At 39.1% G+C, this 144,179-nt stretch overlaps 1 protein-coding gene and 1 pseudogene across 1 annotated transcript; both read left to right on the forward strand.

The window, feature by feature from the left end:
• Positions 1-14,597: 14,597 nt before the first annotated feature.
• Positions 14,598-16,260, forward strand: LOC145016666 (uncharacterized). The gene is made up of 3 exons (XM_078974907.1): positions 14,598-14,864; positions 15,058-15,412; positions 15,632-16,260. The coding sequence occupies exons 1-3, from the start codon at positions 14,598-14,600 to the stop codon at positions 16,258-16,260; spliced, it is 1,251 nt and encodes a 416-aa protein (XP_078831033.1).
• Positions 16,261-23,096: 6,836 nt separating this feature from the next.
• On the forward strand, positions 23,097-90,533 carry LOC145016667 (uncharacterized; annotated as a pseudogene).
• The last annotated feature ends 53,646 nt before the right edge of the window (positions 90,534-144,179 follow it).

Consider the following 144,179-nt stretch of genomic DNA (forward strand, 5'->3'; position numbering starts at 1 on the left):
CCTAGAGCATGCTCGGGAGAAGTCTGCGACGGGCCACGAGGCCCTACTACAAGTACTAGCTGAGACTCGGGTTGAAGTTATAGAGCTCCGGGTTCGCCAGAGAGTCTACGAACGACAACTTCTTGACGTGGAGCGTCAACTGGCAGACCTTAGTGATACATGTGTGGAAGTGACAAATTATGAAAATGATAATGGTTACAAGGTGGATTTGGGAGGAGACCATGGAATGCATGCTACCTTTAATGTGGGAGATCTTTCACCTTATCTTGATGATGATGGACTTGATGAATTGAGGTCAATTCCTTTCAAAGGGGGAAGGGATGATCCATGCATGGATCATGAAAGCCCAAAATGTGATGGATTAGTGATTACTAGTGGGCTAGAAGGTGGTTTGGGCTCAATGGTTGGGTTGTGCATGGTAACCCACAAATTCAATTAAGGTTGCATGAAGACTAGGGCAACATTTTTAAGTCTTCATAAGTGCTAAAAACGTTACTATTTGCTTCATAAAGCCTCCTAGCCGTTTTTGACACTCTTTGGTGGATTAGGGTTACACTTTAATGCTTACGATGACTCCTTAATGCTTCTTATGGCTCCTTAAGCAAGCATAGCCGTTTTTTTTTTCATTCACAAGTCTCATGGACGTTTTTTTTTTTTGTGTTCTTTCAAGAGTTACCTTAATTTCTATTTACTAGTTTTAATGAATAATTGGTTGGTTGGCATGTTTGTAATAAAGGCTTCATATAAAGCCAAGTTTATGCATGGGAAAGTGAATAGACGAATTTTTAAGAAAAAAACCTTTGTTCAATTGGAATTATTGTTATAATTCACAAATTATCTTGTTAGGACGTGTTCTTGACTTGATACGAACTCAATCCAATAGGTCTTGGATCGTTTTCACCGGTATACAACTTAATAGGTCTTGAGTTGTTACTAATCTATCCATTTCTTTCCATTCACATATCATTTGTGGTTGTTATTCTCTCTTAATTTACCTAAAAATTACCCCACTCACTAAATCAAGCCCATACACGTATCATAAGTGGTATCAGAGCCTAGTTCCGATTGGGTTTGTTCAAAAGAAATTCTGCTAAGTTTGTTTGAACTGAGTTGTTATCCAAAAATGTTGCGCAAGCTATATGTTGAAGAAGAGGAGGAAGAAGATTTCGGTCCCATCTACGACACCGATGGTGAAGGGGAATTTTGTGAAAGAATAAATTTCTTGGTTGAAGAGGAATTTATTGAAGAAATTGAAGAAGAAACTAATTCCGTGATCGGAGATGAATTTGTTGAAGCAATTGTGGAAGAAATCAATTTTGTTGATATGGACAGAATTGTTGAAGAAATTGTGATTTTTGTTGAACAACAAATTTCATTCCAAGAGCTTACAACCACGAGAACAAGTGACTATAAGTGTCACAAAAATTCAAGTTCTCATATCTTTTATGAACATAATTTCTTTTCTAAAGATCTTAAAGAAATCCAAATTGGAAGCTTCATTGATCAAGAAGGTTTATTCGTTTTTCATCTTCATTTTCGTTTCAAAGTGTGGGAGATTTTTACACTTTGGAGGCCATGGAATGCTTATATTTTGCATTTTGAAGGCCTTGGTGAGAGGTTTGATTTTACTAATTATGATCTTAATGATGATGTTTTTGTTTTGTCTTCATTCGTTGATCAAAAGGAGAAAAAAGACTTGTGTATTACTTTTGATAAAAAGTTTTGTGCAATTAGAGATGGAGACTTTTCATTCGTGGCTCAAAAACAGCAAGACCAATTATTTTTGGATGATGGCAGAATTTTGTACCCTTCAAAAGACATTATGATGATTTCCAAAAAAATATGTGTTCATGGTGGTATCAATCAGTCACCAAAAGAGGCATTGTGTGGCAATTCGTATGCCTATTTTCTATGTTGTCCACAAACAAAACATATTTTCATTAATTCTTCATTCATTTTTCAAAAACACCAAGATCGATGGCGTGAAGTTTGTTGGGAACGAAAGAAGAAGGATGGTATTCATCTTTTTACAAACCATCTTTCTAAGAGAAAATATGAAGATGCAAGTCCTAATTATTTACATAGGAGGGAGCTCATGATGTTTGGACTCATATTCATTTGGTGTGCCTTTAATTGGGAAGCCGTGATATTGGGGCATGCTGCTCATCAACTTACAAATACAAACCATGACCCATTCTTTAAAATGACTACAATTAACCATTTAAATTATTGCAAGGTTAATTTGCAGGGCCGAGTTCATGGGAATGTATGGAAGTGGTTTTTCATCCACAAATGGAAGATACGGTTAGGATTGAATTTGGCGAGTTATTTGAGTTATTTGAAGAACATGTGTATGTGGAGAAAAGACCAAGTTGAAATAAAGAAAAGGTCACATTATGCAATAAAATTTTGTTTTCAAGACTTGCTGTCAGGGAAGGTTCGTATAGGGGAACAACACAATTTCGTTCTTACTGAATTGAGGACAATTCCTTTCGAAGAAGGAGGGAATGATACATGTGTGGAAGTGACAAATTATGAAAATGATAATGGTTACAAGGTGGATTTGGGAGGAGACCATGGAATGCATGCTACCTTTAATGTGGGAGATCTTTCACCTTATCTTGATGATGATGGACTTGATGAATTGAGGTCAATTCCTTTCAAAGGGGGAAGGGATGATCCATGCATGGATCATGAAAGCCCAAAATGTGATGGATTAGTGATTACTAGTGGGCTAGAAGGTGGTTTGGGCTCAATGGTTGGGTTGTGCATGGTAACCCACAAATTCAATTAAGGTTGCATGAAGACTAGGGCAACATTTTTAAGTCTTCATAAGTGCTAAAAACGTTACTATTTGCTTCATAAAGCCTCCTAGCCGTTTTTGACACTCTTTGGTGGATTAGGGTTACACTTTAATGCTTACGATGACTCCTTAATGCTTCTTATGGCTCCTTAAGCAAGCATAGCCGTTTTTTTTTTCATTCACAAGTCTCATGGACGTTTTTTTTTTTGTGTTCTTTCAAGAGTTACCTTAATTTCTATTTACTAGTTTTAATGAATAATTGGTTGGTTGGCTTGTAACCACCATGTTTGTAATAAAGGCTTCATATAAAGCCAAGTTTATGCATGGGAAAGTGAATAGACGAATTTTTAAGAAAAAAACCTTTGTTCAATTGGAATTATTGTTATAATTCACAAATTATCTTGTTAGGACGTGTTCTTGACTTGATACGAACTCAATCCAATAGGTCTTGGATCGTTTTCACCGGTATACAACTTAATAGGTCTTGAGTTGTTACTAATCTATCCATTTCTTTCCATTCACATATCATTTGTGGTTGTTATTCTCTCTTAATTTACCTAAAAATTACCCCACTCACTAAATCAAGCCCATACACGTATCATAAGGAATGATACATGTGTGGAAGTGACAAATTATGAAAATGATAATGGTTACAAGGTGGATTTGGGAGGAGACCATGGAATGCATGCTACCTTTAATGTGGGAGATCTTTCACCTTATCTTGATGATGATGGACTTGATGAATTGAGGTCAATTCCTTTCAAAGGGGGAAGGGATGATCCATGCATGGATCATGAAAGCCCAAAATGTGATGGATTAGTGATTACTAGTGGGCTAGAAGGTGGTTTGGGCTCAATGGTTGGGTTGTGCATGGTAACCCACAAATTCAATTAAGGTTGCATGAAGACTAGGGCAACATTTTTAAGTCTTCATAAGTGCTAAAAACGTTACTATTTGCTTCATAAAGCCTCCTAGCCGTTTTTGACACTCTTTGGTGGATTAGGGTTACACTTTAATGCTTACGATGACTCCTTAATGCTTCTTATGGCTCCTTAAGCAAGCATAGCCGTTTTTTTTTCATTCACAAGTCTCATGGACGTTTTTTTTTTTGTGTTCTTTCAAGAGTTACCTTAATTTCTATTTACTAGTTTTAATGAATAATTGGTTGGTTGGCATGTTTGTAATAAAGGCTTCATATAAAGCCAAGTTTATGCATGGGAAAGTGAATAGACGAATTTTTAAGAAAAAAACCTTTGTTCAATTGGAATTATTGTTATAATTCACAAATTATCTTGTTAGGACGTGTTCTTGACTTGATACGAACTCAATCCAATAGGTCTTGGATCGTTTTCACCGGTATACAACTTAATAGGTCTTGAGTTGTTACTAATCTATCCATTTCTTTCCATTCACATATCATTTGTGGTTGTTATTCTCTCTTAATTTACCTAAAAATTACCCCACTCACTAAATCAAGCCCATACACGTATCATAAGGAATGATACATGTGTGGAAGTGACAAATTATGAAAATGATAATGGTTACAAGGTGGATTTGGGAGGAGACCATGGAATGCATGCTACCTTTAATGTGGGAGATCTTTCACCTTATCTTGATGATGATGGACTTGATGAATTGAGGTCAATTCCTTTCAAAGGGGGAAGGGATGATCCATGCATGGATCATGAAAGCCCAAAATGTGATGGATTAGTGATTACTAGTGGGCTAGAAGGTGGTTTGGGCTCAATGGTTGGGTTGTGCATGGTAACCCACAAATTCAATTAAGGTTGCATGAAGACTAGGGCAACATTTTTAAGTCTTCATAAGTGCTAAAAACGTTACTATTTGCTTCATAAAGCCTCCTAGCCGTTTTTGACACTCTTTGGTGGATTAGGGTTACACTTTAATGCTTACGATGACTCCTTAATGCTTCTTATGGCTCCTTAAGCAAGCATAGCCGTTTTTTTTTTCATTCACAAGTCTCATGGACGTTTTTTTTTTGTGTTCTTTCAAGAGTTACCTTAATTTCTATTTACTAGTTTTAATGAATAATTGGTTGGTTGGCATGTTTGTAATAAAGGCTTCATATAAAGCCAAGTTTATGCATGGGAAAGTGAATAGACGAATTTTTAAGAAAAAAACCTTTGTTCAATTGGAATTATTGTTATAATTCACAAATTATCTTGTTAGGACGTGTTCTTGACTTGATACGAACTCAATCCAATAGGTCTTGGATCGTTTTCACCGGTATACAACTTAATAGGTCTTGAGTTGTTACTAATCTATCCATTTCTTTCCATTCACATATCATTTGTGGTTGTTATTCTCTCTTAATTTACCTAAAAATTACCCCACTCACTAAATCAAGCCCATACACGTATCACTTAGGGTTGGCCTAAGGAATGTCCGCCACTATTAGAAGATATCTAGCACATCTTTTCTTTTGATTAAGGAATAGCCTTTTCTTATCTGTGCTCTATGAAGCACTTGTCTGTAAAATATTCCTATCTTTCAGTACACTATCTAGTCTACTAAACTGACGTTTTCCCTTGTATGGTTTGATGTAAGACCTACTGTTAGGTCATTTTTTCCGACCTCATTTACATCAGTAATACTAGTAATATTGGCAGTTGCTAACCTATTGGAAAGTCTATACCCTTGTGTTTTTCAAACTCTATTGCTATGTTTCTATTCAAATTGTACACTAATTCAAATGTTTGAACTATGGAGAATTAGTCCATGGATCACCCTCATCATACTTTACAAATGATTCTTACTATCATCATCATCTTTATAAACTTTCAGTAAAAGATGGCTCCTCGCAAGCGTCCTACCAAAGGCAGGCCGACAAATCAAACACCACCACCACCTCTTCCACTAATCGATACGATAACTCTTAATGCTCCAGTAGTTGCGACTGTGGAACATCCATGACTCAATATCATTCTACGGGTGCCAGCGGAGGTGGGACACCTGTTAACTCTACCCAAGGTGAAATCCTTGTGCGCTCGAGAGAGTGCTCTTATAAGGACTTCACCAACTACAAGCCAAAGTCCTTTAAAGGGACTAACGGAGTCATTGCCCTCTCGTAATGATTCAAAAAGATGGATTCGATCTTCGAGATCTGCTCCTATCCAGCAGGGAACAAGGTCAAGTTTGTTGCTTATACCTTCGAGGAGAAATCCCAGACATGGTGCAATAGGCATGTCAAGTCACTGTCTCTCATAGTGGTAAATGATATGGGCTGGGACACCCTGAAAGACCACATGATTGAGGAATACTGCCCCAGGTGTGAAATCCAGAAGCTAGAACAGGAGCAATCGAGCCTAACCATGAAGAGATCCGACATAGTCTCCTATATCGCTAGACTCAGCGAGCTGGTGGCTCTGTGTCCCAGCATGGTTCCCATGGAGGGAAAGAAGATAGATAGGTATATCTCGGGGCTGTTGCCTCCAGTCCAGGGGAATGTGTTAGCTTCAAACCCTGCTATTTTCGATGGTACCAAGCGATTGGCACAATGGCTCATTGACCATGGAGCCCGTACCCCGTCAACAACAATGTCACACCCAAAACCGAAGGTGGAAACGTTCCGGGGTGGACTCCACGTTGAGTATCAAATCCAATGTACATAGTAAGTAAGTAAACAACCATTACATTACATATTAGAATTTACATCTGTTCAAAAGTAAAGTGTTACTAGTGTTATACATATGTATATATGAACAAAAGTAGAGACGAGTCTTCTGTACGCTCCGTCTTCTCCAAAATATTCGCAGGTACCTGTCTAATATACACCTGAGAATACAAGCAGTTTGAAAATCAGCATAAAGCTGGTGAGTTCATAAGATGTTTGTTTTTGAAATGTACGAGTTCCCTTTTGGTTTTCCGAAAAGTTTGTTATCCAAGAAAATCCCATATTTTCTTAGATGTAAAGTTGGATTAACTGTTTTATTACACAAATCTGGTTATGTACAATTGTTATCCCAGGAAAATCCTATATTTTCCTAAAAGTAAGTTTAGTAATTGAATTTCGGTGTAATGTTTGATTACCTTTCGTACTTGTTATATTAGCTAGGTATTCTGATATCCTAATGGTGTTACACTTGAATGTACCTAGATGCGTGCCTTCGTATTTGTATTTCTATTCTTAATCATATTCATATTTATATTTTATATTTGTATTCGTATTTATATTTGTAGTCCTATTCGTAATCGTATTCGTATTCGCATTCGTATTTGTATTCCTAATCCTGATCCTAATCCTATTCGTATTCGTATTTGTATTCGCATTCGTATTCGCAGTCGTATTCGTATCCCTATTCCTACTCCTAATACTATTCATATTTGTATTCGTATTCGTATTCAAATTCGTATTTGTATTCGCATTCGTATTCGTATTCGTATTCCTAATCCTAATCCTATTCATATTCGTATTCGTATTCGTATTCGTATTCGTATTCGTATTCGTATTCGTATTCGCATTCGTATTCGCATTATTACTTTAGTATTCCTATTCGTTCTATTCCTAGTTATACTTTCGTATTCGTCTTGTTCCTAGTTGTACTTTCGTATTCATTCTGTTCGTAGTTGTACTTTCATATTTGTATTCGTATTAGTTCTAATTGATGATTAGTGTGAAGTATTCGTAGATTATGAAATATAATTTAGATTGTAACATTTTGTTAAGAAATCTATGATTAGTTTGAAAGCTAACTTCGTAATTCAAACTATTTGATAAACACAGTTTTCGATATTAAAACATACAGAATGTAGAAATTTAAACTGAAAACAATAAGTATGAGTAAAATATTTCCTTGTACTTTTGCTTGTATTCCCCCTGAAAACAATTGAAAAACATTTGAAAAAGGGTAGGGGTATGAACTAACCGGTTTGGATCCTAAACATCAGTTCTGGGTTTGCAAACGCATAAGATTCCTGTGTATTATGAAAAGATACACATTTGTATCTAATTAGGACTTAAATTATTTATTAGCTAGGGACAAACATTTCTAATCGCGAAAACACTCCATTACAAGCGTTTGCAGGGACCCGAGTGGCATTTGAGGACACATATGGCTTGGATATGGAGTTTACTCTGGAGTAAACTCATACTAGAGTTTTCGGCCCTAATGTCCCATTCCCCATGAGTTTACGGCCGTAAACTCATGGTGGGGTGTTTATGGTGCAAAATGGCTTCATATCACTTGAGGGAAATTTCTAGGGTTAGTTTCAAGGCATGGAAAAGTGATTTGGATAATTTAGGGACCCTTTGAGGAGTTTACGGCAGTAAACTATATGTTTACGGCCGTAAACTCTTGTACACATGCTCAAAATGTTTCTTGGTGGTCCTCCTTTAATCACATGTGATTTGAAGCTATTACACAAGCCTTGGAAGGAATTAAGGGTGTCATTTGGCCATGATTTGGGAGTTTACGGCCCAGGAACCCCTTTTGGGAGGGTTTGCAGCCATGAACTCCTAAGGGAGGTGTTTTCATTAAGTTTAAGGCTTCCAATACGTTTGTGGTTGATTCTAGAATTTATTCCAAGGCTATTGGTGTGTTTAAATGGCAATTTAACACCTTAGAAGGAGTTTACTCTCCATGATAATGAGTTTACAGCCCAAGCATGTTCTTGGGCAGTAAAATCATGCTTACTCCTCTAGTTTGATGTTCAAGGTGTTCCAAGTCCAATTCCATAATTCTATAAGTCATATCTAAGCCTCAATGGTGTTTTGGAAGGGTTTTAAGGCATAAAAACCCCTTTTATATGTGTTCACGGCCCAAGGGTGTTCCAGGGCCATTAACACATGATTTTGGTCCTATTCCATGTTTTGAACTCGAATTTGAAGGTCTAAGATGCTATACTAGGAGTTAGGGTGGTTACCTTGAAGATTTGGGGCTTGAATTTGATGTTTTTAGACCTTAATCTTGAGTTAGAGGAGAGAGGTTACAGAGAGAGTAGTGAGAGAGAGGAAAGGCTTCAAATTAAGTCTTTTGAACTTTAAATAGGTCTTAAGTTCAGGACACGGTGGAATTCTACCCGATACCGACGTTAAACGGGGCTTTTGGTCGCACCCGATTAAGCTATCGTAGTCCATCTGAATAGAATTTAGAATTTTTCAATTTAATTATTTTTGGGCCATGTTCATGAGTTTTTAAGAGATTTGAACACTCATGAGATTATAATAAACATATAAGTTTAAATAACTCAGTCCAAAAACGAGATCGGAACGAATCGCTATAGACGGGTTCTTCGGACGAAATGGGTTTTGGTGATGGACAACTTCGGGTTGTTACAAACAACAACCCTAGCCATCTCAGAACCCTCCAAAGCCGCTGACATCAAGCGGAAATTCTGGGATGACAAGAAGAAGTAGAAACCTGCTAAAAAGCAAAAGGTCGTGGCGGTTCATGCTACGATAGCACCTGCCGCTACTACTCGGATACGGCAGTATGCTGGAAGTTTGCCTAAGTGCAACAAATGTGACTTCCACCACAACGGTCCCTGTCGGGAAATGCAGTGTTCTAACTGCAATAGGAAAGGACACACTGTCCATTTCTGCAAAGCTCCGACAAGATCGATCATCCAAGTCCCCGACACTGGTGTGGGCCAGGCTTGCTACGGTTATGGTGAAGTGGGTCACTACAAAAGGAACTGCCCGAAGGTAGGGAATACCGGTGGAGAGGAAGAGTTTTGACTATAGGCCATAAGGAAGCGGTTACCGAGCCTACAATGGTCATTGGTACCCTAACTCTAGATAACCACCTTTTCAATAGACCTCATGCTGGTCTCAATTAAAAATTTTGAAGTCATAATCGGCATGGATTGGTTGAGTCTTCATCGTGCCGACATCATGTGCTACGAGAAAGTTGTTCGTCTCAACCTTCCGTCTAACGAAACTCTTATTATTTACGGTGACAAACCCAACACGAGTCTTCGTATCATCTCCAATATTGAAGCACGGAAGTACTTACATAAGGAATATTGTACATTCCTTGCTCACATTATCGATACGAGCATCGAAACGAAAGAAATAAAGAACATCCCGGTAGTGAGCAACTTTCCCAGCATCTTTCCAGAAGAACTACCCGGATTACCTCCGCAACGACAAGTCGAGTTCAGAATCAACTTAGTCCCAGGAGCTACCCCCGTAGCCAAATCGCCTTACCGATCAACACCAGCTGAAATGCAGGAACTGTCTGGTCAACTTAACAAACTACTCAGCAAGGGATTTATTAGACCAAGCTTCTCAGCTTGGGGAGCACCGGTCTTATTTGTCAAGAAGAAAGACGGATAGTTCCATATGTGTATTGAATACCGAGAACTCAACAAGCTTAAGGTCAAAAATCGTTACTCTCTACCTCGCATAGACGATTTGTTTGACCAACTACAAGGGGCGAATTACTTTTCCAAGATTGATCTAAGGTCTGAATATCACCAATTACGAGTACTAGAGGAGGCTGTTCCGAAGACAGCCTTCCGAATTCGTTACGGACACTATGAGTTCATGGTGATGCCATTTGACCAATGCGTCCGCAGTATTTATGGACTTAATGAATAGGGTATGTTGTCCTTACTTGAATCAGTTCGTCATCGTCTTTATTGACGACATATTGTTCTACTCTCGAAGTAAGGAGGAACATAGCGATCATCTGCAACAAGTCCTAGGTACATTACGATTGGAGAAGCTCTATGCGGACTTCTCGAAATGTGAATTTTAGATTCGAAGAGTCGAATTCTTAGGATACGTGGTTAGCAAAGAAGGAATCCACATAGACACGTCCAAAATTAAAACTATTGAGAACTGGTCAACACCAAAGACACCTACAGAAATTTGTCAATTTCTAGGTCTCGCTGGCTACTACCGCAGATTCATCCAAAACTTCTCTCGGATCGCGAAACCTTTGACAACACTAACCCATATGGATGTGACCTTTGATTAGGAAGAGAAACAAGAAAAAGCATTTCAAACGCTAAAGCGAGCCTTATGCACCGCACCGATACAATCCCTCCCCGAAGGGATAGATGTGACAACCCGAAGTTTGCTCCATCGCCGTAACCTGTTTTCGTCCATAAAATTCGTCTTTTTCGAATTGTTCCCGTTTAAGTTTTAAATTAAGTCATTATTTTTGAGACTTCTATTATGACTTAATTGGTATCCAAACACGTTAGAAACTCATGAAAACATCCCAAACTATTACTTAGAAAATTTTTAGTTTCGACCAATCGGGTTATGACAACTTAATCGGGTGCGACCAAAAGCATCGTATAACGTTGGTATCGGGTAGAATTCCATCGTGTCCCAAACTTGCAACATATTTAAAGTGGTTTAAGCTTCCATTTGAAGCTTTTACTCTCTCTCACTCTCTCTGACCTCTCTCCTCAAACCAAATTTAAGGTCCAAAATCATCAAATTTAAGCTCCAAATCACCAAGTTAACTTCCCTAACTCATAGATTTGCATCCTAGACCTTCAAATTCATGGTTAAACTATCATTTAGGACCATTTTCATGTGTTTACGGCCCTGGAACATGCTTGGGCCGTAAACACACATATAATGGGTTTTTGAGCCTTTAAACCCTTCCAATCGACCTTTGGAGCTTAGATATGGCTAAATGGCTTAATGGAGTGGACTTAGAACACCTTGAATCCAATTTTTGGGGAGTAAACATGAGTTTACTGCCCAAGAACATGTTTGGGTTGTAAACTGACCTTCATGGAGAGTAAACTCATATTTTAGTGTTTAAAAGACACTTAAGCACACCAATAGCCTTGGATTAAATTCTATAATCAACCACAATCATTTTAGGGGACTTAAACATGATGAAAACCTCCCCTTTGAGAGTTCACGGCCGTAAACCCCCCTAGAATGGGTTCCTGGGCCGTAAACTCATATACACAAGTCAAATGATGTCCTAAATTCATTCTAAGGCTTGTAAAATTGGTTTGAATCACATGTGATTGATCTAAGAACACCAAATGATTAATATAAGAAGGGTATAGGAGCTTACGGATGTAAACTCCTAGTTTAGGGCCGTAAACTCCCTTTGATGGTCCCTTTGGTTGTTTAACTCATTCCTATGCAAAAACTTTTTCGCTTTCTCTCTCTACTTTCTCTCTCTTCCCTTGATTCTCTCTTTCGGTGGTGCGATCTAGTTTTGATTCATCGGTGCTGCTTTTCCGACGTTTGTCTTTTTATCGGTGAAGCATTTTCTCTTCTAATTCCATTGACATAATGGGAGCATCATCCAAAGCGGATCGATTGAAGGAAGTGAAGGTTAAACCTCCGGATAAAAGTGTTGTTGTTCGATATACTAAAACTGAAGTGGATGTGAAAGAGCTAGTTCCTCCTGGGGTTATTGAGCAATCTTCAGCTACGATTGATAAAGCGTGTCGTAAGCCTAGTGTCTCTGGAGCTGTTGCTTCAGGAATTGGGAAAGCGGAATGGAAAATGGAAGGGAAAGCTTCCTGAATTAAGAATAGAGCTCGGAATGTTATGGATGAGATATCTCCGATGGATGCTGAGGAGTACTATGATGAGGATGCTACTGAAGAAGAGACAGAAGATGAGTTGGATTCTGTAAAAGCGTTGGAGGTGGATTCTAAGATCTCATCGATCGGAAATGATAGCTCTGTAAAGGGATTGAAGGATGGAGGTCTTGAAAAGATGAAGACAATTGGATCGCACATGGTCAATATTCCTTCAGGTAATACAACTAATCTAATGAAAAATTAGGATGGTTCAAAAGTGAATGATGATTTCTTGAATCCTGTTTCGGAATTGAAGAATGTCACGAATGAAATGTTGAGGGTTAATTCTAACATTGTTGTAAGTGATGATTCTAACCAGACTAGCTCTGTGCTGAATGATAAAAGTGTTGGGGAATCTAGATCTGATGTGGATAAGAGTGTCAATAATAATGAAGAGTTTATTCCAGGGGTTGGTTTTCAGTTTCTTTGTAAACTGAAGGAGGATTTGTTTGTGGGGAAGGAAGCTGATAATGGGCTGAAGCAGAGTATGGATATGGATATTTCAAAATTGATTAAGCAAAATGATAAGGAAGAAGGTAATAATGAAGATGATAGCTCTTCTGAAGAGGAAGGGGAAGTTGAATCAAGTGAAGAGGAGTCTAGTGAAGATGAGGATATAATGATGGAAGAGGAGACTAATGAGAAGAGTAATTCTGAAGCTAAAGGGAAGTTGGTGTCTGGTACTGTAATTAATAGTATTAGTACTATGCCTTCTATATTGGGAGCTGCTAATAATGGCAAAAAGGTGGAAAGTGGTATGCAGGGGAAATTAGAGAATTCTTATGTTGGGGGTTTTAAAAGGTAATAGGCATAAAGGTAAAATTGATGTTAGATATATGCCTAGGGAAATAGGTAATGATGATGATCCTGTTATTATCCCAATTGAAAATCTAAAGAATGCTAGTATTCCTTACATGAACACTTTATATGGGTATATGATTGATAAGAAATTGGCTTTTCCAGTGATACAAAAAGAAGTCAGAAGATTATGGAAGAATGTGGGACTTGAAGAGGTGTTTATGAATAATAAAGGATTTTTTTCTTTAAATTTAGTGATGAGCAGGGGATGTTGTCTATTTTGGAGGAAAGTCCATGGCTAATGTTCAATAATATGCCTCTTTTTCTTCAAAGATGGAGACCAGGGTTGACTTTAACTAAGAATAGTCATGATAAGATTCCTGTTTGGGTTAAAATATATGATTTACCTTTGGAAGTATGGAGTGGAGATAATCTGTGTATTATTGCTAATAAACTGGGAATTCCTCTTGCTTTTGATTCATTTACTGAAGAGATGTGTTTCGAACATAAGGGAAGGAATGCCTATGCTAGAATCTTAATTGAAATGTCGGCTGAAAAAGAATGAAAGAGAAGTATTGATGTTTCAACCTGGGATTTTGTTACTAATTCGGCTGTTATTCAAAAATTTGAAGTGGAGTATGCTTGGGTGCCTTCTAGATGCAGCTATTGTAAGGTTTATGGACACATGGATAAGATATGTATGGCAAGCATGAAGGGTAGTAATCCAGTGCAAAATGGGGATAATGGAATTAATAAGGAAGAAAAAGGAAAATCTGTGATTGATAATGAAGGGTATACTGAAGTTATTAATAAGAAAAATAAGAATGTCAATGATGGAGAAGGTACTAGTAAGTCATTGATGAATTCAGCTAATAATGTAAATCAAAAAGACAATGGAAGGAGTAATTTTTCAAGAGTGGGAAACAAATTCAGGGGACAAAATTGGAATAGAGGTGGAAATGGTCGGGGGCAAAATGGGTATTGGAATAATAAAGGGGTAAGTCACTGGAATATGGAGAAAAATAAAAGATATGAGAAGGTTTCTGGGCATTATGATAATAATGATAGAAGTTGTAAGGGAGAAATTAAGCAGGGGAAATTGAAAAGAAGGTAAGCGGAAAAGAGGAGAATAAGAAGATGGATAAGGAAACTGATAAATGCAATAAAAATAGTTTTGAAGTATTGGGTTGATTGATGAGGATGTTATAATTGGAATGGAAGAGGATGATAAAGGAGATAAGATTGGTATTCTGTCTGATAATCAGATCTGTTTTCAATCAACTATTGATAATAGTAGATTGAATAAAGATTTGATTCATTCTATGGGAGTTAGAAAAGAAGATTTAGAAATGGTTAACAATGAAAATAAAATGGATAACACATGGAAGGATAATAGCAGCAGCAAGGATGGTTCTTCTCAGGCATTTGAGATGGTAAATGCCAAGAATAATGTTGTTATCCAATGATGTCGATTGGTGTTTGGAATGTTAGGGGGCTGAATAAAGCTGTTAAGCAAAAAGAGGTTATTGATGTTATTAAGGATAATAACATTGGGATATGTGCTGTGGTTGAATCCCATGTCAATTGTTTAAATTTAAAGAATGTGTGTTGCAGAACTTTTGGGAAATGGGATTGGATTTCTAATAGCAGTTCTTGTGAAGGTGGTACGAGAATAATTGTTGGATGGGATCCAAAATTATTTGAAATTATGGTCATTTCTCAATCTAAACAGGTGATTCATTGCTTTGTTAAATTCATGGATTCTGGGTATAGTATGTTTATTTCATTTATCTATGCTGCTAATAGATATATTTAAAGAAGGGACTTATGGGAAGATTTGAAAAAATTTAGCATAACTGTGAAAAAAGAAGCTTGGTGTTTATTGGGTGATTTTAATGTTGCTTTAAAAGAGTCTGATTATTCAGAAATGTTCTAAAATGCTAAAGGGTGTTGATGAATTTTCTGATTGTGTCAATTTTATTGAAGTTGATGATCTGAATATTACAGGATTTCAGTTCACTTGGAATAAAGCTTCAGCTGGTAACAAAGGTATTTTCAAGAAGTTGGATAGGGTTATGGCTAATTTGAAGTTCATGTCTGATCATCCTCTAGCTCATGCTGCTTTCAAACCGTACATAATTTCTGATCATTGTCCTGCTGTTTTAATAATCCCGAATTGTAAATTGAGATGGAAATCTTCATTCAGATTTGCCAATTTTATTATGGATAAGGATGAATTTTTGCCTATGGTTAAGGATATTTGGTCTACAAATATTGAAGGTTTTTTTATGTTCAAAGTTACTCAAAAGCTGAAACTGTTGAAAAAGTGTTGTAGATAGTTGTGTAACAAATTCAGAGGTTCGGGATCGAAAATTAAAGAGTTGAGGAAGGAGTTGGGGAATATTCAAATGAAAATTGATCAAGAGCCTTATAATGCTAAATATAGGGGGGAGCATGCTAATATTCTTTTTGAATATAATGTTGCTTGTAATGATGAAGAAAATCTGCTTTCTCAAAGATCTAAGATCAAATGGTTAGTTGAGGGGGATAATAATACGAAGTATTTTCACAATTGTTTGAAAAGCAGGAATAACAGGAATCGAATTTTAATGGTGCTTGATGAGGATGGGAGATGGATTAGGAGGAATTCGATGAAGGAAAATTTTGTTAATCACTTTAAGAATTTCTTGGGATGTGAAGATGACACAGATTTATCTATTCTTAATGAAATTTCTTTTCATTATAAGTTGGATAGAAATGTGGCTATGAATATGATAAGGGTAGTTACTGATGATGAAGTTAAAGTAGCTATGTTCGATATTGCTGATAACCATGCCCCTGGACGTGATGGGTTTTCTTCTAAATTCTATAAGAGTGCTTGGAATATTGTTGGGCCAGATATATGCAAAGCACTGAGGGAATTTTTCTGGACTGGGAAATTATTGAAGGGTATTAATGCCACTAGGATTGTGCTAATTCCTAAAGTGGATAGTCCAAGAAAAGTCACTGAATTTAGGCCTATTGCTTGTTGCAATACCTTTTATAAGTGTATCAGCAAGATAATTGTTAACAGAATAAGGAACAACTTAGGTGATATTGTTAGCAAAAATCAATCTGCCTTTATTTAAGGGAGATCAATTCTTGATAATATTCTTCTTGCTCAAGATTTGATGGTGGGATATAAAAATAAGAAAGGAAGGCCGAAATGCACCTTAAAGATTGATATACAAAAGGCGTATGACACTGTGGATTGGAAATTTCTTAAGAGGATCCTGTTGGAATTTGGATTTCATCCGATCATGGTTAATTGGATCATGGCATGTACTTCTTCTCCTTGGTTTATGCTGAATTTTAATGGAGAAGACCATGGATACTTTGAAGGAAAAAGGGGCTGAGGCAGGGAGATCCTTTCTCTTTTCATTACTTGTTCACTTTGGTTATGGAGGTTTTCAACTTATTATTGTTGAAGAAAATAGATGATAGCAATAGATTCAAATATCATTGCAAATGTGAAAACCAGAAAATTACTCATTTATATTTTGTAGATGATTTACTAGTGTTTGCTTATGGCAATGGGAATTCTGTGAGAGTGATAAAGTCTGCTCTTGATGATTTTAAAATTGTTTCGGGGCTGAAAGCGAGTATGGAGAAGAGCCAGATTTTCTTTAGTTGTGTGAAGCCAAACATGAGAAGGATTATTTTGGGTATTTTACCTTTTGATATTGGTAAAATACCCTTTAAATATATTGGAATACCCATGTGTGTGAATACACTGTTCAAAAAAGATTGTAAAACTCTTGTCGATAAGATTAAATTGAAAGTGTATAATTGGAAAAATAAGATACTTTCTTTTGCTGGAAGGTTATCGCTCATAAATTCTATTTTGGCTTCAACTCATGTTTATTGGGCTTCTATTTTCAAAATTCCTATTGCTACTATTAAGGAGATTGAATCGATTTGTAGAAGTTTCCTATGGGCTAAAGGAGAAGTGGTCAAAGGGAAAGCCAAGGTTAAATGGAGTGATGTTTGTAAACCAAAGAGAAATGGAAGTCTTGGAATTAAGAATTTGAGATTCTGGAATGATGCTTTGTTAACCAAACATGTTTGGAATTTGATTAATAATAAAAACTCTCTGTGGGTTCAATGGGTGAGAGAAAATTATATTGGTAAAAGGAATTTTTGGGATATATGGCAAAAGAAAAGTATGAATTGGACTTGGAAGAGATTTTTGGAATTGAGGAAAACTATTAGACCTCATGTTGCTTCATGTATTGGTAATGGGAGAAATACTTCATTGTGGCTTGATTGGTGGCATCCAATTGGTATTTTAAGTACTATTATTGCTAGAAGGGATTGGATTAGAAATGGATTTAATGATAATTCTTTAGTCAGTGATGTTATGACTAATGATACTTATGCTTGGCCTGTTGATTGGGTGAATAAGTTTCCTGGATTGAAAGATGGGCCCATGTTTTGTAATATTGGAAATAATAGGGATATGATTGTTTGGAGGGATATGAAATGCTTGAGTAAAAAATTTTCTTGCAAGCAAGTTTGGAGAGATATTAATAATTTTGGAGACAATGTTAGTTGGGCTAAATGTGTTTGGTATGGGAATTGTATTCCCAGGAATGCTTTTATTTTGTGGCTTGCTGTGCTGAATAGATTGAAGACTCAAGATCGAGTTACAATTTGGGAGAATTCATGGTCTTTGCTATGTTCATTCTGTTTAATTATTTCAGATTCGCATGATCATCTTTTCTTCCAATGTGAGTTCTCGAATGCTATTTGGAATCATTGTTGTTCCAAGAATGGGATTGATGTTTCTTATTCTAATTGGAATGATTTAGTTCTTAAAATGTGTTCTGGTTTAAAGTCTAGAATTTGATCAAAAAATGGGTGTTGGCTAGTTGTGTTTATCATATTTGGAAAGAAAGAAATTTGAGGATTTTTTGTAATTTGAGAAATTTGGATAGAGGAGTGATTTCATGTATTGAGAATGAAATTAAATTGAAGTTGATAGGGTTGAGGAAAATGAATATTATGGTCAGTGAGGAAGTGTTACAGTCCTGGGGTATATTTGGAAGAAATTTCTGTAAAAAATGAAGGGCTCTGTCTGGGTTTTTGGTGATGGTTCTTTCTGTTTAGACATTTGGATTGATATGGATTTGATGGTTGGTTTGGTTGCCTTTATGGGAGATGTGTATTGGGGGTATTTTCGGAAAGGCGGATTTAAAGGAATTGACGGTTATCAAGGAATTGACGGTTTAATTCACTGGATTAAGAGTTTGCTCTTGAATCATGTGATTTGTACCTTTGGGATTTTATATTTGAATATGATCTTTTTTGAGAATATTCAAATGGAAAATCCTAGACATGTGATTGATGCCATGTCTAGTCTGCAACTGGTTCTAATTTTATGGTGGTTTTGGTGCTCTCTATGTTTCCTGTTTTTTTACTGCAGGATGATCTTATTGCTGATGATCATCAAGCTTGTTGAAATTGGGATTGCGTATAGCAGGAGGTTCAATTTGAGGAGTTATATTGTGATGATAAAGGATATTATATGGAGCATCATAGGGTGGATACAAGAGCTGATTAGAAGAAGAAGATGCTGGTTTGATATCGTGAAGTTTCTGCAGTGGAATTTGTTTAATGTCGCTTATGTTTTTTGGTTCATTATTTTTGGCTTTAGTATGTTTGGGATTGGACCTTTATGGTTTTGGTTTTTAAGCATGCACTGTTGGACTGTGGGTTTTTTTAAGGGCCTTTCCCCTTGCATTGGTTATAATGTTGTTATATGGTATAAATTTTGCAAGGGGATGAAGTTACCTTTTTTCCCACATTCAATAAGTCCTTGGTGTAGTCTTCTGAATTTTAGGGTTTTTTGGGGTATTTGGAGGTTTATTGAGGGGATTAAAAAATGGTTAGGAAGTTGGTTATGGATAGGTTGGATTGAGTAGTGTTTTTGGGTTGCTCTTTATTTTATTTGTATTTGTATTCTTTTATTCTTTTTAGAGTAAATTACACAAATGGTCCCTATGGTTTGGGGTAATTTGCACGCTTGGTCCCTAACTAATTGTTTTAACTCAGAAGGTCCCTACTATTTGTTATTGCTACACACTTGGTCCTTATTGTTTGTTTTTGTTACGCATTTGGTCCCTATCTTACGTAAAAAGATAATTATTTAAATAGAGAAAAATGGTAGGGTAGGTAAGGTAAGGAGAGGGGATGGGGTTGAGGGTGTGTTTATTTAAATAAATTAAAAATCAAGAGAAAAATAGACTTTTTATGTAAGACAGGGACCAAGCATGTAACAAAAACAAACAGTAGGGACAATCCGAGTTAGAAAAATAAGTTAGGGACCAAATACGCAAGTTGCCCTAAACCATAGGGACCATTCGTGTAATTTATCCTTCTTTTTAATAAAGTTTGCTGAGCTTTGGCTCTTTTCAAAAAAAAAAAAAAAAACTCATTCCTATACCTTATATTAAATCATAGCAACCCTTCCCTAGAGTTTTTTGACCATTTAGCACCATAAAACCCCACATCCATGAGTTCACGGCTGTGAACTCATGTGGAGTTGGTCTTAGGGCCGAAAACTCCATAGGGAGTTTACTCTTGAAGAGTAAACACTTTATCCAAAGTCCTATAAGTCTATAGATGTCACCCGGGTCACTCCAAACACTTGATTTGAAGTGTTTTCTCGTATTGGAGTGTATAATGATATCTAATTAGTGATTTAAATCCTAATTAGATACATTTGTATATCATTTCACATTACATAGGAACCTCGCGTGTTATCAAGCCCCGAACCGATACTTAGCATCCAAACCGCCACGTTTTCTTATCCGGTGAGTTCATACCCCTACCCTTTTTCAATGTTTTTCAATGTTTTCAGGATGGGAATACAAGCAAAAGTACAAGAATATCTTGTACTTAAATTCATTATTTCATTTGAATGGTTTCATAATCTGTAAACTTTTAGGAATTGAAAACATATTAACAAACTGTTTGACTTGCAGAGTTGTTTTTCAAACCAAATTTCAATTCTTACTATATAGTGTTATACTTTATACTTCGCAATTGATAGTTCACACATTTACTGTTTGAAATCATAGAACTTTTGTATTGTCCTTAATAAAACACCCCCTAGATACGAGTGTGAAGGACAGGTATCATTAGAACTTAGTCAGGTCCTAGTTAATACTCCCCCTAGATACGAGAGTAAAGAACCAATAAAACAGGGTTTCTGTATTAATATATTCAGTTTTAAATTCATGAATCTTAAGATTGGAGACATGTCCTTTGCAACACTTCCCCTAGACACGAAAATGTAGGACTATCCCTGTAACCAGAATCTTCGAAAGGGAGAGCGTGACTTGAGTGTATAGATCTATATGGGATTGACTATCCCGCACCTGGCTGCTAGCTACAGCCGAACCGAAAGGTTCAAGGGTGACAAAAGTCAGAAAAGATATTGGCCCCGTCTCGAGTCATATCTAGTCTGTAGTATGGTTATGGAACTCGCAATCAAGATTATGAAATCTTTATACTTTTTTATTAGTTTTATATACGTGTTAAAACTAATGTACATTTAAAGGTAACCAAACTTTCACGAAACTTCACACACACACTTTAAGTATGGTAGATACTTGTATGTTACTTTCAGATTCGATAACACTTCAAAAACGTTTTAGGAAAATATAGGATTTTCCTAGAATAATAACTATTCGTAACCAGATTTGCATAACATAACAGAATACTAAACATTACTTTTACGAAAATATGGGATTTTCTTGGGTTCGTAACTTTTTCAGAAAACCGGAAGGAAACTTGTTCATTTTCTGAAAACAAAACCGCTTATGAACTCACAAGCTTTATGTTGATTTTTAAAATGCTTGTATTATCAGGTTCGCATTAGACAGGTAACCGATGACCCTTTTGACGAAGACGGAGTGCGTTGAAGACACATCTTACTTTTGTTCATATATATATATATATATATATATATATATATATATATATATATATATATATATATATATATATATGTATATGTATGTATCATATTTGTACAACTTTACTTTTGAACAAATGTGAATTCTAATATGTAATGTAATGGTTGTTTACTTTGCTTACTATGTGCATTGGATTTGATACTCAACGTGGAGTCTGCCCCGGAAATGTTTCCGCCTTCGGTTTTCGGGGTGTGACAGATTGGTATCAGAGCTCCTTGTTTATAGTGAACTAAGTGTACCAAACCTTACATGGTATAAAACTATAAACATTAAAGGGGCCTAAGTGCTCTGAACTAAAAGTATACTTCAAAATATAAGTATTTTCAAAAAGTATACAAGTATACCTAACCGCCGAGATCCGTAGCTACAAGTAGAACAAAATATAAGTAAATGGGTGTTGTGCGCTGCAGTTAAACCTGGGCAGTTATGTAGTCGTGTCTAGGATCAATATAGCCTGTCCAACATGTGCTTGGGAGTGACTGTGGTGTTCAGCATGCCTAAAACTTACCCTAATACCCCAAACATCGAACCATGGTCACAAGGAATCATGAAATATTATGGGAGTATTTCTCGAGCCAAATCCGTTATAGAAATCCTTATCCCAACATTGCTCCTTAATCATTCCTTTAACGCTAATTTATCTGATTTGATAACTCTTTCCTACTTTATCGCTTATTCGGAATATATATCTGTCATATCTCTTGATTAAATTCGGAGGACTTATCATCCTTTATTTCCTGATCTTATTAGATCAAGATGCCTCCAAGAAAGAAACCCAGCTCAAAGACGAACAACCCTCCGCCACCACCTCCTCCTCAAATCGATCTGGTAACACTTCAGGCAGCTGTTACTACCGCAGTGACAGCCGCCATGTCACAAAGATACCCCCGTAGTTCAGGAGGTGGTCCCCAGCCCCAAAACCAGGATGGTAGCCAAGGACACTGAAAGGAGGGTTCTTATAAAGATTTCATGAATGCGAAACCCGCGTCCTTTGATGGCACTGGAGGTGTCATTTCCCTCACCCGATGGTTCGAGAAAATCAAATCTATCTTTGAAATTTGTGCCTGTTCAGAATCTGATAAGGTAAAGTTCGCCGCCTGCACCTTCATCGATAAAGCCCTGTCTTGGTGGAACGGCCGAGTCAAATCCCTAACTTTACCTGTAGCCAATGCCATGGGTTGGGAAGCCATGAAGGAACTTATGCTGGCTGAGTACTGCCCTCGAGGCGAAATGTAGAAATTAGAGCACGAACATTGGAACTTGAAGATGAAAGGTTTCGATATTGCCACTTACACTTCCAGGTTCGATGACTTGGTGCTACTCTACCCGTGAATGGTTACCCCGGAGAGTAAGAAGATAGAGAGACTCATCTGGGGGGCTGACCCAGCCAACAAAAGGAAACGACATAGCTGCGAGGCCAGATACATACGACAATGCCAAATGCTTAGTACAAACCTTAATCGACCATATTGATGACCTTGAGGAAGCAGCTACCACTCCTGAACCGACAGAGAGGAGTGAGGAGAAAAGAAAAATTGGGAAGAAGAAGAAAAGTCAGATATCGCAGGAGTCTTCGAAGAGGCAGCAAATTGTGGTAGTTCACGCTGCTACTACCCCTGCAGCTATTTCTGTTATTGGATCCTCAGCTCGAACACCTACCAGTAGGTATGCTGGAACCCTCCCTAGTTGTGACAAGTGAAACTATCATCACCTCACTTCCAGCCCATGTCGAGAGGTGTTTTGCAACAGTTGTGGCAAAAAGGGTCACACTGCGAAGAACTGCAAGACACCAACTCAATCAACCAATCAGGCTTCTGGAGTCGGCATTGGTCAGGCCTACATTGGTTGCGGAGAGGTCGGGCATTTTAAGCAAAATTACCCCAAGGCAGCAACGGCTGGCAACACCGGAAGAGTTCTAGCAATAGGACGAGAGGAGACAGCCGATGATCCCACCGTCGCCTCAGGTATATTCCTCCTCAACAACTCTTACGCTTGCAATCTTTTTCGATTCTAGTGCTAAAAGAAAATCTGTTAACTATTCATGCAGACATCTTCTTAATCTTAGCCCTTCACTAGTAAATGAAACATTCACCATCGAGATGACTAACAGTGGGAAAGAGAACTTTATCGATACATCCATAGGTTGTACCTTTACTCTAAACGACCATTCTTCATCTATTGATCATATGCCAGTTTCCATAAATAGTTTTGATGTTATCTGTGGCATGGACTGGTTGAGTCCCAATCATGCAGATACCCTTGTATTGAAAAAGCCATCCGTCCCAATCTCCTCTCTGGTCAGACCCTCATGATCTACGACGATAAATTCGGTTCCAACCTTCGTATCATTTCGTGCATCAAAACTCAAGAGTTTTCCCCGAAAGGAGTGTCATGCATTCCTAGCCCATGTGATCCGCGGGGAAAAGGAAGTTAGAAACCTCAAGAACGTCCGCGAAGTCTGTGACTGTCTTGATGTATTCCTATATAGCTTCCGAGAATTCTTTCTGAACATCAGGTTGAATTTCGCATCAACCTAATTCCTAGAACTACCTCAGTAGCCAAATCTCCGTATCGCTTAGCTCCAGCAGAAATGCAGGAGTTATCCAGTTAACTTGATGAGTTAACCGTCAAAACCGATATCCTTTTTCCTCGAATAGATGAAATTTTCGATCCACTTCAGAGAACCAACCACTTCTCAAAGATAAACTTTAGGTCAAGGTACCGTCAGCTACAAATCCATGAGAGTGATGTTCTGTAGACAGTATGTTGGACTTGATATGATCGCTATAAGTTCGTAGTAATGCCCATCGGTCGAACCATTTTCCTTGGTCATGTAGTAGACGATGAAGACATACATGTGGGATCCTCCTAAGATCAAAGCAATAGAGAATTAATCGGCACCGAAGGTACCCACAGAAACCCGTCAAATTCTTGGGTCTCGCTAGATACTATTGCAGGTTCATCCAGAAATTTTTCCTGAATCGCCAAAACCCTAACCATTTCGACACCGAGGGATGTACCCTCTTGTAGGAGGTATTACTCTGGAAAGACATGGTACACCTTGGAAAACATGGAAAACTTAACCCGTGGTACATTAGACCCTTCGAGATCCTCGTTAGGATCAATTCCGTAACCTTCAAACTCACACTAACTTCAGAACTTAGCAGCATTCATCCGGTATTCCACGTCTTTATTCATAAGATGTGCCTACCCCACGAAACCCTAGTAATCCCTTCGATGTGACCGAAACCAAAGAAAGTCTGAACCTCATGGAGGAATCAATCGAAACCATAGATCGAGAGATTGAACATACAAAACAAAACCGTATCCCGATAACAAAGGTTCGCTGGAATGCCATACGAGGATACGAGTTCATTGCGAGCGTAAAGATCCGATGAAACTGAAGTATTCGTATCTCTTTTGAAATCCTTTAGTCGTATTTAAAGTTTGAATTTCGGGACGAAATTCCCTCTAACGGGGGGATAATGTGACAACACGAAGTTTGCTCCATCGCCGTAACCCGTTTCCGTCCATAAAATTCATCTTTTTCGAATTGTTTCCGTTTAAGTTTTAAATTAAGTCATTATTTTTGAGACTTCTATTATGACTTAATTGGTATCCAAATACGTTAGAAACTCATGAAAACATCCCAAACTACTACTTAGAAAATTTTTAGTTTCGACTATATCGGGTTACGACAACTTAATCGGGTGCGACCAAAAGCATTGTATAACGTCGGTATCGGGTAGAATTCCACCGTGTCCCAAACTCGGAACATATTTAAAGTGGTTTAAGCTTCCATTTGAAGCTTTTACTCTCTCTCACTACTCTCTCTCTAACCTCTCTCCTCAAACCAAATTTAAGGTCCAAAATCATCAAATTTAAGCTCCAAATCACCAAGGTAACTTCCCTAACTCATTGATTAGCATCTTAGACCTTCAAATTCATGGTTAAACTATCATTTAGGACCATTTTCATGTGTTTACGGCCCTGGAGCATGCTTGGTCCGTAAACAGACATATAATGGGTTTTTGAGCCTTTAAACCCTTCCAATCGACATTTGGAGCTTAGATATGGCTAAATGGCTTAATGGAATGGACTTAGAACACATTGAATCCAATTTTTGGGGAGTAAACATGAGTTTACTGCCCAAGAACATGCTTGGGCCGTAAACTCACCTTCATGGAGAGCAAACTCATATTTGAGTGTTTAAAAGCCACTTAAGCACACCAATAGCTTTGGATTAAATTCTAGAATCAACCACAATCATTTTAGGGGTCCTAAACATAATGAAAACCTCCCCTTTGAGAGTTCGCGGCCGTAAACCCCCGTAGAATGGGTTCAAGGGCTGTAAACTCATATACACAAGTCAAATGATGTCCTAAATTCATTCTAAGGCTTGTAAAATTGGTTTGAATCACATGTGATTGATCTAAGACCACCAAATCATTAATATAAGAAGGGTATAGGAGCTTACAGCCATAAAATCCTAGTTTAGGGCTGTAAACTCCCTTTGATGGTCCCTTTGGTGGTTTAACTCATTCCTATGCCTTAGATTAAATCATAGCAACCCTTCCCTAGTGTTATTTGACCATTTAGCACCATAAAACCCCACATCCATGAGTTCACGGCCGTGAACTCATGTGGAGTTGGTCTTAGGGCCGAAAACTCCATAGGGAGTTTACTCTTGAAGAGTAAACACTTTATCCAAAGTCCTATACGTCCATAGATGTCACTCGGGTCACTCCAAACACTTGATTTGAAGTGTTTTCTTGTATTGGAGTTTATAATCATATCTAATTAGTGATTTAAAGCCTAATTAGATACATTTGTATATCATTTCACATTACATAGGAACCTCGCGCGTTATCAAGCCCCGAACCGATACTTAACATCTAAATTGTCACGTTTTCTCGTCTGGTGAGTTCATACCCCTACCCTTTTTCAATGTTTTCAGGGGGGAATACAAGCAAAAGTACAAGAATATCTTGTACTTCAATTCATTATTTTGTTTGAGTGGTTTCATAATCCTTAAACTTTTAAGAATTGAAAACATATTAACAAACTATTTGACTTGCAGAGTTGTTTTTCAAACCAAATTTCAATTCTTACTATATAGTGTTATACTTTATACTTCGCAATTGATAGTTCACACATTTACTGTTTAAAATCATAGAACTTTTGTATTGTCCTTAATAAAACACCCCCTAGATACGCGTGTGAAGGACAGGTATCATTAGAACTTAGTCAGGTCCTAGTTAGTACTCCCCCCAGATAAGAGAGCAAAGAACCAATAAAACATGGTTTTCGTATTAATATATTCAGTTTTAAATTCATGAATCTTAAGATTGGAGACACGTCCTTTGCAATACTTCCCCTGGACACGAAAGTGGAGGACTATCCCATTTAGCACCATAAAACCCCACATCCATGAGTTCACGGCCGTGAACTCATGTGGAGTTGGTCTTAGGGCCGAAAACTCCATAGGGAGATTACTCTTGAAGAGTAAACACTTTATCCAAAGTCCTATACGTCCATAGATGTCACCCGGGTCACTCCAAACACTTGATTTGAAGTGTGTTCTTGTATTGGAGTTTATAATCATATCTAATTAGTGATTTAAAGCCTAATTAGATACATTTGTATATCATTTCACATTATATAGGAACCTCGCGCGTTATCAAGCCCCGAACCGATACTTAACATCCAAACCGTCACGTTTTCTCGTCCGGTGAGTTCATACCCCTACCCTTTTTCAATGTTTTCAGGGGGGAATACAAGCAAAAGTACAAGAATATCTTGTACTTAAATTCATTATTTCGTTTGAGTGGTTTCATAATCCTTAAACTTTTATGAATTGAAAACATATTAACAAACTATTTGACTTGCAGAGTTGTTTTTCAAACCAAATTTCAATTCTTACTATATAGTGTTATACTTTATACTTCGCAATTGATAGTTCACACATTTACTGTTTGAAATCATAGAACTTTTGTATTGTCCTTAATAAAACACCCCCTAGATACGCGTGTGAAGGACAGGTATCATTAGAACTTAGTCAGGTCCTAGTTAGTACTCCCCCTAGATAAGAGAGCAAAGAAACAATAAAACATGGTTTTCGTATTAATATATTCAGTTTTAAATTCATGAATCTTAAGATTAGAGACACGTCCTTTGCTATACTTCCCCTGGACACGAAAGTGGAGGACTATCCCTGTAAGAAGAATCTCCGAAAGGGAGAGCGTGACTTGAGTGTATAGATCTATACAGGATTGACTATCCCGCACCTGGCTGCTAGCTACAGCCGAACCGAAAGGTTCAAGGGTGACAAAAGTCATAAAAGATATTGGCCCCGTCTCGAGTCATATCTAGTCTGTAGTATGGTTATGGAACTCGCAATCAAGATTATGAAATCTTTATACTTTTTTACTAGTTTTATATACGTGTTAAAACTAATGTACATTTAAAGGTAACCAAACTTTCAGGAAACTTCACACACACACTTTAAGTATGGTAGATACTTGTACGTTACTTTCAGATTCGATAACACTTCACAAACGTTTTAGGAAAATATAGGATTTTCCTGGGATAATAACTATTCATAACCAGATCTGCGTAACATAACAGAAAACTAGACATTACTTTTAAGAAAATATGGGATTTTCTTGGGTTCGTAACTTTTTTAGATAACCGGAAGGAAACTTGTTCATTTTTAGAAAACAAAACCGCTTATGAACTCACCAGCTTTATGCTGATTTTTAAAATGCTTGTATACTCAGGTCCGCATTAGACAGGTACCCGACGACCCTTTTGACGAAGACGGAGTGCGTTGAAGACACGTCTTACTTTTGTTCATATATATATATATATATATATATATATATACACACACACACACACACACATACATATGTATCATATTTGTACAACTTTACTTTTGAGCAAATGTAAATTCTAATATATAATGTAATGGTTGTTTACTTTGCTTACTATGTGCATTGGATTTGATACTCAATGTGGAGTCCGCCCCGGAAATGTTTCCGCCTTTGGTTTCGGGTTGTGACAATAGAAGACTTAGTAGTATATTGCGATGCATCCAACTAGGGGCTCGGTTGTGTTCTGATGCAACGAGGTAAGGTCATCGCCTATGCCTCGAGACAACAGAAGACACACGAAGTCAACTACACCACGCATGATCTTGAGCTAGGAGTAGTTGTGTTTGCTCTCAAGATCTGGAGACACTATTTGTATGGTACGAAAAGCACTATCTTTACAGACCACAAGAGTTTACAACACATATTCGATCAGAAGGAGCTCAACATGAGACAACGATGGTGGGTTGAGCTACTCAATGATTACGAATGCGAAATTCATTATCATTCGGGTAAAGCCAACGTAGTAGCAGATGCCCTAAGTCGGAAAGAATATTCTGGTCGAAAGGTCAAATCATTGACCATGACTATCCATTCGCATCTATCCATACAAATTAAGGAGGCTTAACTCGAAGCCTTGAAACCTGAAACCGTGGTGGGTGAATTCCTTAGAGGGATGGATAAGAACTTAGAACTCAAGGGTAGCGGAACCTTATGTCTCATGGACCGGATCTGGACATCGAAGCACGATGGCTTCAGAGACTTGGTCATGACTAAGGCGCACAATACTCGATATTCCGTCCACCCAGGTTCAGATAAGATGTATCTGGATCTTAAAAAGTTATACTGGTGGCCTAACATGAAATCAGAAATTGCTACCTTCGTGAATAAATGCTTTACTTTCGCTAAGGTTAAGGTCGAATGCCGGAAACCCTCCGGTTTACTACAACAGCCAGAGTACCAGAATGGAAGTGGGAGCGGATCACTATGGACTTTATAACTAAGTTACCCAAGACAACGGGTGGACTTGATACCATTTGGGTCATCGTCGATAGATTGACCAAGTCCGCACACTTACTGCCTATCAAAGAAACTTGCAAGATGGAGAACTTACAGGAACATACATTCGGGAGATCGTACGACTGCATGGTGTTCCTATATCCATTATCTCCAATAGAGATAGCAGATTCACTTTGAGATTCTGGTAGTCGCTACAAAGTTCCCTTGGAACCAGGCTTGACATGAGTATAGCCTACCATCCGCAAACCGACGGACAAAGTGAGAGAACTATTCAAACACTAGAATATATGTTGCGAGCCTATGTAATCGACTTTAGGAAGGCATGGGATACTTATTTACCCCTTGTTGAGTTTTCCTATAATAATAGTTATCCAACGAGCATCAAGCGTGCTCCATTTGAAGCCCTCTATGGCCGAAAGTGCAAATCCCCTCTGTGTTGGGCTGAGGTGGGTGACACCCAGTTAGCTAAAGGACGAGTTCCTGATAGCACTCTCATAGGTCCGGGGATCATTCAACAAACGACAGAGAAGATCGTTCAGATTCGTAAATGATTGAAAGCCTCTAGAGACCGATAGAAAAGCTACGCAGACAAATGAAGGAAACCTTTGGAATTCCAGGTGGGAGACCGCGTCCTTTTGAAAGCCTCACCCTGGAAGGGCTTAATACACTTCGAAAAGCATGGGAAGCTTAATCCAAGATACATAGGGCGTTTCGAGATTCTCGCTAGAATCGGCCCTATAGCTTACAAACTCAACCTACCCTGCGAACTTAGCAACGTACATTCTGCCTTCCACGTCTCGAACTTGAAAAAGTGTCTATCTGATGAGACTCTTGTAATCCCACTCGACGAGATCGAGATCAACGAGAGTCTCAACTTTGTGGAAGAACCAGCAGAGATCATGGACCGAGAGATCAATCGAACAAAGCAAAGTCGTATCCCGATAGTGAAGGTTCGTTGGAACGCCAAGCGAACGAAGCAAAGTCGTATCCTTCTGTGTTAATCATTAATCATTAATCTGGGGTGAAATAACAGAATAATGTTAGATCCCCCTTTAATAAGAGGTCCAAATAGTTTGCATTCCTCAGAACAAATTACCAAGCTAGTGTTACTGCCTTCCTTCGTGCACCTTCTTTGATTTATGTGGCTTTATTGGTACGAACAGCGATCCCAAGTCTTAATCGCATGCTTCCGGAACTTGTTCGTGAACAGCAGGTCAGCAGGTGGCTCTTTCATTAGACATGGCTATGCTCACGATATTGTAGTATAATAGGCGATATCTCCTATGTTGTCTTTGTGGATTCCCACCGAAATCCAAGTAGTCTTATCTTTCTGTGCGGCTTTCTTTATAAGGATCCTGCCGGCACGGTACTTTGTTTCCAGCAAGTTCGTGAAGCTCCAACAATTTGAAAGGGGATGTTGTACGTACCGATGTTTTTGACAATACTACTTAGGGTCCTCAGTACGACTTCGTTTGGCCTGTGTTCCAAATTCAATGTTGAGGCAGCTCAAAAGCCTTATTCTTCAACAGGAGTTGATCTAGTACTTTGGGGTAGTAACTCAAAGTGGTACTAGGTCAGTCCCTAACTATCTGCTTCCACTAAATACATGGTAATGCTAACTCATCTCCTGAACATAGGGTCAGTCATGGAGCTCTTAGGTTTTTTCAGAAAGAACAAAAAAATTATTGTTAGGTTCCCACAGATAGAAACTGATACGAAGTACTGAACATAAGACCTATGTAAGGGAGTCAATCCTACTCATAAAGGTGAAGGACCAAGCACTAGAGCGTTAAAAACAAAAAAGAAAGACTGAGTTTTAGATAATTTATTTAGGAAGGAGCCATCGTAACTGCTCGCCATGGGAATAGGCTTTCAAAGCAGCTGCCAAGTCAGTCCCTAACTATCTGCTTCCACTAAATATGCGGTAACACTAACTCATGTGTTGAACACAAGGTCAGTCACAGACCTCTTAGGTTTTTTCAGAAAGAACAAAAAAATTATCGTTAAGGTCCCATAGATAGAACCTGATACAAAGTACTGAACATAAGACCTATGTAAGGGAGTTAGTCCTCATAAAGGTGAAGGACCAAGCACTATATCGTTGAAAACTAAACGAAAGACTAACTTTTAGATAACTTATTTAAGAAGGAGCCATCGTAACTTCTCGCCATCGGTATAGGCTTTCAAGGCAGCTGCCAAGTCATCCAGTAAGTAAGCATGTAATAGTCAGCCAGCAAGCTGGGCTGTTCTAGCCAGTTCGACTACGAGACTTCGGTGTAGTAGTACTATAACGGTTTTGACACATACTAATGACTCCTTTAGTAAAGCAACTTCTTGTGCTTTTATTCTAGTCAACAAAACTCCATCTAAACTAATAAGGGCTCGGTTCGATTCACCCGTCATACCTACTAAGCGAAGGCAGGTGAACTTGGACCAGTGCAACAAAGTTTAAACTCTCACGATTGGACTCTAGAACAAAAGAGGTTTTGAAAAAAGGAAAGGGAAAACAAGCTTTGAAAAGGCTAAGGCTGAAGCTCTTTAGGCGATATTATAACATAGCGCATTTCCTCATGATTAGGGTGATGTGGTTGTTCCATCAGTTTTCTTTATGGAGGGATCTCTTATTCAAGATATTCTCGAAAAGCGGATTGACAAGTGCGACGAGGAGATGGAGATTCCAGAAAAGTTTACGAATAAGTAAGTGAAGGCTTGGCTTACGTGCTCAGCTCAAGCAAGAAGGAGCTAGAAAGTCAAGCCTAATTAATGGTAGCAGAGGGAATGGAGGTCGAAAAGTCAGAAGAGAAAACTGTGCAAAGGGTACGCGACCACAACACACTGTTGTCCCTTTTTTCTTTCTTTTTCTTCGCACTAAGAGTAGTTCTAACTTAGCAATTCGATTGTACTCAGATCGAACATGGTAATGAATGTCAATGTGCTCTCCGGGCCTTCCTTCTTGATGACTGATCTACATTCTCAGTTGATGACATTGAATGATTTTAGGACGCTGGTCGGCCAAGCTTGCTTGTGCTTGGGCTATTTCGCAGTGGCTTGGGGTATCATGATTCAGAGAGATTGACAAGAACCTCACACTGCCATTCCAACCTGTTAGGCATCTCAAAACCCAACAAATAATAGGGGCACAACAGACTCCAAATACACTGCTTTAATGCACTAAAAAGTAGTACAAGGCAAGCCAGGTCGAATCATAGAGACACGCGACAAAAGTCTATATCTCCTTGTGCAAGGTACTTTGATCACAAAAGGGGGATTTGTTTGCAAAAGTGAAATAATAAAATAACAATCTACTTTAAAAACATGCACAAAATGAAATAGATTTGTAAACAAGTTGTAAAAGTGTTTCCAATTCTAGTTCTCAATGTCGTTATTCAACTTGATTATGACTTGATGTAATTCAAGATTGCTATTCTAAGTTGGTACTGAAAGATATTAACACACTCTAATACCCCTCGCTTGCCAAATTATCTAACCAAAACATGCTCTTTGATTAGACCTAGCTTTACAAATTCAACCTAAACACGCTCTTAGATTGTATTGAAAAACTGCTTTAAGTTTTGTACAAGCTTCCCAACAATGTACATTTCTTCTCATACGCTCGGAAGTGTACAAACATGTGATATATGTTTTACAATAAGAAAACTTATTGCTTGTTACCAATTATTGATTTAATAGAACGATTAGGTGCCCTAAAAGCTAATAAACTACACAAAAATTCAATTCATGAAGGTGGCCAATCAAACACAAATCAAATTCAAGGATTCTAGTTTACACAAAAACATAATCACTAGGATAGAATCACAAATCAAACGTAAAATCATATGCTTCAAGTCAAGCAATCAACATGTTTTGAACAAGAACTAGAAACTAGGGTTTCTTAGGCACACATGGCTAAGAACAAATCGAACAAGAATAAAGATGAAATTGAAATGTTTAATGCTTACTAAAATGAAATCAAAAGTGTTTGCAATGATTAGGTCTTCTCAAAGGCTCCAAGAAATCTCTTAGAATCTCCCAAGATCGCCCCCAAACTGCCCCAAAAACCGTTATGCTCTTCAAAATGACGTTCTTGTGTTTTTAATTAAAGTTAACGTGCTTTCCATAAGACCATGTGTTTTTGGCATGACCATGCCTTTTGCTCATGTGTTTTTGGCATGGTCATTTGTCTTGACCATGTGTTTTTGCATAGCCCATGCTTTTTGCTAGAATTCCAAAAAGTCTTCACTATTGGCTCCATCTTCAATCTAGCTTCACCAAGAGTCATGTTGCTCAAATATAAGATGACAAAGGACAAACACGACCCGTGTCGGTGTGACAAAAATCTCGTTCCAAACATAGTCCTTTTCTATGATAATAATGCACAATGACTCGGGTTCCATCTTCATGTTTTCTGCCATGGAATGACCGGTTCATCTTCTCCTCGTGCTCCAAAGCTCCAAGCATCCAACCTCCATGCATCCATGCATCCAAGCTCCACGTTCCATGATAATGCCTGCAAAATAAATAAAAATGATGAAGTACCAGGCATTCTTAATGAATTATGCAATTGCCCAAATAATTAACTAAATGCAAGAATTATGAAGTAGAATGCTATGAAATGATAGAAATAACATGCAAAATAGGTGCATAAAATGCACCTATCAAACCTCCCCAAGCTTAGACATTTCTTGTCCTCAAGAAAGAACAAAATCGAGAATCCCCTAGAGAATATGATAGGTGACTGAAAAGAAACTAAGAAGAAAAGAATGGAAGGAACGAAAAGGACTAAATGGAATGAACAGTGAATGCATGCAATAAAAAAACTAATGAAAATAACATATGTACAAAAAAAAATATGCTTAAGAAAAATGGACCAAAGACAAATTCAAAAACACAAATGATATTTTATATATATATATATATATATATATATATATATATATATATATATATATATATATATATATATATATACGATCGGACTTTACATCGATGGGGCTCCAATCAATAATACCTAGGCGACCATCCTACTACATTTCATGTATCACAGACTCCCAACGTGAGGAAGACCACGAAACGATGTAACCCAATAATCCAACCATAGTTTTATTTAAACTTTATACCTTAATTTGCTTTGTGAGTAAAAATAACATAGTTTGGGATCTTATGTCCTTAAGACTAGATAGCCAAGAATCAGAATCGATGCATCCTTAAGAACCCGTCATGGCGAATCAGCTTTCGTTGAAACAGTGAGCCCACCCGAAGGGGCCCAGCTCCTATGCTTTCACTTTTTCGAGAGCCACAAGTATCATATCACACAGTTCTTCATTTGCCAGATTTGACTTTGAGGTGGCTTTTGATTTTTGATTGAACTTGGATTTGTATCTTCATTTTGAGCTTGAATTCTTCAACCAACTTTTGAATTTCAGATAATTTCTTCGTTTTGGCACCTAAAATTCTGATTTGGGTACTGGATATGACAGTTGTACGCTTCCTTCGTTCATACTATGTGGATCTGATACTTAAGCTCTTTGTTACCGTGAGGGTAACGCGTGTAAACAAATAGGTCTGTGATCTGTGGGTCTAGGTTTGTCGATAAAGATTCTTTTTAAACATTCAAAAGCAAATCATCCTAAAGCTATCATTACTGCCCACAAAAACGTTTCAGTATGCCATTTTTTTTTATTATCTAAGGTTGGGGTCTCAAACTACGGTGTTTAGGTCCCCTAGTTATGACAGCTGATTCTACACTTCCAGTAACTATTAGGTCGCTTCGGTATTGTTTCATTTTGAATTTTTTTTTTGTTTCCCCACTTCATGGAGCTATCGTATGTAAAGATTGTCCTCATCTCGTTTTTTTCGAATGCTTTGAAATGAATGCATGAAAATAAGAAAAGTATAATCTTTTTGGAGTATTTATTTATTTATAAAATGCATGTAGAAATTAGAACCTAATGTACACAGACCCCAAAACTAGAACCTAATGTACAAAGACCCCTCCCCAAGCTTATGTTTTGGCATCTCCCTCGATGCTTGGAGAGGGTAGGGCAATCCACTAACTGCGAGGGGCGTAACGTTGCATGAACTACATAGCCTGTTGTAACGTTTGTGTCAATTGCTGAACGGAGGCATTGGTTGCAGGCAAATCAGTGCGAATGTCGACAAGCGCTTGAGCAAGGTGATCAAAACACCTCATGTATGTATCATGGTATTGAGTCGCACGTCAGGTCTATAAATAACGTGTAGTCTCTACTGGGGCAACATAAGTGGATCCCCTACAGTGGGGGCGGTGGAGTGAGCGGGGGGAATAGGGATGTCGTCTTCGTGGTCGACAACTGGCCGCTCAAGAGCTCTCAGGATGGGTACAGGAGCGTGCGGAATGGAGTCTGTTGAAATATTCTTTGGTAGACACCACCGAGTCTGAGTGATGTCCTGATAGAGTTGGAGAGAACTGAAATCCCCAGCAGGAACTCAAAAATGTGGCTCACCCTGTACCAACCATGTGATACTACCATCACCTTCTCTCCGAAAGAAAGATGAGGCTACAAGGACATTGGATGTGATGGTATTAGAGTTTTATGTGATTTTCTCGAGATCCGGGTGTGTGACAACCCGAAACTTCAAGCTATGTAATTGATCTGTGTTCAGCACTAAAACTCGAGTTCATTATCTTTTGTTACATCTTGTAGTTCCATTTGAGTGCTCTAGACTCAGTATAACCTGGATATAAGCTCTAGGAAGGGTTGGAAAGTGCTTAAGTATCACAAAATCGGACCAAACACACCAAATAAGGTGTGTGCGGCCACACACTTGTGTGTGCGGCCGCACACCCAACCGCACACTCACCCTCAACCTCACACTCAAACCCTTATATGGATGGATACCCCTTCATTCATTCATTTGGATGTTTCTCTTCCCTCTCTCTACTTTCTCTCTCTAAAATCATCAACCAAGAACACTTGGAAAGCTTCCAAATTGTGATCTACTCCATCTTCAAGCTAAGTATAGTGGTAAACACTTGAATCCTAAGATTAAAACTTATCATATTCATCATGTTCATCATCCCTTGAAGGTGTACGGCCACACACCTTCATATGGGGCAGCATACCTTCAAACCTCCTAAGTGTGAAGAGCAAACGCTTCAAAAGTCATCAAATGGACTCAAATGAGGAGTGTACGGCCGCACACTCCTGTGTACGGCCGCAAAAACCCTCTGTATGGCCGCACACTCTTGTGTGCTGCCTCACACATACTCCTGGCCGCACACCCCAGCCGCACACTCATTTTCAAGGTCATACACTCGTTTTAATGCCCACATTTGGCCCTAAACTGCATAAATCTTTAAGCCTGGATCCTAGGGTACTTATTCTTAGTAATTCCAAGCCCTAAGGGTGTTTTCCCATCATGTTTAGTCATGAAACACCTAAATTCTAACTCATCTATGTGTTGTCACATGAATAATAGGGGCCATAGACGTTCAAGGCATCCGTTGACACTCGAACCCTACATTAAGCGGTGAGTTCATACCCCTACTCTTTTTCACTATTTTTAACAGTTTTTAAGGGGGGAACACAAGCAAAGTACAAGAGGTTTCTTGTACTCAAAACTTGTTTACATGTGTGTGTTTCACATTTTATATGCTTTTAACACTGATTACTACCACTGATAACTGTTTGAACATGCAGATCACGTAAACATATATTTGTGAAATGCGTTTTAAACTGTTATGTTTTTTTCATATATTTCACAAATGTCTTTCCACATTTTATCAGTTAAAAGCATGACATTAGAACATTTGAACATAATACCTGTACACTATTTTGTCCTCGGTAACACTCCACGGAAATACGCAAGTGGAGGACTATCATATTATTACTAGTAAATTTGTTAATCCTGTATGATTGGAGACACATCCTCGGCGAACACTCCACAGAGATACACGAGTGGAGGACTACACCCGTAAACAGAATCTATGGGATTTAGAGAGCGTGACTTGAGTGTATAGATCTACACGGGGCTGACTACCCTACACCTGGCTGCTAGCTACAGCCGAACCGAAAGGTTCAAGGGTGACGAGAGTCATAAGGTGATGTGGACTACTTATTGCCACATTTAGTCTATTGTATGGTTATGGAACTCGCAATTAGGATAACAGAGATTTACTCTATAGTAATAATGAATAACGTAATACATCTTTTACATTGATAACCAACAGTCAGGAAAGTATGGGACTTTCCTGGGGAAACGTTTACATAACAAGAAAAGGGTAACAAACCGGATAACTTTACATCTTTCACAATTGGTAAAACACAATCAGTAAAGTATGGGACTTTACTGGAGTACATTGGTACCTAACCAGAACAGTATATCCAACCAGATAACCTAACTGTACATTTTCACAAGGGTAAACATGTTTTCAGTGTACAACTTTACTTTACATGTTGAGATACAATAATCAACCTTTTTAAGAAAATATGGGATTTTCTTGGTGAGCGTAACATTTCAGAAACAGAAAGGAAACTCAACCATTTTCATAAAACAAAAACCGCTTATGAACTCACTAGCATTATGTTGATTTTCAAACCGCTTGTGTTCTCAGGTCAGCATTAAAACAGGTATCCGAAGATCATTTTGTTCCTGGTTGGAGTGCACAAAAGATCAGTTCATTTTGTTATTATATACTATGCATCACAACTGTATAACTTTACTAATGTAACAACTGTAAAAAATTTCAATATGTAATGTGTGGTTGTTCTACTTTACTTACTATGTGCATTGGATTTGATACTCAACATGGAGTCAACCCTGGAAATGTTTCCGCCTTCGATTTTCGGGGTGTGACAGATTGCTATCAGAGCCCTTGTTTATAGTGAATAAAGTATACCAAACCTTACATGGTATAAAACTATAAACACTAAAGGGCCTAAGTGCTCTGAATTAAAAGTATCATCGAACTATAAGTATTTTCAAAAGTATACAAGTATACCGAACCGTCGAGATCCGTAAATACAAGTAGAATAAAACATAAGTAAATGGGTGTTGCATACTGTGGTTAAACCTGGGCAGTTATGTAGTCGTGTCTAGGATCAATATAGCCTGGCCAACTATATTCATTCGAGACACGGCCAACATGTGTTTGGGAGTGACTGTGGTATGCAGCATGCCTAAAACTTACCCTAATATCACGAACATCGAGCCAGTGTCGTCGCGAATCATGAAATACTATGGGACTATTTCTCGAGCCAATCCTTTGTAGAAATCCTCGTTCACGTATAGATCCTTGATCATTCCGTTAGCGATAGTTTACCTACTTTGATTGCTCTTTCCTGCTTTATCGCTTACTCGATATATATATATATATATATATATATATATATATATATATATATATATATATATATCGATTCGATTCAGAGGACTTACCATCCTCTCTTTTCTTGATCTTATTAGATCAATATGCCTCCAAGAAAGAGACCCAGCTCCAAGACCAACAATCCTCCTCCGCCACCACTTCCTCCTGAATTTGACCCTGTAATGTTCCAGGCAGCTGTTACTGCCGCAGTAGCAGCCGCCATGTCTCAAATGAACCCAGGTGGTTCAGAAGGTGGTCCCCAACCCTAAAACCAAGAAAATAGCCAGGGACACCGAAAGGAGGGTTCCTATAAAGATTTCATGAACGCAAAACCTACATCTTTCAATGGCACTGGAGGTGTCATTTCCCTTTCCCGATGGTTCGAGAAAATCGAATCCATCTTCGAAAGTTGTGCTTGTTCGGAATCTGATAAAGTAAAATTTGCAGCCTGTACCTTCATTGATAAAGCTCTGACTTGGTGGAATGGCCGAGTCAAATCCTTGACCCTACCTGTAGCCAATGCCATGGGTTGGGAGGCCATGAAAGAACTCCTGTTAGCTGAGTACTATCCGAGGGGCGAAATGCAGAAGTTAGAGCACGAGCTCTGGAACCTGAAGATGAAGGGCTCCGATATTGTCGCATACACTTCAAGATTTGATGACCTGGCACTGCTCTGTCCGGGATTGGTTACCCATAGAGAAGTTCATCTAGGGGCTGACCCAGCCAACTAAGGGAAACGTTTTAGCTGCACGTCCGGATACCTATGATAGTGCCAAGAGCTTAGCCCAAACCCTAATTGATCATAGTGATGATGTCAAAGAAGCCACCACCACTCCTGAGCAGACCAAGAATAGTGGTGAGAAAAGGAAGTTTTTGAAGAAGAAGAAGGGCCAATCTTCTCAAGGATCCTCAAAGAAACAACAGACTGTAGCAGTCCATGCTGCTACTGTCCCCATTGTTGCTGCTTCTGTTGTGGGATCTACCGCTCAAACATCTATTAGCAAATATGCTGGTAACCTTCCTCTGTGTGACAAGTGCAAATACCACCACAACCCAGGCCCCTGCTGTGAACTGTCATGTACCAATTGTGGTAAAAAGGGGCACACAGTCCAATTCTGCAAAGCTCCAGTCCAGTCAGCCAATCAATCTTCTGGAGCAAGTGTTGGTCTGTAACAACCCGAAATTTCCGTATCATTTATTGTAACTCCTTCGTAGTACAATTCGCACAACCAATCGTCATTCCAAATTCGATTTTCGATCTTCCGTATAATTAAGTCATTAATTAGTACATATTTAAAATGACTTAATGGGTGTCTTAATACATTTAGAAATCATTTTAACACCCAATATTAGTGATCGGAATATTTCTAGAAATTACCGTATTGGGTTACGGTAACTCAATCGGGTACGACCAAAAGCCTCGTCTAACACCGGTATCGGGTAGAATTCCACCGTGTCCAAAACTTAAACACTATATAAACATGGTTAAGACTCCATTTGAAGCCTTTGGCCAATTTATCACTAAACACTTCCAACCTCTCTCCTCATCCAAGTTTAAGGGATCAAAACTCAAATTTAAGGCTTCAAATCTCTAAGGTACTTTCCCTAGCTTGTATTGTAACCTCCTTAGCCTTCAAATTCGAGTTCAAAGCATGATTTAAGTCTACATTCATGAGTTTACGGCCATGGAACCTTCATGGGCCGTAAACTCATATAACAAGGGTTTTTAAGCCCTAAAACCCATCCTAAGCAATGTTAGACATTAGTAATGTCTTAATGACTTAATGGAAGGGACTTACAACAATTAAAACATTGATTTTAAGTGACAAAAGTGAGTTTACGGCCAAGACACATTCTTGGGCCGTAAACTCATATTCAAGGGGTTTTTAAGCCAATTAACCCATCCAAATCATAGTTGGGACTTAGATATGACTTGTGGGACATTGGTTTTAGCATCTAAACACCTTAAACATGATTTTTGAGGGACAAAAGAGAGTTTACGGCCAAGACATATTCTTGGGCCGTAAACTCCTCTTAATTGAGGATTTAGAGCCTTAAAACATGTCCAAATGCCTTGAAACTCAACCAATGGCCTTGTGGTAAAATCTAGATGCATCTAAAAATAGTTTAAGGGTTTGAAACATATCAAAAGTATCATTTATGGGAGTTTACGGCCTAGGAGCATACCCTTGGCCGTAAACTCATAAAACTTTGTCAAATGATGCATTAAACCACCCCAAATGGCTTGTACAGATTTCTAGAATCACATGTGATTGTTTTAAACATCAAAAACTAACTTTTCTTGAGTATAATGGAGTTTACGGCCTTAGAACGTGCCTCTAGGCTGTAAACTCCAAAATGTATGCAAAATGATGTTTAAATTCATGACAAAGCTTGGAAAATTAACTAGAATCACATGTGATTGTCACTTGTAGCTCAAAATCAATTTTTCATTGGCCATAGGTGAGTTTACGGCCATAAACTCTTATGGTATGGCCGTAAACCCCCCTTTTAAGTGTTATAATTTCATTCAATTAATTCCAAGGCATTTTAGAAATCCATTCCGACAATCCCCATGTCCATTTAAGCCATTTAAACACCCAAAATCACACCCACATGAGTTTACGGCCGTAAACTCATGTATATGTGTGTTAAATGTCTGTAAACTCCTTAAAATGTTTACTCTTGGGGAGTAAACTCAAGTCCCAAGTCCCTAGTGCCATTACACGTCCGAAGATGTCACCCGGGTCACCCTAAACGCTCATTTTGAGGTGTTTAACCTCATTGGAGTGTAATGTTCCATATGATTAGTGAATGTATCTCTAATTGTATATATATGGACATTATTTCATTTTACATAGGGACATCGCGAGTAATCAAACCCCGAACCAACATCTAGTATTCAAAACCGACACGTTTCCGAGTCTGGTGAGTTCATACCCCTACCCTTTTTCACTGTTTTCACTGTTTTCAGGGGGGAACACAAGCAAAGTACAAGGGAATTCTTGTACTCAGAATATGTTTTTAAATGTGTGTTTCATATTTCATATGCTTTCATAACTGATTACCACAACTGATAACAGATTGAACATACAGATCACGTAACATGTATTTGTGAAATAGGCCTTTAAACTGTTATGTGTTACATATATTTCACAAATGGTTTTCCACATTTTATCAGCTAAAAGCATGACATTAAACATTTAAACATAATACCTGTACACTGTTTTGTCCTCGGTAACACTCCACACACATACACGAGTGGAGGACTATCATATTATTACTAGTAAATTTGTTAATCCTGTATGATTGGTGACACGTCCTCGGAGAACACTCCACCGAGATACGCGAGTGGAGGACTACACCCATAACCAGAATCTCTGGTATTTAGAGAGTGTGACTTGAGTGTATAGATCTATACGGGGCTGACTACCCCACACCTGGCTGCTAGCTACAGCCGAACCGAAATGGTTCAAGGGTGACGAAAGTCATAAGTATGTGGACGACTTATTGCCACATGTGGACTACTTATTGCCACAGGTTTTAGTCTATTGTATGGTTATGGAACTCGCAATTAGGATAACAGAGATTTACTTATAGTAATAATGAACCACTTGATACATCTTTTACATCTTTCACGTACTGTAACTAACATTCAGGAAAGTACGGGACTCTCCTGGGGAAAACATGGAACCTAATCACGATTACATCTTTTACACCTTTAACATCGTTTACATTAGAAATCAACATGCAGGAAAGCATGGGGCTTTCCTGGGTAACACTTACATAACTAGAAAGAGTAACAAACTGGATAACATTACATCTTTTACAATTTGTAACATACAATAAGGAAAGTATGGAACTTTCCTGGTAACACATGATAAGTAAACAGAACAGTTTAACAAGTCAGATAACCAACTATACATTTTCACATGAATAAACATGTTTTCAGTGTACAAATTTACTATACTTTACATTTGTTAAACAATAACCAACTATTAAGAAAATATGGGATTTTCTTGGTGCATATAACATTTCAGAAACAGAAAGGAAACTCGAAACATTTTCACAAACAAAAACCGCTTATGAACTCACCAGCTTTATGCTGATTTTCAAACCGCTTGTGTTCTCAGGTCAGCATTAAAACAGGTATCCGAAGATCATTTTGTTCCTGGTTGGAGTGCACAGAAGATCAGTTCATTTTGTTATTATATACTATGCATCACAACTGTATAACTTTACTATTGTAACAACTGTAAAAATTTTCAATATGTAATGTGTGGTTGTTTTACTTTACTTACTATGTGCATTGGATTTGATACTCAACGTGGTAGTCCACCCCGGAAATGTTTCCGCCTTCGGTTTTCGGGGTGTGACAGATTGGTATCAGAGCCCTTGTTTATAGTGAATGAAGTATATCAAACCTTACATGGTATAAAACTATAAACACTAAAGGGCCTAAGTGCTCTGAATTAAAAGTATCTTCAAACTACAAGTATTTTTCAAAAGTATACAAGTATGCCGAACCGTCGTCATCCGTAACCACAAATAGAACAGAACATAAGTAATTGGGTGTTGGGTACTATGGTTAAACCTGGGCAGTTATGTAGTCGTGTCTAGGGTCAATATAGCCTGGCCAACTATATTCATTCGAGACACGGCCAACATGTGCTTGGGAGTGACTGTGGTATACGGCATGCCTAAAACTTACCCTAATATTTCAAATATCGAATCATGGTCGTAAACAATTCATGAAATACTATGGGAGTATTTCTCGATTCAAATCCTCTGTGGAAATCCTTATTCGAGTGGCTTTCCGTGATTATTCTTAGCGATAATTTATCTGTTTCGATAACTTTTTCCTGCTTTATTGCTTATTCGAATCATATAACTGCCATCTATCGATTCAATATAGAGGACTTACCATCCTCTCTTTCTTGATCTTATTAGATCAAGATGCCTCCCCGAAAGAGACCCAGTTCAAAGAACAACAACAATCCTTCTTCGCCGCCACCCCCTCCTCAGTTCGATCTAGCATCGCTCCAGACGATGATGACAGCTGCAATGGTAGCAACTATGTCACAAATGAACCCTAGTGGTTCAGGAGGTGGTCCTCAATCTCAAAACCCCGAGGTTAACCAGGGACACCAAAGAGGGGGTTCCTACAAAGATTTCATGAACGTGAAACCAACTTCTTTCAATGGCACTGGAGGTGTCATATCCTTATCACGATGGTTCGAGAAAATCGAGTCCATCTTTGAAATCTGTGCTTGTGCGAAATCTGATATAAGTTAAATTCGCGGCATGTACCTTCGCTGATAAAGCCTTGACTTGGTGGAATGGCTGAGTCAAATCTCTGACCTTACCAGTAACCAATGCTATGGGCTGGGAAGCCATGAAAGAACTTCTTATTGCCGAATACTGCCCCCGTGGTGAAATGCAGAAATTAGAGCACGAGCTCTGTAACCTGAAGATGAAAGGTTCCGACATTGCTGCATATACTTCCCAATTCGATGATCTCGCACTCCTTTGCCCGGGATTAGTCACTCCCGAGAACAAAAAGATCGAAAGGTTCATTTGGGGGTTATCTCAACCGACAAAGAGTCATGTTTTGGCTGCTCGTCTGGATACCTATGATAGTGCTAAGACTTTAGCTCAAATTCTGATTGATCATAGCGACGATGTTAAGGAAATCACTACCACTTCTGAGCCGACTCAAAGGAGCAGCGAAAAGAGAAAATTTTGGAAGAAGAAGAAGGGTCAATCTTCTCAAGGATCTTCCAAGAAACAGCAGACGGTAGTAGTCCATGCTGCTACTACTACCCCTGTTGCTGCTGCTTCTGTTATGGGATCCACAGCCCCAACTCCTACCAGTAAATATGCTGGTAACCTCCCTCTGTGTGACAAGTGTAAATACCATCATCATCCTGGTCCCTGCCGAGAATTGTCTTGCACCAACTGTGGTAAGAAAGGGCACACAGTTCGATTCTGCAGAACTCCTACCCAATCAGCCAACCAATCATCGGGAGCAGGTGTTAGTCAAGCCTGCTACAACTGTGGAGAAGTTGGGCACTTTAAAAGGAACTCTCCCAAGAAGTCAACTGCTGATAACACTGGAAGAATTCTAACCATGGGATGGGAGGAAGCATTTACTGATCCCATTGTTGTTTCGGGTACGTTCCTTCTCGACAACTCATATGCTAGTATTCTTTTCGATTCGGGTGCTGAAAGGAGTTTTGTTAGTCATGCATTCAAACATAATCTAAAACCTAATCCTCAACCACTAACCGAAACATTTACCGTCGAGATGGCTAACGGTGAGAAAGAAAGCGCTAATGATGTATTCATAGGTTGTACGCTTACCTTAAATGATCACTCATTTTCTATAGATCTCACGCCCGTTTCCATTAAGAGCTTTGATGTTATCATTGGCATGGATTGGTTGAGTCCCAATCATGCTGATATTCTTTGTTACGAAAAAGCCATTCGTCTCAATCTTCCTTCGGAGCAAACTCTCGTAATCTATGGCGATAAACCTAGTTCCAACCTTCATATTATTTCCTGCATCAAAGCTCGAAAGCTCCTTCGAAAGGAGTGCGTTGCATTCTTAGCTCATGTGATCAACGAGAAACAAGAAGTTAGAGACCTCGCGAGCATCCCCGAAGTCTGTAACTTTCCAGATGTGTTTCCCGAAGAACTTCCAGGAATTCCTCCCGAACGTCAGGTCGAGTTCCGTATTGACCTAATTCCTGGAGCTACTCTCGTAGCAAAATCTCCGTATCGCTTAGCTCCGGCAGAAATGCAGGAGTTATCCAGTCAACTCAATGAGTTGCTCAGTAAAGGATTTATTAGACCGAGTTCCTCACCCTGGGGAGCTCCGGTTCTGTTTGTCAAGAAGAAAGATGGATCCTTTCGGATGTGTATCGACTACCGTGAACTGAACAAGTTAACCGTTAAGAACCGGTATCCTCTTCCAAGAATAGACGACCTCTTCGATCAACTCCAGGGAGCCAGCTACTTTTCTAAGATAGACCTTCGGTCGGGGTACCATCAGTTACGAGTCCAGGAAAATGATGTTTCCAAAACAGCTTTCAGGACTCAGTATGCACACTACGAGTTCGTAGTGATGCCCTTCGGTCTAACCAATGCACTGGCTGTGTTCATGGACCTAATGAACCGGGTGTTCCGTCCCTTCTTAGATAAATTCGTCATCGTGTTCATTAACGACATCCTCGTCTACTCCCGAAGCGAAGAAGACCACAAGCAACACTTGAGGCTAGTGTTGGAGACCCTTAGATCTGAAAAGCTATACGCGAAATTTTCCAAATGTGAATTTTGGATACGGAAGGTAACTTTCCTCGGTCACGTGGTAAGCGAGGAGGGTATTCATGTAGATCCTTCCAAGATTAAAGCAATAGAGAATTGGTCGGCACCAAAAACACCCATAGAAATTCATCAATTCTTGGGTCTCGCCGGCTACTATCGACGATTCATTCAGAATTTTTCCAAAATAGCCAAACCTTTAACCACTCTAACACAGAAAGGTGTACCCTTTTGTTGGAGTGATAAACAAGAAGCTGCATTCCAAACGTTGAAAAGAGCCTTATGCAGTGCGCCTGTTCTGTCTCTGCCTGAAGGGACAGAAGACTTCGTTGTCTTCTGCGATACGTCTAATCAAGGTTTAGGTTGTGTGCTTATGCAGAGAGGAAAGGTGATTGCCTATGCCCTAAGGCAGCTGAAAGCACACGAGGTCAACTATACTACACATGACTTGGAACTAGGAGCAGTAGTCTTTGCATTGAAGATTTGGAGACACTATCTCTACGGAACCAAGTGCACAATCTTCACTGATCACAAGAGCCTGCAGCACATCTTTAATCAGAAAGACTTAAACATGAGGCAACGGCGATGGGTAGAATTACTCAGTGATTATGAGTGTGAAATCCGTTACCACCCCGGAAAGGCCAATGTGGTAGCAGATTCCCTAAGCCGAAAGGATAGTGCAGGCCACAAAGTGAAGAACCAGACGATGACCATCCATTCCAACTTACCTATACAAATCCGAGAAGCTCAGTTAACAGCCCTCAAACCCGAGAACATGTCAGATGAAACCTTGAGAGGGATGGAAAAGAAACTGGAGATCAGAGGTGACGGAGTTCACTATTTCATGAATCGAATCTGGATTCCCAAATCCGGTAGATTCAGGAAAATAGTCATGGAGGAAGCACACAGAACCAAATACTCTGTTCACCCAGGTTCTGACAAGATGTACCTGGATCTCAAGAAACAATACTGGTGGCCAAACATGAAAGCTGAGATAGCTACATTCGTGGGCAAGTGCTTGACTTGCGCCAAGGTCAAAGTCGAACATCAGAAACCCTCAGGTATGCTCCAACAACCCGAGATCCCCGAGTGGAAATGGGAGATGATTACCATGGACTTCATCACCAAACTACCCAAGTGTTCTAGTGGGTACGATACCATTTGGGTAATTGTCGATCGTTTGACAAAATCCGCTCACTTCATTCCGATCAAAGAATCGTACAAGATGGAGAGACTCGCGCGAATCTACATTCAGGAAGTAATACGTTTACACGGTGTACCCGTATCCATTATCTCTGATTGAGATAGCAGGTTTACCTCCAGATTTTGGCAATCCCTCCAGAAAGCCCTTTGAGCCAAACTAGATATGAGCACGGCGTATCATCCTCAGACCGATGGACAGAGTGAGAGAACAATCCAAACCCTGGAGGACATGCTTAGGGCATGTGTCATTGACTTTGGAAAATCGTTGGACACACATCTATCCTTAATCGAATTCTCATACAACAACAGTTACCACACCAGCATTAGGGCTGCTCCGTTTGAAGCCCTATACGGTTGTAAGTGCAGATCCCCTCTGTGCTGGGCCGAGGTGGGGGATACACAGTTAGCCAGGAGTCGAGTCCCTGACAGTGCTCTCACTGGTCCTAAATCATCCGTGAAACCACCGAAAAGATCATTCAAATCTATAACCGACTGAAAGCCTCACGTGATCGTCAAAAGAGTTACGCTGATAATCGTCGGAAACCACTAGAATTCCAGGTTGGAGACCATGTCTTGTTGAAAGTCTCGCCCTGGAAAGGTACTGTACGCTTTGGTAAGCGTGGGAAACTTAATCCAAGGTACATTGGACCCTTCAAGATCCTCTCCAGGATCGGTCCAGTTGCCTATAAACTTCATTTACCTCACGAACTCAGTAACATTCATCCTGTCTTTCATGTCTCAAATCTCAAAAAGTGCCTATCCGATGAAACCCTAACAATTCCCTTAGACGAGATCGAGATCAATGAAAACCTCAACTTTGTGGAGGAACCAATCGAAATCATGGATCGAGAAGTCAAACGTACGAAACAAAGTCGCATCCCATTAGTGAAGGTTCATTGGAATGCCAAGCGGGGACCGGAATTCACTTGGGAACGGGAAGATTCAATGAAACAGAAGTATCCACAACTCTTTTCTGATCCATGATTTGTATCTTGTCTTATGTTCTAAACTTTGAATTTCGGGACGAAATTCCCTTTAACGGGGGGATAATGTAACAACCCGAAATTTCCATATCATTTATTGTAACTCCTTCGTAGTACAATTCGCGCAACCAATCGTCATTCCAAATTCGATTTTCGATCTTCCGTATAATTAAGTCATTAATTAGTACATATTTAAAATGACTTAATGGGTGTCTTAATACATTTAGAAATCATTTTAACACCTAACATTAGTGATGGGAATATTTCTAGAAATTACCGTATTGGGTTACGGTAACTCAATCGGGTACGACCAAAAGCCTCGTCTAACGCCGGTATCGGGTAGAATTCCACCGTGCCCAAAACTTAAACACTACATAAACGTGGTTAAGACTCCATTTGAAGCCTTTGGCCAATTTATCATTAAACACTTCTAACCTCTCTCCTCATCCAAGTTTAAGGGATCAAAACTCAAATTTAAGGCTTCAAATCTCTAAGGTACTTTCCCTAGCTTGTATTGTAACCTCCTTAGCCTTCAAATTCGATTTCAAAGCATGATTTAAGTCTACATTCATGAGTTTACGGCCATGGAACCTTCATGGGCCGTAAACTCATATAACAAGGGTTTTTAAGCCCTAAAACCCATCCTAAGCAATGTTAGACATTAGTAATGGCTTAATGACTTAATGGAAGGGACTTACAACAATTAAGACATTGATTTTAAGTGACAGAAGTGAGTTTACGGCCAAGACACATTCTTGGGCCGTAAACTCATATTCAAGGGGTTTTTGAGCCAATTAACCCTTCCAAATCATAGTTGGGACTTAGATATGACTTGTGGGACATTGGTTTTAGCATCTAAACACCTTAAACATGATTTTTGAGGGACAAAAGAGAGTTTACGGCCAAGACATATTCTTGGGCCGTAAACTCCTCTTAATTGGGGATTTAGAGCCTTAAAACATGTCCAAATGCCTTGAAACTCAACCAATGGCCTTGTGGTAAAATCTAGATGCATCTAAAAATAGTTTAAGGGTTTGAAACATATCAAAAGTATCATTTATGGGAGTTTACGGCCTAGGAGCATACCCTTGGCCGTAAACTCATAAAACTTTGTCAAATGATGCATTAAACCACCCCAAATGGCTTGTACAAATTTCTAGAATCACATGTGATTGTTTTAAGCATCGAAAACTAACTTTTCTTGAGTATAATAGAGTTTACGGCCTTAGAACATGCCTCTAGGCCGTAAACTCCAAAATGTATGCAAAATGATGTTTAATTTCATGACAAAGCTTGGAAAATTAACTAGAATCACATGTGATTGTCACTTGTAGCTCAAAATCAATTTTTCATTGGCCATAGGTGAGTTTACGGCCGTAAACTCTTATGGTATGGCCGTAAACCCCCCTTTTAAGTGTTATAATTTCATTCAATTAAATCCAATGCATTTTAGAAATCCATTCCGACAATCCCCATGTCCATTTAAGCCATTTAAACACCCAAAATCACACCCAGATGAGTTTACGGCCGTAAACTCATGTATGTGTGTTTTCAATGGCTGTAAACTCCTTAAAATGTTTACTCTTGGGGAGTAAACTCAAGTCCCAAGTCCCTAGTGCCATTACAGTACAATACATATACATATACTAGAAACAATACATATACAATGATACTAGAAACAATACATATACAATGATACTAGAAACAATACATATACAATGATACTAGAAACAATACATATACAATGATACTAGAAACAATACATATACAATGATACTAGAAACAATACATATACAATGATACTAGAAACAATACATATACATATACTAGAAACAATACATATACAATGATACTAGAAACAATACATATACAATGATACTAGAAACAAAACATATACATATACTAGAAACAATACATATACAATGATGCTAGAAACAATACATATACATATACTAGAACGAGAAACAGTACATATACATGAATACTTTATTATGGTGATTTAAATTGGAGCATGACTTAACTGTCATGGCTCGAGTTGTAGCCAGAATTCTCTTGAAGGGAGAGCGTTGAGTTTGCGTATAGATCTATACTAGATTCACAATCCTACACCTTGCTGCTAGCTACAGCCGGACCTGCAGGTCTGCGGGTGCCAAACGTCATTCCGTTATTACGACCATTCATTTGTCGTTGTTACTAGTCGATAGTATGGTGCAATTTATCACGTAATGCCTTAATATAAATCCGGTTTAAGGTAGTTAGTACCGCAGTAGTTCTTAAAACACAAAGGCTACAGTACTACATTAATTTACCCATTACATATTTTAGTGATAACCTCACTTACACGTTTATGTACAAACTATATTTTGATAAATGATAGTTACATTTGGGAAATTACACACTTTTACATCAAGCGAACATACAAAACAGTTAAACCTTGGTAGAAGGCTTCTTTAATAGAAAATATAGGTTTTTCTGAGAGATTCAAACTTTTACAAACGATTGCAAACTTTTACATACATTTTACAAACTTATACTTGATACAGATTCAAACATTTTTGAAGAACAACTTCTGACACTAAAATACTTATGAACTCACCAGCTTAATGCTGATAAACTCTTTCAAAATAACTTGTATTCTCAGGTCGTCAGTAGACAGGTACCGAGACCAGCTTTTGAGAAGATGGAGCGCATTCAAGACTCATCTTATTATTTTGATATACGTTATTTTTGGTGTCTATAATGTACAGAACACGCTTGTATTAAAATTATATATATTTAATGGAATGGATGATGTTGTTTGCTTATTTACATTTACTGTGTTGTGATACTTACATGATGTCCTCCGCCCCAGAACGTTTCCGCCGTTCTTGGTTTTGGGGTGTGACAGATTGGTATCAGAGCATTGTTTATAGTGAATCAAGTATATCAACCCATAAAAGATATACTAAACTATAAACCCATTTGGGATTAAAACACTCTGACCAAGAGTCTATACTTAAAATACTAAAATATTTAATTAAGTATACTAGTCTACATTCATACTAAAACCAGTGTCACAACGACAAGAACAAAAGTATTATGATTGTTAAATATCACAGGTAAGCTCGGGGATATATGGTCAGCCCTGGGAATGGCATAGCCTGATCAACTATGCTGGTCCGAGGAGTGATTAGCATATGCCCTAGAATGGTTGTGATGTGTTAACAAGTCTAAAAACTTACCAACAATACCACAAGAAGATTCAATAGAACTTAAACTTAAAATACTATAGGTGTATTTTGTACTACCAACTACTTGTATACTATATCTTTATACCTCTCTTCTCGCGTAGATTTAGATGGCTGGATTCCATCACGGCGACCCGTACTTTCCAAATGAAGGTAACGCAGGATGGCTCGAAGCAGAGTCTGACGATGAACACCCAATTCCATTGGATGATCATCAAGCTGAAGGCTTCTCAGATGGATCCGACTCTGAGCCGGAAGTCAACAACCTACCTCTAGTAGGTCAAGCCCTGAACAACAACCCTCGACCAGCTTTTCTAGGTCCCACTCCCTTGTGGGTAGATAACTTGAATCGCTGGAGTGACGAACAGGGTCAACCCTTACCATACTTTGGGGACCGAACCTTTTACAACGTCAGCGATGGTGGCTCTGCTGACCGAGCTCTACCTGTCCTTATCCGTAGGATATCTCGTAATGTCGAGCAAGGTCGAGCAGCCATCGACCGAGTCGTGGAGATTGATGCCAACTCTGGTGTCAACACAGTCCGCATTCGCCGCCTCGAAGAAGATATGGAACGGACCCGGAGAACCAATGAAACTCTGCAGCAACGTCTGGTTGCCTCTCAAGTTGAGGTCATGGAGCTTCGAGCTCGTCAAAGAGCTCATGAACGACACCTTCAAGAGGTGGTACGTCAAATGAGAGACCTCAGGGTTCTCCCGAGGAATACTCATCACCGTTAGATGATGTCTAGTACATCATTATCTTTTGGGTTAAGGATTAGTCTTTTAACATCTGTGCTCTAAGTAGCACTTATCTGTAAAATATTCCTAACTTTCAGTACTCTAACTAGGAATCTAGGAACTGTCAAACTTTCTGTATGGTATGATGTAAGACCTACTGTTAGGTCAATTTTCATTGAACTTGTTACATCAGTAATACCAGTATTATTTGACAACTACCTACTCTGTGGGATAAATCTTTGCATTTGGGTTTTCTTACACATCATTCTGGTTATGAACACAAACACTCATTCAATTGTTGGGCTATGGTTAGTTAGTCCATGTGTCATTCGCACATTTCTTACAAATTGATTCTTACCACTTTTCTCATCTTTGTAAACTTATAGTTGAAAGATGCCTCCTCGTAAATCTCCCAGGGCTAGGAATAATCCTGTGCCTCCACCGCCTCCTCCACCTGCAGTCATCGATACTGCCGCTCTAAACGCTGCCGTAGCTGCAGCAGTGGCAACTGCCATGGCTCAGTATCACTCATCGGATGCTAGCAGAGGGGGAACCCCGGTTAACTCCATTCCGGTGGAAACTCCTGTGCGCTCGAGAGAGTGCTCTTACAAGGATTTCACCAACTGTAAGCCGAAACCCTTCCATGGGACCGGCGGAGTCATTGCCCTTTCGCAATGGTTCGAGAAGACTGAATCAGTCTTCGAAATCTGTTCTTGCCCTACTGCGTGCAAAGTCAAATATGCCGCATGCACCTTCGAAGGGAAGGCACTGACGTGGTGGAACAGCCACGTTAAATCTCTAACTCTCATCGTGGCCAACGACATAGGCTGGGATACGATGAAAGACCTCATGATTGAGGAATACTGCCCGAGGGGCGAGATCCAAAAACTGGAACAGGAGCTTTGGAGCCTGACCATGAAGGGCACCAACATTATCGCTTACACTGCCCGGTTTAGCGAACTGGTGGCCCTCTGCCCGAATATGGTTCCCACTGAAGGGAAGAAGATTGAAAGGTACATATGGGGGCTAGTTCCTCCGTATCAGGGGAATGTCTTAGCATCCAACCCCGCTACCTTCGACAGTTCCAAGCGACTGGCACAGCGACTCATTGACCATGGTGTCAAAACCCCTACAACCACAACAACCCTAGCCATCTCAGAACCATCCAAACCCGCTGACACCAAGCGGAAGTTCTGGGATGACAAGAAGAGACAGCGAGCTGCCAAGAAGCAGCAAACTGTGGCTGTACATGCCGCAGTAACCCCTGCTGTTACTGCACCGACGAAGCAGTATGCTGGAAGTTTGCCGAAGTGCAACAAATGCAACTTCCACCACAACGGCCCCTGCCGTGAAATGCAGTGCTCTAACTGCAACAGGAAAGGACACACCATCCGTTTCTGTAAATTTCCGGCGCAACCAATCACGCAAGTCCCTCGCTCTGGCGCGAGCCCAACTTGTTATGAATGTGGCAAAACAGGCCACTATAAGAGGGACTGCCCTAAAGCGAGGAATACTGGAGGAGCAGGGAGGGTACTAGCTATAGGCCACGGGGGAGCAGTCGCTGACCCGACAGTGGTGACTGGTACGTTCCTCCTCGATAACTCCTATGCATGCATTCTGTTCGATAGTGGAGCGGAGCGAAGCTTCGTAAACCACAAATTTGCTCGCATGCTTAAACCACAACCACACGCACTTAAGGAACAATTCACAGTAGAAATGGCTAACGGCAAAACAGAAAACACCAGTAGCATATACTTAGGGTGTATCCTAACCCTAGATAACCATTCATTCCCAATCGACCTCATGCCGGTCTCAATAAAAAGTTTCGACGTCATCATCGGTATGGATTGGTTGAGTCTACATCGCGCCGACATCATGTGCTTCGAGAAAGCAATCCGACTAAACCTTCCGTCTAACGAAACTCTTATAGTCTACGGCGACAAACCTGGTGCGAGTCTTCGCATTATATCAAGTATTCAAGCACAGAAATATCTGCGCAAGGAATACCACGCATTCCTTGCTCACGTCGTCGACACGAACCTCGAAACGAAAGAACTCAAGAACATTCCAGTAGTGAGCGACTTTCCCGACATTTTCCCAGAAGAACTACCTGGATTACCTCCGCAACGACAGGTCGAATTCCGTATCGACTTAGTCCCAGGAGCTACCCCAGTAGCCAAGTCTCCCTACCGATTAGCACCAGCAGAGATGCAGGAATTATCTGGTCAACTTAACAAACTACTCAGCAAGGGCTTCATAAGACCAAGCTTCTCACCTTGGGGAGCGCCGGTCTTGTTTGTTAAGAAGAAAGACGGATCATTCTGTATGTGTATCGACTACAGGGAACTCAACAAACTGACGGTCAAAAATCGTTACCCTCTACCTCGCATAGACGATTTATTTGACCAACTGCAAGGGGCGAACTATTTTTCTAAAATTGATCTAAGATCCAGATATCACCAGTTACGAGTGCTAGAGGAGGATGTTCCAAAGACAGCCTTCCGAACTCGTTACGGACACTACGAGTTCGTGGTGATGCCATTCGGATTGACCAATGCGCCAGCAGTTTTCATGGACCTGATGAACAGAGTATGCCGACCTTACTTGGATCAGTTCGTCATCGTTTTCATTGACGACATCCTGATCTACTCCCGGAGTAAGGAAGAGCATGGCGATCACCTCCGACTAGTTTTAGGAACTTTACGAACGGAGAAACTTTATGCGAAGTTCTCGAAATGTGAATTTTGGATCCGAAGAGTCGAATTCTTAGGATACGTGGTAAGCGAAGAGGGAATCCACGTGGACCCCTCCAAAATTAAAGCCATTGAGAACTGGTCAGCACCGAAAATGCCGACAGAAATTTGTCAATTTCTAGGTCTTGCTGGCTACTACCGCAGATTCATTCAGAACTTCTCCTGAATAGCGAAACCTCTTACAACCCTGACCCAGAAAGGCGTGGCCTTTGACTGGGAAGAGAAACAAGAGAGAGCGTTCCAAACGCTCAAACGAGCCTTGTGCACCGTGCCAATACTATCTCTCCCCGAAGGGATAGAAGACTTCGTAGTCTATTGCGATGCATCGAACCAAGGGCTCGGGTGTGTTCTGATGCAACGAGGTAAGGTCATCGCCTACGCCTCCCGACAGTTGAAGACACACGAAGTTAACTATACGACACACGATCTTGAACTGGGAGCAGTAGTGTTTGCTCTGAAGATCTGGAGACATTACTTGTATGGAACGAAGAGCACTATCTTTACCGACCACAAGAGTCTACAACACATATTCGATCAGAAGGAGCTCAACATGAGGCAATAACGGTGGGTCGAGCTACTCAGTGATTACAAATGCGATATTCGTTATCATCCGGGTAAAGCCAACGTAGTAGCAGACGCCCTGAGTCGGAAAGAATATTCTGGTCGCAAGGTCAAGTCACTATCAATAACCATCCATTCACACTTGTCTAACCAAATTCAGGCGGCCCAACTTGAAGCCATGAAACCTGAAAATGTGACGGGTGAATCCCTTAGAGGAATGGACAAGAACTTAGAAGCCAAGGGTGACGGAGCCTTATACTTCATGAATCGGATTTGGACACCGAAACACGGTGGTTTCTGAGACCTAGTCATGACCGAGGCGCACAACACTCGGTATTCCGTCCACCCAGGTTCAGATACGATGTATTTGGATCTTAAAAAGCTATACTGGTGGCCTAATATGAAAGCAGAGATTGCTACCTTCGTAAGTAAATGCCTTACTTGCGCAAAGGTAAAGGTCGAATACCAGAAGCCCTCTGGTTTACTGCAACAACCAGAAATTCCAGAATGGAAGTGGGAGCGGATCACTATGGATTTCATAACCAAGTTGCCCAAGACAACGGGTGGACTTGATACCATATGGGTCATCGTTGATAGACTGACCAAGTCTGTACACTTCCTACCTATCAAAGAAACTGACAAAATGGAGAAACTTACGAGAACATACATTAGGGAAGTCGTACGATTACATGGTGTACCTATATCCATTATCTCCGATCGAGATAGTAGGTTCACCTCAAGATTTTGGCAATCACTACAACATTCCCTAGGAACAAGGCTGGACATGAGCACAGCCTACCATCCACAGACTAACGGACAGAGTGAGAGAACAATCCAGACTTTAGAAGATATGTTGCGTGCTTGTGTAATTGACTTTGGAAAAGCATGGGATACTCATTTACCCCTCGTCGAATTTTCCTACAACAACAGTTATCACACGAGCATAAAAGCAGCACCATTTGAAGCTCTCTACGGCCGAAAGTGCAGATCCCCTCTGTGCTGGGCTGAGGTGGGTGATACCCAATTAGTGAGAGGGCAAGCTTCCGACAGTACTCTCACTGGTCCGGAAATCATTCGGGAAACGACAGAGAAGATCGTTCAGATTCGTGAACGATTGAAAGCCTCTAGAGACCGACAAAAGAGCTACGCTGATAAACGCAGAAAACCTTTGGAATTTCAGGTAGGAGACCGAGTCCTTCTCAAAGTCTCACCCTGGAAGGGCTTGATACGCTTCGGTAAGCGTGGGAAGCTTAATCCTAGGTACATAGGGCCTTTCGAGATTCTCGCAAGAGTCGCCCCGTAGCTTACAAACTTGATCTACCCGACACACTTCGTAACGTACATTCTACATTCCACGTATCTAACTTGAAAAAGTGTCTGTCCGACGAGACTCTCGTAATCCCACTCGAAGAAATCGAGATTAACGAGAGCCTCAACTTCGAGGAAGAACCTGTAGAGATCATGGACCGTGAGGTCAAGCAGACGAAGCAAAGCCGTATCCCTATCGTGAAGGTTCGCTGGAACGCCAAGCGAGGACCAGAATTCACTTGGGAACGCGAGGATCAGATGAAACTGAAACATCCTCATCTCTTCGCTTAGTTATTTGTAACTTCTTATTTGCTTAAATTCTAATTTCGGGACGAAATTCCTTCTAACGGGGGGATGATGTGACAACCCGAAATTTTCATTTGTACGAACATCATCTATTCAATAGAAGCTAGTCCAATTTCTGTAAATTTCAGACTTGTCCGAACAAGTTTGTGTACATTAGGGTTTACGTTTCTGGACATATCTGGAGAATGAATGCTCCTATGATCGTGAAACTTGAACACTGAAAGTTTCACAATATTATAGTCCGACTCCCGGAATAAAAATATTTTCTGTCAAAATATTCCAGGACTATAAATAGTTTTCAGAACTAAATTAGTTCATTATTTACAATTCCAACTAGAGAAAAGCCAATTCTCTCTGACGGATCTTCGGGTTTTCATCCCGGATTGTGAGTCTACTTTCCTAAACATGTTTTAATGCTTCCTATATGCCTTATAACATCATTTTATGTCCAAAATCAACAAGATTAGAGGAGTTTACGGCCAAAGAACACCTAGGCCGTAAACCCCTTTCAAATGGGCAAACAAGCCCTATCTTGCCTCCTTGAGCTTTGAGACTTTAACCACTAGTTCTTGTGCTTGTTTTGGACATAAAAACACTTCCAAATGAAAGAGTTTTAGGAGTTTATGGCCAAGGAAAGGATCTTGGGCCGTAAACCCCCTTTTCTTGTGTAAAAATCATTCCAAGCACACCTAAGGCCTTAAGACAAATTACCTTGCATACTTGGGACTAGAATGGAGAGTAGAACACATCAAAACAACTCCTTGAAAAGAGTTTACGGCCAATGAACATATCTTGGGCCGTAAACTCCAAGTGATGCCCTAAATGTGTGCATCTTGTCCCCATAAGCCTTAGATAAATTCATGGAAGCCATCCTTGATGTTTAAGAGCCTCAAATCAATTTAAATCCAAGAGTTTACGGCCGTAAACTCTAGGGTGAATGCTTTTAGGCCGTAAACTCCCATATGGAGTGTTCTAGAGCCTTAAACTACTTCATGTGTTATTCCAACAAAGCTAGGAGTGAGCTAGGACCAAGATAGCACCATAAAACACCCAAAACCAACCTTTGAGGAGTTCACGGCCATAAACCCATGAGTTTACGGCCGTAAACTCCAAGATGTGGGGTTTGTTGGGTGGTAAACTCCTATACAAGGCCATTTGATGTTTCAAACCCTTTTGCCTTGTCCCGTAACAACTTAGATGCAACCATTTGAACCTTAAACACTCATAAGAGTGCTTACATGTTCCTAATTGTATTAACTTACTTTGTTAAGTTATTATGTGGCTAATTAGTTATATATATGCTTATTATATGATAACTAGGCTCGTACGTGTGAACAAGTCTCCGTTTGACACTTAGCACGGTACCCGATACCTCAATTCAAGCGACTCACCACATGTGAGTTCATACCCCTTGAATCAACCTTTGAAATGATTTTAAATGTTTTAAACACTTTATGGGGGGGGGGATACAAGTCAAATACTTATAGTTATTGCTTCAATCACATGTGATTGCCTTTAATCACATGTGATTAATAACTAGGAAAACAACGATTTTTACCAATGTTCAAACTGTTTCACTTCAAACGTTTTACAAACTCTTTTTACTTATCAAATGCTTTTATTAAACTTTGTTCTACTTCTTATAAATTGCATGCCCATATACGTATAGATGTATAAATAATGTTTAAAAGGCTTAGGAAAGCCACCTATCCTATTTCCTTTTCCTCGATTTGGATGTGGTCTGGTGGAGCTTCGGGTGACCATCCGAAAGTCGTTTCAACATTAGTTATATATAATATATACATGTATAGACAAAAAAGTACTTCCATACTCATATTTATCAGTACATCAATAGTTAGTTACCATCGGGGTAACACAGTACAATACATATACATATACTAGAAACAATACATATACAATGATACTAGAAACAATACATATACAATGATACTAGAAACAATACATATACAATGATACTAGAAACAATACATATACAATGATACTAGAAACAATACATATACATATACTAGAAACAATACATATACAATGATACTAGAAACAATACATATACAATGATACTAGAAACAAAACATATACATATACTAGAAACAATACATATACAATGATGCTAGAAACAATACATATACATATACTAGAACGAGAAACAGTACATATACATGAATACTTTATTATGGTGATTTAAATCGGAGCATGACTTAACTGTCATGGCTCGAGTTGTAGCCAGAATTCTCTTGAAGGGAGAGCGTTGAGTTTGCGTATAGATCTATACTGGATTGACAATCCTACACCTTGCTGCTAGCTACAGCCGGACCTGCAGGTCTGCGGGTGCCAAACGTCATTCCGTTATTACGACCATTCATTTGTCGTTGTTACTAGTCGATAGTATGGTGCAATTTATCACGTAATGCCTTAATATAAATCAGGTTTAAGGTAGTTAGTACCGCAGTAGTTCTTAAAACACAAAGGCTACAGTACTACATTAATTTACCCATTACATATTTTAGTGATAACCTCACTTACACGTTTATGTACAAACTATATTTTGATAAATGATAGTTACATTTGGGAAATTACACACTTTTACATCAAGCGAACATACAAAACAGTTAAACCTTGGTAGAAGGCTTCTTTAATAGAAAATATAGGTTTTTCTGAGAGATTCAAACTTTTACAAACGATTGCAAACTTTTACATACATTTTACAAACTTATACTTGATACAGATTCAAACATTTTTAAAGAACAACTTCTGACACTAAAATACTTATGAACTCACCAGCTTAATGTTGATAAACTCTTTCAAAATAACTTGTATTCTCCGGTCGTCAGTAGACAGGTACCGAGACCAGCTTTTGAGAAGATGGAGCGCATTCAAGACTCATCTTATTATTTTGATATACGTTATTTTTGGTGTCTATAATGTATAGAACACGCTTGTATTAAAATTATATATATTTAATGCAATGGATGATGTTGTTTGCTTATTTACATTTACTGTGTTGTGATACTTACATGACGTCCTCCGCCCCAGAACGTTTCCGCCGTTCTTGGTTTTTTGGGTGTGACAAACACCCTTTCTCCTTAGCCAACCAAAGTCTTCTAATGGCAATAATCGCGTTTGCCTTTAAAAGTCAACCGGTGTTCTCCCTACGCAGGTAACACCCTACACGTATTACCACGGTCTTCCGAGTAGGATATGTAATACATAGGGACGACCTCACACCAGACGTCTTGCTCTAACTTCCCCAGCCCCAACTGACCCACCATCTCCGTGGACGCTAGGTTATCCGAACTCCCAGCATCAATGATCATCTTCGCACTGTCCAATTCGGACATAGATTTAGAATACATCCTTCCGTCTCCTCCTCCTTTCTGCTGGTGTTGGCTCACGTTGCCACACAATCTAACGACAACAAAACAGTCTCCTCTCCTAAGCTTCAGAACCCTTGCTATGTTTCCGACTTTCACTTACCTTTAGAGCTTCCCGGGCTCTAGGCTCCACAACGTGCACTCTTCCATCTTCAGCTGGTCTATTCTGCACTCCCCCAGCAGCATTCGTCCGTTTGAACATTGGGGCAGTAACGAGAAAAATGCCCCACTCCTCCACATTCATAACAGTTACCGGATCTCCTCTGCAGCAAGTTCTGCTGGCCTCGTGCTCCAAACTGATGGCATCTCGACGTTCTCCTTGAAGCCGTCCTGACGCTCTCCCCCTTTAAGAAGTTTGTAAAAAGGCTCAAGTTTTTTGGCTTCCTATAATAGAAACCCCTCCTAGGTTGTGGCAACTTTCTACTCCTCTTGAGCTGTCTTGTCGTAAAAAAAAGAAAATTGCTTCGAGCATCCGGCTTCACCACCGCTGCCTGCTCTCTCCTTCTTCGACGCTTCCCAGTCCAAAACAGACCTGATCTTCTCTTGATCCATCTGAATCACACCCTTGCTGATCCAATGGCCAAGAAATAGCACTTTAGTCTGAGTACCCTTTCACGTACAACCTCTTTTCCTGCTGCACCCGGAACACTATATTCAGGGTTCCAAACCTCTAGTGAGTGACTATAAACGATTATGTCATCGAGGTTTTCCTGGTCAAGGTAAGGCTTTGAGTTATCTGTTTAAGTGCGGAACAAGACCTGAATTAGGATGATATTCATAGAGCGGTTACTCTTTGTGTACGTTATGGAGTTTCCACTCCTTGTTGAAAGCTCTTTCAAATAGCATGAGCGTTGAAAGTCTTCAATTAGATTAGAGCGTTAGATACTTTTTTTTTTTACTTCTTTCAAAGGGGGAATGAAGAAAAGAAGAGAGGAGGAAAGTGGTTCACTGGAGTTTGTCTCTTGAAAATGGTTATTATCTTGAAGGTCTTTTTCTCTATTTTCTTTCATGCAATTAAAGCCAACAAATAAGAGAATTAGGGTGTTAAAAAAAGAACCCCAAACCTGCTTGTTTAGAGAATAAAACTGTTCCTGTCTGCTTTTTCTTTTTTGATTGATTTTATGACCGATAGAAATGGAAACTTTTTTATTAGATGCCCTATACCACCCTCTTTAGTAGATCCTAACACGAATTAGGTACACTACACAATGAGGATCACAATCATTGATACAGTTTGGATACCAAGCTATCTTATAAATATATTTACAAAAAAGCCTTCGATGTAGTGATGAAATTGTGATACATAATCAATCCTATTTGTTTTGTTCATTACTAAAGAATCCTATAAAATCTCTCTTTATCGTTTGAATTACTCATATATATATATATATATATATATATATATATATATATATATATATATATATATATATAGATCCTATGAATTTCATTTCGCACCGGAAACTATTCTAGGAGTAGTTCGAATCTGTTCCGTTCGGATATTGATCGGTCTTGGTTTGACATGGTTTACACGTTACTGGTTCCCAGAAGAGTTAATATCTCCATTAGCTAAACCCTTTCTTATTCTTACCATGCCTTTGGACTCGTATTTTGTTTGTACACAATCAACGGAGGCCTCCCCGACATATCTTGCAACGTCTTTAATAGCATGCTCTTACTTTGTCTTTCCCTTAATAAGTCATCAAATTTGGTGCTTTTTGATCCCTAGTTGCTATGGGGAACAAAGGACGAAATACAATCGATTCCTCCATTTAAGTGGTTCTTGCTTCTCCTAGTTGCTATCCACCCTATTTCCTTTTCGCATCTTGAGATGTGGTCTGGTGGGATTTTGGGTATTCGTCCGAAGGTCGTTTAAATATTAGTTATATATCATGTACACATATATAGTCATAAAAGGTCCATCCAGTTCATCCTATGCCCTTGGGTAGCATACGGGTAGTTCAGGAAGATACTAGAACCATTGCTAGAACGCGATATCATTCAATGAGTCAGTTCATTCATGAGTCAATACTTTCTAGAACATTACTGTACATTACATATACAACTATACTAGAACGTTTACATTACTATACTTGCTAGATAGAGAGAACACACATTACAGCTAGCACACATAGACCATTACAGTTCATTACATTACAGCTAGAACAGTACATTACATTACATATACGAGAATACGTGAGTTACTATGATTTAAATCGGAGCATGACTTAAAACCTCATGACTTGAGTTGTGGCCAGAATTCTCTTGAAGGGAGAGCCTGAGTTTGCGTATACATCTATACTGGATTGACAATCCTACACCTTGCTGCTAGCTACAGCCGAACCTGCAGGTCTGCGGGTGCCAAACGTCATTCCGTTATTACGACCATTCATTTGTCGTTGTTACTAGTCGATAGTATGGTGCAATTTATATCAGAATGCCTTAGCCTAAAATACGGTTTAAGGTAGTTAGTACGGTAGTAGTCCTTTTAGAGCTACGTTTTAGTACTACGGTAATTTTTCCATTTACATATTTTTAGTGATAACCTCACTTAAACATAAATGTGCAAACTATATCTTTGGATAATGATAGTTATACTTTGGAAAATACATCCTCTTACAAGAGACACACACATGCAGAACAGTTAGGTCTTGGTAGAAGACTAGATTCATAACAGTTAGGTCTTGGTAGAAGACTCCTTTTGTTATTAATAGGAATCATAGGGATTCTAGGGTTTTTCAAACACTTACAGTTCATATACACTTTCAATACTTTTAAGTACATATACTTACATTTTCTCACATACAAATTAAGACACTAAATACTTATGATCTCACCAGCTTTAAAGCTAATACTCGCTTTAAGACACTAAATACTTATGATCTCACCAGCTTTAAAGCTGATACTTGCTTTCAAAATTACTTGTATCCTCAGGTCATCATAGACAGGTACCGATGCAAGGAGAAAGGAAGATGGAGCTTGTTCAAGACTTATCTTTCATTTTGATTTATGCTTTAGTGTTTATCAAAATTTGACAGAACACATTTGTATAATAATTATATTATTAATGCAATGGATGATGTTGTTGCTTGTTTACTACTTTACATTGTTGTTGATATTATACATGACGTCCTCCGCCCCAGAACGTTTTCGCCGTTCCTGGTTTTGGGGTGTGACAGATTGGTATCAGAGCATTGTTTATAGTGAATTGAGTATATCAACCCATAAAAGATATACTAACTATAAATACATAAGGGATTAAAAATAATCTGACCAAGAGTTTATACTTTAAATAGTAAAATATTTAAGTAGGTATACGTGCTGCATTCATACTAAAATCAGTGTCACTAGGACAGTACAAAAGAATTACGATTGTTGGACAACATAAGTGGGCTTAGAGACATATGGTCAAAACTAGGAAGATATAGCCTGATCGCCTATATTATCCGAGGGTTGACTAGCATGTGCCTAAGTTTAAGTGTGTGGTTGCAACAATGCTAAAGTCTTACCAACCCTACCACAATGAGAACAATAGAACCTAACAATAAATTTAAAATACTATAGGTGTATTTTGGTGTTACTATGAGTACTTTATACTTGAGAATTAAAACGGGATCTTCATTACTAAGTTGATAGTTGCTAAGTGGATACACTAAGGCTGCATGTAATTAGGACATTATAGACTTAGAATCTGTGATAATTTTGCCTTACCCCTATTCTGTGTGAATTTGGAATTAAGGTCACTTATTCGAAGGTCTATCCTATTTAGATTACACATAGCTGGTATGCACTTCACAAATAGCGATGTAACTGATGAAGATTTTCTACATAATTATCTAGATAGATCGTCTAATAATTATTCTTTTACCCTAAATTCTCGCATAGAAAACATAACTGGACTCCATCCCCTCGATAGCCAGTACCTTCCGAATGAAGTCATAACTGGTTGGTTTGGAGAATAACTAGAGAATGATCATCCTGTTCCCCTTGAATGATCACCATGATGAAGACCTTTCGTCTGATGCTAACTCCGAACCAGAATTTGAGAACCTACCCCGAGCAGCTCCCTTTCCAATTCCTAACCCTCGTCCAACTTTTCATGGCCCGACCCTGAGTGAGTGGAATGCTTGGAAACAAGGAGCCAAGGACAAGATCAGCCTATGCTATTTGATGGCAACCGAAGCTTTTACGACTTGAGGAATGAGGGCTTAGCAGATATAGTCTTGCCAATCTTGGTCCGCAGAGTGGCCCGAAATGAGATTCAAGGCAGGACAGCCCTACATCAGATTACAGAAGTTGTCGCCTATGCTAGAATGCATACCCTCCACACAATCCATCTAGAAGATGCACACAAGAGATCAGGAGAGACCATGAAATCCTTCTGCAAGCACTGGCTGAATCACGAGCCAAAGTCATAGAGCTCCAGGTACGCCAGATGGTGCGTGAAAGACACCTACTTGACATGGAACGTCAATTGGTTGAACTACGAGTTCACCAGAGGGATGACCGTCGCCAGTTGTAGACGCTTTACTTTATTTCCCTTATAAAAAAGGAATCGTATTTTCTATCTATGTCGGATGTGGCATTTTCTATGAAATTATCTTGTACCGTAAGTACTTTAGTTAGGTCTTTATGCTGTCAGGAACTATCTTTAGTGTATATGATGTAAGACCTTTCCAAGGTCATTTTCCAGTATCTTTACATCGTGAATATCACAGATATTGACAGCCGGCTAACTTCTGTGTTATTCTTCATTCAAGTACTCTTGTCATTCATTCATAAGAGTCTATCTGAATCATGCTTTAGTCAAATCATTGGACTATAGCGATTTATCTCCAGAGGCATTTCCCAGTCTCTTTCAGTGGTTGGATCTTGTTATTCACTAACCCACTATACCTCAGCTCGAACGACAAACGTCTTGAGACCATTCTACGAACATACTTCCATTCCGTACTAGGACTGCATCATAGGGATGTAGGTCAAACCTTAGTGAACATACTTTCATTCTTTACCAGGACTGCATCATAGGGATGTAGGTCAAACTTTCGAGATAATACTCTTACTGTTTCATGAACAATCTAAGTACATCAGGGTCAACCAGAATCGCTCACAAAATCTTTATTCTTTCGTGTCAACAGAATCATGTCATCATCCGGAAACAACCAGCCAAGCAACGAGACCTCTACTTTTTCGATAGACGCGGCTACCTTTCAAACGACATTAACAGCTGCTGTAGTGGCTGTCGTAACCGCGGTCATTGCGCACCGTAGCGCTAGCAGCACAGTCGATACTGCTGATGGGAATGAAGTTCCCAATCGTGATATCCATCCAGGAAATCACCAAACAGGAACAGTCATAGGCTCGCAAAGCCAGAAAGCAGAGAACAAGAAACGAAAGCGTCAAGCCCGGAAGGAACGCAAGAGAGCCCAAAAGCTGGCTATACAACAGCAGCAAGTGGAAACCCCTGCCATCCCAGTGTCGAGCAGGCCATACGAGGGAAAACTCCCGAAGTGTGATACTTGTGGTTTCCATCATCATGGAAATTGCCATGAGATGCAATGTTGCAATTGCCTAAACATAGGGCATCATGCTCGTGACTGTGGAGCACCGAAACGACCCATCACTCAAGTCCCTTTCATCGAGACTAACCCTGCACGCAAGACGAGTTATAGTGCAGAACGATTTAAGAAACAATTTCCAAGGTGGAGTAACGAGGAAGGCACTCGTGTCCACATAACTTTGGCTAAACACCGCAATCCCGTCGCCAAAGCTAGTACTACCCAGGCATGCCACCAATGCGGGGAAATAGGGCACTTCAAGAAAGATTGCCTGATAACAAAGAACTATGGTGAAGATGGGAGAATTCTCAGGATCACAGCTGCAGGAGAGCCTGCTCTGGAACCACGTTATATATAAATGAGGCGTTTTCGTTGTAACAGACTTATAAACTATCTAGAACTAGTGCAACTAGAGTCTTACCTTTTGCGAGATCCTATCTGTATAAGGACTCTCGTGCTGTGTATACTTGTCTTTTGTAGTATACCTTATTCGCAGCAATAGTCTTGTGGTAAACCTAAAGTACTGTAACTTTGTTCATGGTTGCACGGTTGTGTTTTGTCTGTAAACGTCTTATGTTCAAATCTAATGTCTTTAAGTTTTGGTATGATTTCGACATTATCATACGACTCGATTCAATTTGATCCTCACGAAAACAGCTTCATACGTACACCCCTTTCTTCTAGATCACTTTTCCAGCGAAACCGTCACATCAGAACGCCGAAGTACTCATGCCAGGAGTACCTATTAGTTATTTTCTTTCCGAAGAAATCCCCGAAGTACCACTCGTGCAGTACGTCAAGTTTAATCCAGGGATTCATGCGGTTGATCTATCACTGAAGAATGTATGCATAAGAGTGATATATAATCAAGGTTCTACAGGTTTAGAATTGATGATTTCAATTTAAATTCTTTTTTCCCCGATGGGATGTGAACTTAAAGAAGAACCAGTTATTCGACTACCTTTTCAACCTTAATTATATATGACTCGTATACACGAAAGGGTGACTGTGAAACTAGGTATGAATCCTAATATGAACTTCAGGACGGAGAACTGCCTAAGTACGAGTAATCACATCGTCATGAGAACAAGCATAGAACCCAGTACGACTCCCGAAAACAGGTCGCCCTATAGTTTAAACACCCACGGAGATACAAGAACAGTTTGGACAACTTAGCGAACTACACATAAATAGAATTAGAAGACTAGGTTTCTCACCCTAGAGAACCTCGGTCATATTCTTCCAGAGATCGACGGGTCGCATTGCATGTACCTCGATTATTGAGGACCCCGTCGAGATTTTTCATTAGAAATTGTTATCTCTGCCGCGCGTAGACAAAATGGTTGAGCAATCGCAAAGAAAGAAACTACTTCCAGGAATGAATCCGGGATCCGAATATCACCAGTTCGAGTGTTAGGGAAAGATTTCCGAAAGACTATCTCCCGAACTCGATACGGACACTTCGAGTCCGTAGTGATACCCTCCGGATAGGACCAATGCGCCCATAGCTTTCATGAGCTAAACGAGTAGGGTACGTCTTTCTTACCTGGATCAGTTCGTCATTTCTCCTTGTAATGACTTACTTATCTACCCTTGTAGTAAGAAGGTATTGATATCAGAGACGCCGACATTCCTTCGCCAAACTCTAGGTCTTACCGACCTACCGCCTTAGTTCATTCAGAACTCCTCACAAACTACAGAAACTCGTACGACTTTGACCCAGCAAGGGGTAGCCTTTGACTGGGAAGTTACGCAAGAAAGGGAACCTTTGAGATTCCAAGTGAGTGACCAAGTTCTTTAGAATAACTCACTCTGGGAATGGCTTTATACGCTTCGTAAAGCGTGGAAAGCTAAATCCAAGTTAGACAGGACCTCCGAGATTCTTATCAGAATCGGTCTTGTGCCTCGCACAAACTCGATCTACTCCGCGAGCTCAGTAACATACTTTCTACTCTTTGCATCTCGATCGTGAAACTATACCTTTCCGTAGGACTCTTGCAAGTCCACTCGTCGAGATCCTTGCCTTCGTATCAGAACCGTAGTGACCCTCGACCGAGAGGTCAAGCGGACGAAGCAACGTCGTCGCCAGTTAGTGAAGGTTCGTTGGAATGCCAACCGAGAGCCCGATTTCACTTAAGTGTGCTAGAACCAATCAATTAGGAAGTTTTCTCCTCACGTCTCGATCATTTGCGCATACTTCCTTGCCTAAATTCTAATTTCAGGACGAAATTCCCTTTAACAGGGGGATGATGTGACAACCTGAAATTTCTCATTCTAATCAAACCATTTCAATCCAATAGAAGTAGAGCAGTTACAATGAAAATTCAAACTTAGAACATAAGTTTGGCAGTTTTAGGGTTTTACACCAAAAACAGGGTATTAGGAGAGTGGTTGCACTAGGATTTTGTGCAACACTGTAAATTCCATTATCCTAGAATCATTAGAATCCATTCCGAGATTAGAAATATTTTCTGCCAAAAATCTCAGGACTATAAATAAAATTCTGGACCAAATTGGTTCATTATTTGATTTCCAATTAGAGAAAAGCCAAATACTCTCTCACGGATCTTCGGGTTTTCATCCCAGATTGTGAGTCTACTTCCCTAAATGTGTTTTAATACTTGTTATATGTGTTATAACATTGTTTACATGTCCAAAACACAAGATCCGGGAGTTTACCGCCCAAGAACGTTCTTGGGGAGTAAACTCCAAAATCAAGCCTAAAGGCCACCTAGTCCCATTTCCGTGTTAGGAAACTAACTAAGGACTTAGTGTATGATCATTAGAGGCTAGAAACAAATCAAAATCACTTAGTTTGAGGAGTTTACGGCCAAGGAACAACCTCTTGGGCCGTAAACTCCAAGTAAAGGGCACAAATGAGTGCCTAGTGATCCTTTAGCCTTAGAACAAGAACCTAGAAGCCTTAAGCAAGTGTTTTAGACCAACAAAACAATTAGAAACCCACTTTGGAAAGGAGTTTATGGCCAAGATGCTCCTTAGACCGTAAACTCCAAGTTTTTAGTGCCAAAAACCACTTCAAACTCTTCCTAAGGCTTAGTCTCATTTTTGGCAAGTACCTTAATGTGTTTAGGACCTAGATAACACATGAAAAGCATAAGTGTTGAAGAGTTTACGGCCAAGAGTATTTATTGGGCCGTAAACTCCTTTAATGGGGTCAAAGAGCACCCTAAACACTTCCTAAGGCCAAGAGACTTTTAGGGCAAGTACCTAGATGAGATATGGACTAGTTAAAATTCTTAGGACCTCATGTGTGAGGGAGTTTACGGCCCAAAGAGTTCTATGGCCGTAAACTCCATCAAATGGTCCCCTTTAGTGCCATAAATCTTCCTTAATCCAAGTATTGAAGCCTAGACTTGTTCCTAGAATTATTAGAGACTTGAAAGGACAATAAGAACCCTCCCAAGGGAGTTTACGGCTGTAAACTCCAAGGGAAAAGGGGTCTTTGGGCCGTAAACTCCCCAAAGGAGTCAATGTGGTGCCCAAACACTTGTATAGCCTTGAAACAATTCCCCTCTAAGGTTGTTGTACTTCTAAACTCCATTTCATGACTTGGTTGGGAGTTTACGGCCAGGAGCTTACTCCCCTGGGCCGTAAACTCTAATGAATATGGTCTTTTGACCTTAAACTTCCATTAGGGGCATTGCACTTCTTTGTTGCAACCCATTAGCCTCCTAGCACTTGACCAAAAGTGTTGACCTCGCGCTTAAATGTTATTACTTGTATAATTAGTGTTATAATCACTAATTATTTATATACATATGTTTTCATATGTAATTAGGATCATTGTGTGTGTCTAAGTCTCCACTTGACACCAAACACTTGTCCGATCCTTCCGTACGATAACAGTTCGTTCAATTCCAGTCACTTACCGCAGGTGAGTTCATACCCCTTAACTAATGTTTTAAACTCTTTTTAAATGTTTTATGGGGGGGGGGGGAGGATACAAGTAGAATCATGCTACTTATTATGTCAATCACATGTGATTAGTAAGTGGGATTATATTACTTATTACATCAATCACATGTGATTAATATACAACATCAAATGATTTGGCTACTCATTAGCCGTTTTACCAAACAGTTTCCTTCAAATGACTTTTTGTAACATTTTATACGTTTTAAACTCCTTTTTTACACTGTACAGCTTACTCCGTACATTTCCTTTCAAACTTATTTACAACTGTGTTTCAAACAAATGTTTCCTTATACTTAAACTGTTTTATTAAACTTATGCCTTCAAATTGTTTTATAGATTGACACCAAGTCGATCTTTTCTTAAAATAATACTTATATTTCAAATGTCTTACAAATCTTATTTATGCTTTTATATTATAAATTGCATGCCTCTATATGTATACTTATATAAGAAATGTTTAAAAGACTTAGGAAGGCTATCCACCCTATTTCCTTTTCGCGCCTTGAGATGTGGTCTGGTGGGATTTTGGGTATTCGTCCGAAGGTCGTTTAAATATTAGTTATATATCATGTACACATATATAGTCATAAAAGGTCCATCCAGTTCATCCTATGCCCTTGGGTAGCAAGGGTATACATCCATGTCCATACGTACACTTAGATTACTAGAAAGCTACCATATGGGTAGTTCAGGAAGATACTAGAACCATTGCTAGAACGCGATATCATTCAATGAGTCAGTTCATTCATGAGTCAATACTTTCTAGAACATTACTGTACATTACATATACAACTATACTAGAACATTTACATTACTATACTTGCTAGATAGAGAGAACACACATTACAGCTAGCACACATAGACCATTACAGTTCATTGCATTACAGCTAGAACAGTACATTACATTACATATACGAGAATACGTAAGTTACTATGATTTAAATCGGAGCATGACTTAAAACCTCATGACTTGAGTTGCGGCTAGAATTCTCTTGAAGGGAGAGCGTGAGTTTGCGTATAGATCTATACTGGATTGACAATCCTACACCTTGCTGCTAGCTACAGCCGGACCTGCAGGTCTGCGGGTGTCCCTGGCTATTTTCTTGGTTTTGGGGTTGGGGACCACCTTCTGAATCACCGGGGTACATTTGAGACATGGCGGCTGCTACTGCGGCAGTAACAGCTGCCTGGATCATCACAGGGTCAAATTCAGGAGGAGGTGGTGGCGGAGGAGGATTGTTGGTCTTGGAGCTGGGTCTCTTTCTTGGAGGCATCTTGATCTAATAAGATCAAGAAAAGAGAAGATGGTAAGTCCTCTGAATCGAATCGATAGATATGACATATATATATATATATATATATATATATATATATATATATATATATATATATATATATATATATATATATATATATATATATATCGAATAAGCGATGAAGCAGGAAAGAGCTATCAAAGCAGGTAAACTATCGTTAACGGAATGATCAAGGATCTATACGTGAACGAGGATTTCTACAAAGGATTGGCTCGAGAAATACTTCCATAGTATTTCATGGTTCGCGACGACACTGGCTCGATGTTTGTGATATTAGGGTAAGTTTTAGGCATGCCGCATACCACAGTCACTCCCAAACACATGTTGGCCGTGTCTCGAATGAATATAGTTGGCCAGGCTATATTGATCCTAGACACGACTACATAACTGTCCAGGTTTAACCACAATATGCAACACCCATTTACTTATGTTTTATTCTACTTGTATTTACGGATCTCGACGGTTCGGTATACTTGTATACTTTTGAAAATACTTATAGTTTGATGATACTTTTAATTCAGAGCACTTAGGCCCTTTAGTGTTTATAGTTTTATACCATGTAAGGTTTGGTATACAATAAGGGCTCTGATACCAATCTGTCACACCCCGAAAACCAAAGGCGGAAACATTTACGGGGTTGACTCCATGTTGAGTATCAAATCCAATGCACATATTAAGTAAAGTAGGACAACCATACATTACATATTGAAATTTTTTTTGCAGTTGTTACAATAGTAAAGTTATACAGTTGTGATACATAGTATATAATAACAAAATGAACCGATCTTCTGCACACTCCAACCTGGAACAAAATGATCTTCGGATACCTGTTCTAATGCTGACCTGAGAACACAAGCGGTTTGAAAATAAGCATAATGCTGGTGAGTTCATAAGCGGTTTTTTTTGTTTTATGAAAATGTTTGAGTTTCCTTTGTGTTTCTGAAAATGTTACACACACCAAGAAAATCCCATATTTTCTTAATAAGGTTAGTTATCAAATCCAAAGTGTAAAGTAACAGATGTATACTGAAAACATGTTCACCCTTGTAAATTGTAAAGTATAGTTGTCTAAAATCTGTTATACGAATCTAGTTATGTAAGAGTATGTAACAACCCGAAATTCATATCCTTAATTGTAACCCTTTTCGCGACTCGTTCCGATCATCCAATCGTCGTTTCCATTTCCGACCTTTTATTAAGTCGTTAATGTGAATTTTAATTTATGACTTAATAAGTGTCTTAATACCCTTAGAACTCATTCTAACGTCTCATATTAATGATCGGAACATTTTTAGAACCAACCATATCGGGTTACGGCAAAATGGCCGGGTGCGACCAAAAGCCCCGTCTAACGTCGGTATCGGGTAGAATTCTACCATGTCCCAAACTTGGACACTGTTATATTGTGTACTTTGCATTTGATTGTTCACATTTAAACTGATAGAATACATAAACCATTGTAATGTCTGTAATAAAACACTAAGGTTCGAGTGTAAAAGACAGACTCCATTAGAAAACATCTGTACGTCCTTAACAATACACCTAGGCTCGAGTGTGATAGATAAATACCATCATAACATACAAATCACTGTAATGTCCTTAATAATACACCTAGGATCGAGTGTAGAGGACCATAATCATTAAATAACACCTAGGTTCGAGTGTAATGTCCTTAATAATACACCTAGGGTCGAGTGTAAAAGGACAGCCATCATTAAATAACACCTAGGCTTGAGTGTAAAGGACAGGTACGTAGAATATAGTCAGTCGTAAATACTACTTTCCTAGTCGAAACGTAAAGAGTAATCTTAATGATTGGAGACACGTCCTTGTAACACTTCCATGGCACGAGATAGTGGAGGACTAACCCTGTAACCAGAATCTCCATTCGTAGGAGAGCGTGGCTTGAGTGTATAGATCTATACGGGACTAACAATCCCACACCTGGCTGCTAGCTACAGCCGAACCGAATGGTTCAAGGGTGACAAAAGTCATAAAAAGGATACTGACCATGGTCCGAGTCATATCCAGTCTAAGTATGGTTAAGGACTTGCAATCTAGATTATTAACGTTTCAGACTCATTTACTAGCTTTATGTACGTAGTAAAGCTAATGTACATCTAGGGATTGCAGATACACACACAGTCAGGAAAACATGGGGTTTTCATGGGAAGAACACTTAACATAACCATAACCAGTAAAGACACACACACACACACAATCAGGGAAACATGGGGTTTTCCTGGGGAGAACACTGAACATAACCATAACTAGTAAAGACACACATACACACACAATCAGGGAAACATGGGGTTTTCCTGGAGAGAACACTGAACATAACCATAACCAGTAAAGACACACACACACAGTCAGGGAAACATGGGGTTTTACTGGGGAGAACACTGAACATAATCAAAACCGGTAAAGATATACACACAGTTAGGGAAACATGGGGTTTTCCTGGGAAGGACACCGAACATAGCCAGAAACTAGTAACAGTTCACACACACACAGTCAGGAGAACATGGGGTTCTTCCTGAATAACAGTTGTACGAAATTTGAGAAGTTTAATAAGTTAAACAATTGAACTACATTTCACAAGAACAATCATGTTTTAATTAGACATCGTTTACTTTACTTTTGGATTTGGAATCTAACTTTACATAAGAGAATATGGGATTTTCTTGGATAACCACTTTTCAGGAAAACAAAGGAACTCGTACATTTTTAGAAAAACTAACCGCTTATGAACTCACCGGCTTTATGCTGATTTTCAATCCGCTTGTATTCTCAGGTCCATGTTAGACAGGTACCCGAAGATCCTTTTGTGTGAAGACGGAGTTCTCAGAAGACTCATTTTGTATTGTTCATATATACTATGTATCACTTGTATAACTTATGCTTTTGAAACAAATGTAAAACTTTCACATATGTAATGTAATGGTTGATTTACTTTACTTATTATGTACATTGGATTTGATACTCTACGTGGAGTCAACCCCGAAAATGTTTCCGCCTTCGGTTTTCGGGGTGTGATAGATTGGTATCAGAGCCCTTGTTTATAGTGAATGAAGTATACCAAACCTTACATGGTATAAAACTATAAACATTAAAGGGCCTAAGTGCTCTGAATTAAAAGTATCTTCAAAACTATAAGTATTTTCAAAAGTATACAAGTATACCGAACCATCGAAATCCGTAACTACAAGTAGAAGAAAACATAAGTAAATGGGTGTTGTACACTGCGGTTAAACCTGGACAGTTATGTAGTCGTGTCTAGGATCAATATAGCCTGGCCAACTATATTCATTCGAGACACGACCAACATGTGCTTGGGAGTGACTGTGGTACGTAGCATGCCTAAAACTTACCTAATATCTCAAACAACGAATCATCGCTGTAGTGAACCATGAAATACTATGGGAGTATTTCTCGAGCCAATCCTTCGTAGAAAATCTTCGTATATGCGATGTTACTTGAACATTCCTCTAGCGATAAAATGTTCTGTCTTGATAACTCTTTCCTGCTTTATCGCTTAGTATAATGCTATATCTGTCTTGATGAGATATCCCCTGTTCCATATCTCTTGATTCAATTCAGAGGACTTATGATCCTCTCTTTCCTGATCTTGGTAGATCAAGATGCCTCCAAGAAAGAGACCCAGCTCAAAGAACAATGACAATCCTCCTCCGCCACCATCTCCTCCTCAATTCGATCTCACATCACTTCAGACAGTTCTGACTGTTGCAATGGTGACAGCCATGTCACAAATGAATCGCGGTGGCTCTGGAGGTGGCCCCCAGCCCCAAAACATAGAAGATAGCCAGGGACGCCGGAAAGAGGGTTCCTATAAGGATTTCATGAACGCCAAACCCACGTCTTTTGATGGCACTGGAGGTGTCATTTCCCTTACCCGATGGTTCGAGAAGATCGAATTTATCTTCGAAATCTGCGCTTGTTCAGATTCAGACAAGGTGAAGTTTGCCGCCTGCACCTTTCTTGACAAAGCTCTGACTTGGTGGAACGGCCGAGTCAAATCCCTAACCTTACCTGTAGCCAACGCCATGGGTTGGGAAGCCATGAAGGAACTTCTGCTGGCTGAGTACTGGCATCGGGGAGAAATGCAGAAGTTAGAACATGAACTGTGGAACCTGAAGATGAAAGGTTCCGACATTGCTGCTTATACTTCCAGGTTCGATGACTTGGCACTACTTTGTCCGGGAATGGTTACCCCGGAAAGTAAGAAGATAGAGAGATTTATCTGGGGACTGACTCAGCCAACGAAAGGAAATGTCATAGCTGCGAGGCCGGATACGTACGATTGCGCCAAATGCTTAACACAAATCCTAATCGATCACAGTGATGACCTTGAAGAGGCAACTACCACTACTGAGCCGACGGCGAGGAGTAGCGAGAAAAGAAAACTTGGGAAGAAAGAGAAAAGCCAAACATCACACGAGTCTTCAAAGAGACAGTAAACGATGGCAGTTCATGCTGCCACTTCCCCTGCGACTGTTTCTGTTGTTGGATCCTCAACTCGGAAACCTACCAGTAGGTATACTGGAACTCTTCCTAGTTGTGGAAAGTGCAACTATCATCATCTTTCGTCCGGTCCATGTATAGAGGTAATTTGCAACAAATGTGGCATAAAGGGTCACATGGCGAAGAACTGAAAGACGCCAACTCAATCAACGAGTCAAACTTCCGGAGCGAGCATCGGTCGGGCCTGCTATGGTTGTGGAGAAGTGGGACATCTCAAGTGAAACTGTCCTAAGACTGTAAAACCTGGTAACATTGGAAGAGTTCTAGCGATAGGACAAGAAAAGACAGCCACCGATCCCACCGTTGCCACAGGTATATTTTTCCTCGTTAAATTTATAAGCATGTGATTCTTTTCGATTCTAGCACCGAAAGAAATTCGTTAACCATCCATTTGAACATTTTCTAAACCCCATCGTTTACGAGTAACCGAAAATGTATGTCTTCGAGATGGTTATCACATAAAAAAAACGAGAACGCTTGTGTCGTATTCGTAGAGTGTTTTCTCAATCCGAGTGATTATTCTTTTCCATTTGATCTATTGGTAAACTTTTATGAAATGCTTTGATGTCACCCTTAGCATGTAATGACCGAGCCTCATTCACGTTGTCTTTCCTAGATTCGAGAAAGCCATTTGTTCTAATCTTCCTCCAATTCGACTCTCATGATCTTCGTACATCAAAGCTTAAAAAGTTTACCCGTGTATCTCTCGTCCAAGTGATCATCGAGAAACGAGAAGTCTACGATCCTTTCCCGATGCTGTTTCTAAAGAATTCTTGAGAATTCTTTCCGAACGTGTAGTCTAGTCTCGTATCGATCTAATCCTGGGAATTTCCTCGTAACCGAACCTCAGTAAGCACAATGTGTGCAAGTCAGCAATTAGGGCATGATACGATCACTACGAGGAGGTAGTGACGCCCTTCGGTCGAACCATTCTCTTGTTCATGTAGATAAGCTAAGGCAATAAAGAATTAGTCGACACCGGGAGCATCCATGGAACCTGTCGATCTTTGGGTCCCGTCGGTTACAATCGTAGACTCACGTAGAAGTTTCCCTTAGAACCATTTGACCTTTAGTTACTCTGACATGTGAAAGCGTACCCACTTGTTGAAGATTTTACCCTGGAAAGACATAGTACATCTTGGGTAGTGCGGAAAACTTAACTTGTGGAACCTTAGACCCTTCGAGATCTTCATTAGGAATAGATTCCATAGCCCTCTCCGAACTATCTTAAGGACTCAGTAGCAATCATCTGGTATTCCGCATCTTTATTCGTAAGGCTTGCCGACCTGATGAAACCCTAGTAAATTCCTTTGAGGAAATAAAAATCCAAAATTTCATGTATGAATCAATTGAGATCGTAGATTGAGAGATTAATCATGCGTAACAAAGCCACATCCTGACAGTGAAGGTTCGCTAGAATGTTAAGCGGAGACCCGAATGCAGTAAATTCATCCCCATATATCTTTCCACTTCGTGATCTGTGTTCGAATCTTTGAATTCCGGGACGTAATTCCCTCTAACGTGGGGATAATGTAACAACCCGAAATTCATATCCTTAATTGTAACCCTTTTCGCGACTCGTTCCGATCATCCAATCGTCGTTTCCGATCGTTTCCATTTCCGACCTTTTATTAAGTCGTTAATGTGAATTTTAATTTGTGACTTAATAAGTGTCTTAATACCCTTAGAACTCATTCTAACGTCTCATATTAATGATCGGAACATTTTTAGAACCAACCATATCGGGTTACGGCAAAATGGCTGGGTGCGACCAAAAGCCCCGTCTAACGCCGGTATCGGGTAGAATTCTACCATGTCCCAAACTTGGACACTATTTAAAGTGATTCAAGTCTCCATTTTGAAGCTTTTGCTCCATTTTACAACTATCACTCCAACCTCTCTCCTCAAACTAGATTTAAGGGTCAAAATCTCAAGTTTAAGGCTTCAAATCACCAAGGTACCTTCCCTAATTTGTTATGCAACATCTTTAGCCCTCAAATTCGAGTTCAAACCATGGGATAGGATCATTTTCATGAGTTTACGGCCCTAGAACAGTCCTAGGCCGTAAACTCACATAAAAGGGGTTTTTGGAGCAACAAAACCCTTCCAAACCTCAATTGGACCTTGTATATGGCTAAAGGACTTTATGAAATGGAATTAGAATACCTCAAACCCAGATTTGAAGCCTTGTATATGAGTTTACGGCCTTGGAAGGTGCCTAGGCTGTAAACACATATTATGAGGGGTTTTAAGCCATTTAACCCTTCCAAAACTCAAACAAGACTTAGATATGATTTTTAGAATATTAGAATTGGACTTAGAACACTTCAAACACAAATTTTGAGAGGTTTATATGAGTTTACGGCCAAGGAATGTGCTTGGGCCGTAAAGTCCTCAAAAAGGGGTATAAATTCATTTCTAAGGTGTTAGAAAGCCATCCAACACCACCAAAAGCCTTGGAATAAATCATAGAATCAACCAAAAATAGTTTAAGGGCTTTAAACACATCAAAATCCCACATTTGAGAGTTTACGGCCATAGAACATGCCCCATGGCCGTAAACTCCTAAATGGATGTCAAATGGTGCCCAAAATTGATTTCTAGGCTTGTTAGAATTTTTAGAATCACATGTGATTAATTTTGGGACCTTAACAACACTTATTCTAAGAGATATGTGAGTTTACGGCCATAGAACCCATGCTTAGGCCGTAAACTCCCTTAAGTATTGTATTTGATGATTTTAATTCAATCCAAGCCTTAGTTAAAATTATTCCAAGCATTTCCAAGTGTCCATACCCATTTGTGAGCCATTAAACACCATAAACCACCCCTCTATGAGTTTACGGCCGTAAACTCATGGGGAATGGGTGTTTAGGCCGTAAACTCAATTAGGAAGTTTACTCTTGGGGAGTAAACTCAAATCCCAAGTCCCACGCTTCAATTCCCGTCCGTAAATGTCACCCGGGTCACTACAAACACCCGTTTTGAGGTGTTTTCGTTTGTTGGAGTGTAACTTCATATCTAATTAGAGTTTGTAAATCTAATTAGATATATTTGTATGCCATTTCATTTTACTAGGAACCTCGCGTGTTATCAGGCCTCGATTCGATGTTTAGCATCCGAAATCGACTCATATCCGCGTCCGGTGAGTTCATACCCCTACCCTTTTTCAATGGTTTTTCAATGTTTTCAGGGGGGAATACAAGCAAAAGTACAAGAATAACTTGTACTCAATCACATGATTTCAGTTGAATGGTTTCACAATTGTACAATTTAAGAATTGAAAACCTTGTTAAACAAATTGTTTTAACTTGCAGAGTTGTTTGTTTTTAACCCGATTTTCAATTCTTATTATACACTGTTATATTGTGTACTTTGCATTTGATTGTTCACATTTAAACTGATAGAATACATAAACCATTGTAATGTCTGTAATAAAACACTAAGGTTCGAGTGTAAAAGACAGACTCCATTAGAAAACATCTGTACGTCCTTAACAATACACCTAGGCTCGAGTGTGATAGATAAATACCATCATAACACACAAATCACTGTAATGTCCTTAATAATACACCTAGGATCGAGTGTAGAGGACCATAATCATTAAATAACACCTAGGTTCGAGTGTAATGTCCTTAATAATACACCTAGGGTCGAGTGTAAAAGGACAGCCATCATTAAATAACACCTAGGCTCGAGTGTAATGTCCTTAATAAAACACCTAGGCTCGAGTGTAAAGGACAGGTACGTAGAATATAGTCAGTCGTAAATACTACTTTCCTAGTCGAAACGTAAAGAGTAATCTTAATGATTGGAGACACGTCCTTGTAACACTTCCATGGCACGAGATAGTGGAGGACTAACCCTGTAACCAGAATCTCCATTCGTAGGAGAGCGTGGCTTGAGTGTATAGATCTATACGAGACTAACAATCCCACACCTGGCTGCTAGCTACAGCCGAACCGAATGGTTCAAGGGTGACAAAAGTCATAAAAAGGATACTGACCATGGTCCGAGTCATATCCAGTCTAAGTATGGTTAAGGACTCGCAATCTAGATTATTAACGGTTCAGACTCATTTACTAGCTTTATGTACGTAGTAAAGCTAATGTACATCTAGGGATTGCAGATACACACACAGTCAGGAAAACATGGGGTTTTCCTGGGAAGAACACTTAACATAACCATAACCAGTAAAGACACACACACACACAATCAGGGAAACATGGGGTTTTCCTTGGGAGAACACTGAACATAACCATAACCAGTAAAGACACACACACACACAATCAGGGAAACATGGGGTTTTCCTGGGGAGAACACTGAACATAACCATAACCAGTAAAGACACACACACACACAGTCAGGGAAACATGGGGTTTTCCTGGGGAGAACACTGAACATAATCAAAACGGTAAAGATATACATACAATTAGGGAAACATGGGGTTTTCCTGGGAAGGACACCGAACATAGTCAGAAACTAGTAACAGTTCACACACACACAGTCAGGAGAACATGGGGTTCTTCCTGAATAATAGTAGTACGAAATTTGAGAAGTGTAATAAGTTAAACAATTGAACTACATTTCACAAGAACAATCATGTTTTAATTAGACATCGTTTACTTTACTTTTGGATTTGGAATCTAACTTTACATAAGAAAATATGGGATTTTCTTGGATAACCACTTTTCAGGAAAACAAAGGAACTCGTATATTTTCAGAAAAACTAACCGCTTATGAACTCACCAGCTTTATGCTGATTTTCAAACCGCTTGTATTCTCAGGTCCATGTTAGACAGGTACCCGAAGATCCTTTTGTGTGAAGACGGAGTTCTCAGAAGACTCATTTTGTATTGTTCATATATACTATGTATCACTTGTATAACTTATGCTTTTGAAACAAATGTAAAACTTTCACATATGTAATGTAATGGTTGATTTACTTTACTTACTATGTACATTGGATTTGATACTCTATGTGGAGTCAACCCCGGAAATGTTTCCGCCTTCGGTTTTCGGGGTGTGACAGAGTATTACCCCATGAAAATCCCATATTTTCCTAAATATTGATTACTAATGTGAAAGATGTATACTGAAAACTTGGTTGTTCTTGTGAGTGGTATTAGTTTTAACACGTATATAAAACTAATGTAGGTAAAGTAAACATAATTACTTGTTCATTATTACCATTTAGTAAATCTGTATTATCCAAATTGCGAGTTCCATAACCATACGATAGACTAGACATGGAAATAAGTAGTCCACATCACCTTATGACTTTCGTCACCCTTGAACCTTTCAGTTCGGCTATAGCTAGCAGCCAGGTGTGGGGTAGTCAGCCCCGTATAGATCTATACACTCAAGTCACGCTCTCTAAATCCCAGAGATTATGGTTACGGGTGTAGTCCTCCACTCGCGTAACTCTGTGGAGTGTTCGCCGAGGACCTGTCTCCAATCATACAGGATTAACAAATTTACTAGTAATAATATGATAGTCCTCCACACGTGTATATATGTGGAGTGTTACCGAGGACAAAACAGTGTACAGATATTATGTTCAAAAGTTCTAACGTCATGCTTCTAACTGATAATTATGGAAAATCATTTGTGAAATATATGTAAAACATAACATTTTAAAATTTCATTTCACAAATCTATGTTTACGTGATCTACATGTTGAAACGGCTATCGGTTGTAACGATCAGTGTTAAAAGCATATAAAATGTGAAACACACACATGAAAACAAGTTTTGAGTACAAGAAACCTCTTGTACTTTGCTTGTGTTCCCCCCCCCCCCCCCCCAAAAAAAAAAACAGTTAAAAACAGTGAAAAAGAGTAGGGGTATGAACTCACCGCTTAATGTAGGGTCCAAGTGTCGACGGATGCCCTGAACGTCTATGGCCCCTATTATTCATGTGACGACACATAGATGAGTTAGAATTAAGGTGTTTCATGACTAAACATGATGGGAAAACACCCTTAGGGCTTGGAATTACTAAGAATAAGTACCCTAGGATCCAGGCTTAAAGATTTATGCAAGTTTAGGGCCAAATGTGGGCATTAAAGTGAGTGTATGGCCTTGAAAATGAGTGTGCGGCTGGGGTGTGCGGCCAGGAGTGTGTATGAGGCAGCACACAAGAGTGTGCGGCCGTACAGAGGGTGTGTGCGGCCGTACACAGGAGTGTGCGGCCGTACACTCCTCATTTGAGTCCGTATGATGAATTTGAAGTGTTTGCTCTTCACACTTAGGAGATTTGTAGGTATGCTGCCCCCATATGAAGGTGTACGGCCGTACACCTTCATGGGATGATGAATTTGATGAACATAATGAGTTTTAAGCTTGGAATTCAAGTGTTTACCACTATACTTAGCTTGAAGATGAAATAGATCACGATTATGAAGCCTTCTAAGTGTTCTTGGTTGGTGATTTAGAGAGAGAAAGTAGAGAGAGGGAAGAGAACATCTAAATGAATGAATGAGGGGTATCCATCCATATAAGAGTTTGAGTGTGAGGTTGAGGTGTAACGTCATAAAATTCCAAACCAAAAATTTTTCATTTTTACAATCATCAAAACATGAGTAATAAGTTTAGGTTCCAATGTAACAATTTAGTCACAACCGATTACATAACAAAAGATCACAAAATGGTTTCCCCGAGTGTGTGTACGATCTCACCGGCGCCTTCCTACGGTCCTCGCTAGTACCTGAAACACATAACACAACATCTGTAAGCATAAATGCTTAGTGAGTTCCCTAAAATACAACCTACGCACGTACGCCTTTCCAGGCCTTGACCTTCCGGTCCATGTGTCTCAGGGGACTTCCGTCCCGACTGGGTAAACCTTCCGGTCCTACCCACGCCAACCTTACAGTCCATATGACTACACCTTCCGGCCCATAACATGTTTCCTTCCGGCCCAAATCAAGCATATCATACATGGCACATATAACGAATAACTTAACACACATAAGGCATATATCTCAAATCATATTCGACCTTCCGGTCACACAGTCAAAACCCTTCCGGGTATAGTATAGTGAGAAGACTCACCTCGTATGCCTCGCTAAGTTGCTAGTCGTGAATCCTGGAATCACTCGTGCTCGAACCCTCGAGCTGCAATCCTCCTATGATATTATAAATCTATAATTATTACTTGTACCACTAAGGTTGACCATCCATATCAAGTCAACACAGGTTGACTTGGTCAACAGTCTTTAGTCAATTTGGACCGGACTCGCCGAGTGCACTATAGTGACTCGGCGAGTCTACGCGTTTTAACCAACTCTCAAGGATTTTCCCTTTGACTCGTCGAGTACTCCCCCGAATCGATGAGTTCCACCTGGGCCTGAATCACAGGGCCACCGCGACTTAACTCGCCGAGTCACAAGGTCAACTCGGCGAGTCCCAACTTGACTCGGTCCACCTGTCAAAACCTTTCCAACTCTCTGCGACTCACTGAGTCGCCCACAACTCGGTCAGGACTACACACTGGGTGGTCTCAAGGATAACCTTCAAGCGACTCATCGAGTCTGTTCTTCAGACTCGGCGAGTCCATGCCATGCACCAGCTAAAACTGGCTTTTGCGGTCAGATCCGTTCCATACATACATAGATCTGGCCTTCCCAAGCTTATTTGTCACGTAAAGTCTTAGTCTTGGTCGCCATACAATGCATACAAGGCTTATTTTGGAGAAACAACCTCTAATATGGCAACCTTAGCTTCTAACTCAAAAGAATGGACATAAAGCTTGTCATATGAGGTCTCCTGGACCTGCTAAGGTCCAGATCTAGGTTCCATATCTCCATGGGACCTTTCATACTTCCAATTTAAGCCAAGAAATGCAAGAAGAAACCCTAGATTTGACACATCAACCCAAAATACGAAGTTTGGCTCTGAAAGTTACCTTAAGAAGGCTCCCTTGATGAAATAGCAACAGATCCAAGCTCCCCAACTCTTCAAGCTTGATCCTCTCCCTCCTTTCTTGCAATAACATACAAAATGATGAACAAATGGCCTCCAAACACACTCACAAGGGCTCACAGTCGTATGGGGGCTCTTAGGGTTCAAGGTGGCCGCAAATGAGGGCCATAAGGTCCTTTAAATAGGGCTTAGGACCGGGAAATTAGGGTTTCATTAAACAGCGCAGACTCGCCGAGTCCAAACGTGAACCTCCGCCCAAAACCGCGACCCGACTCGGCGAGTTCGACCTCCAACTCGCCGAGTCCCCTCACAGAATATCAAAAATATGAAAATGAAGGTACCTGGGGATCCGGGCTGTTACATGAGGATGAGTGCGGTTAGGTGTGCGGCCGTACACACAGGTGTGTGGCCGCACACACCTTATTTGGTGTGTTTAGCCAGATTTTGTGATACTAAAGCACTTTCCAACCCTTCCTAGGACTTATATCCAGGTTATACTAAGTCTAGAGCACCCATATGGAACCACAAGATGTAACAAAAGATAATGAACTCAAGTTTTAGCGTTGAAACACAGATCAATTACATGGTTAGAAGTTTCGGGTTGTCACACAAATAAATTCCGGTGATGCAAGTGGCGCTGGAATGGGCGGAAATTCTAGACATGGGGAAGATCATCAACAGACACAGGGATTCACCAATAAGGATTTCATGAACTGCAAACCAACCTTTTTCAATGGGACTAGAGGAATCCTTGGATTATCTCAATGGTTCGAAAGAACGGAGGCCGTCTTCGAGATGTGCTCATGCCCAGAGGAAAGCAAGATTAAATTCGCTGCTTGCACCTTCACCAAAAGGGCCTTAACATGGTGGAATAGCCATGTTAAATCACTATCATTGGTAACAGCCAATGTCATGGGCTAGGACACACTGAAAGACCTATTGATGAGAGAGTACTGCCATAGGGGCGAAATTCAGAAACTTGAAGAGGAACTTTGGAACCTCAAAGTGAAGGGAATCGACATAGTAGCTTATACATCCAGGTTCTGCAACCTGGTAGCTATGTGTCCTAACATGATCCCTTCTGAAAGCAAGAAGATTGAGCGATACATCTGGGGTTTAGTACCCCCGTATCGAGGAAACATTTTAGCAGCACACCCTACTACCTTTGACAGCACCAAGGAATTGGCTCAAAGGTTGATTGATCATAAAGTTCCCTCCATCCCATCAACAACCACAACGGTTGCCACTGCACCAACCACATCGTCCGACAACAAGAGGAAACAGTGGAACCGGAAGAAGGGCAAGTCAACTCAATCATCCCCCACAAACTAACAAACGGTGGCTGTTCATGCTGCCACTACTCCTGCCGCCCCTACACCAGCCAAAACCTATGCGGGAAACCTACCCAAATGCACCAAGTGCTCTTTCCATCATCACGGCCCCTGTCGTGAAATCTACTGCACTAATTGCAATCGGAAGGGCCATACTATCCGGTTTTGCAAGTCTCAACCCAAACCCATCAGTCAAATTCCCAGTATTGGAGTGAGTCAAGCCTGCTATGGCTGTGGAGAGGTCGGACACTACAAAAGAAACCTCCCAAAAGCTGGGAATGCGGGAGGGATAGGAAGAGTGGAAGACTACTTGCTATCGGTCACAATGAAGCGGTGGCAGACCCCACAGTAGTCATGGGTACGTTCCTTCTCGATAACTCTTATGCTTGTATCATATTCGATAGTGGAGCAGAAAGAAGTTTCGTAAACCAAAACTTTAAGCACTTACTTAAACAATCCTCACAACTAGGGATGAGCATCGGAACCGGGTACCCGCTTTTGGAATCGGAACTGCCTCGGAACTGCTGGTTCTGGAACTGGAACTGCTTGCCTTAAGTGGTTCCGGTTTCGGTTCCTAAAGTTATGGAACTGCCTTAAGCGGTTCCGGTTCCAATTCTCATTTTTTCAGAACCGCTACCCGCTGTGTATCCGTCGAAACCGGTTTATATATATATATATATATATATATATATATATATATATATATATATATATATATCAGTATGTCATATAAATATGTGTGTATTACTTAGACCGGTTTTAAATATATTGGTCCGATTCAGTCCCTCTTTGGTCCGAATTGATTCAATTTGGATCGAACTAAGTTGCAGTTTTATCGACAAAAGTTAACAAAACTAATGTAACCAGGTTACCCGCTCCCGAAACCGGAACCGCCGGTTCTGGGACTGGTTCCAAAAATTTAGGAACTGCCTAGAGCGGTTCCAGTTCCGATTCTAACTTTCTAGGAACCGCTGGTTGTGGTTTCGGTTTCGGTTCTCGCCAAATGATTGGTTGAGTCCCCATCGCGCCGATATCTTGTGTTTCGACAAAGCCATCCGTATAAATCTACCGAATAACGAAACTCTGTTAATCTACGGAGACAAACCCAATACGAGTCTTCGTATCATTTCTAGTATTCAAGCCCATAAGTACTTGCGTAAAGAATACCGTGCATTCCTTGCACACGTTGTCGACACGAGCCGGAAAACAAAATATCTCAAAGACTTCCCCGTAGTGTACGACTTTCCTGACATCTTTCCCGAGGAGTTACCAGGTTTACCTCCGCAATGTCAAGTCGAGTTCAGGATCGACTTAATTCCATGAGCTACCCCTGTAGCCAAATCGCCCTATCGTCTAGCACATGCTGAGATGCAAGAACTATCCGATCAACTTAACGAGCTGCTCAACAAGGGCTTTATAAGTCCTAGTTTCTCACCCTGGGGAGCGCCGGTATTATTAGTAGAAAAGAAAGATGGATCGTTCCGTATATGCATCGATTACAGAGAACTCAACAAACTGACGATTAAAAATCGTTACCCTCTTCCTTGTATAGATGACCTCTTTGACCAACTGCAAGGGGCGAGTTACTTCTCCAAGATTTATTTAAGGTTCGGATACCATCAGTTGCGAGTGCTCGAGGAGGATGTTCCAAAAACCGCCTTCCGAACTCGTTATAGGCACTACGAATTTGTAGTGATGCCATTCAGACTGACCAACGCGCCCGCAGTATTCATGGACTTAATGAATAGGGTGTGTCGTCCTTACTTGGATCAGTTCGTCATCGTCTTCATTGATGACATACTAGTTTACTCTCGAAGTGAGGAAGAGCATAGCGAGCACCTACGATGAGTCCTGGAAACCCTACGATCAGAGAAGCTATATGCGAAATTCTCTAAGTGTGAATTCTGGATCCGAAAGGTTGAATTCTTAGGACATGTGGTTAGTGAAGAAGGAATCCACGTAGACCCATCCAAGATTAAAGCTATTAATAGCTTGTCAGCACCGAAGACGCCTACAGAAATTCATTAATTCCTAGGTCTCGCGGGCTACTATCGCATGTTCATTCAGAATTTCTCCCGGATCGCAAAACCTCTTACAACATTAACCCAGAAGGGTGCGACCTTTAACTGGGGAGAGAAATAGGAGAAAGCATTCCAAACCCTGAAACGAGCCTTATGCACCGCACCGATCCTATCCCTTCCTGAGGGAACAGATGATTTTGTGGTTTACTGTGATGCGTCCAATCAAGGGCTCGGTTGTGTTCTGATGCAACGAGGTAAGGTCATCGCCTACGCTTCAAGATAGCTGAAGACACACGAAGTTAACTACACCACGCACGATCTCGAATTAGGAGCGGTTGTATTCGCTCTAAAGATCTAGAGACACTATCTGTACGGTACGAAGAGCACGATATACACTGACCACAGAAGCCTCCAACACATACTTAACCAGAAAGAGCTCAATATGAGACAACGACGGTGAGTCGAACTACTCAATGATTACGAATGCGAAATTCGATATCACCCGGGTAAAGCCAATGTAGTAGCAGACGCCCTGAGTCGGAAAGAATATTCTGGCTGAAAGGTTAAATCACTGACAATGACTATCCATTCTCACTTATCCGCGCAAATTCGTGAAGCCCAGATGGAAGCCCTGAAACCAGAAAACATCATAAACAAAACTTTGAGGGGAATGGATAAGAATCTTGAGATTCGAGGAGACGGAGTTTATTGTTTCATGGGCCGGATCTGGACCCCAAAAGTTCGGTGGTTACAAAGAGGTTGTCATGAACGAAGCTCACAAGACCAGGTACTCCGTTCACCCAAGTTTGGACAAGATGTACCTTGATCTCAAAAAGTTATATTGGTGTCCAAACATGAAAGCCGAGATCGCTACCTTCGTGGGCAAGTGCCTGACTTGTGCCAAGGTGAAGGTCGAGTATCAGAAACCCTCGGGCCTGCTCCAACAACCCGAGATACCTGAGTGGAAATGGGAGATGATTTCTATGGATTTCATTACCAAATTACCCAAATCTCCGAGTGGGTACGATACCATTTGGTTAATTGTCGATCGATTGATGAAATCCGCCCATTTCTTGCCAATCAAAGAAACTTTCAAGATGTTCGACTACATGGTGTTCCTATATCTATTATCTCCGATAGAGATAGTAGGTTCACTTCAAGATTTTGGCAATCGCTGCAAAGCGCCCTAGGAACGAGGTTGGACATGAGTACAACTTACCATCCGCAGACTGACGGACAAAGTGAAAGGACTATCCAAACTCTGGACGACATGCTACGAGCCTGTGTGATTGACTTTGGTAAGGTGTCGGATACCCACTTACCCCTGGTCGAGTTTTCCTACAACAACAGTTACCACACAAGCATCAAGGCTGCCCCATTTGAAGCCCTCTACGGCCAAAAGTGCAGATCCCCTCTGTGCTTGACCGAGGTGGGTGACACCCAGTTAGCTAAAGGGGGGATACCTGACAGCACTCTCACAGGTCCGGAGATTATTCGAGAAACGGCCGAGAAGATCGTTCAGATTCGTGAAAGATTAAAAGCCGCTAGAGACCAACAGAAAAGCTACGCAGACAAACGAAGAAAACCTTTGGAGTTCCAGGTGGGAGACCGAGTCCTTCTGAAAGTCTCACCGTGGAAAGGCATGATAAGCTTTGGAAAGCGTGGAAAGATAAATCCAAGATGCATAGGGCCTTTCGAGATTCTCGCTAGAATCGGCCCCGTGGCCTACAAACTCAACCTACCTCGCGAACTTAGTAACATACATCCTACATTCCACGTCTCAAACTTGAAAAAGTGTTTATCCGACGAGACTCTTGTACTCCCACTCGACGAGATCGAGATAAACAAGAGCTTCAATTTCGTGGAAGAACCGGTGGAGATTATGGATCCAGAGGTCAAACGAATGAAACAAAGCCGCATCCCTATAGTGAATGTTTGTTGGAATGCCAAACGAGGACCGGAGTTCACTTGGGAGCACGAAGATCAAATGAAAATTAAATACCCCCATCTTTTTACTTAGTTATTTGTAATAACTTAACTACTTGAACTCTAAATTTCGGGACGAAATTGCCCTAATGAGGGGAGAATGTGACAACCCGACACTTTTACATTGTGAAATCGATCCATATATCTATAATTCATGTGAAATTAGCATCTTTTAGCAAGATGTTGGGTCCGCACGAGTGTCTTAGGCTTAGTATATCATAAATGTAGGCCATAGGAAGGGTTAGTAAGGGTGTTACATCGTAAAATCCAGCCAAACACACCAAGAGAGGTGTGTGCGGCCGCACACTAGTGTGTGCGGCCAGCCAGCCGCACACCCAACCACAAACCCCTTCAGCCTCACACCTGACCCTGTATATAGTAGAGAACCGCTTTCCATTCACTTTTGGCTGCACTCTCTTCCTCTCTCTACTTTCTCTCTCTAAAAACATCACCCAAGAACACTTAGAAGGCCTCCAAAACGTGAAGAAGATCATCTTCCAACTTGTTATAGAGGTAAAACACTTGAATCGAAGCCCAAAACTCAAAATGTTCTTTGTGTTCTTCACTCCTTGAAGGAGTGCGGCCGCACACCTATGACAACCCGAAGTTGTTCCATTGCTGCAACCCGTTCCGTTCGTAAAACTCGTCTTAAGCGAATTATTCCGATTCCGTTTTTGGATTAGGTCAATTAAGTTAAGACTTTTATTTTGACCTTCTAAGTATCCAAACATGTTAGAAACACATGAAAATGTCCCAAACTAGTAATTAGAAAAATTTTAGTTTCGACCATATCGGGTGACGACAACTTAATCGGGTGCGACCAAAAGCCTCGGCTAACATCAGTATCGGGTAGAATTCCACCGTGTCCCAAATCCAAACCATATTTAAAGTGATTTAAGACTCATTTGAAGTGTTTTCACTATCTCTCTAACCTCTCTCCTCAATCCAAGATTTAGGTCCAAAAATCACTCATTTCAAGCTTCAAAACACCAATGTAACTATCCTAGCTTCTTGTATAACATCCTTAGCCTTCAATTTCGAGTTCAAATCATGATTTAGGACCATAAACATGTGTTTACGGCCCTGGAACACTCTTGGGCCGTGAACACATATAAATGGTGTTTTTGGTTCAATTTCGAGTTCAAATCATGATTTAGGTACGAAGTTGGACTAATTTGGAAGCATTGGGCAATTTACTTTATACCTACTATTTCGTTTGGTTTTTGGTTCCTAGTCTGATTTTATTAGTAGCCATGATTGGGGCTATAGTACTGACTATGCATAGGACTACTAGGGTGAAAAGACAGGATGTATTCCGACAAAATGCTATTGATTATAGGAGGACTATAATGAGGGGGATGACAGATCTACTAAAGGAAAGTAGCTTGATATTGGTTCGAATCCAATTCGTGAGATGGCTATCTTGGTCATATAGATGTCTTAACACCCTGATTTTCTTTTCTCATTTTTGAATGACTGTCCCATTCCATTTTTGGTAGAACTTCAAGCCTGGACCCGATATACGATGTATTAGTAGAACACCTGGGATACGATGCCCTGCTCCTTGAGTATCCTGGGATTGAATACCCCGACCTCCCAGAGGCTCCCGAGAAAGCTATTTCAGCCTTCCGGACAGTTAAGGGCAATTCCTATGTACCTCATCGGTCTGAATCTCCACCCCCGCATAACACTTACTATATTTTTCAAGAAAAACTGAAAAAACGCTTCACTTCCTGACCTTATTCTCGAGTAGGAAGTGTTCTCGCTACTAAATAAATTTTTTCAGTTGAAGTAGCTCTTTACTGAGATGTCTTTCAAGCTGAAGAAGTAAGGGATTCTCCAGCGTAAGCAGGTTTAGGACCAAGGGCATGGTCTAAGGCAGTGTCGATCGAAGGTGCCCCTAGGGATATGACCCTTTCATGGGTAGGACTTATTGGATTGGACTTGGAACACCTTAAAATCAACATTTGGGGAGTAAACATGAGTTTACTACCCAAGAAAATGCTTGGGCCGTAAACACCCTTTCATGGGTAGTAAACTCCTTTTTGGGTGTTAAAATGCCACTTACACACCTCATAAGCCTTAGAATAAAGTCTAGAAGCAACCACAAACAAGTTAGGGACCTTAAACTTGATGAAAACAACTCCATAAGGAGTTCACGGCCATGAACCCCCAATAATGGGTTCCTGGGCCGTAAACTCCTATAAATGGGTTATATGATGCCCTAAATTCACCCCTTGGCTTGTAAAAATGAGTAGAATCACTTGTGATTAATCTATGACCTTTAAAGCACTTAAGAATGGAGTGGGTGAGAGCTTATGGTCGTAAACTCATAGTTTACTGCCATAAACTCATCAAATGATCCACATGATTGATTTAATTCCTTTCTAATGCCCTAGAACCAAACCTAGCATCACCCCTCAATTGATTTAAGGCCATTTAGCACATAAGAACACCATCCATGAGTTTACAGCCGTAAACTCATGGGGATGTGGTGTTTAGGGCCGAAAACTCTTCTAAGAGTTTACTCTTGAAGAGTAAACTCCATATCCGAGCCATACATGTCCTTAAATGTCACCCGGGTCCCTCCAAACACTTGAATGGAAGTGTTTTCGCGACTAGAAGTGTATATCCTCAAATAATTAGTGACTTAAAATCTGATTAGATACATTTGTGTATCATTTAACATTACATAGGAACCTCACATGTTTTCAAACCTTGATCCGACGTTTAGCATCCTAGTCGACACATTTCCTCGTTCGGTGAGTTCATACCTCTACCATTTTTCAATGTTTTTCACTGTTTTCAAGGGGGGAATACAAGCAAAGTACAAGGATTACTTGTACTCAAAACTTGTTTTATAAGTATTGTGTTTCATATTACATATGTTTTTAACACTGATAATCATAACAGATAACCGTTTGAACTTGCAGATCACATTATCATATTATTTGTGAAAAACGTTATAAATTGTTGTACTTTATATTTTCACAAATGGTTTTCCACATTATAATAGTTAAAAACATAATCTTTGAACTTTGAACAAGAAACTTAGTATATCATTTTGTAACACTCCACAGAGATACGCGAGTGGAGGATTGTCTTTGTAGATAGAACTTAAACAGGATATTCCGCATTATTACTTGTAGATTTGTTATTCCTATAAATTGGAGACACGTCCTCGGAGAACACTCCACAGAGATACGCGAGTGGAGGATCGCCCCTGTAACCAGAATCTCTTAGATAGGGAGCGTGACTTGAGTGTACAGATCTTTACGGGACTAACTATCCCGCACCTGGCTGCTAGCTACAGCCAAACCGAAAAGGTTCAAGGGTGACAAAATTCATAGTGATATTGGCCTTCCTTTGCCATATCTAGTCTATAGTATGGTTATAAAACTCGCAATTTGGATAACAGAGATTTACTTTATAGTAATAATGGATATAGTAAATTAATAACCTTAAGAATTAGTTTACTATGATAATCAGGTTTTCAGTATACATAATTTACATTACATTTTTGGGATGGTAAACTAACACACACTTCACAAGGATAATCAGGTTTTCAGAATACATCTTTCATATTAGGAAAATATAGGATTTTCCTGGGGTAATAACTATTAATAACCAGAACTGTGTAACATAACGGAAAACTAAACATTACTTCTAAGAAAATATGAGATTTTCTTGGATAACCACTTTTTCAGAAAACAAAAGGAATCTTCTTCATTTTCATAAAACAAACCACTTATGAACTCACCAGCTTTATGCTGATTTTTAAAACACTTGTATTCTTAGGTTCTCCTTAGACATGTACCCCGCATCCTTTTGCAGAAGACGGAGCGAATGGAAGTCACGTCTTTCTTATGTTTAAACTTATGTATCTATGAAACTTGTATTACTTTACTTTCAAACTGATGTAATGAAATCTATGTAATGTAATGTTTTGTGTTTACTTTGCTTACTATGTATATTGGTTATGATATTCACATGAAGTCATCTCCGCTCCGGAATATTTCCGCCCTGGGTATCGGGGTGTGACAACACCTTCATCAATGTACCACCGCAAACTCTAGTGTGCAGCCTCACACACAAGTCTGGCCGCATTCGCCAGCCGCACACTCATTTTTATGGTTATACACCCACCCTAATACTCATATGTGGCCTTAAACTTGCATAAATCATTGAGTATAGAATACGGGACACTTAGTCCTAGTGATTCCAAGTCCTTAAGGTGATTTCTCATCATTTTAGTCATGAAACACCCTAGCTCTAACTTATATATGTGTCACCATATTAATAGGGGCTACTTGCATTCAGAGCATCCGTTGACACTCGTATCGATAGCACACTTGAATCCTACGTCAAACAGTGAGTTCATACCCCCTTAATTGACCTTTCAAATGTTTTTAATTGTTTTATGGGGGGGGGGGGAATACAAGTTGAATCCAATACACTGCAAAAACGAATCATACGTGATTGATGGCTTACTATCATAAGGATTTTTACATTTTAAAGTATTTTATCAAAAAAATTATTGCAACTGTTTATCAAACTCATTTTCACAAATCAATTGTCTTAAAACCATTTTTAATATTTTCAAAACCTAAAATTTATTTCCAAATCATATCTACAACTACATTTATATAAATAGGTATTGAAGGACTTAGAACTGATAACTAACCTTATTTCCTGTTCTTGTTTGATTGTGGGCTTAGGGTATTAGGTTATTTGTTCGACTGTCGTTTAATATTTAGTTATATATCTTGTATATTTGTGTTAGATATAAAAGTTCTCATTCTAGATCGATACTTCTGCATACCGACGACACTAAATAAAGTACTCACTTTAACTATAATAGGTATAGTTAAGGATTACTAGTCATTTTGATTTCACTATGATACACACTATGGTCAGTACAATTACAAGACTATATGTACAATATACGAGGTGAAGATAATATTATACACTATACACTACACTAAGGGAACTACCCTCTGTAAGAAGAAAAACTATGAACTACATCAAGAGAACAATACATGGTTTACTAAGAGAAATACTATATACCATATGTAAGAAAAATACTATAACAGAATGTGATGCACTATCTCTCTATACGACCTATCGCTATGCGATCGTCAGATAACCATCATCTCCTGGAGGGAGAGCGACCACTACGTGTATAGATCTATACGGGACGAATTTTTCCCCATCCCAACTACTAGCTACAGTCCGAGCCTTTCGGCCCAGGGATGACAAATACTACCACGCTATTGGTGACCTGGAAGGTCGGCCACTGTGCTACTATCACTCAGTACGATTTCATACGAGCTCACATTCAAACTTTAATTAAAAACACATCCCGAGGTGCATACAAAATTAATACTATCCGGAGTTTACCTTCACTATTACATCGAACAGGCAGGGATGCTGCTGGGGTGAAGCTCCATTCCTTCTCTAAAATGAACAAGCTAAACTGTATTTTCATTACTGATATTTTCACAAGACTATCATATCATAAAAGAAATGGGCTTACTAATGACCCAGTCTTGGTAAAATACTACTTTTGTTGGAAAATATGGGATTTTCTATGAATCAAACTACTTTCAAATTTTGATAACAGTCATTTCACTACAAGATTGTGAACGCTTTTATACAAGCAACAACACTGAATACTTATGAACTCACCAGCTTTATGCTGATACTCGTTTTCAAAATAACTTGTATTCTTAGGTAAAAAATAAACAGGTTCTGATGCAGCTTTTGGGAAGATGGAGCACATATAAGACTCATCTTTTATTTTGTTCATACTTTTGGTGTCTACATAAATGTACTAAACACGTATGTATTACAATTAGCACATTAATGTAATGAATGTGATTGCTTGTTTTTACTATTATGCATTGTTATGATACTGAACATGACGTCCTCCACCCCAGAACGTATTCCGCCGTTCTTGGTTTTGGGGTGTGACACCTTGTCTCTCCCCTTTTTCTTCGCTCTTTCCTTATGAGATAATTTTTCATGGAGAAAGAGATTCTCGTTCTTAAGATGTGTTACATCAGCCCTCAGCAACATGACTAGTTTTTTGCTAATGTTATCTAATCTAGACAGGTCTTTGACATCAATAGGCTTTGTATCAACCCAGTACTCCCCCTCATAGACTTTTCTCCTCTTAGGCTTTGGAGTAAGCCCAACATGGACATTTATGTCTTTCTTGAAGATGTTACGTGAGGACCACTCAATCCTGAAGTTGGCTTGCACCGCTACTTCTAGCGTACGATCAAGATCAGCGTACTATGAAAGAAACCATTCTGGAGTGATTTCCTTATTCGCAAGCCTTTGTACTGTCGTATCCTTTCCTTTCTCATTCCAGAAGTAATAGGCCTTCGGAGCTAAAAAGTATCCTTTAACTATTCTGTCCTCTAGCTTAAACAAACCTAAGATAGAAGATGAAATCAATTCTTCAGGTAGTGGCTTACTTAGCACAACAGACTCAGTGTTCGTGTAGTAGCAGTCCTCTCTCGAGGTGTAGGGGTACATATAGATCCTAGCATTAGTTGTGATTACAGTAGCAAGTTGGACAACAGAGTTCTTCGGTGCATCCCAATAATCTGTCTCGGTATTGCTATGACAGGTAATGATCTATTTAGAATCGCTAAGCTCATCAGTAGATATCAAATTAGTCTTTCTTATTAAAAGTTTGCGCCTTTCGTTATCACAGATCTCGGTTATTGTACCCTTAGGGTTAATGTCGAATCTACCATATAGCGAATTCATAAGTATCTTATACACATAAGACAAAGCATCATTCTCTGACTTTTTAGCTTCTAACCTGCTTGAAAAGATAGCGCTTACAAACTCCATGAATGGGCTTTCCTTCTTCTCAAAGAGGTAGACTGAGATTGGAATCACTGTGTAGCCAATCTCTCTAGCAAACCTTAATTCCTCACTATAGTATACACCTATAAATTCTCCTGTTGGAAAGATGAGAGTATCCTCCTTCTCTCGATAGGGTAGAAAGGGCTTCTTGATAGTTTTCAGACATACTATATATATATATATATATATATATATATATATATATATATATATATATATATATATATATGCTTCAATAAAGCCTAACATGCCATCTAAGTCCCTGTCTTCCAGATTTCCATACCAGACTAGTACACCACTAGGCATTGGGTATTCCTTCATGACAAATGGATAGAGCGAGTTCACATCGTAGTAGTATAGGTCCTCCCTATAAGGCTTATACACATCCATATGACCACCATAGTTGATGGCATTCCTCTCTGCGGTTGGCAGTCGAGGAACCACGGGGCACTCCATACAGAGCAAACAAATCTTAGGGATGAGACGCCCGAGCAAGGACCTCAATTCTCATTAGGAGGTTGAACCAAGGACCTATGGAAGTTGGGGCTAGCCCGTCCCCATGAGCAACGCAACAATGTCCTTAGGGAGGAGTTTAGAGGCCTTATAGTAGCACGAACTTCTTTTTATTTCTAAGTCACGCGAAGGGGGCCAGTCCAAGATCGTACTATTCCTCTACAAAGACAACATGTGCTCTCAACGGCTAGGCGCCACTCTCTTTCTGAGTTATTCCAGCTTCTTCATGATTTCGTGCCACGGTGAACAAACAAAACAAAAAAGAGGGCCATCTCAACGGAAGGAGAAGGACCTGCAACCGCAGAGACTACTGACCCTATTCTTGTTCCTAGCCGTCTTTTACGAGTCCGGAAAGCCTCCTCACAGGGATCCTAAAAATAGAATAGAGAAGGGCGGGCAAGGCTTCCGCAAGAGCCTCCCCCCTCTTCCCGGTCAAGATAGATGGGAAGGAGCCCTATCAAGGCCATAAACCAATCTCTTTATTTATGTACGTACACCTTTGTTTAAGGGTGGGGCCGCCCTTCCTCCTGCTAATCCGTCCATTTCCGAACCTGTCTTTCTCATCCCATTCAATGGAGGACTTTTCAATTCTTGCGATTCCCAACCCCCTTAGCTTATTATATATATATATATATATATATATATATATATATATATATATATATATATATATATATATATATATATATTATTTGAAAAGGGTTCCGCTCGGCTAAATAGGCTCAATGATCTCTTTCTTCGCTTCTTTCGATAGGCCGGTACGGCGCTCCGCGTGGTTATATTCATACATGTTCCGACTCACCGGTCATTATGGATCTAGTGGCATGGCGGGGCAAAAGAAAAAAAGGGGGAAAGCAACTATGAAGCTTCGTAGACTCGACAAGTCGCTCCACTTATAAAATATAATGAAGCAAGCTAGCGACTCTCCTAGTAGCAAAAGAAAAGGGCATTCCGGAAGCAACTAGTCGCTTCTAGCGAAGCTTCTAGAAGGCCGACCACTACATAGAGAGATCCATATACCAGTCATGAGCGATAGTGAAGCCTAGAGAGGCGCAAGGTAGGATCCAAGAGCTTAGTTAGGGTCAAGAAAGGAGCAGAGAAGCGGTTGAATTTCACCTATGATTAGATCAGTGGGCAGCCATAGTTTACTTTTTTCGTAGTGTTGTTAACGTTGCTGAAAACTCATTACTTATTTAAGTAGGCCTCGCTTTTCGGAGCTGCTCCCAACTCACACTATGGTGGAGGAGTTATCGTAAAGATCTAGGAGTGTGAGCAGTACGAGTTGAAAGGCTCCCATACTATTTGGAGGGCAGGGGGGCATAGATGCCAAACAAACCTGACCGCTATCTATTATCGTAGAAGCTGTTCCTAGGAAAGATTATGGTTCTCAGATATCCAATCTATTAATCGCCCAAACCGGGGAAGCTTAAGCGGAAATGAAAGGGTAGGGTGAGGGAAAAGAAAAGGGGGGAAGCAACTAAATTGAAGGCTTCGCTCCCAGATCGCTTCGTGAGCTCATTTAGTAGACAACGAGTGTGCACCCCTTTAGAGAAGAGATAGCGGAGCTCGTAAGTCAAGTACGGAATGAGCCTTGTCTACGAAGCAGAGCGACCTCGTCTTGCTTGCTTCTGGCGAAGCTTCTAGCACTAGATAATAGGCATGGCAGGAATACGACTTCTTAGGTTGACCACTACACTACATAGAAACGATAGCGAAGCCAAGCCGTATAACGGCGAGCAGACCTTATAGCAATAGCAAACGGCCTACTTATAGCCCTTCCTAATTTCTAGTAGTAAACTTCCCAAGTTTAAGCAGGATAACCCCCTCTCTATTATTCTCTTCATGTATGTGGGCTGCCTACCCCATCCCGAATAGACGAATATGAACAAGCTGAAGAACAGAGAGAGATTTGAGATTCTGTAAGTAACTCAGTGCTAAGAAAGAAGGGCTTGGAAGAAGAAAATGAAATACAAACAACCGCGCTGGTTGTAATAGATCGACTTTCATGCTAGTTCTTGCTCCAGCATGAAAGTTCCATTTCAGGGAAGGACGACGTACTATCATACTTTCTGTTTTGTCGAGCCTTGCTTTGGTCTCTGGTTTGATGGTTGTACATGCTAAAAATCTGGTACATTCTGTTTTGTTTCCCATCCCAGTCTTTCGCAACATGTCACACCCCCAGACCAAGGATGGCGGAAACGTCCAGGGGTGGAGGACTTCATGCATAGTATCATAACCACAATTTCAATAGTAATTTAAGCAAACACAACCAACATATATATAATTGAAAAAGTTACATCACTTGCATGAATTACATGTTTCAAAATCAATTACAATATGTCGACAAAATATGAAAAGTTTGACGCCTTAACGTCCCATCCTCAAAAGCACTTGATTACCTGTTTAGTGTTTTTCTGAGAATACAAGTTGTTTGAAATGTGTCAACACAAAGGTTGGTGAGTTCATAAGCTTTTATTAATAAACTTAGTAGAAGTCTTTCACATGTAAATGTCGCGTTTGTTTCAGAAAAATCCGATATTTTCCTTGAAATCCGAAAAATGTAGCCTTATAACCAAAGACTAAAATGTATAAGAAATCATCATTACTTAGTAGAAATGTCGTGAGTTTAAAATGATATGGAAAGTAAATTTCTTTATCAACCTAAAACCTACTTCGGTTTTATGAAATCCCGTAAACTTTATGAATTGTTATCTCCCTAGGTGAGTCGCTATAATCATACTGTGACTATGTGAACCTGCCACAACGTTTCTCAAGCGTCGTGAAAATGAAATGACATTTGTCACCCGTAGACTTGCAGGTCCCACTGTAGCTAGCAGCAAGGTGTGGGGTGTCAAACCCAATATAGATCTATATACAAGTATCACGTTCTCCCTCAAGGAGATTCTGATTATAACTACCAGGAATTATATCCCGCACTCGGACGTACGGGGAGAGAGAGTGTCTCACAACATAGGTTAACAAGTTTACGTGAAATGTGTGTGGATATAAATCTTTCTTGTATGAATGTACCCTTTCTGTACGAGTGTGTTGAGTGATGTATCATAAACTATACCTATTATAGTTTATCTAAAATGTATATAATATGTATGAATTCTTTTATGGAAATGTATTAGTGTTGTGAATTTATCGAACTATACTTTTTATAGTTACATAATACGTGTTCTAAATGAATGAATAATATTGAATATGAATGACTTAGTTTTAGTTCATAATGATAAACTAACAAGGAAACACATTCAAATATTAGAACTTATGATTATACACTTTGCTCAACATAATACAAAGTGTTATGATATTTACATGCTGTTGGCTAACTTTAGCAATTCTGCCCTGTTTTGGAAAAATCATAGAAAAATCATACGGAGTCGAAAACTAGATCCGTAAATTCTGAGAGTTCACAAAATGTGTATAGTTTACGCATAATTTTTATCACGATTTTTAATGACCTCCAACTTGGGTGAAAAAGTCCATAATCACAGACTGGTCCGGATTGTTGTTTGAAATGATAGGCAGTTTTGTAAAAATCACCATAAATTGTAGAAAAATCGTACGGAGATGTGCAAGTAGTCATTTTAAAGCTACAAACTTGAACTATTTGCACCTTGTACAGTTTTGAAAACAAAAATGTTTAAAATGTCCAAAACAGTCCGTGAATGGAGTTGAACTTTTCTGATGAAGGCTGTTAGAAATATTTAGTTATGTTCTTGATGTTTTAACTTGTATCCCCCCCCCTGAAAACTTGAGAAAACATGAAAATGTAGGGGTATGAACTCACCTTAAGTGATTTCAGTAGATGATTGTTGAAGAATGGAAGTGTTTAATTCAAGAACACTTGGAGATGCCTTGAAGGTTTTCGAGAATCTAACATTATAGTTATGGAGTTTGTGTAAGCAATCAAAGATTTGAGTAGAATGAAGTGAAATAATAATAGGGATGATGAATTTTTACTTACTAAGTGTGGAAGAACACTTGAAATCAGCCTTGAATCTCGAAAATTTGTGTAGCAAAGTTTGAGAGAAAAGTGGTGTTTGTTACTTAGTGGAATGAGAGAAATGAGAGAAAATGAGGTGTGTAGTTGTTTGTTCCAGCTCAAAAACGTGGGAGTGAGTGAAATTTGAGTGTAAGGGAACATTGAAGTGACATAGGTAAGGTAGGGAGGTATGGTTGGTCATAGAGTGGGTGTGGGGTGGTTGCTTGTGTCATAAGTTAAGGCAAAGTCAACACTCCACCTTAAATAAATCCCCCATTAGATCTTTATTATTTAGATAATGGTTTTCATAAAAATATGTTTAAATTATGAATATTTAGAGTTTATTATGTTAAAATATAATTTCTGGAGAAAATCCCGCTTTAAAATCACGAAAAACGGGCTTAAAATGTTAAAAATATCAAAAATGGGCTAAAAGTGACAATTTCCCGAAGTCTGGCCGAGGTTCGGCCTTCTGGTGCTGAACCGAGAGAGAGGGAGGTAGAAACCGAGAGGGGAGAATAGAGAGGGAAGGAACCGAGAGGGGGAAGGAGAGAACAAAGAGCGAGAAGAGAAAGAGCGGCGGGTAGAGACCGAGCGAGAAGAGACAGAGCGACGGGTAGAGACCGAGAGGAGCAGAGCGGCGGGTAGAGACCAAGAGGAGCAGAGCGACGGGTAGAGACCGAGAGGAGCAGAGCGGCGGGTAGAGACCGAGAGGAGCAGAGCGACCAGAAGATAGACTGAGAGAGGCAGAGACCGAGGCTCGGTCTCGCATGCCTCAGCCACCAGAGGCTCGGTTCTGGTCCTAAGAGGCCTCTCATTCCGGTTTCGGTTCCTAAAGCCTATTTTTCTCGTTTTCGCCCCGTTTTAAGCCGTTTTTGACCCGGTTAAGGTCCGGAATGACCCGAATGATTCTAAAAAGTTACGGGAACTATTTGAGGGGGATTTGGGAGAGATTTCTCATACTTGGAGAGATTTGGGAGATATTTGACATTCTGGGAGAGATTTCTCATACAAAGAGATATTTGAGAGAGGTTTCACATACTTGGAGAGATTTGGGAGAGATTTGACATTCTTGGAGAGATTTCTCATACAGAGAGATATTTGAGAGAGATTTGGGAGAGATTTCTCATACTTGGAGAGATTTGGGAGAGGTTTGACATTCTTAGAGAGATTTCTCATACACAGAGATATTTGAGAGAGGTTTCACATACTTGGAGAGATTTAGGAGAGATTTGACATTCTTGGAGAGATTTCTCATACAGAGAGATATTTGAGAGAGATTTCAAGTGTGGCATTTGTGAGTGTTTGGCTCCGCAATGCAAGTTTCTTGAGCCCCGTTAAGTCATGATTAAGGATCCCACACACTCCCAATGAGTATGCAACATGGTTTTTATCAGTTTAGTTCATTGATTAGCACTAGGGCTTAGGAAATTTTTAACTCAAGACTTTTCTCAAGTGATGTTTTCCCATTAATATAGCAAGTTATACAGTATGAACATAACACAAACCCTAATACACAAGGTTTAATAGAGTTGACCGGCTTGACTTGATGACTTGACTTGACTCAAGATTGACGATTGTCACATCATTCCCCCGTTAGAGGGAATTTCGTCCTGAAATTTAAATTCGGTTGGGACTTCAAGGGTTTGGGAAAAGATGTGGATACTTTTGCTTCATTTGATCTTCACGTTCCCAGGTAAACTCAGGCCCTCGTTTTGCGTTCCAACGAACCTTCACTATGGGAATGCGACTTTGTTTTGTTCTCTTGATCTCTCGATCCATGATCTCGACGGGTTCCTCCACAAAGTGGAGATTTTCATTAACTTCGATTTCTTCGAGTGGTATTACGAGTGTCTCGTCAGACAGACACTTCTTTAAGTTGGACACGTGGAAGGTAGGGTGTACATTACTAAGTTCTTGTTGTAGTCGGAGTTGGTATGCCACAGGACCAATCCTAGCAAGGATTTTGAACGGACCGATGTACCTTGGGTTTAGTTTCCCCCGTTTACCGAAACGTATCATACCCTTCCAGGGGGAAACTTTTAGTAGTACCCGGTCTCCGACCTGGAATTCTAAAGGTTTGCGTTGCTTATCCGTGTAACTCTTTTGTCGATCACGAGACGCTTTTAGCCTTTCCCGAATTTGAATGATCTTTTTTGTGGTTTCCCTTATGATTTCAGGCCCAGTAAGGGTGCTATCAGGGACTTGCCCTCTGGCTAGCTGAGTATCTCCAACTTCGGCCCAACACAGTGGTGATCTACACTTGCGACCGTAGAGAGCTTCGAATGGAGCAACTCCAATGCTAGTGTGATAACTGTTATTATAAGAGAATTCGATAAGCGGTAGATGGGTATCCCATGCCTTACCAAAATCTATCACACAAGCTCTCAGCATGTCTTCCAATGTCTGGATGGTTCTCTCGCTTTGTCCGTCAGTTTGTGGATGGTAGGCCGTACTCATGTCTAGCCTGGTTCCCAGAGACTTCTGTAGGGACTGCCAGAAACGCGAGGTGGATCTACTATCTCGATCAGAGATAATGGATGTTGGTATACCATGTAGTCGCACGATCTCTTTAATGTACGTCCTGGTCAACTTCTCCATCTTGTCTGTTTCCTTTATTGGCAGGAAGTGCGTGGACTTGGTCAATCTGTCCACAACCACCCATATGGTATCCATCCCACCTGATGTCTTAGGCAGTTTGGTTATGAAGTCCATGGTTATTCGCTCCCACTTCCACTCGGGTATATCCGGTTGTTGAAGTAGTCCTGATGGCTTCTGATATTCCACCTTGACCTTGGCGCAAGTGAGGCACTTGCTCACATAAGTAGCAATTTCAGCCTTCATGTTTAGCCACCAGTATAACCTTTTGAGGTCTAGATACATCTTATCTGACCCAGGGTGAATGGAGTATCGAGTCTTGTGGGCCTCGTTCATTACAACATCTCGGTACCCACCGAACTTCGATGTCCAGATTCGATTCATGAGATAACGAGTTCCATCCCCTTTGACTTCCAAGTTCTTATCCATCCCCCTTAGTGCTTCGCTTGCCACGTTTTCTGGTTTCAAGGCCTCTAATTGGGCATCCTTGATCTGGGTGGCTAGTTGGGAGTAGATGGTCATGGCTAGGGATTTTACTCGGCGACCCGAGTATTCTTTCCTGCTTAAGGCATCGGCTACAACATTGGCCTTGCCCGGGTGGTAGCGAATTTCACATTCGTAGTCATTCAGTAATTCCACCCATCTTCTTTGGCGCATGTTAAGTTCTTTCTGATTGAGAATGTGCTGAAGACTTTTGTGATCAGTGAAGATGGTGCACTTGGTGCCGTAGAGGTAGTGCCTCCAGATCTTCAGGGCGAACACCACCGCTCCCAGTTCAAGGTCATGGGTTGTGTAACTAACTTCATTTGTCTTCAGTTGCCTTGATGCATAAGCGATGACTTTTCCCCTTTGCATGAGCACACAGCCGAGGCCTTGATTCGAAGCATCGCAATACACCACAAAATCATCGGTTCCTTCTGGAAGAGACAAGACTGGTGCGCTGCATAGGGCTTGCTTTAGTGTCTGGAAGGTGGCTTCTTGTTTATCTTCCCATTCGAACCCCACACCTTTCTGAGTCAAGGTGGTGAGAGGCTTAGCGATCTTCGAGAAATTTTGTATGAATCTTCGATAGTAGCCTGCGAGTCCCAAAAACTGTCAGATTTCTGTCGGCGTTGCAGGTGTTGACCAATCCTCGATTGCTTTGATCTCTGAGGGGTCCACATGTATTCCTTCTTTGCTTACTACGTGGCCAAGGAATCCTACTTCACGGAGCCAAAATTCACACTTTGAGAATTTGGCGTAAAGCTTCTCGGTTCTTAAAATCTCCAGAACTAGTCGTAGGTGTTGTCTGTGCTCTTCTTCGCTCCTCGAATAGACCAAGATATCGTCGATGAATACGATGACGAATTTATCCAAGAAGGGTCGACACACTCGATTCATCAAATCCATGAACACCGCAGGCGCGTTAGTTAACCCGAATGGCATCACTACAAACTCATAGTGCCCATAACGAGTTCTGAATGCCGTCTTGGGGATATCCTCTTCCTGAACTCGCAGTTGGTGATAGCCCGACCTCAGGTCGATTTTTGAAAAGTAGCTGGCTCCTTGGAGCTGGTCGAAGAGGTCATCGATTCGGGGTAGGGGATAACGGTTCTTGATAGTGAGTTTGTTTAGTTCTCGATAGTCTATGCACATGCGAAAAGACCCATCCTTCTTCTTTACAAATAAGACTGGTGCTCCCCAGGGCGAGAAGCTTGGCCTGATGAACCCTTTACTCAATAGTTCATTCAACTGGCTGGATAGTTCTTGCATTTCTGCCGGTGCTAACCGATATGGAGCCCTGGCGACGGGGGTAGCTCCTGGGATTAAGTCGATCCGAAATTCGACTTGTCGTGCGAGTGGTACACCAGGCAGATCGTCTGGGAAAACATCAGGGAAGTTGCATACTTCTAGAATTTATTTGATGTCCTTCACCTCCTGTTTCTTGTCTACGATGTGGGCTAAGAAAGCATGGTATTGCTTTCAGAGGTACTTTTGGGTTTTAACATAAGAGATGATTTGTAGGTTCGCACTAGGTTTATTGCCATAAACGATGAGAACGTTGCCATTCGGCAGATTGAGGCGGACGGCCCTTTCGTAACATAGAATGTCGGCACGATGAAGGCTTAACCAATCCATACCAATGATTATATCGAAGCTTTTTATGGTGACCGGCATAAGGTCAATTTTGAACAAATGGTTGTCTAGAGTGAGAGTACACCCTATGTAAATATCATTAGCGCGCTCAACCTTTCCATTTGCCATTTCTACGATGTAAGAATCTTCTAGTGGTTGAGAATTTTGCTTAAGTATATGTTTGAATTGATGACTTATGAAACTTCTTTCTGCTCCACTATCGAAAAGTACGCATGCATAAGAGTTATTGAGGAGGAACGTACCAGTAACCACAGAGGGATCCTTGATTGCTTCTCCCTGCCCTAAAGTTAGGACTCTCCCTACACCCCCAGCATTAGAGGCTCGTGCCTTGGGGCAGTTCCTCCTGAAGTGTCCCATTTCACCACATCCATAGCAGGTTTGGCTTGCTCCGGTGTTGGCGGTCGTGGCGACTTGTGCGGCGGGTTGGGTAGTCGCTCTACAGAATCGTGCGGTGTGCCCCTTTTTGTTACAGTTATTGCAGTGTAACTCTCGACAAGCACCATTATGGTGGTAGTTACACTTGTTGCACTTGGGAAGAGTTCCTGTATACTGTTTCGGTGGCGCTGGAGCGACAGCAGTAGTGGCGGCACGAACAGCAACAATCTGTTGCTTTTTGGCGGGGTCCTGCATTGGTTGTTTCTTTTTATTGCCCCAAAACTTCCTCTTGTTGTTTCCTCTTTTTGTTCGGTCGGTGGTGGTTATCACGGTACCACGGCTAGCCCTGTGATCTATGAGTTGTTGTGCCAATTCCTTGGCACTCTCAAAGGTAGTGGGTTTCGAGGCCAATACACTATCTTGAATTTGGGATGACAGCCCCCAGAGATATCGTTCCACCTGCTTCTCTTCTAGAGTGACCATTGTTGGACAGAGGAGTGCTAGGTCATTGAAACGGGCAGTATAAGTTTCAAGATCAGTGCCTGTCATTCTGAGGTTCCAAAGTTCTTCTTCAAGTTTTTGTATTTCGCCCCTCGGGCAGTATTCCTTTAACATTAGGGCTTTCAAATCCTCCCAGCTGATTGCGTTAGCTACTGCAGGAGTAAGTGACTTAACTCGGCCATTCCACCAAGTAAGTGCTTTTCCAGTGAAAGTGAATGCCGCATACTTGACCTTGCTCGCTTCGGGACAAGCGCAGATTTGAAAAACTGCCTCGGTCCTTTCGAACCATTGCACCAGTGTGATAACGCCCCCGCTTCCATTGAAAGGGTCGGGTTTGCCATTCGTGAAGTCTTTGTAAGAGCACTCCCTCGTACGCCCCGTGCTGTCCCCATGAATGGAATTGGTAGCTCCGGATCCAGAACCGCCAGAACATGCTTGGGTCGTAAACTCCTCTTCATGGGGAGTAAACTCAAATTCAAGTGTTTAAATGCCACTTAAACACACCAATAGCCTTGGATTAAAGTCTAGAACCAACCACAATCGATTTAGGGGCCTTAAACATGATGAAAACAACTCCCTTAGGAGTTCACAACCATAAACCCCTTTCTTAGGCCGTAAAATCCTTAATCATGGTCAAATGGGACCTCAAACTCATTCCATGGCTTGTAGGTTTGGCTAGAAACACTTGTAAAGACCTATGACCACCAAAAAATTAAAGGAAAGTGTGTGGGGGAGTTTACAGCCGTAAACTCCTAGTTTACTGCCGTAAAATCCATTAAATGGTCCGTATGTGGGTTAAATCCATTCCTATGCCTTAGATTTGATCCTAGTTAATCTCCCCAAGTGATATTTGACCATTTAGCACCTTAAAACCCATCATCTATGAGTTCACGGCCGTGAACTCATGTGGACATGGTCTTAGGGCCGTAAATTCCATAAGGAGTTTACTCTTGAAGAGTAAACACATTATCCAAGCCATATACGACGTTAGATGTCACCCGGGTCACTCCAAACACTTGATTTGAAGTGTTTTCGCATCTTGGAGTGTATAATCATATCTAATTAGGGATTTAAGGTCTAATTAGATACAATTGTGTACCATTTCACATTACATAGGGACCTCGCGCATTTTCAAGACTTGAACTGACGTTTAGCATCCAAACCGACATATTCCGCAATTGGTGAGTTCATACCCCTACGCCTTTTTCCGTGTTCAATGTTTTCAGGGGGAATACATGCAAAAGTACAAATGTTTTCAAAAACCCAAAACTGAAGTATTTCTATAAATGTCTGGCTAACCCTTAGATATCTTTACCCCTTATGTATTATGTTGAGCATAAGGGATGTTTTCTCGACTATAATTACGTGGATTTCAATAAAGGAAACAATCAAACCAATTAAATTATCATGGGAATAATTTGGGATCTCTAGTTCTTGTTTTACGAATATAGATTTACATAAAGTTAATAGATAAACTATGTCTGATTCAGTTTATCTCAATTCAATTTAGATTATATTGCCAGATATTTTCGTTGTATTTAACTATTCTACTGTATTATGTTCTATACGATTTGTATGTCTGATAACATTAGAGAAACCCGTGAATAACATGATACTAGCTTGTGAGATTCGTCATTATTATTAGTAAATCCTCCCCGGAAGTGTAACCAGAGTCTCCTGGAGGGAGAGCGTGGAATTTGTGGATAGATCTGTTTGGGACTGATAATCCCACACCTAAACTGCTAACTACAGTTAGGCGGGCACGCCTGGGGTGACAAATTCTGGAAATCATCCAACGTCTGACAAACGTCAAGGAGGTCTCGGTTTCGCATTAGCATGGTTACCCGACTCACAATACGTATTAATATAATTTTATTCACGGATGATATCTTATATCTACTTTCAATCTATATCTAGTAAGGGATGGTAATCCCATGGTTTCGTGTCTTATATCTAGTACGGGATGGTAATCCCGTGGTTTTGTGTCTTATATCTAGTACGGGATGGTAGTCCCATGGCTTTCAACTATATCTAATACGGGATGGTAATCCCATGGTTTTGTGTCTTATATCTAGTACGGGATGGTAGTCCGATGGCTTTCAACTATATCTAATACGGGATGGTAATCCCATGGTTTTGTGTCTTATATCTAGTACGGATGATAGTCCCATGATTTTCAATCTATATCTACCTACAGTTTTGTGTATGTCAAACTACTTTATATCTAGTACGGGATGATAGTCCCATGGTTTTCAATATATATCTAGTACGGGATGATAGTCCCATGGTTTTTAATCTATATCTAGTACAGGATGATAGTCCCATGGTTTTCAATCTATATCTATCTTTAGTTTTCATGTATTAAGGCTATCTTATATCTAGTGTGGGATAGTAATCCCATGATTTTCAGTAAATAACTCTACGTACCAAACTTTACAATGTGGATCTTAACAAAAACTTTACTTTTAGGAAAATATAGGATTTTCCTGGTATAACAAGTGTACATAACCAGAATCATGTAACAAAACAGTTAACCAAACATTATTTATAAGAAAATATGGGATTTTCTTGGGTTTGTAACTTTTTCGGAAAACCAACGGAAACTTAAACATTTTCAGAAAAACAAACATCTTATGAACTCACCAGCTTTATGATGATTTTCAAACTGCTTGTATTCTCAGGTGAGACAACCCAAAGTTCGTTCCGTTGTCGTAACACATAGAATTTGTTTCTGTTCGTTTAAGTCATTAATTTTAAGTTTGTTATTATGACTTAATAATTGTCCAAATACGTTAGAAATCTATGGAAACGCCCCAATTTATTATTTGGAAAAATAATTGTTTTATTCCGTCGAGTTATAAAAATAATTGAATCGGGTACGACCAAAAGCCTCGCTTGATGACAGTATCGGGTAGAATTCCACCATGTCCCAAACTTTCAGCATATATAAAGTTGAGAGAGCCTCATTTGAAGCCTTTCCACTCTCTCTACTTTCTCTCTCTAATCTCTCTCTCTAAAATCCGAAATTGAGCCAAAACCATCCAAAACAAGCTTCAAATCATCAAGGTAACTATCCTAGTATAACACCTTTGGCCTTCAAATTCGTGAAATATATGAGGAATGGGACCATAAACAAGTGTTTACGGTCTTGGACCCTCCTTAGACCGTGAACACATGAAAAAGGGGGGTTTTGTGCCATAAAACCCTTCCAAACCTCATTTGGAGCTTAGATATGACTTAAAGACCTAGTTGCATGTACTTAGAACATTTTAAACTCATCATTTGGGGCATGACCATGAGTTTACGGCCCAAGCACATGCTTGGACCGTAAACACCTATTCATGGGGAGTAAACTCATTTTAAGGTGTTAGTTTGCCCCTAAACACCTCTAACAAGCTTCCATGAGTGTATAGAACATTATAACCCTTCAATAAATGCTCCAAAACTTACACAAAGGGTACAAGCTTGAGTTTACAGCCCAAGAACATTCTTGGACTGTAAACTCATCTCCTTAGACCTTAAACTCATTTTTATGTGTTTAGATGCCACTTAAACACACCATGAGCCTTAGAAATGAGTCTAGAAGCAACCACAATCAAGTTAAGGACCTTAAATCATGCCAAAACTACCCCCATGGATGTTTACGGCGTTAAACCTCCAAAGAACATCTTCTTAGGCTGTAAACACCTAAAACATGGTCAAATGGTGCCTTAAACTCATTCCATGGCTTGTAGATTTGGTAAAGGACCTATGACCACCAAAACATCAAGGGATTGAGTGTGGGGGAGTTTACGGCCGTAAACTCCTAGTTTACTGCCGTAAACTCCATTAAATGGTCCATATGTGAGTTTTATCCATTCCTATGCCCTAGATTTGATCCTAGCCAATTTTCCCAAGTCATATAAGGCCATTTAGCACCATAGAACACCCCACCATGAGTTTATGGCCGCGAACTCATGGGGAATGGGTCATTAGGTCCGTAAACACTCTTGTGAGTTTACTCTTGATGGATAAACTCCATACCCAAGCCTTATCCCTAGATGTCACCCGGGTCACCCCAAACACTTGATTTGAAGTGTTTTCGCATCTTGGAGTGTATAATCATATCTAATTAGTGATTTAAAGTCTAATTAGATACATTTGTATATCATTTCACATTACATAGGAACCACGCACGTTTTCAAGCCTTGAACTGACGTTTAACATTCAAATCGACACATTCCGCGATTGGTGAGTTCATAGCCCTACACCTTTTTCCGTGTTTTTCAATGTTTTGAGGGGGAATTCAAGCAAAACTACAAATGTTTTCAAAAACCAAATACTGATGTATTTCTATAAATATCTGGCTAACCTTTAAATATCTTTACCCTTTACGTATAATCTCGACTATAACTACGTGGATTTCAGTCAAGGAAACCATCAAACCAATTAAATTATTATGGGAATAATTTGGGATCTTTAGTTCTTGTTTTACGGATATAGACTTACGTAAAGTTAATAGATAAACTATGTATGATTCAGTTTATCACTGTTTAATTAGATTATATTGCCAGATCATTTCATTGTATCAAACTGTTTGCATTGTATTATGTTTCTAAACGATTATTATGTTTGATAATGTTCGAGAACACCATGAATAATATAATACTAGCTTGTGAGATTCGTCATCATTATCAGTAAATCCTCCCCGAAAGTGTAACTAGAGTCTCCTGGAGGGAGAGCGTGGAATTTGTGGATAGATATATTCGAGACTGATAATCCCACACCTAAACTGCTAGTTACATTTAGGCGGGCACGCCTAGGGTCACAAATTCTGGATATCGTCCGACGTCTGACAAACGTCAAGGAGGTCTCATTATTGTATCAGCATGGTTACCCGACTCACAATACGTATTAATATAACTTTATTCACGGATGATATCTTATACCTACTTTTATTTATATCTAGTACGGGATGGTAATCCCATGCTTTTGTGTCTTATAACTAGTACGGGATGATAATCCAATGGTTTTCAATCTATATCTAGTACGGAATGATAATTCCATGGTTTTCAATCTATATCTAGTACAGAATGATAATTCCATTGTTTTCAATCTATATCTAGTACAGGATGATAATCCCATGGTTTTCAACTATATCTAGTACGGGATGGTAATCCCATGGTTTTGTATCTTATATATCTTGTACGGAATGATAATTCCATGGTTTTCAATCTATATCTAGTACGGGATGATAATCCCATGGTTCTATATCTAGTATGGGATGATAATCCCATGGTTTTCAATCTATATGTAGTATGGGATGATAATCCCATGGTTTTCAATCTATATCTATCTACAGTTCTGTGTATATCAAACTATCTTATATCTAGTACGGGATGATAGTCCCATGGTTTTCAATCTATATCTACCTATAGTTTTCATGTATTAAGGCTATCTTATATCTAGTGCGGGATAGTAATCCCATGAATTTCAATAAATAGTTCTATGTACAAAATTATACAAAGTGGTTCTTAACTAAAACCTTACTTGTAGGAAAATATAAGATTTTCCTGGGAAAACAATTTGTACATAACCAGAATCGTGTAACAAAACAGTTAACTAAGCATCACTTTTAAGAAAATATGGGATTTTCTTGGATTCGTAACTTTTTCGGAAAAACTAAAGGAAACTTGTACATGTTCAGAAAACAAAACTCTTATGAACTCACCATCTTTATGCTGATTTTCAAACTGCTTGTATTCTCAGGTCTGCATTACACAGGTACCCAGCGATCCTTTTTGGAGAAGACAGAGCGTACTGAAGATCTCATCTTTACTTTTGTTAATATGATACATATGTATAACACTTGTACAACTTTACTTTTGAACATATGTAAATTCTAATATGTAATGTAATGGTTGTTTACTTTGCTTACTATGTGCATTGGATTTGATACTCAATGTGGAGTCCGCCCCGGAAATGTTTCCACCTTGGTTTTCGGGGTGTGACAGATTGGTATCAGAGCCCTTGTTTATAGTGAACTAAGTATACCAAACCTTACATGGTATAAGACTATAAACACTGAGGGGCCTAAGTGCTCTGAACTAAAAGTATACTTCAAAGTATAGGTATTTTCAAAAAGGATACAAGTATATCTAACCATCGAGATCCGTGTTACAAGTAGAACGAAACATAAGTAAATGGGTGTTGTACGCTGCAGTTAAAACTAGGTAGTTATGTAGTCGTGTCTAGGATCAATATAGCCTGACCAACTGTATTCATTCGAGACACAGCCAACATGTGCTTGGGAGTGACTGTGGTATGCAGCATGCCTAAAACTTACCCTAATACCCCAAACAACGAACTGTCGTCACAGCGAATCATGAAATACTATGGGAGTATTTCTCGAGCCAATTCTTGTAGAAATCCTCATTCACGCGTTGTTCCTTGATCATTCCTCTAGAGATAATTTATCAGCTTTGATAACTCTTTCCTGCTTTGTCGCTTAATAGAATCCTATATCTGTTTTACTGAGATATTCCCTGTTCCATATCCCATGATTCAATTTAGAGGACTTATAATCCTCTCTTTCCCCTGATATTTTTAGATCAAGATGCCTCCAAGAAAGAGACCCAGCTCAAAGAACAACAACAATCCTCCTCCGCCACCACCTCCTCCTTAATTTGATCTTGTATCACTTCAGGAAGTTATTATTGCCGCAATGACAGCAGCCATATCGCAAATGAACCCCGGTAATTCAGGAGGTGGTCCCCAGCCTCAAAACCAGGAAGGTAGCCAGGGACACCGGAAGGAGTGTTCCTATAAAGATTTCATGAACGCGAAACCCACATCCTTCGATGGCACTGGAGGTGTCATTTCCATAACTCGATGGTTCAAGAAAACTGAATCTATTTTCAAAATTTTTGCTTGCTCTGAATCGGATAAAGTGAAGTTCGCCGCTTGTACCTTCACTGATAAAGCCTTGACTTGGTGGAACGGCCGAGTCAAATCCTTAACTTTATCTATAGCTAATGCTATGGGTTGGGAGGCCATGAAGGATCTTCTTCTTGCCGAGTACTGCCCACGAGGCGAGATGCAAAAGTTAGAACATGAACTATGGAATCTAAAGATGCAAGGTTCCGACATAGCCGCTTATACTTCAAGGTTCGAAGACCTGGCGCTACTCTGTCCAGGAATGGTCACCCGGGAGAGTAAAAAGATTGAGAGATTCATCTAGGGGTTGACCCAGCCAACCAAAGGAAATGTCTTGGCTGCGAAGCCAAACACCTATGACAACGCCAAATGTCTTGCCCAAATCCTGATCAATCATGAAGATAACCCTGATGAGGAGACCATCGCTCCTGGGCTAATTAAGGGTAGTGGTGGAAGTAATAAGGAATTCTGGAACAAGCGGAAGGCCCAAAGTACAAAGGGATCTTTTAAGAAACAGGAAACGATAGCAGTCCACGTTGCTACTGTCCCTGCAGCTGTCTCTGTCGTCGGATCCACAACTCATACTCCTACTAGTGGATATACCGGTACCCTTCCTTGGTATGACAAGTGCAATTACCATCATCGTATTCCCGGGCCATATCGCAAAAGACTGCAACAACTGTGGCAAGAAGGGCCACCTTGCTCGAAGCTCCAGAAAACCAGCCCAATCAACCAACCAATCATCCGGAACAGGTGGCAGTCGGGCCTGCTACGGTTACGGCAAAGTAGGGCATTTCAAGAGAAATTGCCTCAAACCAATAGCAACTGGCAACCCTGTAAGAGTCCTAGCTATAGGACAAGGTGAGGTAGTCGCTGATCCCACCGTTGCCACAAGTATATTTTTCCCCGACAGCCCTTATACTTGCAAACTTTTTCGATTATATTGTTGGAAGAGAATCTGTTATCCATTCAATCAAAAATCACCTTAACCTTAATCCTCCATTAGTAGCCGAAATATCTACCGTCGAGATGTCTAATAACGAGAAGGAGGACGTTAGCGATATATTCGTGGGTTGAACCCTTACCCTCGGCGATCATCCTATTCCCATCGATCTTATGCTATTTTTTCAATTAAGAACTTTGAAATATTCAGTGGCATGGATTGATTGAGTCTCAATCGTGCTGATATCCTTGTTTCGCAAAATCTATCTATCTCAACCTTCCCCCGGTCAAACTCTTATCATCTGAGAAGATAAACTTAGTTTCAGCTATTGTATCATTTCGTACATCAAAAGCTCGAAGGGCTTCCCCGACAGCCCTAAAACATGGTCAAATGGTGCCTTAAACTCATTCCATGGCTTGTAGATTTGACTAGAAACACTTGTAAAGGACCTATGACCACCAAAACATCAAGGGATTGAGTGTGGGGTAGTTTACGGCTGTAAAATCCTAGTTTACTGCAGTAAACTCCATTAAATGCTCCATATGTGAGTTTTATCCATTCCTATGCCCTAGATTTGATCCTAGCCAATTTTCCCAAGTCATATAAGGCCATTTAGCACCATAGAACACCCCACCATGAGTTTACAGCCGTGAACTCATGCGGAATGGGTCATTAGGGTCGTTAAAACTCTTGTGAGTTTACTCTTGAGGGGTAAACTCCATACACAAGCCTTATACGTCCATGGATGTCACCCGGGTCACTCCAAACACTTGATTTGAAGTGTTTTCGCATCTTGGAGTGCATAAGCATATCTAATTAGTGATTTAAAGTCTAATTAGATACATTTGTATATCATTTCACATTACATAGGAACCACACACGTTTTCAAGCCTTGAACTGACGTTTAGCATCCAAATCGACACATTCCATGATTGGTGAGTTCATACCCCTACACCTTTTTCCGTGTTTTCCAATGTTTTCAGGGGGAATACAAGCAAAACTACAATGATTTCAAAAACCTAATACTTATGTATTCCTATAAATATCTGGCTAACCTTTAACTATGTTTACCCCTTATGTATTATGTTGAGCATAAGGGATGTTTTCTCGACTATAACTACGTGGATTTCAGTAAAGGAAACAATCAAACCAATTAAATTATTATGGGAATAATTTGGGATCTTTAGTTCTTGTTTTACGAATATAGACTTACGTAAAGTTAATAGATAAACTATGTATGATTCTGTTTATCACTGTTTAATTAGATTATATTGCCAGATCATTTCATTGTATCAAACTGTTTGCATTGTATTATGTTTCTAAACGATTAGTATGTTTGATAATGTTCGAGAACACCGTGAATAATATAATACTAGCTTGTGAGATTCGTCATCATTATCAGTAAATCCTCCCCGAAAGTGTAACCATAGTCTCCTGGAGGGAGAGCGTGGAATTTGTGGATAGATCTATTCGGGACTGACAATCCCACACCTAAACAGCTAGCTACAGTTAGGCGGGCATGCCTGGGGTGACAAATTCTGCATATCGTCCGACGTCTGAAAAAGGTCATGGAGGTCTCGTTGTTGTATCAGCATGGTTACCCGACTCATAATACGTATTAATATAAGTTTATTAACGGATGATATCTTATACCTACTTTCATTTATATCTAGTATAGGAAGGTAATCCCATGGTTTTGTGTCTTATAACTAGTACGGGATGATAATCCCGTGGTTTTAGTAAGGAATGATAATTCCATGGTTTTAAATCTATATCTAGTACGGGATGATAATCCCATGGTTTTCAACTATATCTAGTATGGGATGGTAATCCCATGGTTTTGTATCTTATATATTTTGTACATAATGATAATTCCATGGTTTTCAATCTATATCTAGTACGGGATGATAATCCCATGGTTTTCAATCTACATCTAGTACGAGATGATAATCCCATGGTTTTCAATCTATATCTGGTATGGGATGATAATCCCATGGTTTTCAATCTATATCTATCTACAGTTCTGTGTATATCAAACTATCTTATATCTAGTACGGGATGATAGTCCCTTGGTTTTCAATCTATATCTATCTATAGTTTTCATGTATTAAGGCTATCTTATATCTAGTGCGGGATAGTAATCCCATGAATTTCAATAAATAGTTCTATGTACAAAATTATACAAAGTGGTTCTTAACTAAAACCTTACTTATAAGAAAATATAGGATTTTCCTAGGATAACAATTTGTACATAACCAGAATTGTGTAACAAAACAGTTAACTAAGCATCACTTTTAAGAAAATAAGGGATTTTCTTGGATTCGTAACTTTTTCGGAAAAAACTAAAGGAAACTTGTACATTTTCAGAAAACAAAACTCTTATGAACTCACCAACTTTATGCTGATTTTCAAACTGCTTGTATTCTCAGGTCTGCATTAGATAGGTACCCAGCGATCCTTTCTGGAGAATACAGAGCGTACTGAAGATCTCGTCTTTACTTTTGTTAATATGATACATATGTATAACACTTGTACAACTTTACTTTTGAACAAATGTAAATTCTAATATGTAACGTAATGGTTGTTTACTTTGCTTACTATGTGCATTGGATTTGATACTCAACGTGGAGTCCGCCTCGGAAATGTTTCCGCCTTGGTTTTCGGGGTGTGACATTAGGTCCGCATTTGACAGGTACCTAACGATCCTTTTTGGAGAAGACGGAGCGTACTAAAGATCTCGTCTTAACTTTTGTTCATATATATACCTATGTATAACACTTGTAATACTTTACTTTTGAACAAATGTAAATTCTAATATGTAATGTAATGGTTGTTTACTTTTGTAACAACCCAAAATTTGTATCACTGCTTGTAACCCTTTTCGTAACTCATTTCAATAATCCAATCGCCGTTTCCAATTTCGTTTCCGATTCCGTCATTTAATTAAGTCATTAATGTGTATTTTATATTATGACGTAATGGGTGTCCTAATGCCTTTAGAACTCATTTTATCATCTCATATTAGTGATCGGAACATTTCTAGAATCAACCACATCGAGTTACGACAACATAATCGGGTGCGACCAAATGCCGCGTCTAACACCGGTATCGGGTAGAATTCCTCCGTGTCCAAATCCCGAACACTATTTAAAGTGTTCTAAGCTTCCATTTGAAGCTTTTGCTTCATCTCACTACTCTCTCTCTCTAACTTCTCTCCTAAATCCAAGTTTAAGGGTCCAAATCATCAATTTAAGGCTTCAAATCTTTGAGGTAACTTCCCTAACTTGTTATACAACCCCTCTAGCCTTCAAATTCGAGTTTAAACCATGGATTAGGACCATTATCATGGGATTACGGCCCTAGAACTGTCCTAGGCCATAAACTCATTTAAATGGGGGTTTTTGATCATCAAACCCTTCCAAACCACAATTAGACCTTAGATATGGCTAGATGACTTCATGGAATGGACTTGGAATGCCTTAAACATGATTTTTGAAGAGTAAACATGAGTTTACTGCCCAAGAACAAGCTTGGGCCGAGTCCCCTCACAAAACACCAAAAGATATGCGAATAAAAGTTACTTGGAAATCCGGGCTGTTACAAACCTATAGTTTGAAGGCTAAGAAGGGTATTTTTTGGCCCAAAACACACAAGTGTTCTTGGTGTTCTTGAGGATCTTGAAGATCTAAGCATAAAAGATTGAATTATGGATGGATTCAAAGGTGAATCAAGTAGCAATGATGTCATCAACACAAAGATGGAAGAGTTTGCTTACATTTGTGAAGATTGAAAGGAAAACTTGAAGATCATTGGGAGAGAATTTCGAATTCTCTAGCGTAGAATGTGAAGAATGAAAGGAAAATGACCAAAAGTCATATATATATATATATATATATATATATACACACACATACATACAAGGGGTTCATGGCCACATGGAGTTTACGGTCGTAAACCCATGTGCCTAGCCGTGAACTCCCCTTTTGAGTTTACGAGTTCAACTGACACATTCATTCACTTATTCCTTTGTTGTATTACAGCTCAGAATGCTCAAACGGACACCAAACATGCTAAAAGTTAGCAAAAGTAAGTTTGACTAGATTGAAATGTAGGGTTTGTATAAATAGAAATTATGGGTTGTCACATCACACCCCCAAAGCAAGACGACGCAAACATTCAGGGGCAGAGGACGTGATCTACAGTATCACAACAATTGAATAATTGTAATCAAAGCAACAATAACCATTGAATTGTTATTAAAATGTTTACATTGTATTCGAATCATATTAGATTGACTCCAAAAATACATAGCAAAATAAAGACTTGAAGCTACTATTAATTGTTTTCTGGGAACCTGTGCGTGTACCTGTCTACTAGTGTCTTGAGAATACAAGTGGTTTGAAAAAGTGTTAACATTAAAGTTGGTGAGTTCATAAGAGATTTTTTTAGAAAATAGGTTCTTTGTTCTTTGTAAAACATGATGTGTTTCTCCAAAAATCCTATATTTTCTAATGTAATGAATGATAAGTAAAAATGACCCATACTAGTTCCTTCTACGAGTACTTAGGGTATACAAGTTATATACAATTCAGATCGAACAGGCGATCAATTGGGTGGTTCAGCCCCAAGCCCACAACCAAACAAGGAATCGGAAATGAGGTGGAAAGCACACATCCCACTGTTTCTCGGATCCTCATTGTATATAGCCCCGACATATTCACTAGGTACTTACAGAGTTAAGTATATTAGTCCTTTAAGTTGTGATGAGTATGTTCCTTAAGAAAATCCTATTTTTCTCTTTGTAAGAAATATGATGATACAGTTCCTTCTATGACCACTTAGTTCATACTAGCTATGTATAAACCAATATCAAACGGACAATTGATTGTCTGGATCTGTCCTAAGAACACAATCAAACAAGGAACATGAAATAAGGCAGAAACTACACATTCTTGATGCATAAAGTAAGGAATTATTGAATTAACAATAGTTGCTCATTACTTGAATGGTAAAATGTTTTCTTTTAAAATACGGATGTTCGTCCTTAAAAATCCTATATTTTCGCTAAAGTGAGTTGTTGTCTTAAATGTTCCAAAACTGAAAAGTACAAGTATTTCCCCATACTTAAGTTGTTAAAGTGTAGCTTTATTATTAAATAAAACTAGCTGAAAATGTATATGTTCTGTAAACAAGAAGTGATGTTAATACCCTCCTGTGATCACTTAGTACATAAGAGTTATAGAAATCTAGATCGAATAGACAGTCGATTGGGTGATTCTGCCCTAAGCCTACTACCAAACATGGAACAAGAAATGATGCAAAAGTCACACATCCCACTACATGTCGGAAGTCACAAATCCCAGTGACAATCTCGCGCCCTAGCTATTTAACCCTGATGACGGTTTGTTAAGTATATTATTACGTAAAGGAGTCGTTGTTTTATCAATGTGAGTTCTTATAACCATACTGATGGACATTAAATCTAATGACGTAGTTCGAACGTCGTAAACTTAACGATGTTTGTCACCCAGAATGACTATAGCTAAATAGCCAGGGCGCAGGATTGTCAGTCCTGTATAGATCTATACACAAACTCACACTCTCCCTCCAGGAGACTCTAGTTCCTAAGGATAGACTTCCCTTGGTACTTAGATAAGTAATCGAAAACGTGTCTCACAAATTGGTTCCCTCAAAGAATTTACGAATAATACAATAAAAACCCTTTTTGTTAATGACATGTAACTTTCTAAAAGTAGTTCGTTTGTTCCATAAAATATAGTTAATATAGTTTTTAATTTTGTTTACGTATGAAAAACGTGTGCTAGTAAAGTAGTTGTGTCTTAACGTGTTTTGTAAATTGTTCGTAAGTCTAGTAGTAACAATGTTTGCTGTGTTTAGTAAGTTCCATGTTCATATGCATGTTAACGGTAAGAAAATATAATAAAAAAAATTATATTTTTAAACACAACATTACTTGTGTTTTACTTGTATCCCCCCCCCCCCCCCCCCACTTAAAACATTGAAGAAGCTTGGAAAAATATGGGGGTATGAACTCACCTTAAATGTGCGTTAACTGGAAGTAGCGAGTTGTAGAGACGATCCTCGAGTAAGCGTACGTGCTAATAACGTTAACATAAAATAATTGTATTCGTTGTCGTATTTAAATGAATAAGATATTAATTTAAATAATAGGGTTAAATACTAATTTACTTAGATAAAGAGGAATTACAATTTAATTGGAAATTAATTGGTAATTATTGAAAATGTATGTTCGGTTTGAAAAATGGGGCTTTCGGTTGGGATATGGGGTTTTCGGTCTTGGCTTGAAGATTTGAAGGTTTTGTTGAATGTTCTTGGTGTTCTTGGTGTTCTAGGTGTGTTCTTGAGAAAGTTATGAAGATTTGAAGGAAATATGGGTAAAAACTTATGAGTTTTGAGAGAAATTTTGGCAAAGATTCAGAGAGAAAAGTGGGGAAATGAAATTGAATTCAGCCGAACACATATATATAGGAATTGGAAATCGGTATTAATGGATTTGGGTCTTCAGAGAATTCGGTCTTAATAGGCCATTTTTAGGGAGAATTTGGTCATACGTTGACCGAACACCCTTCTTGGATTGATTTAGTGACCGAAAACACCTTTCGAATTGATTCTGAAAACCAAATTCTTGACATGGTTTCATTTCTATCACCGAATTCTTGATTTAAACTCATTTCCTTGACCGAATTCACTAATAAATGGTATATATTTATGTTTTAAACCTTTTTATTTTGATTTATATTACATTATGCTACCCTAAGTTAACTTAGGTTTAAATATAGGATTAGCTATTAGCTTATAAATAAGCACTAATGGTTAGGGTAGCATGTAATGCAATAAGGAGTACAATGTAGATTCACTTGTGTTAGGTTAGGGTTTAGGCTTTGCTAGGTTTAGAATTTCGAGTTGTGATATCATCCCCCTGTTAGAGGGAATTTCGTCTCGAAATTCAAATTCTCAGCGGCAGCTAGGAATTTTGGAAAGGGGTAAGTACTTCAGTTCCTTCTGAACTTCTCGTTCTCTAGTGAATTTAGATCCTCACTTGACGTTCCATCAGGTCTTCACTGTTCAATCTGTTATATTGATCAGTAGAAAGTAGGTGGGTTTGGGTTACTAGTTTTTGTTTATCCAACTGGTAGGATGTCCACTCGTAGTTCTGGGCATCTTTTGTCCTGAAGTTCATGGTAGGACTCATACCTAGTTCATCCATCATCGCCTCGTGTATACAAGTCGTATATAATTAAGATTGATAATACGTTTGGATGGGTACCTTTTCCCCAAGTCCACAATCAAACAAGAAATAGGAGATAGGGCGTAAACACACATCCTAAGTCCGTAGAATCTTAATTATATACCACCCTCATGTATATACTTAACAATGACATGCTAACTGTCTCTGTCCCTAGCCTTTGTGCTTAAACTTGACTTGTTGCGTATGTGCTATTTCTGAAAGGTCTGCTGGGGATACTTCAGAAAGGTTATGGAAGGTGAGGCACTCCTCTCATGAGTACTTCGGAGGTTTGAAGCGAGAGAAGAGTCTGAGGTTTGGTGTCAAATTTGTTGTTAAGAGTGATGAGAGCCTCGCTATTCGGTCGGTTAAGATGAAGGGTCTCTTCGATAACACATGTGATTGGTATGGCGAGGACCAAGCCAACCTAAGTAGAATGGTGCTGTCAGAACACATGTTAAGTTGGTTCGGGAGGAGTCTTGGTTAGAACAATAGTGCATTTATGTGTATGTTTCTAGTGCTTTATGTTTTAACCTTGTTATTACTATTGCGAACGTTTTGTACTGTATTAAGCGAGTACTAACTGTAGAATTGTTCTGATGGATGGTATGGATACCTAATATTATGATCCCCACTAGGTCCATCTATAGTCATTCGTTGTCTACAAATCATATATAATTAAGGCAAAGAAGATAGTAGATTGAGTGACTCTGCCCTAAATCCACAACCAAACAAGGAACAGGAAGTAAAGCGGGATCACGCACTCTACATCTATAAGTTCTTAATTATATGTGACCCTAATGTTTACACTAAGCCATTATAGCTTACCTATAAGGGTATTTAGCTTTTAGATAGACTATTTAGTGTAAGGGTATTTAGCTTTTAGATAGACTATTTATTGTAAGGGTATTTAGCTTTTAGATAGACAATTTACTTTGTTTGGACGAGGAAGCAAAATTTTCTTATAGTTAGGACTTAGTTGGTACCTGTTTTGTAAAAATATAAGTTTTAGAAATGTTTCGATTCGGGAAACGTACTGGTATTCTCAGGTGGTTCTGGGATAGTCTCGCATGCGGTGATCATCAACACTCTTCCATTTCCACCGTAGTTTCTTGTCACTGGACAATCTCTTTTGTAGAGTCTCGTTTCACCACACTTGTAGTAGGTCTGGCTTACTCCCTCATATGGGATTTGAGAGATTGGTCGTGTCGGTGCCCTACAAAAACAGATAGTATGTCCCCTCCTGAGGTAGTTCTTGCAATACATCTTCTGGCACACTCCAGTATGATGGAGGTTGCACTTATTACATTCTGGGATGGTTCCAACATATCGACTGCTGGGAGCTGGAGTGGTTGGTCTCGTGGTAGCATTAACCGCAACCATATGTTGTCCATTTGAGGGTTCTTGTGTTGATTGTCCTTTCTTCTTGCTCCTGTATTTTTGCTTATCGTCACCCCCCTTGGATGACTCTGGAACGGGGGTCATTATGCCTTGGCAAACTCTACGGTCCACTAGTGTTTGAGCCAAATGTTTGTCATTATCGAATGTAAGGGGTTTTGCAACTATCACGTTCCCTTGGATTAGAGGAGGTAGTCCCCAAATGTATCTCTCTACCTTCCTACTCTCTAAGGTAACCATCCTAGGGCATAGTGAAACTAAATCACTAAATCTATCAGTGTAGGCTACTATGTTGAAGCCTATCATAGTAAGGTTCCACAACTCTTTCTCTAGCTTTTGTATTTTCCCCCTCGGGCAATACTCTTCCAACATCATCTCTTTTAGATTTTCCCAGCCCATCGTGTTCGCAGACAGCAAACTTCACTTTGCTCCCTTCTGGGCATGCGTATATCTCAAAAATCGACTCTATTTTCTTGAACCATCGCATTAGGGCGATGACTCCCCTACTTCCATCAAAGGATTTGGGTCCACAATTCATGAAGTATTTGTACGAACACTCCCTTGGGTGTCTGTGGCTTTCCCCATGGTTAGAGTTGTTAGTACCACTACCTGGTTCGTTGGCACCACTTGTGTGGATTTGTGTCATGGTGGCTACCACTGTGGCTGTTACACCAGCCTGAAAGACAAATGGATCATACAATGGAGGTGGTGACTGTGGTGCATTGTTTTTTTATTCGATTTCTTCGGTGGCATCTTTAGTTGTGGTCACAAGTTGAGTGCTATTTGAATCGAAGTTATCTTAGTTCTGAGTGAGTTATGTTCCGAATTTTATAGTTGTCACACCTCGAAAACCGAAGGCGGAAACATTTCCGGGGCGGACTCCACGTTGAGTATCAAATCCAATGTACATAGTAAGCAAAGTAAAAAACCATTACATTACATATCAAAGTTTACATTAGTTCAAAAGTAAAGTTGTACATTTGTGATACATAATATATATGAACAAAAGTAGAGACGAGTCTTCTATACACTCCGTCTTCTCCAAAAGTGATTGTCGGGTACCTATCTAATATGGAACTGAGAATAAAAGCAGTTTGAAAATTAGCATAAAGCTGGTGAGTTCATAAGATGTTTGTTTCGTGAAAATGTACGAGCTTCCTTTGGTTTTCTGAAAAGTTTGTTATCCAAGAAAATCTCATATTTTCTTAATAGTAATGTTTGATTACTTGTTAGATTACACGGTTCTAGTTATGTTTAACTATGATCCCAGGAAAATCCTATATTTTCCTAAAAGTAAGTTTAGTTATTGAATTTCAATGTAATGTTTGATTACCATTCATACTTATTGTATTAACTAGGTATTATGATATCCTAATGGTGTTACACTGGAGTGTACCTAAATACGTGTCTTCATATTCGTGTTCCTATTGTTAATCATATTCATAGTTATAATTTATATTTGTATTCGTATTATATTTGTATTCCTATTCGTATTCGCGTTCGCATTCGCATTCGTATTCGTATTCGTATTCCTAGTCCTATTCCTAATCCTATTTGTATTCGTATTCGTATTCATATTCGTATTCGTATTCGTAATCCTAGTCCTAGTCGTAATCCTAATACTATTTGTATTCGTATTCGTATTCGTATTCGTATTTGTATTCGTATTCGTATTCGTATTCGTATTCGCAGTCGTATTCCTATCCTTATTCCTACTCCTAATGCTATTCGTATTCGTATTCGTATTTGCATTCGTATTCCTATCCCTAATCCTACTCCTAATACTATTCGTATTTGTATTCGTATTCGTATTCGTATTCGCATTATTATTTTAGTATTCCTATTCGTTCTATTCCTAGTTATAGTTTCGTATTCGTTCTGTTTCTAATTGTACTTTCGTATTCGTTCTATTCCTAGTTATAGTTTCGTATTCGTTCTGTTTCTAATTGTACTTTAGTATTCGTTCTATTCCTAGTTATAGTTTCGTATTCGTATTCGTATTCGTATTCGAATTAGTTCTAATTGATAATTAGTAATGAATTATTCGTAGATTATAAAATATAATTTAGATTCTAGCATTTTTGTCATGAAATCTATGATTAGTCTGAAAGCTAACTTCGTAATTCGAACTATTTGATAAACACAGTTTTTGATATTAAACACACAGAATGAAAACAATTGAACTGAAAATAATAAGTTTGAGTACAAGATTTACTTGTACTTTTGCTTGTATTCCCCCACTGAAAACAGTGAAAACATTTGAAAAAGGGTAGGGGTATGAACTCACCGGTTGAAGAACGCGTCGGTTTGGATCCTAAACGTTGGTTCTAGGTTTGCAAACGCACAAGATTCCTATAGATTATCATATGATACCCATTTGTATCTAATTAGGACTTAAATTATTTATTTGTTAGGGACATATGCTTCTAATCGCAAATACACTTCATTACAAGCGTTTGGAGGGACCCGGGTGGCATTTAAGGACTTGTATGACTAGGGAATCGAGTTTACTCTTCAAGAGTAAACTCCTCAAGGAGTTTACTGCCCTAAACACTTCATCCACATGAGTTCACGGCCGTGAACTCATGGAGGGTGCTTTTGGGTGCAAAATGGCTTCAAAACACAAGGATAATTTAGCTAGGATTTTATTTAGGGCATTAGGATGATTTTAGGCTCACTTAAAGACCATTTATTGGAGTTTACGGTTGTAAACTTGGAGTTTACAGCCATAAACTCCCTCTCACTTCAAATCCTTTAAGTTTTGGTCTTTAAACAGTCACATGTGATTCCAATGATTTTTCTGAAGCCTTGAATGGGTTTTTAGGGACTTTGGACATGGTTTTAGGAGTTTACAGACCTGGAACATATTCTTGGGGTGTCATGGCCATAAACACCTAATTGGAGGGTGTTTAACATGTTTAAGTTCCCCAAACTATTTTTAGATGATTCCAGGATTTATTTCAAGGCTATTTGTGAAGTTATATGGCTTTTTAACACAAGAAAATGAGTTTACTCCCCCATGAATGAGGAGTTTACAGCCCAAGCTTGTTCTTGGGCAGTAAAATCATGTTTACTCTTCAAAAATTATGATTAGGGTGTTCTAAGTCCAAATTGGTAAGCCATATAGTCGAATCTAAGTCCCAAAATTGTTTAGGAGGGGTTTAAAGGCATAAAAACCCTCTTATCATGAGTTTACGGCCCAAGCATGCTCCTTGGCCGTAAACTCATCTTTGAGGTCCAAAATCAAAGTTTAAGTTCGGATTTGAAGGCTAATGAGGTTGTACAACAAGTTAGGGAAGGTACCTTGGTGATTAGAAGCCTTAAATTTGAGATTTGGACCCTTAAACTTGAATTTAGGAGAGAGGTTAGAGAGAGAGTAGAGAGAGTGAAAAAGCTTCAAATGATAGCTTGAACACGTTATAATAGTTCCCAAAACATGGACACGGTGGAATTCTACCCGATACTGGCATTAAACGGGGCTTTTGGTCGCACCCAATTAAGTTTCCGTAACTCGGCGGGGACGTTTCTAAAATTTCTGAAATAAATATTTTGGGCTAATTTGATGAGTTCCAAAGGGAGACACTCATTAGTATCAAATAAACATATAAGTTTAAATAATTTAACCCAAAACAAAATCGGATCGAATCGATAAATAGCGAATTTTTACGGGTAGAACGGGTTTTTCGGCGATGGAAAATTTCTGGTTGTTATATTATCCCCTCGTTAGAGGGAATTTCATCCCGAAATTCAAAGATTAAGATACAGATCATGAAAAGAAAAGAGATGTGGATGGATCAGCTGCTCCGGGTTTTCACGCTCCCATGTGGCATCGGGTATCCACTTGACGTTCCAGCGAACCCTCACTATTGGGACGCATCTTGGTTTCGTTGGGTAGATACTTCTTAAAGACCGAGACGTGAAGTACCAGAGGAATGTTACTAAGTTCCGAGGGTAATCGAAGTTTGTAGGCTACAGAATCAATCCTAATGAGGATTTTGAAAAGTTCTATGTTCCTTAGGATACGTGTTCCAGTATGTAACACGCCATTTTTCTCATTGTTGGTTACCTTGATGATGGAAGTTTTGATTACTAATTGAGGACTATGTTTATGAAATGATTCGAATGAATGGATAACAGTTTATTTTTCCGAATTAGAATTGAAAACTGATTGCTAGCAGAAGGGTTGTCGAAAAGGAATATACCTGAGGCAACTGTGGGATCGGCGGCTTCCTCCCCTTGTCCTATAGCTAGGACTCTTCCATTGTTGCCAGTTGTTGCTGGATTAGGGCAGTTTCTCTTATAATGCCTGACTCTACCGCAACCATAACAGGCCTGACTGATGCCCGCTTCGAAAGCTTGATTTGTTAGTGTTCTGCAACTCCATGCAAGGCGACCCTCTTGGCCACAATTTTTGCAAAATTTTACACGATAGGGACCGGGGATATAGTGGTGGTAACTACACTGGTTACACCATGGGAGAACACCGACATATCCGGTGATAGGTGCTTGGGCTGGGAAACCTACAACAGAAACAGTAGCGGGGCTAGTGGCAGCGTGGACCGCCACCATCTGTTGTTTCTTCGAGAACTCTTGTGAAGGCTGACATTTCTCCCCCACCTCCCAATACTTTCTTTTCTCACCACTTCTTCCTGTCGGTTCAGGAGTGGTGGTTGCTTCCTCTACGTCCTCACTATGGTCGATCAAGATTTGCCCTAGGCATTTGGCGCTATCGTATGTATCCGGCTTCGCAGCTAAAACGTTCCCTTTGGTTAGCTGGGTCAACCCCCAGATGAACCTTTCTACCTTTTTGCTTTCCGGGGTAACCATTCCCGGACAAAGAAGCGCCAAGTCGTCAAACCTGGATGTGTAGGCAGCGATATCGGAACCTTTCATCTTCAGGTTCCAGAGTTCATGCTCCAGCTTCTGAATTTCACCCCGAGGGCAATACTCTACGTGCAGAAGTTCCTTCATAACTTCCCAACCCATAGCATTGGCTACAGGTAGAGTTAGGGATTTGACTCGGCCATTCCACCAAGTCAGGGCTTTGTTGGTAAGAGTGCAGGCGGCAAACTTAACCTTGTCGGATTCTGAACAAGCATAGATCTCGAAGATAGATTCGATTTTCTCTAGCCACCGAGTTAGAGCAATGACACCTCCTATGCCATCAAAGAATGTGGGTTTTGCATTCATAAAGTCTTTTATAGGAACACTCCTTTCGGTGTCCCTGGCTACCTTCCTGGTTTTGAGGCTGGGGACCACCTCCTGAACTACCGGGGTTCGCTTGTGATATGGCTGCTGCCACTGCAGCAGTAAAAACTGATTGAAGGGTTACTAGATCGATTTAAAGAGAATGTGGTGGTGGAGGAGGATTGTTGTTGGTCTTTGAGCTGGGTCTCTTTCTTGGAGGCATCTTGATCTAATAAGATCAGGAAAGAGAGGATGGTAAGTCCTCCGAATTGAACCAAGAGATATGATACAAGGGATATCTCTTTATGACAGACATAGAATTCTATTAAGCGACAAAGCAGGAAGGAGTTATCAAAACAAATAATTTATCGCTAAAGGAATGATTGAGGAGCAACGCTGGGATGAGGAATTCTATAACAGATTTGGCTCGAGAAATACTCCCATAGTATTTCTCGCCTTGTTGCAACGACGGCTCATTGTTTGGGTATTGGGTAAGTTTTAGGCATGCCACACACCACAGTCACTCCCAAGCACATGTTGGTCGTGTCTTGAATGAATATAGTTGGCCAGGCTATATTGATCCTAGACATGACTACATAACTGCCCAGGTTTAACCGTAGCGCACAACATCCATTTACTTATGTTTTGTTCTACTAGTAGTTACGGATCTTGATGATTAGGTATACTTGTATACATTTTGAAAATACTAATACTTTGAAGGATACTTTTAGTTCAGAGCACTTAGGCCTTTTAGTGTTTATAGTTTTATACCATGTAAGGTTTGGTATACTCCATTCACTATAAACAAGGGCTCTGATACCAATCTGTCACACCCCGAAAACCGAAGGCGGAAACATTTCCGGGGCGGACTCCACGTTGAGTATCAAATGCAAGGTACATAGTAAGCAAATTAAACAACCATTACATTACATATCAAAGTTTACATTAGTTCAAAAGTAAAGTTGTACATTTGTGATACATAATATATATGAACAAAAGTAGAGACGAGTCTTCTATACACTCCGTCTTCTCCAAAAGTGATTGTCGGGTACCTATCTAATATGGAACTGAGAATAAAAGCAATTTGAAAATTAGCATAAAGCTGGTGAGTTCAAAAGATGTTTGTTTCGTGAAAATGTACGAGTTTCCTTTGGTTTTCTGAAAAGTTTGTTATCCAAGAAAATCCCATATTTTCTTAATAGTAATGTTCGATTACTTGTTAGATTACACGGTTCTAGTTATGTTTAACTATGATCCCAGGAAAATCCTATATTTTCCTAAAAGTAAGTTTAGTTATTGAATTTCAATGTAATGTTTGATTACCATTCATACTTATTGTATTAACTAGGTATTATGATATCCTAATGGTGTTACACTGGAGTGTACCTAAATACGTGTCTTCATATTCGTGTTCCTATTGTTAATCATATTCATAGTTATAATTTATATTTGTATTCGTATTATATTTGTAGTCCTATTCGTAATCGCGTTCGCATTCGCATTCGTATTCGTATTCGTATTCCTAGTCCTATTCCTAATCCTATTTGTATTCGTATTCGTATTCATATTCGTATTCGTATTCGTAATCCTAGTCCTAGTCCTAATCCTAATACTATTTGTATTCGTATTCGTATTCGTATTTGTATTCGTATTCGTATTCGTATTCGTATTCGCAGTCGTATTCCTATCCTTATTCCTACTCCTAATGCTATTCGTATTCGTATTCGTATTCGTATTCGTATTCGTATTCGCATTCGTATTCCTATCCCTAATCCTACTCCTAATACTATTCGTATTTGTATTCGTATTCGCATTCGTATTCCTATCCCTAATCCTACTCCTAATACTATTCGTATTTGTATTCGTATTCGTATTCGTATTCGCATTATTATTTTAGTATTCCTATTCGTTCTATTCCTAGTTATAGTTTCGTATTCGTTCTGTTTCTAATTGTACTTTCGTATTCATTCTATTCCTAGTTATAGTTTCGTATTCGTTCTGTTTCTAATTGTACTTTAGTATTCGTTCTATTCCTAGTTATAGTTTCGTATTCGTATTCGTATTCGAATTAGTTCTAATTGATAATTAGTAATGAATTATTCGTAGATTATAAAATATAATTTAGATTCTAGCATTTTTGTCATGAAATCTATGATTAGTCTGAAAGCTAACTTTGTAATTCGAACTATTTGATAAACACAGTTTTTGATATTAAACACACAGAATGAAAACAATTGAACTGAAAATAATAAGTTTGAGTACAAGATTTACTTGTACTTTTGCTTGTATTCCCCCACTGAAAACAGTGAAAACATTTGTAAAAGGGTAGGGGTATGAACTCACCGGTTGAAGAACGCGTCGGTTTGGATCCTAAACGTCGGTTCTAGGTTTGCAAACGCACAAGATTCCTATGGATTATCATATGATACCCATTTGTATCTAATTAGGACTTAAATTATTTATTTGTTAGGGACATATGCTTCTAATCGCAAATACACTTCATTACAAGTGTTTGGAGGGACCCGGGTGGCATTTAAGGACTTGTATGACTAGGGAATCGAGTTTACTCTTCAAGAGTAAACTCCTCAAGGAGTTTACTGCCCTAAACACTTCATCCACATGAGTTCACGGCCGTGAACTCATGGAGGGTGCTTTTGGGTGCAAAATGGCTTCAAAACACAAGGATAATTTAGCTAGGATTTTATTTAGGGCATTAGGATGATTTTAGGCTCACTTAAAGACCATATATTGGAGTTTATGATTGTAAACTTGGATTTTACGGCCGTAAACTCCCCCTCACTTCAAATCCTTTAAGTTTTGGTCTTTAAACAATCACATGTGATTCCAATGATCTTTTAGGAGTTTACGGACCTGGAACATATTCTTGGGTTGTCATGGCCGTAAACACCTAATTGGAGGGTGTTTGACATGTTTAAGTTCCCCAAACTATTTTTAGATGATTTCTAGGATTTATTTCAAGTCTATTTGTGAAGTTATATGGCTTTTTGACACAAGAAAATGAGTTTACTTCCCCATGAATGAGGAGTTTATGGCCCAAGCTTGTTCTTGGGTAGTAAAGTCATGTTTACTCTTCAAAAATTATGATTAGGGTGTTCTAAGTCCGAATTGGTAAGCCATATAGTCGAATCTAAGTCCCAAAATTGTTTAGGAGGGGTTTAAAGGCATAAAAACCCTCTTATCATGAGTTTACGGCCCAAGCATGCTCCTTGGCCATAAAATCATGTTTGAGGTCCAAAATGAAAGTTTAAGTTCGGATTTGAAGGCTAATGAGCTTGTACAACAAGTTAGGGAAGGTACATTGGTGATTAGAAGCCTTAAATTTGAGATTTGGACCCTTAAACTTGAATTTAGGAGAGAGGTTAGAGAGAGAGAGTAGATAGAGAGGGAAAAAGCTTCAAATGATAGCTTGAACACGTTTAAATAGTTCCCAAAACTTGGACACGGTGGAATTCTACCCGATACTGACATTAAATGGGGCTTTTGGTCGCACCCAATTAAGTTTTCGTAACTCGGCGGGGACATTTCTAAAACTTCTGAAATAAATATTTTGGGCTAATTTCATGAGTTCCTAAGGGGTTTGGACACTCATTAGTATCAAATAAACATATAATTTTAAATAATTTAACCCAAAACGAAATCGGATCGAATCGATAAACAACGAATTTTTACGGGTCGAACGGGTTTTTCGGCGATGTAAAATTTTGGGTTGTTACAATAGTGTTCTGAAACAATTCATAACAGAGGTCTATGCAAAATAGACTTACGAATTTTTGATAGTGACTACCCTCTTAGTGAAATTAGGTGATCTGGTTTACTGTTACTAGCTGTTATGAAAAAGGTGATAAGCCTAACACATAGTGTGAGCAGTGTAATCACTAACTCACTAGGTTATATCAGTTGGTTAATTAGTAGTGTGACGTATAAGGTGCTCTACCACTTAGTATGCCTCATGAGTAGTGTTCTCTGTTCTTTGTCCTTGTTATGATTGCCCTGGTTTCAGCTGTGGGGATTATTGTCTCTAGACCTTTCTATGATTTAATTACTCTCAATAGTTCATGCTTCGGGTTCTATCACTTATCTCCATCACTTTATGATGGAAGGTCTGTCTCCGAATGTTTGAGCGAGCCTCTTATGCCTGCTCTTGATCGGGTAAAGGTCCTTAGTGATTTATCTAGTTCTTTACTCCTCGTCTGATCCCCTCTTGAAATCCTCCTTATGAACCTCTTTTGTGTTCCTCCTTGACTCCTATGTCGACGGTCATGGTGGAGTGACTATTTCTATTTAGGTTGTTTGTGCGAGAGTGGGAGTGTCTAAAGAATCTATGAGATTTAAAAAAATAAAATTTTATTTTATGGGGTGATCCTTACCGAGACTTCCTATAACTACGTAGTGTATACAAGTTGTATATAACTTAAGACTAAATAGACCTTCGAATAAGTGACCATACTCTAAAACCATAACCAAACAAGGAACATAAAGTAGAGCATACGTCACAAATTCTAAATCCATAAAATCTCCATTATATGCAACCCTAGAGGTATACACTCTGCAATTATAAACCTGCCAATAAGGGTCTTTTAAATTTTCATATAAGTTATCTATAGTGTCTAAAATACTCCTGTAGTATTTTAATTTTATGTTTGATCCTGAAGTTTGTTGGTATACGAACTTGGTAAGTCTATAGACTTGTTGTGATCTTATAGTGCCATAAAATACTCCTATAGTGTTTTTAACTTTATGTTATGTGCTAGAGATTCTTTGTATGTGGAGTTGGTAAGTTTTTAGACCCGTTGCAACACCACTATCACTCTCAAACACATGTTGGTCGTATCTCAAACAACTATAGTTGATGATGCTAATTTATTCTAGATATGATTACATAACTGCCTAAGTTTGACCGTGGTGTCCAATATCTAAATACTTTTGTTTTGTTCTTCTTGTGATACTTGTTCTAGTATGTATGCTTGTTTGTATACTTCTTCTAAAATATTTATATTTTAAAAGTATACTTTTAGTCAAAGCACTTCGGTCCCATTGTATTTATAGTTGTATATCTTTTACTGGTTGATATACTGAGTTCACTATAAACAAAGCTCTAATACCAATTTGTCACATCCCCAAACCAAGATGGCGGAAACGTTCGGGGGTAGAGGACGTCATGTACTGTATCACAACAATTGAATTATACTAATCAAAGCAACAACAACCATTGAATTGATATTAAAATGTTTACAATGTATTCGAATCATATTAGACTGACTCCAAAAATACATAGCAAAATAAAGACTTGAAGCTACTATGCTCCGTCTTCTGGGAACTTGTACATGTACCTGTCTACTAGTGTCCTGGGAATACAAGTGGTTTGAAAAAGTGTCAACATTAAATTTGGTGAGTTCATAAGCGGTTTGTTTTAGAAAACAAGTTCTTTTTTCTTTGTAAAACTTGATGTGTTTCTCCAGAAAATCCTATATTTTCTGATGTAATGAATGATAAGTAAAAATGACCCATACTAGTTCCTTCTAGGAGTACTTAGTGTATACAAGTTATATAAAATCCAGATCGAACAAACTATCGATTGGGTGGTTCTGCCCCAAGCCCACAACCAAACAAGGAACATGAAATGAGGCGGAAAGCACACATCCCACTGTTTGTCAGATCCTCATTATATGTAACCCTGACGTATTCACTAGGTGTGACAACCTGAAGTTATTCCATCGCCACAACCTGTTTCGTCCGTAAAACTCGTTTTAATCGAATTATTCCGATTTCGTTTTTGGATTAGGTCAATTAAGTTAAGACTTTTATTTGACCTTGTAAGTATCCAAACATGTTGGAAACATGTTAAAATGTCCCAAACTAGTAATTAGAAAAAATTTAGTTTCGACCATATCGGGTGACGACAACTTAATTGGGTGCGACCAAAAGCCTCGGTTAACATCAGTATCGGGTAGAATTCCACTGTGTATCAAATTCAAACCATATTTAAAGTGAATTAAGACTCATTTGGAGCCTTTTCACTCTCTCACTAACCTCTCTCCTCAACTCAAGAATTTGAACCAAAAATCATCCATTTCAAGCTTCAAAACACCAAGGTAATCATCCTAGCTTCTTGTACATCATCCTTAGCCTTTAATTTCGAGTTCCATTCATGAATTAGGACCACAAACATGTGTTTACAGCCCTAGAACACTCTTGGGCCGTGAACACATATATGTGGTGTTTTTGAGCCTCAAAACCCTTCCAAATCACCATTAGATCTTAGATATGGCTTAAGGACTTATTGGATTGGACTTAGGACACCTTAAACTCAAAATTTGAGGAGTAAACATGAGTTTACTGCCCAAGAACAAGCTTGGGCCGTAAACACCATTTCATAGAGAGTAAACTCCTTTTTGGGTGTTAAAATGCAACTTACACACCTCATAAGCCCTAAAATAAAATCTAGAAGCAAGCATGAACAACTTAGAGGCCTAAAACATAAAGAAATCACCCCTCTAAGGAGTTCATGGCCATGAGGGGAGTCATGGGCCGTAAACTCCTAAAATCATGTCAAATGATGCCTTTAACTCACCCATTGGCTTGTAAAATTGAGTAGAATCACTTTGGATAAATCAATGAGCTTCAAAACAATTAAGAATGATGTGGGTGAGAGTTTACCACCGTAAACACTTAGTTTACTATCATAAACTCATAAATTGGTCCATATGGTTGAGTTAATTCCTTGATAATGCCCTAGAATCAAACCTAGCAACACCCCTCATTTGATTTAAGGCCATTTAGCACATAAGAACACCATCCATGAGTTTACGGCTGTAAACTCATGGGGATGTGGTGTTTAGGGCCATGAACACTCCCTAGAATTTACTCTTGAAGAGTAAACTCCATACCTTAACCATTCATGTCCTGAAAAGTCACCCGGGTCACTCCAAACACTTAATTTGAAGTGTTTTCGCATCTTGGAGTGTATAATCGTATCTGATTAGTGTTTTAAAGTCTAATTAGATACATTTGTATATCATTTAACATTACATAGGAACCTCGCACGTTTTCAAGCCTTGATCCGACGTTTAGCATCCTTGTTGACACATTTCTCGCCCGGTGAGTTCATACCCCTACCCTTTTTCAATGTTTTTCACTGTTTTCAGTGGGGGAATGCAAGCAAAGTACAAGTAACACTTGTACTCAAAACTGTTTTATATGTGTTGTGTTTCATACTACTTATGTTTTTAACACTGTTAATCATAACACTGATAATCGTTTGAACTTGCAGACTTCATTATCATAGTATTTGTGAAAAACGTTATAAATTGTCGTATTTTATATTTTCACAAATGATTTTCCTCATTACAATAGTTTAAAACATAACGTCTAAACTTTGAACAGGAAACTTAATAAGTTGTTTTGTCCTCGGTAACAGCCCACGAAGATACGCGAGTGGAGGGTAGTAGATAGAACATTTGTAATGTCTGTAATAAAACACCCTAGGTTCGAGTGTAAAAGACAGAAACCATTAGAAAACATAAAAAATTTGTAATGTCCTTAATAAAACACCCTAGGCTCGAGTGTAAAGGACAGACACCATTAGAAAACATAAAACATTTGTAATGTCCTTAATAAAACACCTAGGCTCAAATGTAAAGGATAGGCTCCATTAGAACTTAGTTAGTCATAGATACTACTTACCCTAGGCACGAGAAGTAAAGAGTAATCTTAAAGATTGGAGACACATCCTCTGTAACACTTTCCTTGGCACGAGAGAGTGGAGGACTATCCCTATAACCAGAATCTCTAGGAGGGAGAATGGGACTTGAGTGTATAGATCTATACGGGACTGACAATCCCGCACCTGGCTGCTAGCTACAGCCTAACCGAACGGTTCAAGGGTGACGAAAGTCATAAAAAGGATACTGGCCCTGGCCCGAGTCATATCTAGTCTGAAGTATGGTTAAGGACTCGCAATCAAGATTATGAAAACTTTATACTTGTTTTATGAGTTTTATATACCTCGTAAAACTAATGTACATTTAAAGGTATTCAAACTGTTAGGAAACTTCGCACACACATGCTTTAAGTATGGTAGATACTTGTACGTTACTTTCAGATTCAATAACACTTCACAAGGTTAATCAAGTTTTTGATGGGTTTTGGTCATAAGACATCCTATGTGCTCATACAAACCCTAATGCTTGGATCTAGGTTTCTCTATTGTACACGCTTTGAATCCAAGACTATCCCTAATTCTAGCATTCAAGTAATCATATTAATATGTAACTAGGTTTAAGATCATACCTTGATTGTTATGTAGCAATAACAATCCCAAATCTCCTTGTAATGACTTTGGAATGCTTAGAGTCACAAGTGCCACTCCTCTAATGGCTTACAAACACCAAGAGCAAATGGAGAAGGTATAAAGAGAGAGGAGAGAGGTTAGAATTCATCCTTAGGACTTCTTGGGAAGGGATACACGAATTCATGAGCCAAGGTGTGTTTATATAGGTGTAGAGATAGGGTTTCAGTCATTATCCTTATCTAGTTGCTTATCCACAAAGCAACCCATAAGATAATCCTTGAATCCTTATCATAGTCGAATTCTAAGGCCTTATCACCTCAAATTCATTCACCATATATTTAAGATAATCCTTACCTTATTTTGTAACTATCACATAATTACAAATCAGCCCCTCTAGTTTAATTAATTACACTTGATCACATAATTAATTCCTAATTAATTATTGACCAATATTAATTAAACAAATATGATTTCTCCTTTAATATATTATTCTTATAACATATTAATAAATCATAATAACCTCTCTCTCTTTATTTATTTTTCTAATCAAGTTGCTTTGGTGAAGGCAACCCAAAAGGACCATGCACCATCGGGTCAAGTACATACCAAAATTGTTATGGACTTAGACACTAATCCAACAGTCTCCCACTTGGATAAGTCTAATAACTATTCTGTGTATGACTTCAGATCCTGATCTGCAATCGTAGCTTTCCAAAGCCGCTGTCAACTCTGATCCTATCAGATACGTGTGTCCTTAGATAAGGGATCATATATTCCTCTATTCTAGATATCATATGAGATATGATTTCAAACCATTCTCTTTGTACTATATCTCGATTTTCGATTTATGACGACTAACTAATTGAACAAATCAAATTAGCCCTAGCTCGGTCGAGCATTTACGTTTGTCATCACTAAACCATCAAGGGGCCCAAAGATATCGCTTTTATCCTACTTTGAATAAAAGGAACGGATAAACTTTGATACAATGCTTGCTTGCACTCACTAACCAAATCACACACAACAATATGTTTTATAACACCAAGTTACTAGTGCGTTTACATATTATCAATGTGCAACCGATTCGCAAGATACAACTCACACATCTCGGTTTCAAGAATATAAGATGTTATCGTCTCACCAATTACTCGTGATACAATTCATGGAGTGATCCAAGTGAGCGTGGGTTTAATCCAATGCTCAAATCATATTCATAAGCACTCATGAATGTTGCAGCAAACATTTGCTTATGTCTAATACTCTTCTAGACAATCCACACACCAATTCACGACAGTCTTCATTCATATCTACTTCCATCATATGAACGACTGTGGCCCGTTTGAATAATTCTATTATTCTTAATAAACTCAATTATTCTGGAAGTCAAAACATGCAAAGTGAAACACAAGAATAATACTAATCCCATATGGCCTCAACCCTTTGAGCATAAATAAAACACCTTTTATTTATCACCATATCGATTACTCGTTATTTGTCGTTTCGGGTAATCAACTTCTTACTTGAATTATTACACAATGTTTACACAATGTTTACCTATGGTTCTTACTTTGTGAAATAGATCACATTGGACACATTTCCAATCATTCTCATCTCACAACTCCAAATCCATTTTTCATAAGTAAAAGAATATCAAATTCTCGCTACTTATAGAATATGCTAAATTCTAACATTCTATGCAATAATTCTTTCGTAATGTCACCGCACCAAAGTCACAAAGACTATTGCCAATGATATTACAAAGTCCTCTAACGGAGATTGTTACAAGACAATTCCTTAGATATGATGTCTCTCACTCAAAGTACATTCCTTTGAACATCCTTTTGCATAAAAGTTTCTAATCTAGTCATAAATTTTCAATATTTACTTCCCAATATAGACACGCTTCCATATGTTCCATATGACAACTAATTTCTTAATAGAATCTTTTCTATTCATCATAAAGTCAATATGGTCCATTAATACCATGCTTCCAACTACTCACAAGCAACCAATCCTCGTCGAACTTTGGATTGTCCTTTGATAGTTGTTTAATTATTTTAGTCAAAACTGATTCTAGTCCCTTTTCCTCTAAATGCGCTAGACATTTGGAAAATTTTAGAATGGTCAAACATTAAAGCATTTGCAATCGATCCTATACCCGATGCGTATGGGACACGATGCACAATGTTTTATTTGCTATGTTCTCAAAATTCGAATTGTGAAGAGGAATGCCGTAATCATAATCGAAATTTTAAGAACACACTATGTACCTGTGACTAAATCTATTAACGTTTCACAACCTAATCCTTTAGATTTGAAATGAAGCATAATATTCTCTCTCTTAATTATAGCAAAACAACTATTCCATTCTTACGACTTTGCAAAGAATGACTCTTGTTTTCTATGATTAATATTGCCAACTTGCAAAACTTTCCATAATAATCATACAATCATAAATTTTATGCTCCCACTATCATGATGATTACTATAAAACATAACACTTATGCTCCCACTAGCTTCGACATGTATTCATAAACATCTTAACTTTCAGAAAGACAATACCTATTGAATTTCTTAAGTCCATGTTTCTAATACTTAGTGCTTTGATAATCTTTTATCAAGGCTTCTTGAACTTATACACATTTTCTTTAGATAGTTCATATGTGTGTCTAAACTATTAAGACTAATTGCCAAACCTCACAATTCAAATCATGGAAAGGGATACCGTAACATAATTGAATTCGAGAATGCAACTTTACAATCACTATCTTCTTAAAATCTTTCTAGTGAAAGCATTTCCTCACAATCATTTTCATGAAGGAGGAAATCTTATGACACTTAGATTTGAGCGGTGTATTCGTTCCTATCCATGTGAATTTGTTAAAAACATAGTTTAAGACAAATCCAAACTCATATGGACCGAACTTTCTTAATCTTGATTTCTTGCCTTATGGTAGCACAGCTGCCCACCACGTCTTCCAAGTAGTTAAGCAGCTCACCCTTTCCTATCAATGTACCTTTCATTGATTAAGGTGCCTTGCTTTTTATGCATTCAAAATGAGAACTCATAGGACTCATATGCATAATTAACTCAATTGGAACGGCACAGAAAAAAAATGTCAACACGATAGGTTGTAAACCTCAACTCGTGTGCTAGTGATGATTGATAAGGTTTATTTGATTTGTTCTTGAAACTCTTCAAGACCATTAAGACTCCTACTGACTCCTTGACATATAAGATTCTCTTGTCAATGAACATTTCTTGACAAACAAATATTCAAGAGTTAGTATAGCTTTTATCAAAACACTTCATAAATTGGTCCTAGTTAATATTTGTCTTCTTCAAGACATCACAACTTTCCATATTTGATGAATGTTATAAACCTTTTAATACTTTTCACTCATTGTCACAATCTTAACTTTAAGACTTTTTATTAGAATGAAGTATGATTGACTTCTTGATTTAACCATTTCTTCAATTCTTGAATCCTCTTCTTAGACATACAATTGTACTAAGACTCTCTTAGAGGATCAATTGAGATATGGTTCTTAATCATTAAGACCTATCATAAAGAAAAAAAGCTACTCTCCCTTCTTCTTATAATGGAGAAACTCTTATCTTTCTGCCTACTTGATTCTTCTTATTCGTTTCGCTATTGATCTAAACCCTTTAATCAATTCAAAATTACACCTATTCTTATAAGTATAATCATATTTACTAAACCTTTAGTAAATCATGATGAATATCTTTGTTACTCTTATGGTGAACTTAATCAACACACAACTTTGTGTACTCGATCTCCTAGTCCTTCACTTGACACTTTGTCAACGAATTTGTCTAATTTCCAAATATGAAATTTCTCATTCATCATGCAACCAAGTTGCGTGATTCCAAATTTCAGTCCAATTGAAACTTTGGGCGATGAGAAACTCTCCCTATTTGGTGAATTCTCGACATTTCCATAAATAACATAACTAAGAATCATATTCATTCGTTGTAGTAATATGCAAACATCAATTTTCATAACAATTTCATTCAAGGAAGTAAATAAGTCAAAATTTATTTTATTTATAAAAACAGCGGAAAAACATTTGTCCTTACAACGCAAAATCTATTGAAAACTATGTAAAAGGAAAATTTCTAACAACTCTATCATAACTATCTAAGCACAAAATCCAATCTTCAAGTCCATGCGATCGAGATCCATCTCTTGTGATTAGATTCACCTTGCTCTCTTATCAAGCTTCCTTTCTTTTCACCGATCCTTCAAAACATTCAAATGCAATCTTATCACATCATGTATTAAGAATCAATGAATAGGAACTTAACGGAATTAGATAGTGGATTATACCTGAAGCGTAGTCATACTTTTGACTCTCCCATCTCTTAGATCTCTTAGGTAAATAGGGCAACTTCGTCTCTAATGCCCCTTCTCTTGGCAATAAAAGAAAATTGACTCTTTTGGAACAACACATGCAACTACTTCAGACATCGCCTTTCTCTTATGATCAAACTTTTTCGATCATTGCATGTCTTTCATTTCCATTGTCTATATCCATAGAGGTCTTAAAGGCAGATTCACCAATCAATTTTGCTTTTCTATTGCACCAAACCATTGCTGATTTAGCAACAATAAGCATATATGTGAGATCAATAAGGGTTACGTCGTGGTTCATCATATAGTACTCCCTTACGAACTCAGTATATGAGTTGGGAAGTGACTGAAGAGTCCAATCAACAACCATTTCCTCACAGACAACGGATCCCAACATTCTTAACCTATCAATGTGACTTTATCCCTAGGACGTGTGCACACACGGACTTTCCTTCTTTATGTTTACTTGCCAAAAGAGCTTGAGTGATCTTGAACTTTTCAAGCCTTTGATCTTGTGGGTAAGGGAGAATAATTGGAGGAGGAGGAGGAAGTGAAGCATGATTTCTTGTTCCTCGATCGAATCGTGGAACATCATCTTCATGTGGAATGTTTGTTCAACTGGATTTGGGAAGACCATAGTTGTCGAACTTTGACATCTACAAATTAGGAGAAAAACGAATTCAAGTTAGTTGATAAATTGAGTCCTTAGTAAATCACACAAATGAGATACTAAGGCTAGGACCCAACACAATACGCTACAACCTAGAAAAGGGATGTCGTAATCTAGTTGCAGAATATTTGAAGGTAAGTGAATGACGATTCAGTAATTTCCACCATGAAAAACGAAAAAGAAATTTAAGTTTTTAAATCTATGAAAACTCCTAGATCCTTTGAGATTCATTGAACCTTCAATGGCATATTTAAATCTCGATATGCCCCTCTTGTTTGTGACTGGGATGCCGAGGATCACAAAGCGGGTGTGAATAACCATGCAAAATTACATGGTGCCCTCACATGTTACAGTCACCTATTCGATGTGCTGGTAAACCACACACGCTCCACCGAACTATGACAAACATTGAGTCACCCTTTGCTACCTTTGCTTAGAACCATTTAGTGTGCCGGTTAACCACACACGCTCCACTAACGTCTTCGCAAGGGCACAAAGTGTAATTTCATGGAATTGCATCAATTCACTTTTCCTAAGTAACTAAGATTGGGAATTTTGAAAAACATTTAGTTACTTTAGTAATTCATTATACTTATAATGGAAGGTTACGTCCTATCCTACCCGTTCGGCTAACGACCCTCCACTAGTCAAGAGTGCGGTGGGTAAGAGTGGATACCCATTCAATCGCCATATTATAGGCAATTTCCTTAAACACCCCTTATAGACCAGCTTCGTGAATGAGGCCAATTAATGGTAAGACTGACTTATACTCATACATATATATAATGTTAGACTTTTAATGTTATATATAGTATATGGTGTATTTTACATTTTTAAAATACTAGGTGGTTAACATTAACAATTACACTTTTAATTTAATTAAATGGTTAACCTAAACTTTTATGGATTTATTAAATCTCTTTTAATTATACTTCTTAATTAATTAATAAAACCATAATGGTGTATTTGAACTTTTTCAAAACATTACTAGGGTTTTAGAATTTAACATTATATCACAATTAAACAATTAATCAAAATTTAAATTCCAAAACTTGAGGGCAAGTTTTGAAACATTTCAAAACAATTTAGTTTTAATCTATCTTAAAATTTCGAATTTATGACATTTAAATTAAAATTTTAAATATTAAAACTCTTGATTTAATAATTATCTTGAATTAGACTATTAATTTAATTATTAAATCATAAGGGATTATCTAAATAATGAGGATAATTACCATTTATACATTTAAGTTATCCTAATCCCTTAAATATCTATGTAAATTTCGAAAATATGGATGGATAATGCAAGATCTTGAATTACCATATATAACAATTAGAGGATAATTACAAGATATGGGATAATCCAAATCCCTAAAAATTAGGATCTTATCTTGGGGAGGAGACAAATTTCGAAAATCAAGGGATTATAACAAACCCTAGATTTCGAAATTTAAGGGTTTAAGGAAAGGATTTGAAGATCTTATTCAAACTCTTGCAAATTAGGGTTTGCAAACCCTAATCTCAAAAAACCCTAACCTCCTAGGGTTTATTGGCAATAAACCCTAATATGTCAAGTTAATACAATTGAAACCAAACCTGGGCTCTGATACCACTGATGGGTTTTGGTCATAAGACATCCTATGTGCTCATACAAACCCTAATGCTTGGATCTAGGTTTCTCTATTGTACATGCTTTGAATCCAAGACTATAAACCCTAATTCTAGCATTCAAGTAATCATATTAATATGTAATTAGGTTTAAGATCATACCTTGATTGTTATGTAGCAATAACAATCCCAAATCTCTTTGTAATGACTTTGGAATGCTTAGAGTCACAAGTGTCACTCCTCTAATGGCTTACAAACACCAAGAGCAAATGGAGAAGGTATAAAGAGAGAGGAGAGAGGTTAGAATTCGTCCTTAGGACTTCTTGGGAAAGGATACACGAATTCATGAGCCAAAGGGTGTTTATATAGGTGTAGAGATAGGGTTTCAGTCATTATCCTTATCTAGTTGCTTATCCACAAAGCAACCCATAAGATAATCCTTGAATCCTTATCATAGTCGAATTCTAAGGCCTTATCACCTCAAATTCGTTCACCATATATTTAAGATAATCCTTACCTTATTTTGTAACTATCACATAATTACAAATCAACCCCTCTAGTTTAATTAATTACACTTCATCACAAAATTAATTCCTAATTAATTATTGACCAATATTAATTAAACAAATATGATTTCTCCTTTAATATATTATTCTTATAACATATTAATAAATCATAATAACCTCTCTCTCTTTATTTATTTCTCCAATCAAGTTGCTTTGGTGAAGGCAACCTAAAAGGACCATGCACCATCGGGTCAAGTACATACCAAAATAGTTATGGACTTAGACACTAATCCAAAAGTTTTCAGTACACATCTTTCACATTAGGAAAATATAGGATTTTCCTGGGGTAATCACAATCCGTAACCAGAACAGTGTAACATAACAGAACAACTAAACTTTACTTTTAAGAAAATATGGGATTTTCTTGGGTCGTAACATTTTCAGAAATCAAAAGGAATCTTGTACATTTTCATAAAATCAAACCGCTTATGAACTCACCAGCTTTATGCTGATTTTCAAACTGCTTGTATTCTCAGGTTCTACTTAGATAGGTACCCCGCATCCTTTTGCAGAAGACGGAGCGAATGGAAGTCACGTATTTGTTTTGTTTAAACTATGTATCTACGAAACTTGTACTAATCTACTTTTCAACTGATGTAATGAAATCTATGTAATGTAATGTAATGTTTTGTGTTTTACTTCGCTTACTGAGTGCATTGGTTATGATACTCACATGAAGTCAACTCCGCCCCGAGACGTTTCCGCCTTAAGTTTCGGGGTGCGACAGATTGGTATCAGAGCGCTTGTTTATAGTGAACTGAGTATACCAAACCTTACATGGTATAAGACTATAAACATTAAGGGGCCTAAGTGCTCTGAACTAAAAGTATACTTCAAAATATAAGTATTTTCAAAAACATACAAGTATACCTAACCGCCGATATCCGCAACTACAAGTATAACAAAACATAAGTAAATGGGTGTTGTATGTCGCGGTTAAACCTGGGTAGTTTTGTAGTTGTGTCTAGGGTCAATATAGCCTGATTAGCTATATTCATTCGAGACATGGCCAACATGTGCCTGGGAGTGACTGTGGTGTTCAGCATGCCTAAAACTTACCCAAATACCACAAACAACGAATCGTCGTTGCAGCGAATTATGAAATACTATGGGAGTATTTCTAGATCCAACTTTGTTGTAGAAAAT

The sequence above is a fragment of the Lactuca saligna genome, chromosome 9, assembly GCF_052625555.1.
Source record: "Lactuca saligna cultivar CGN05327 chromosome 9, ASM5262555v1, whole genome shotgun sequence".
Taxonomy (NCBI): domain Eukaryota; kingdom Viridiplantae; phylum Streptophyta; class Magnoliopsida; order Asterales; family Asteraceae; genus Lactuca; species Lactuca saligna.

Excerpts from the sequence above, each read along its gene's own strand:
- LOC145016666 (XM_078974907.1), top strand. The coding sequence starts at position 14,598 with ATGTCGATTGGTGTTTGGAATGTTAGGGGGCTGAATAAAGCTGTTAAG. Across the intron at positions 14,865-15,057 it reads TCATTTCTCAATCTAAACAG|AAATGTTCTAAAATGCTAAA; the intron begins GTGATTCATTGC and ends CTGATTATTCAG. Across the intron at positions 15,413-15,631 it reads TTGGTCTACAAATATTGAAG|AAAATCTGCTTTCTCAAAGA; the intron begins GTTTTTTTATGT and ends GTAATGATGAAG.